The 137485-nt window shown below is 45.7% G+C and overlaps 12 protein-coding genes across 26 annotated transcripts in view; 4 read left to right on the top strand and 8 right to left on the bottom strand.

Moving 5' to 3' along the window:
- fsta (follistatin a) overlaps window positions 1-2767 on the bottom strand; it is a 6454-nt gene extending 3687 nt beyond the window's left edge. The window contains exons 1-4 of one of the 4 annotated variants that reach the window (XM_076033337.1): window positions 2551-2767; window positions 1092-1289; window positions 617-835; window positions 278-502 (exon numbers count right to left, since the gene is read on the bottom strand). In XM_076033337.1, the coding sequence (XP_075889452.1) occupies window positions 278-502; window positions 617-835; window positions 1092-1289; window positions 2551-2641 (733 nt within the window). In that variant the 5' untranslated portion in view covers window positions 2642-2767. The remainder of the gene's footprint in view (window positions 1-277; window positions 503-616; window positions 836-1091; window positions 1290-2550) is intronic. The other 3 variants (XM_076033338.1, XM_076033335.1, XM_076033336.1) reach the window with 3 other exon arrangements.
- Window positions 2768-5212: 2445 nt separating this feature from the next.
- itga2.2 (integrin, alpha 2 (CD49B, alpha 2 subunit of VLA-2 receptor), tandem duplicate 2) lies at window positions 5213-21007 on the bottom strand. The gene is made up of 30 exons (XM_076033334.1): window positions 20876-21007; window positions 19728-19851; window positions 17354-17463; window positions 17017-17108; window positions 16564-16678; window positions 15967-16094; window positions 15716-15864; window positions 14508-14658; window positions 14221-14386; window positions 13783-13859; window positions 13140-13278; window positions 12293-12438; window positions 12037-12180; window positions 11389-11592; window positions 11180-11310; window positions 10936-11099; window positions 10553-10704; window positions 10336-10446; window positions 9956-10041; window positions 8813-8954; window positions 8501-8584; window positions 8315-8391; window positions 8132-8215; window positions 7941-8043; window positions 7742-7849; window positions 7544-7654; window positions 7210-7323; window positions 7006-7095; window positions 6545-6661; window positions 5213-6436 (listed from the first exon to the last, which is right to left on the bottom strand). The coding sequence occupies exons 1-30, from the start codon at window positions 20922-20924 to the stop codon at window positions 6347-6349; spliced, it is 3558 nt and encodes a 1185-aa protein (XP_075889449.1). The 5' UTR covers window positions 20925-21007; the 3' UTR covers window positions 5213-6346.
- Window positions 21008-25722: 4715 nt separating this feature from the next.
- paip1 (poly(A) binding protein interacting protein 1) lies at window positions 25723-31255 on the bottom strand. 3 transcript variants are annotated; one of them, XM_076033331.1, is made up of 11 exons: window positions 30840-31255; window positions 29612-29748; window positions 29269-29469; window positions 29051-29163; window positions 28721-28832; window positions 28323-28448; window positions 28114-28226; window positions 27622-27739; window positions 27476-27530; window positions 27142-27220; window positions 25723-26641 (listed from the first exon to the last, which is right to left on the bottom strand). In XM_076033331.1, exons 1-11 carry the CDS (start codon window positions 31036-31038, stop codon window positions 26551-26553), a joined length of 1344 nt encoding a protein of 447 aa, XP_075889446.1. In that variant the 5' UTR covers window positions 31039-31255; the 3' UTR covers window positions 25723-26550. The 3 variants fall into 3 exon arrangements, with proteins under 3 accessions (XP_075889446.1, XP_075889448.1, XP_075889447.1); XM_076033333.1 differs by having other exon boundaries at window positions 30849-31254; XM_076033332.1 differs by having other exon boundaries at window positions 28120-28226; window positions 30840-31253.
- Window positions 31256-34028: 2773 nt separating this feature from the next.
- LOC142893086 (fibroblast growth factor 10-like) lies at window positions 34029-42462 on the bottom strand. Its single transcript, XM_076033346.1, has 3 exons — window positions 41258-42462; window positions 35303-35406; window positions 34029-34906 (listed from the first exon to the last, which is right to left on the bottom strand). The coding sequence occupies exons 1-3, from the start codon at window positions 41745-41747 to the stop codon at window positions 34715-34717; spliced, it is 786 nt and encodes a 261-aa protein (XP_075889461.1). The 5' UTR covers window positions 41748-42462; the 3' UTR covers window positions 34029-34714.
- A 6361-nt stretch (window positions 42463-48823) lies between these two features.
- On the bottom strand, window positions 48824-69865 carry LOC142893078 (A disintegrin and metalloproteinase with thrombospondin motifs 12-like). Its single transcript, XM_076033330.1, has 24 exons — window positions 69149-69865; window positions 68182-68525; window positions 62557-62734; window positions 62209-62417; window positions 62043-62126; window positions 61670-61794; window positions 61363-61512; window positions 60990-61133; window positions 60637-60781; window positions 60461-60553; window positions 59618-59763; window positions 59371-59540; window positions 58474-58607; window positions 57336-57456; window positions 55988-56232; window positions 55725-55866; window positions 55295-55421; window positions 54967-55177; window positions 52804-54141; window positions 51439-51591; window positions 50952-51131; window positions 50353-50499; window positions 50072-50225; window positions 48824-49806 (listed from the first exon to the last, which is right to left on the bottom strand). The coding sequence occupies exons 1-24, from the start codon at window positions 69273-69275 to the stop codon at window positions 49688-49690; spliced, it is 4986 nt and encodes a 1661-aa protein (XP_075889445.1). The 5' UTR covers window positions 69276-69865; the 3' UTR covers window positions 48824-49687.
- Window positions 69866-72867: 3002 nt separating this feature from the next.
- Window positions 72868-79468, top strand: agpat9l (1-acylglycerol-3-phosphate O-acyltransferase 9, like). The gene is made up of 14 exons (XM_076033325.1): window positions 72868-72971; window positions 73364-73550; window positions 73652-73718; window positions 75086-75234; window positions 75369-75514; window positions 75636-75710; window positions 75801-75890; window positions 75984-76077; window positions 76183-76298; window positions 76863-76918; window positions 77125-77210; window positions 77302-77430; window positions 77519-77598; window positions 77695-79468. The coding sequence occupies exons 1-14, from the start codon at window positions 72883-72885 to the stop codon at window positions 77801-77803; spliced, it is 1473 nt and encodes a 490-aa protein (XP_075889440.1). The 5' UTR covers window positions 72868-72882; the 3' UTR covers window positions 77804-79468.
- Window positions 79469-80472: 1004 nt separating this feature from the next.
- On the bottom strand, window positions 80473-81950 carry myl7 (myosin, light chain 7, regulatory). Its single transcript, XM_076033329.1, has 7 exons — window positions 81918-81950; window positions 81631-81732; window positions 81322-81397; window positions 81097-81201; window positions 80935-81013; window positions 80804-80852; window positions 80473-80726 (listed from the first exon to the last, which is right to left on the bottom strand). Exons 1-7 carry the CDS (start codon window positions 81918-81920, stop codon window positions 80622-80624), a joined length of 519 nt encoding a protein of 172 aa, XP_075889444.1. The 5' UTR covers window positions 81921-81950; the 3' UTR covers window positions 80473-80621.
- Window positions 81951-82343: 393 nt separating this feature from the next.
- On the bottom strand, window positions 82344-90343 carry gck (glucokinase (hexokinase 4)). 3 transcript variants are annotated; one of them, XM_076033328.1, is made up of 10 exons: window positions 90130-90343; window positions 87399-87561; window positions 87124-87278; window positions 86444-86563; window positions 86245-86340; window positions 85434-85533; window positions 85147-85330; window positions 83491-83646; window positions 83147-83380; window positions 82344-82992 (listed from the first exon to the last, which is right to left on the bottom strand). In XM_076033328.1, the coding sequence occupies exons 1-10, from the start codon at window positions 90136-90138 to the stop codon at window positions 82845-82847; spliced, it is 1365 nt and encodes a 454-aa protein (XP_075889443.1). In that variant the 5' UTR covers window positions 90139-90343; the 3' UTR covers window positions 82344-82844. The 3 variants fall into 3 exon arrangements, with proteins under 3 accessions (XP_075889443.1, XP_075889441.1, XP_075889442.1); XM_076033326.1 differs by lacking the exon at window positions 90130-90343 and adding an exon at window positions 87769-87957; XM_076033327.1 differs by lacking the exon at window positions 90130-90343 and adding an exon at window positions 87769-87957 and having other exon boundaries at window positions 83147-83374.
- Window positions 90344-91787: 1444 nt separating this feature from the next.
- On the bottom strand, window positions 91788-103854 carry letm2 (leucine zipper-EF-hand containing transmembrane protein 2). The gene is made up of 12 exons (XM_076033324.1): window positions 103712-103854; window positions 101222-101474; window positions 100491-100559; window positions 98889-99399; window positions 97799-97942; window positions 96360-96503; window positions 96002-96205; window positions 95769-95888; window positions 95415-95534; window positions 95082-95177; window positions 94703-94771; window positions 91788-94096 (listed from the first exon to the last, which is right to left on the bottom strand). Exons 3-12 carry the CDS (start codon window positions 100535-100537, stop codon window positions 94040-94042), a joined length of 1512 nt encoding a protein of 503 aa, XP_075889439.1. The 5' UTR covers window positions 100538-100559; window positions 101222-101474; window positions 103712-103854; the 3' UTR covers window positions 91788-94039.
- Window positions 102487-123847, top strand: nsd3 (nuclear receptor binding SET domain protein 3). 7 transcript variants are annotated; one of them, XM_076033318.1, is made up of 26 exons: window positions 102487-102807; window positions 102914-102970; window positions 104920-105794; window positions 106198-106443; window positions 106530-106692; window positions 106793-106947; window positions 107099-107794; window positions 107888-108122; window positions 108229-108329; window positions 108630-108675; window positions 108749-108879; window positions 109688-109813; window positions 110015-110141; window positions 110233-110433; window positions 111665-111844; window positions 112564-112710; window positions 114937-115093; window positions 116068-116270; window positions 116352-116464; window positions 116545-116691; window positions 116790-116912; window positions 117049-117165; window positions 117278-117419; window positions 117829-117935; window positions 118047-118251; window positions 119497-123847. In XM_076033318.1, the coding sequence occupies exons 3-26, from the start codon at window positions 104964-104966 to the stop codon at window positions 119775-119777; spliced, it is 4980 nt and encodes a 1659-aa protein (XP_075889433.1). In that variant the 5' UTR covers window positions 102487-102807; window positions 102914-102970; window positions 104920-104963; the 3' UTR covers window positions 119778-123847. The 7 variants fall into 7 exon arrangements, with proteins under 7 accessions (XP_075889433.1, XP_075889436.1, XP_075889437.1 ...); XM_076033321.1 differs by having other exon boundaries at window positions 102487-102970; window positions 107891-108122; XM_076033322.1 differs by having other exon boundaries at window positions 102487-102970; window positions 112687-112710.
- An 874-nt stretch (window positions 123848-124721) lies between these two features.
- Window positions 124722-130856, top strand: plpp5 (phospholipid phosphatase 5). Of its 2 annotated transcripts, none has more exons than XM_076033316.1 (8): window positions 124722-124954; window positions 125561-125649; window positions 125777-125885; window positions 126457-126547; window positions 126650-126713; window positions 126820-126944; window positions 127133-127303; window positions 127995-130856. In XM_076033316.1, the coding sequence occupies exons 2-8, from the start codon at window positions 125579-125581 to the stop codon at window positions 128162-128164; spliced, it is 801 nt and encodes a 266-aa protein (XP_075889431.1). In that variant the 5' UTR covers window positions 124722-124954; window positions 125561-125578; the 3' UTR covers window positions 128165-130856. The 2 variants fall into 2 exon arrangements, with proteins under 2 accessions (XP_075889431.1, XP_075889430.1); XM_076033315.1 differs by lacking the exon at window positions 124722-124954 and adding an exon at window positions 124963-125274.
- Window positions 130857-131230: 374 nt separating this feature from the next.
- On the top strand, window positions 131231-136956 carry cdc45 (CDC45 cell division cycle 45 homolog (S. cerevisiae)). Its single transcript, XM_076033314.1, has 18 exons — window positions 131231-131443; window positions 131592-131651; window positions 132599-132691; window positions 132779-132916; window positions 133100-133255; window positions 133353-133411; window positions 133511-133559; window positions 133678-133739; window positions 133821-133871; window positions 133993-134112; window positions 134197-134328; window positions 134428-134526; window positions 134657-134818; window positions 135414-135552; window positions 135639-135722; window positions 135820-135938; window positions 136125-136201; window positions 136601-136956. Exons 1-18 carry the CDS (start codon window positions 131393-131395, stop codon window positions 136663-136665), a joined length of 1716 nt encoding a protein of 571 aa, XP_075889429.1. The 5' UTR covers window positions 131231-131392; the 3' UTR covers window positions 136666-136956.
- Window positions 136957-137485: the final 529 nt, after the last annotated feature.

The following is a 137485-nucleotide window of genomic DNA, read 5'->3' as shown; positions in this document are numbered from 1 at the left end:
CTTTTTTTTTTCACTCCCTTCCCCCTGATGGGATAAGTTCTGCCAACATCAGGAAATAATAAGATGTCTATCATTTCTTGAGAAAACACAAGCAACTACACACACACTTTCTCCCTTAGACGCGCTGCGCGGAGGAATGTTGGCGGAAAGAAAAGAAACTGCGAGTGGCTGCAGCGCTGACCGGGGACGATAATGTTAAGTCAAACAATATTAGGCGAGGGGCGGGGCGGGGGCGGGGTCTCAAGCGCTAATATTTCTGTGCGGTGACATGACTCACTGATGCACTTTCCCTCGTACGCCACGCCGATCGATCGGCCCAGGAGGCACGTGGCTCTTCTCAGGTGACACGCGCTGGCGTAGGTGATGCCGTCGTTTCCGCACAGGTAGTGCTCCGGGGACGTCACCTCCGGGCAAATCCGATTGCACGTCACGCAGTACGCGTTGTTTGTCTGGTCCACGACGCACGTGGAGCTGCCGGGGCACAGGACGTCGCGGCACGTTTCTGGCAAAGACAAAGGGGGAGAGAGAGAGAGAAAAAAAAAAGTCGATGGTTGGAGCAGTTTCTCTTTCCGGGCTCGCGGCGGGGGACGTGTTTGCGCGATGAAACGCCGCTCACTCTTGCATTTCCCCTGGTACTGCACGTCCAGGTCCGGGTGGCCTTTGCATTTCGCCTTCAGCAGCGCGCACTCGTCTTTGTAGGTCTTTCCGTCCGAGCCGCAGACGGGTCCCTTCCAGGTGATGTTGGAGCAGTCTGGCGCGCACACGCAGCGCGGCTTGCTCCGCCTGTTCATCTTGCACCTTTTCCCCGGACCACAGTCGACGTTGTCGCAGGTTTCTAAAATATAATAATAATAATAATAATAATAATAATAATAAAAAAGGTAACTATGTGGTCTTGTGCGGTGAAAGGGAGGTGGGGAGTCTCTGACGGGAAACTACGCATTTTTTTTTATTTATTTTTATTTATTTATTTTTTACGCGAGTACGCAAATTAGGTCAGGCCATGTTTTTTTCATCTTTTTTTTTTTTTTTTTTAATCACAACGAACTGTCTGTGTATTGTGAGGAAAAACAAAGGGAAAATGAGTGCACCTCCACCTTTGCAAGGTATGCAATTGGGGGCTCCGCCATTGAAGATCATCCACCTAAAGAGCGTGCTGTTGGGGACGTCCTCCTCGGTCCAGGACGTCCCCAGTCTTCCACTCCGGCAGCACTCCTCCCTGCTCATCCCGGGCATGTAGAGCACCTGGCACCTCCCGTTCTTGCCCTGCTGCAGCCAGCAGTTCCCAGCTGCAAACAGACACACGCACACAGGGGGGTGGAAAAAAACAAAACATAAGAGCTGGATTGTCGCATGTGGGAACGTCTGAAGCCGCTGACCCAGACGCACTAGACACTCACGCAGCCAGCATTATCCGAGACGCTCCCTCCCTCCCTTTCACCCTCCCGGCACTATGTTGTCTGATTTTTTTTTTTCTCCCCCCCTCCAGACAGTGAACACTTGTCTATCCCATGTGTCGCTGACAGCCCTTAAAAGTCATCCACAATTTAAAAAAGAAAAAAAAAAAAAAAAGGAAGAGAAGAAGTAGTAGTAGTAGTCATAAGAATCTTTGGAGGCAGACTGCATGGTCTTTTTTTCAGGAGTCTGGGCACAACGTGGAGCGTCTAGACACTGTGAGATAGGCACCAATCTCCTGCAGGAAGGAGGGAAAAAAGCCCCCGGTCTTTATCTAAACACCGCCCCAGAACAATATCCCAGACAGCCTCGCTCCAGACGATATCATGCTTACTGTCATATCAGCGTAAAGTTTATTTCACATGAGAGAGAGACAGAAGAAAAAAAAAAAGCCTAATGAACGTCTTGTGATCCAGACAACAGCGTGATATCTGAACCGATGCAGACACATGGCATTAACTGCTCATTAACTCGCGTGAATATCCATATAAAGCGGCCGCTATTGAAGCGGATCTTGTTCGAATATTGACTTTTATGAAATCCGAATTTGGCATTTATAAAGATTTTTTTTTCTTTTTTTTTTTCTTTTTTTTTTGGTGAGAGGAGAGGTAGACACTAAAGGCTGGAGGCGCGCACGGGAATTAGGAACAAAACGCCCCCAGAACTAATCAGCGCGTATTCGTAGAAGTTTCTTGATCGCCAGACGCTGACCAGACCACCCCAAACTTGCAGAATATGCTCAGGTACTAAAGCTGCGGCTGCCACCAAACAGCGTGGCTGGTTCACTGTATATGCGCCAGCTTACGGGCTGCAAAACTTGCCGTCTAGTCCCACTTTGAAGTGCCCCATATGGCACCTGTTTTATGGACGCTTTACGCACGGCGCTGTCTGATGCACAACGAGTCTTGTTCTTAGCAGAGAGCAGCCACAGAAGGGAAACTGACTTTTGAAAACAAAAAGTTTCTCGGTTGCAGCACATAAAGTGGCCAACACGCCCGGGCGCCTTTCCCCCTTTGCACCTCCCAGACTGACAGCAGTGGAAGTTGCTGAGAAAACGCACAAAATAACAGCAAACGGATGAAGAGGGGGTCTTACCTTGAACTTTTTGATGTTCCATGAGGTGACAAAGCCACACGAAGAGGAGGAAAAAGCCCGGGTGAATGTGGTGTTTCAACATCCTGGACATGATGGAGATGATGGCAAAGTGGAGTACGTGTTTGACACGGGCAAGCGCAAAAGTAATCTTCTTACGGTGGCAGTGTTGAATAAGTGTCAGTCTGAGAATGCAGCCTCTCTTTTTAAATCTGTAAGGGGTCTGGGGTAGAGTGTCTCTGGTGGGCGGTCTTCTCTTCTGTGGGGGTGGGGAGATTTTTTTTTTCTTTTTTTTTTTCTTTTTTCTTACCAAAGTTCTTCCAGTCCCAATCAGGTGACATCGTTACAGGCAACTTTCTCTTGCTATATAATAATAATATTATTATCATTAATAATAATTAAACCAATTATTATTATTATTATTATTATTATTATTATTATTACTATTATGATTAATAATATTATTATTATTATTATTATTATTATTATTATTATTATCATTATTATTATTATAAATAGGCCACAAATATCCGGATGCGGAAATGTATGTCTTTGAATCGCTGCCACTTGGTGATAGCTGATATTTTTCTTCCACCAACTGCAGGGAAAAGTGTAAATCTGCTTGATGAGAGTTTCCGCTTGGAATATAACCGAACACCAGACAATAATAGAATTCATAGTAGCCGGCAGCCGCGCGGCTAATATTAGAACAGACAGTTGTTTGGGTTTCTCTGCCGGGTCAAGCTTTTAAATATAATCAAACCTTTTCGGAGAGGCTTCAAACTGTGGAGCACGCTGGTGTTGCGCGCGCGCACGCACACACGTGCTCATTGACACACGCACAGAGGCACGAAGTCCTCTGAAGTCCTTGCGCGACCTCTTCAGCGGAACTCTGGTTACAACCCTCCACCGCAAATTGGAGCTAATTAACAGTCGCCCAGGAGGAAGTCAGTCATTTTTCAAGCACTTTCTTCCCATGCAAAGACACAAAAAGGCGGATACGGCGACACGAGAACACACACACAAAAAGTGCTAAACAAATACAGCATATTATTGTTGCTAATAATCACATACTTATACTTCCGGTTTCCTAATTTGTGGCAACACAGAGGGTGACTGACCGTCTAATTTTGCAGTCCACTCCTTGCCTCAACTTTTCTCAGCTTTGCCAGATTAGTGGAACCACAGTCAGCCTGTTTCTGATGTTTTTCTTGGTTTGCTTGTTGTGGAATAGGCAGTAAAACGCTGTTAACCATCAAAATACACTTGACCCCTATTAATGACAGCCCTCAGGAGGTTGCTTGTTTATTATACGGCAAATAGTATCAAGTTGAGTCAACTGTGACATAATGACTTTCATTTCGCGCTAAAAGTCAGAAACAGCAAAACAAACAACTCTGAAAATGCTCATTTGATGTTTTCCTTTGTGCCATGATGTATGTGTGTGTGTGTGTGTGCGCGCGCGCGCGCGCGCGTGCGCGTGCGTGCGTGTGTGTGTGAGTGTTGTGAGATCAGAGTCTCTGGAGAGTTGAGAAACATTTCCTGACATGCAAGAACATTTCTGCGCCGCTGTATCAACTAAAAAGTGCTGGCTGCTGTCCTAAAGTCACCACGGGAGGAGGGGAGCAACGGCTCCCAGGCCCCAGGTTCAGACTAATGCAGCCAATGACTGGCGCTGATCGGAGCTCTGATTGATCCTGCACACTCCCAATCTCTTGCCAGTGCCGCAGGGGATGACATTCATTCGCGTTTAATCCGATGTATGAACGTTAACAGCGAAGACGACGGTGGATGCAGGCAAACGTGCTGCAGAATGTTCCAAGTGTTCATCATAAAATGCAGTACGTTGAAACACTTCTTTCCCCTGGACTCAATTGAGTGAATGACATGCTTCTCAAGAGCTTCTCTCCTCTGAAAGTGAAACAGGTCCAAATGAACCCAGTGCAGGATGCAGCCAAGATGATTCTTGACACGTAGAAAAATGCAAACCAGGGCCAAGCCGAGCCAAGCCAAGCCAAACCAAAAAAAAAAATAAAAATAAAAAAAATTCTGTGACATAATTTTTGATTCATGACAGCCGTGCAGCTATTTGCAAGCAATCATGCTGGGGTCAGTATTTTGGCTCCACCTGCCAGTCATCTACAGGAAATCCAGGAGGGATGAACTAACAAAGGTGTTCGAGCACTTCCACAGTATCTCATTTCATCCGCTATTTCCACACAGCTCCCTGTGCACACACACGTACAATCCAAAGGACATTTCACAACCCTGTGAGCACATGAGTAATTTCAAATTCAACCATCTATCAGGATCTATAATATCCCCTCCAGCAAGGAGAGGAGCAAGAGACTCCCAAAAAGTATGCTACTTAGAGACAAATAACATTTTTCCTCTTGCCAGAACCGAGAAGTGAACGCTAAAGACCCTTCTGTGTGCAGGACTTGGCTGCCTCAAAAGGAAAACAGTCAGAAACACATTGCAAAAGCGTCCTGGGACGAGACTGGGAACATGACAGATAAAATATGTGACGGTGAATTAATTGAGTTTGAGGGAGAGCTATAACTTCCTCCTGATGTTTAGGAGAGTAGCAGTCCAAGAGACAGGTCGGTCTAAAAATAATCCCGAGTGACGAGAGCTGATGACAACAAGGCGGAGAAACGCAATGTCACACAAACAAAATGACGTTTTATTTAAAAGGAAGGTGTTCAAGTAATTGACAAGAGCGGTGAAGGAAAAACCGAGCAAAGCCGATATTGTGCCGCCATCTTGTGGCAAACTTGTGCTATTGCATGTGGCGGCGTCAAGATTTGTGCTTCTAGAATGTTTTGTGATAGGCCACGTCTTTCTGACATAAAGTAAATTTAAAAAAAAAATCTGTGCTTACTTAATTTGTTCATGAACAACTTACTCTTGATATTAAAGATATTAGATATTAAGTAATTCTTCAGCAAAATGAATTACCTATGGAGTACTAACGTTTCCAAAACACTGCAATGGAACTGAACGGTGATAGCAATGGTTTGAAAACCATAAATCACACAAATGACTGGAATAATATCATATATAAACAAATAGTTAATGAAATTTTAAAAAGTTATTTTCAAAAAAAAGGTTAGTCGTAGTAGTAAACAGTAAGATCCCAAAGTATTCGTACCTTAAAGGATTGACCACTTGTGGAAAACAAAACAAGACAAAAGATGATACCAAAGTGACAGCGCAATGAAAAAACAAAAAACAATGCAAGTAGCTACTCCAGGAATTAACGACCCACAAACGACACACCTTTGCTTTATCTTACAGTATATACAGAATAACAAAGTAAAGTCTATTTTATCCTCTGACATGGTTGATATGAATTTCTTTGTATTTTTTACAGTCAGAATATCAAAAGTATCCTGGCAAAAAAGAACCCTGAGTGCCAAAGGTGACAGAAGACGTCAGAAGAAGCCACTTTCTCCAGAGTGGCAGCGTTGATTGGTGCATAGATTACATTCTATTGAAACCTAAAATGGGGCAACACTTCCACCCCACTGTCATCAAAGCTTGAAACATTAAGCTCATATTGCCGATATGCCACTGTATCTTTAAGAATAGAATTTTACATATATTCAAAGTCAGTGCATTCAACAAATAGTCCATGCAGTCCACAGGCTCTAATATTTCCACACAAAGTATCAGAGCCTTTTAGAAAAAAAATAAACAATCCACGATTCCAAGTCGTCCACAGAGTGAGCGGCTTTCTCTCGTTAAGACTTCCAGTGTTTGAACTGACGTCGCTTTTTGCAAGTTGCCTGTTGGTTCACAGCACCTCGTCCACGTGCGGGCGGCTCGGCCCGTCGTCCTCCGCCTCACGCTGGAGCTGCTGGTACTTCCTCTTGAAGAAGCCAAACTGTGAGGAAGACACAATCGGGGATATCATATTTGTGATAAAAAAAAAGAAAGAAAAGAAAAAGAAAACACCAAACAAAAGCTACGGACACAAAGCTGCGACTCTCACCTTCCACAGCAGTCCCACGACGAGAGCCAGCAGCAGCAGACCGCCAATGACACTGCCAACAATCACCCCCACCGGGACGTCGGCCTTCTCCCCGGGTTTACTGACTGTCAGCGGCACCTGCACAGAAGGAGCTATTTCAAGGCTTGTAGCGCACAATTAAAGGTCCACTGAGTAAAAAAACATTTTAAGGAGGCCTGATATTTAAGGAAGGCCACCTGACTGCACTGGACATGCAGGACTCTTTAAAAAAATAATAATAATAATAAAAAATGGTGGCGCAAGATGGCAGCTATAACTAGGAGCAAGACGCTTGCTCTGTGTATATCATATATATATATGGATCATGTCCAAACCATTTCAGTCTGGCTTCATCTCCCAAACATCATCTCCCCGTCATGTTCTCATTCCTCTTCCTGTCCATCCTGACAATGCCACACTTTCCTCTCCTCCAGTTGTCTTACCAGCAGCTGTTTGTATGCCATGATGAGCAGGTCGGGGTTGGCAGTCTTCACTTCGGCACTGGGGGTCAGTTCAACGCTCTGAAAGGTGGCCTACCGGGACGAAGTGAGCAAACAAAGAGAGCAAAAAAAAAAAAAAAGACTAATCTGGTTTAAACCTGCAGGCAAAACGCATGGAGCTGTAATGAAGTCTTTGACTGGATTTACCGAGATAAATGTGCCACTCCAGATTCTTGTTTTGACCTTCACATAGTAGTCGCTCTTGACCTCGATGTCCTTCAGGATGCATTTTATGTAGTTGCATTGTGCAGTTTTGCAGTCCTGTTAGTTAAAAAAAAAAAAAAACATTTTTTACAACCACTTTCATCATATTTGGTGCAGGCATTAAAAATAATTCAAAGGTAAGTGCGGATTTAAGACTTATCAACTAAACTGGAACTATTTTACACTAGCTGCCGACAAATCCCAAATGCTGCTGCAAAAAAAAAAACAACCAAACAAAACAAGAGAAACGTGCAGAAAGTGAAAGTGCACCACTGACCAGTTGCTCCAGCCCTCGCAGATTCTCCTCAGTGAAGGATGCGGCGTGGCTCTTCACGCCGATCTTCAGGGGATCAACCAGGCTGCTTGAGTCGCAGTTGACGGAACCACCCTGGAGGCGGAGCAGCCGTGAGTTACACCGACAACGTCGTACGTCCTCTCTCCTGGCAGCTCGACCCATGTGAAAAAGTTCACTCACCTCTGTGTTCACGTTGGTGAGGTACAGGAGCTGGTTTCCACCTTTCGTGGTCGTCGGCAGAGCGATGGTGAGGTGCAGGAGGCTGACGGGGAAATTACCTGTAGAAATCTTTCATACCGGAATATTTTTTATCACATATTTTTTTCAGACAGATGGCCCGGGGACGGTTTATTGCACGAGTCGTCGTAATGTGTCACACCTTGACCGTGAAGTTAAACTGCGGGCCGATGTCATCCAGGGTTTTGACAGCTGTTATGACTGGAGTGGCAGCCTCGGCCACAAAGAAATTAATGTTTGACTCCCTATGAATAAGGAAGCAAGGCAGAATTACAGTGAGCTGTGAATCTTAGGGTGCGTTGGCTCAGTCCAGGAGAGGAAAAGTGAAAGCACCTCGACAGAGCAACCCCTACGTCGTAGAGGACGGGGATGGAGAAGTCCACCTTGTTGTCTGCAGGTCTTTCTTCTTCACTGTCACTGTTTAGAAAAGGCGAAAAAAGAATAATCATTAGAAAACCAGTGACATCACATCAGAATCACACTGCCTCAGCTGCATTCCTGCTTCAGTCAACGTACCTCATGGCTTCAAATTTCACCTCAGCTCGCTTCTCGGGCTGCTCAAGATTATAATCAAAATTTATCCGGAACCCCATCTATTAAAACAAAACAAAACAAAACAAAACAAAAAAAACGCGATGTTTTGTATGATTTTCTGCAGAGACTCGCTTCACTTATGCCAAAAGTCCATCAAGCAACATTTACCTGCTGTGATCCTCTTAATGCTGGGTATCCGACCTGGCAGGTCACAGTCTGAGTTTGCGTTGCTGTGCATTTTACTCCTTCAGTCTGCGAATGAATAATGTGCAAAATCATATTAGTTCAGGAAGGATTTACAACCCTAGAAACTGACAATATTAATGCACAATGATATGTTTTTGGAACTCATACTTTTTTTTTTTTTTAGGTCAATTTTTAGCAAAATCCTACATGTATGATTGATGCTATGACATATATGACTCACTTCATGTTAAATTTAATGAGTCTTTTTCATTGTCAGGTTTTGTTTTTACTTACAGGAGGAGAAACGGACGAGTAGTAGAGGTTGTTGGAGAAAGTGGCCAGCACTCGAGTGTTGTACGCGTTCTCCCTCTTGTTTTTCACGAGCACGTCGAATGACAGCTCCTGGTTGTTGGCGCTGACCACAGCGGGAGCAGAGCTGCAACGCAAGGTCATTAATCACTCCACTTCTCTTCACTTCACTTTGCACCACGCAGATTGAAAGTACATGACTGAACGGTTGACAGCGGTGGCCCGGAGCACAGAGGTGGACCGATTAGATATTGTGAATGGAAAGTACCCAGGTTAGTAAGTACATTAATTAGCTAATTATAGGGTAAGGATTGTTGTAATGACAATGTTTTACACAATGGCAAATAAAAGAAATCTGAATCTGAATCGGAAGAGTGTAGAGTCTGATCCAAAAACAATGAAATGTCTGAAGTCATTCAATGCAGTGCAAAACAAGGCACTTTGTGGAAACAAGTGGAATAAGAGTGGAACCACAGTGAGAAAGAGTCCCTCTGTGTGTTTAATTCAAAGTCACTTTAGTGAGATTGTATCACCCAAACATTTCAAGTTTTATTTTAAGCTCTCAGACCTGACCCAGACATTTTATGGGCTATTAAGCGTCTGCATAAACTGGGAAACTCTCATTTGTGCAGCTATTAGCAATTAAGACCGACTCATAAAACAGAGGAAATAGAAAATGTCGGTGTGGCTGGTAGGACAACACCAGGGGACAACATTACAGAGATCATTAACCATTTCGTCAAAAGCGTTTAAATAGCCGCTCGCTGTCAAATGAATGAGACTCGATCAGACAGAGATAGCCGCGTCCTATTACGGCACCATTTCTCACAACTGTTAAATGTGAAACACAGAGCTGTCAGGGAGCAGCTTTGGCCTCCAGGGGCCGCTAGAGGGGTCTTTCAACCTTCAGCACCACAAATACACCAAAAAAAAAAGAAAAAAAATAGCCACTTATTTTTCCTTGAACGTCTATCTGCTGTTTTTTTTTTTATTAAATAACATTTGATGTCTTTTTTATGGCTAAAAGCTTCTTTTTAATGTAAATAGAAACCTGGAAACCTATTGCGTGAGACGATGCAAAAACATGTTGCGTCTTGTTCACACGCACAAGGCGGCGCCCACTCTTACCTGCTCGCCTTAGTGTTTGACTGCACGCTGAGTATCAGATCGCTGGTACACATATCATCAGAACCACAGTCTTTGGTGAAAGGGACCTGAGATGACAGAGATTCATATTTTTGAATTTTTGACATTTCCTCCAATTCGTAGACCTTGGAGGGTCACTTATTCAAAATGACTTTGCATTCTTTTGAAGCCTCGGCTTGTTGCTGGGAAAACATAGCGCGCGTGTACGTCTGAGAAGTTGCAGTGGAAGACAGTAATCATGACAAGGCCAGGCGCACCATGTTATTTCAAGTGAGTAAAAATTGCATGTCCGTTTGAAGTCTCGCGTCGCCCACTCCTGTTTTCCCCCGATGATCCAGACCTGATAGCAATGCGTCACTTACAAAGAATTCCCAGGCACTGGCAGAGAACTGATCCAGCACCGGGTTCACGTTTGCGTTCTTCTGCTCGATTTCCACTTTCAAACTGAGGGAGCTGACAAAGTCTGGCGCCTCCTGTGGAAGACAAACCGATGATGCCCCAGACTTAGTAAAACACTAGAAATTCACTTCCCCAGAGGTTCTCTGTTTGAACAGAACCATCGACCCTCCTTCTGTTTACCTGAACGTAGACCTGAAAGTCTTCACACAGGTGCATCGAGGATATTCTCGCCGTCTCTGTCAGAGAGCGCTCGTTGTTTTTAGTGAAGAGCCCCCTTGAGGCGGCTCGTGTCGCCTGCAAGTCAGCGTCCAAGGTCAAGGTGTAGGATATATCTGGAACAGGTAAATGTGTCACAAGCTGCATTTCCATCACCCCAAGAATTGCGCAAAACCTAAATATCGCAATAAGAAACTGCCAATGGAAACACTGACACTTTGAAAAACCTCTCAAATATCGCTGAAAGGTTTTTATGCTCTCATTAAGGTCTTTTTCAGACATATTGACACAGAGCTATGTCACAGAAGTGTCATGGAAACACTTTTTTCACATTTTCTCAGATTTACCGACGGGCCCCACAGGGTTCTTTGGCCTGAACTGGGCGCTGAAACAGATGTTGGTGTTGAAACACGAGTGCTTGCGGCCGCTGACATCGCAGGGTTTGTTGAAGATGTTGATGTTATCCGGGTGGAAAGTTGCTGCAAGGCCGACAGTCGCCACACCTCGCGACCTAAGAGCCAAACATAATCCAGTCGTATTTGAATGGACCCGACCAAGTCTTTCGACACCATCGCTGACGGTTGGACCTACCAAAGCTGCACCACCTTGCCGTATGCACCGACGGAGATGTCAGGGATGGTGTCGTCGTTCAGGTCTGTATGGGCGTCCAGAGACCTCCCAAAGTACTGGAGCTGAGGGTCCAGGCTGGAGCCGAGGATTTTCTGAAACCACAGTTCGTCCATCACAATCGTAGAACGGGATGGAATAAAAGTGCTGTGCGAGTCAGACCGATTCGTAACCTGCGAGAACTGTTTCTTCAACGTCTGCTTCTCCCCGTTGTATATGTAGATGGCGCCTTTTTGATTGCCCTCTAACGGGGCGCCGACTATGACGTCGCTGTAACCGTCCAGGTCCAGATCGGGGACGGCGGAGATGGCCATCCCGAAACGCGTGTTCTCAGTTGAGGGCGAGCCAGCGAGGAACCCCTGCTCGTTCAGAATACCCTTGAAAAACAAGCAATGTGACAGTGTTGCTTGTTCTGAAGGTTTGTTTGTTTGTTTGTTTATTTACAGTGATGAAATTCATGGCAAAAATATCTTAAAGTCTATGGTATTTGATTCATCTTACAAAATACCAATACCACATTTCAGTTCAATACAGTTATTAGTATGTTCTAATAAAGTATTTGGCTTGATTTATGATTTTTATATTGGTAAAAACTCAATATACTACCCATAAATACTTGAATAAAAGTGTATAATCGCAGTACAATACAATTAATTAGGTTTTCCTTTCCCTAGAAACGGTTCTCATATAAATATATAAGAATATATATTGAGCAAGTGCCTTGCTCCAAGTTAGCTGCCATCTTGCACCGCCATACTTCTAAGGAAGCCTGGTGTGGACTGCCTTCGTGTCTTTCGGTCCAGCTGCCGCTAAAGTCTCACCTTGGTAACAGAGAAGACGTAGACCCTGCCCTCCTCCTTCTTCTGCCTGTTCATGAACATGGGGGCGCCGACCAGCAGGAGGTCCGTCACCCCGTCTTTGTCCACGTCCAGGGAGCACAGCACGCTGCCGAAGTAGGAGCCAATCTAGGAGAGCAGCAGACCAACTTAACACACACACACACACACACACACACACACACACACACACTCGCAGTGCGTCTGCTGGAGGGAAAGGCCAACCCCGGGTCCTCGGTACCTGTTTCCCTCTTTCAGAGTCAATGACCGACAATTGCTTTTGGGCGCCGACGGTGTAGACGATGACTTGTCCAGAGTGGTTGGACCTGGGCGCACCTGCCACAAAATATTCTGTGGACCTGTCACTTATTGTGGTGACGGAGTAGCCTGGAATGAAGAAGACACACAAACACACACAAAAATCAGTCCCTCTGTAGCTTTATCTTTTTCTGGACCGCAGTTGGACCAAAGTTGGGAGAAGCTGATTTCATGGGTGAGCTCTCGTAATGATGGGTGAGCTCTGTCTCAGCACGTACAGCCACATCAAAAACATCAAGAGCGAGACGCCAAGCAGGAGCAGTTTGTACACGTTGACAGAGTTTACCCAGAGATACAGAATGAAAAAAGAATTTAAGGTGGGTGAAATGTCGTGTCAGGATCTTTCTAGACAAACCTTTAATATCCATTTAGTATTACTGGTGCTGACACAGAGACTAAATATTTGTAGAGTAATTATCAAATAGGTTTGATGTAGTTGCCAGCCAGCAGTCAGCTGATCAGCTCTGGAATGAGTTGCCTTTGTGCATCAGACAGGCCTCCTTGCTTCTGCTTCAAATCTCTTTTGAAAACATGCTTTTATTCCTCGGCTTTTAATTCACTCTAATATTATTTTTTCACTTTGACTGCCTTCCACTAAACTGGCAATACCTTTAGCAAAAAATAAAAATTGCCACTTTGTCACAGGTGTAAACAAGGCAGGGGGAGGATTTTATTGGAAAAAAATAAAAATAAAAAAAAAAAGATTTAAAGTGACAGTGTGGAAGTCTGCAACAGAGGAGGCCCAGCAGAGTGTCAGTGTGAGTCGGTACCCAGTAATGAACTGTGGTTTCGGTCTTGCAGCGCTGCCTCGAAGGCAGCGAAAGGGAGAACGTCCACGCTGGAGCCTCTCTGGTGGACCACGGTGCCGCTCCAGGCATAGGCGCCAACCGCTCCCAGCATCATCACGTCCTTCAGCAGCGACAGAGACACAAAGGGTCAGAGCCGGCCAGAGACGGCATCTTTAAATCTTTATTCCCGTCCGACAGAATGAAACCTCCCTGCGGTCAGACGGCTTGCTCTTTTCTTCCACTGCCATCACGTCATGCGAGGCGAGGCGAGGCGAGGCGAGGCGAAGCGAGGCGACCTCTGTTATTTTAACAACTAACTTTTAAAAATGAATGGAAGGTTTTCTCACTTCTTCTCCAATCATCTCGCCACAGCACTGATCGCTTGTAGGCCGCCCGCTTTCACTATGACAGCAGACAAAGCTGAGCGGTGTGTAAAGCTAAAGTTGCCAATTCAGAAACACCGCTGCTGTCGTTAACCAAGTGTCTGTCTCTGCCCTGTGGCTGATAAGAAACATACTTCCCGATAGCGATCAACAGCCTTTTGAACTGTCCAAAGGGCATTTTTCAATAGAAACATGGACATAAAGAGGCTCCAGATACTTTGACGAGACGCAGTGCTTTGTACCTGCCGACTGGCGTAGTGAGCGCTGAATCCCACCTGGGACATCTCCATCTCGAAGTTGGATGCACCTTTACCAGTACCTTGGTTTTTAAATCAAAGAGGGTTCAAGAATCAGGCGGCGTGTCTTTAACAGGGTTAGGGTGCAACTTGTTAGGGAGCAAGAAAGGAAAAAAACCATTGCGCAAAATGACAAGAAAACATTAAGAAAAACAAACATGCGCAACACAAGCAGGCAAACTTAAATAAAGCATAAATAATTCAATCATATTACAATAACAGAATTATAACAGCCGACATGCCAATCTTTGGCTACAAACCGCACTGATCCACACACTATGACAAACCACCCGCGTGAAATCTTTCGACGCTCATGTAAAAATATTCCAGTAATGATGTGCAGAGTTAATAAAAAAAGGAAAAAAAAAACAACATGACATTGACCTTCTATGTTAAAGATGCGGTTCCCCAGCGTGCCAGCGATGGTGGAGAGCGCCGCCTCCTCCGACACGTTGAAGAAATACTTATCAGTGGGTGAACTGGCGATGGACTGGATCTCCTTGATCAGGTTCTGTGTGTCGATGTTGTTCCTGTTGTAATAACCCAGCACCTGATGGAGTGAAGGAGGAGAGGTTAAAAGCAAAAAAGGGGCCCGAGCGCGTGAGGACACCGCAGGTGATTTACAGCAGTTTGATGGTCGGGTGAGTGTGAATGACGGGACGGTGACTTACGGCGATGCCGAAGCGGGTGATCTTTTTTTTATCGCACTCGGCGAGCACGACTTCTCTGAAATGCACGTCGTGAGACTCGCCGTCGGTGACCACCACCATCACTTTGGCAGCTCCCTCGCGACCACCTGTGCTCTTATCGAATCCCCACTGACTGACCAGAGCAGAACACAGCAGAGGTTGAAGGTCAAGGTTAATGCCAGGTGGTTCTCCACCACATTTATTTTCAAAGAAATTTTTAACCTATTTGGTTCTCTGTTATATTTTATGTCGCTGTGGACCAGGGTTGCCAACCGCCCCGTATTTGAGCCTGTGAGTGGCGATCAGTCCCGGGTCTTCTGCACGTTGTGTAGGAGGGGGTTTTCAATAAGTATTGTTGTATTGTTTGTAATAATACTAATAATAATAATAATACTAATAATAATAATAATAATAATAATAATAATAATAATAAAATGTTGCGCTTTTCTAAGCAACTGGGTACAACTGCTTTACAATTTAAGAGGTATAACTGTGCCAAAATGCAGTTTTCCATGTGGTTTGGACCGCCCAAAAACCCAATTGTTTTTTTTTTTTTTCCGATGACGTGTCCCAGATTTCAGGTTCGTTCGTCCTTCTTCTATGTTTTCACACGGGCAAAGAAAAGAGTTCGGTCACGGACGTGCGGAAATGTGTTCGCCGAGTCGTGAGGATTTAAAGTAAAGCCAGCATGGTCATCATGAGGTGGGGTGAAACTTTTAATGTGCAGTGTTTCAGTTCAATGAATGCTAATTGGCTAATCGCGGAAGCTAAGTGTGACTGATAATCACACATTTAGACTATTTATAATATTTCAGTTGATTTCAGGTGACTGTGTCGAGTGAATCAAGCATCCCAGAAAGTGATTTTAGTCCGGTCAGTCTGAGTTATTTTCTTTTCTTTATTGAAATATGTTTGTTTCTACATTGGATGATGGGGTTGGATTTTAGTATTTTGTCAATCTCCAGCCACTGCTGTATTATTATTTTTTTTTTACTTTTATTGCTCTTGAATGAGGCATTTTCCTTCTTTTGTCATTCAACCACTTAAAAGAAAGGACACACACCTGTTCCCTGCTGCTCCCTGATTTTTTTTTGTACGCCGGTGTATGCAACTTTCTAAAACCACATTAAGAACATTTTATTTATTTATTTATTTTATTTTTTTAAATGCCTTCGACTTGTGGCACTAACCTGGCAAACTGGATGGCCTGGAAGGTGTTGGTAGAGGAGCCGTATATCTGGGTGATTTTGGACGCTGCGTCAACCACTTCCTCTTTCGTCCTGTACTGGTTCAGCGTGAACATGAACTTGGGCTCGACTCCGTACTGTATGACGCTGACCTGGGACGAGGACCAAAGGTGGTAATCAAACCAAAACGAGATCTTGCCGCATTTCATTTAATGCTTCATCCCGGTCGCTCGGGCCGGCCTGGTCGTTTGTACCTGCGTGCTTTTGGGCCCGATGTCGAGTGACGGTATCAACTTCTGGAGGAACTTGTTCATTGGCTCCCATGGGTAAATGCTGTTGGAACCATCCAAGACAATCACAATGTCCATCGGTCCCCCGCAAGCTGGAAACGTGACAGGAGGGGATGGACAGTGATGCATGTTGTGGGTCAGGGCTGCGTGAGTCGCTGGTAGGAGGACGTGCGGAGGAGATAATCTCTTGACTGTAAACTAATAAACCAAACCAAAGAGGAATCCTTATAAAAAAAAAAAAGAAAATCCACTCTGTGTGGATTCTGTAATTAATGACGCTGACGTGCTGTAGTTGAAACAGGAAGAAGTTGAATATCTCTGTCTGTGGTTTCAAACTGTGGAACATTTGCAGGAATAAAGAAGGACCTTAAATGTCTTGGTATTCTCATCGTTTTTGTTTGTTTATTTATTCGATTTTTTTATTTGTTTTAGTATTTGTTCGTTAAATCAAATGAAAGACTTTTGACAAAACACAGGATATTTGCCCTTCTCGAAGCTATAAAACAGTTCAAAACACTTTTAGTTGTATGCAAAAAAAACAAAAACAAAGGCAGGTCTTACTTTGGACGGCAGGAGAGAAGGCTGGTTCGGGTTTGAAGAGGGGGCTCAGTCTTGCACACACTCCTGGGTAGAAGTACTGGTTGCCACACTGCTGCCCCCACAGAGGGCCGCACGCCTGCAGCAGAGCCAAACACAATGGAATCTCTGTCACACTGCCTGCTATCTACAGTTCTCCTGGGGTGGACTGGGCTTCAGTACTGTCATTTGTTCATTCTTAGATGAGCAGAGATTGCATTGCTTTCTGTTTTCTATCAATCCATCTATGTATGTAGGTGGAAATTACACACTAAAATATAGGATGGTGCAATGCATTTTTTTTCTCATGCTCATGCGGAAACCACAAGAGTGGCCCTGGCAGACACGATGTGCTAATTCCTGCTGCTATCATCGTACAGAGAGCACTGACCCACTTCCTGATAGATTTCCTCCCCACACAGACAGACACACACATACCGTCACACCAGTGGGGGCAGGTCCCCGGGTCAGAGTCAAACCAAGGGACATGTTGCTATTAACATTTTTAACATCTGGGATATTGATGGAATCTGTGGATTAAAGAAAAGCACACATTTTCAAATGCACTGAGTGAAAAAGGATACACAGCAACACGATAGAGAGATGAGATCCACCTGCAGTTTCATGTTGAGCGTTAACCCGCTTGAGAACATTGCGTACAGGAAAAAGACACAAAACGGCAATCTGCATGTTTTGCAGCAAATGTGCTCGCTCAGTGTCAGAACGCTGGATGATGCAGAGGGCAAAGGTCAAATGATAAAAAGTCCAACTTCACCTTGGAGATTGAGTTTGTCACAGCTGTTTCTGGACCCTGAGACGGGACACTTGTAAACATCTCCCTTCCTGTTTCGACTGAAGCCACTCCATGGAGCACCAACCAGGAGCCTGCAGAGAACCAAAAAAAAAAGAGAAAAGAATTCATCTCTGGACGTCTCTCGTAAACAGGCACCGTGTGGGCACCGTACCTCAGCCAATCAATGAAATATTAATTAAAGCTGGAAAATAGAAAGAATCGTGACATGTTAAAAGAAAGGTTCCACTGTGTCTGTATCAGGACATTGTATCAGAATGTGTCACCCATGTAGCAACAACACAAAACGCTTTGATCCGACTTCAATTCCATTTTTCTCAGTACAAATAATTTTAGAAGATTCTTGAATAGCCCCGTTTTTTCTGAGAAATAAAGTTTTGGGAACCAGACGTGAAATGAACCAGAGTCATTCGTTTCGTCACCCTGTGAATTTCTCTAAATGGAAATGAGACCTGTGCAACACTTGACCTCAGACAGATTAGTAAACAGTGTGGCAAACTGTGACTCAGAGTGAACAACATCCACATACCAGCACTGCGCTGCAGTTCAATCTGATTAAATGTTGCAAAGTAGTACAACAAAATTTACAACGCCGAGTCATGGATTTCACAGAGTTCATGGGTTTGCAGGATGACGAACACAATGGGGTCCTCTCCTTAGCGTAAGACTGGATCTGCCATACGCACGGGCACGTCCCCCCCCCCCCCCCCAAAAAAAAAAAAATGTGATTACATTCAAAACATTGATGTTTACAGCCACCCTAACGACCCTGTTGGTCTCCCTATTTAGACTGGCGGTGCTTTGACGTACAGAGACGCTACGCTGACGTGTTTACATTTCAGCAGAAACCACAAATGCCAACCTCATGGCAGTGTTTTAGAAAGAGCTCGCAGATGCGCCACCACGCGTGACTTCCATGTCATCCGCGTGGAGGTGAGCTTGGGTCCACAGCGGGACGTGTGAGCAGAGAGCCGACGTGGCCTCTCTCTCTCCGGCTCCAGGGATAAACAGGCAGGAGGGACCTTCAGCAGCAGCGAGTGCGAAGCGCCGCCACTCCAGTAATTTGTTGTCCCCCTTTGGACGAGAAACTAAATGACACAGCCGAGCTGGGCACACATTAAGTGAGATTTGACGGCGCAGACACAGACATCAGCAGCCTGCTGACTGTGATGTAGCAGCGTGATGAACTGTTTGCACCCTGCAAGCACAGGGCCGTAATTACCAGGTGCCTCACACGACAGCGACGACCACGTATTTAAATTAGAAAAAAAAAAAAAAAAGAAAAAGACAGTGTGAATAACAGTGGCTGCGGAGTAACACACATCTTCAGCAGCTTTGAGAAACAACACGGTAGCTGCAAGAGACAGTGTTGTCATCAAGACCGCACCAACCGAGACTGAGACATTATCGAGACGAGAGGGAGTGTCGAGGTCGAGACGAGGCCGAGACATTACCGATCAAAGAAAAATAACAACTAAACAGATTGTTTTACAGTCAAGTTTGCTTCTAAAGCGAACAGCAACGTCTCTTTTCAGCAAGGCATCTTAGCTGCTGGACTAAGCGGTCACAAACTTAGAGAGGAGTGGCGAGCGAGACCGAGTCCGAGAAATGTAACCAGCTTAGCGAGATGGAACATTTCCAAAATCCGTTGGACCTTTTCCTGTTAGAGCTTATGTGACCGGTTCAAGAAATAAAATGAACGGACCGTTAATTTAGTTCATTAGCGTGACTGGACAAACCTTCTATCACATTGAAGTGATAGAATAATTTACTAATTGTGCATCACTGCTCCATGAAGGACCAGGATGTGCTGGAGCCTAATCAAACTCTTGCCAAAAGCCAATCAGGAGTAGAGGAGAAAACTTTTCTTTTTCTCTCTCACTGAGCCTCGACTGGCATTTTTGCTTTTCTTTCAGCACAATAAGACCACCCAATTCCCGAAAAACTGCACCAGCTACTCTAGTTTCTTTGGCAGCAGCTGTTTTCTCCTCTATGATAGGGCAGTTCCTGTTGTCACGGCAACAAAGACCATGTTAGATATGTAAGACTTTAGACTTTCTAGTCCAGCAGCACTGCAAAGTTAACTAAACTGCTCACTGAATGTGGAATTTAAAACCTTTTTTTTTTTTTTTTTTAACTGAATACGTCCAGTCCTTCTTGCTACGGTAAAGACATTTCGAAAAACGTGCCACCAAAGAGAAAAGGTTTACTGGAAATTATTTCTTCGTTGTTCACAAAATCAACAGGCCCAAAAGACAAAACTCAAAAAGCCTTTAGCTGATAAGCTGCTGCTAATACAGCCGTAGCGCTGAATGAGAAAACTTAATCAACACCATACCATTTGCCTTCGTGGTTCGTTGACTGTTGGACCGAGTATCCAAACTCCTCCACAGCTGGTCCACTGAAAATCTTGGCACCTGTGGTGCCGACGTTGAAGCTCTGTGAAAGCCAAGGTCTGTCGGCTGACAGGGGACAGCGATGAGTGACATTGGTGACATCTTCAAAAACTCATTTTAATTTTTGTCTTCTGTGTCTCGCAAAGTGCCGCACTTCCTCCTCACCCCCAGAAGAAAAAATAAATAAATAAATAAAGGATCAATCAGCCCATTCTAACCTGCTTCTCATACAGGGAGTGTTGTGATGTAGTTGAACCAGAGAAGTTTTCAAAACTTCATTATGACTCACACACACACACACACACACACACACACACACACACACACACACACACACACACACACACACACACACACACACTGCCTAGAAGGAAGGTGACATACAGGAGTGATCCAGCTCAAACACACCCCTCTGGTCTCCCTCGGGACATGGAATTTCTAAGCTGCTAGTAACAGATTCACAAGCCCGTGCAGGCAGGAGCCAGCAGCTATCAGCTTGCCTTCCCCTCAAACAGCAGGCAGCAGGAATGTGGATGATCTCTGCACTCGGTCCTGGTTTAACTTATTCTGCTGCTGCTGTGGCTGCTGCTGCTGCTGCTGCTGCTGCTGCTGCCACACCTGCTCCGCTCACCTGCAGCCCCAACAACAAGCAGGTCTCTCGTGTTGGATAATGTGTTGTATATATAGTGTAGAAGGTGGCATGGGAATTTGCATGCGTCGCTGGTGGTGCAGAAACTGTCACCGCAGTTCCTTGCAGAGCAGAGCAGAGCAGAGCAGAGCAGAACTGAACTGAACTGAACAGAGCAGAACAGAACATCCGGCAGCACTGCTTTGGTGCGAAGTTTGTGAGCAGAACGAAACACAACGCGGGCGGTTCGGCTCGGCTACGAGCTACTCGGGATGAGGAGCGGATCCAGCGGTGGGTGTCGATCAACCGGCTGAGGTGCAGTCGACTGTCCCGCAACTCTGTAGTCCAGCTTTTTTTTTTTTTTTTTTTTTATAGTGAAGTGTCGGATAACTCCAACACACCTTCTGCTGATCTACGGGTCGTGGTACCGGGGGGGACGGGGGGGGGGGAAGCGGTACTCACCGAGAAAAAGGATCATTAAAAAGAGTGTGCTTCCCCGGCGCGACTCCATGGTCGGCGTTTATTCCATTAGTGACGGGCGGCGCCGCTGCACTTGTCGTAGGCGTGCCGAGGCTCCGCTGCGCCGCCAGCCTGTGAGCGAGTGAGTGACACACCGTATGGAGCCGCCAAATAAAGGATTGCCCAACACCACCACCACCACCACACCCCTTCAACTCTGCTACCTGCACACCTAGTATTACTCAAGGCTGCAATAAACTGTGAGTGTGCGCCGAGGACGGTGGTTTATCGCCATAGAGTGAGTCTGGAGATTCGGTTCGGTAGATCCGCCTCCAAGTGTTGGAGTTGGAGCAACAACAACAACAACAACAACAACAACAACAACAACAACAAAACAAAAAACAAAATCAAGGTGTTGTCGTTTCTGTGACATCACAAAGGGCTGACTCTGGCATAAAGCAGGAGAAGTAGGGGGGGGGGGGGGGGGGTTGGGGTGGGATATATCTCTATATGTCTCTGTGGAGTTCACTGACTGGCCAGAGAAGTTGGACTACTGCCAGAATAATAATAATTAAAAAAAAAAAATCAGTCACTGAGTCATCGCAGACGCAGGATAAAAATTAGCCACACGGTTTGAGACGTGTCTCCTTCGTCATCAGCAGGAAGCGTCCACGCTCAACTCTTTCTCAACACCGCGGCACGCAGAGTGAGCACCTAAACACCTAAACAGAAGCTTCAACCAGGGAAGATGTCTTGTCTGATCTGTTGGATGGGAGATGACAGAATTAAAGTTTCCTCGCCAGGATGAAATCACAGAATGCCATAACTTGAGTGGGTGAGGTATTCCCACGAGCAGTTGCATCTTTACTTACAAACCTCATGACCATTGTTGAAGGTGAAACATTTCTCTGAGGAACTCAAAACCACAATCTGAATTATGAAGAGGAAGTCAAATTAACAACCACAAACAGTGGGTGGGTGGGTGAGTGCGTCGCTGAACACCGTGGTGATGTGCCTTTGCGAGGGAACTCTGACAAAGCAACCCAGATGAGGTCATTTTGCCAGCAACAGAAAGCAAGCTTTGTCAGGCTGCCATGAGGAATTCAAGAGATGTGGACATTTTCCAGACGGAATTAAAGGGGTCCGCCCTGAGACCGGGAGGTCGCGGGTTCGACGCCCAGCCGGGTCACATCAGAGGCGATTGCCAGGCGCTGCTGCTCACCGCTCTGTCAGGTGACAGCTAAAAATCAGTCAGTTTATTGAAAGGGCAAAATCATCATGAAACACGGTCCCAATACACTTCACAGAAAATATCAAGTACCATTAAAACACTTCGAGTACAAAAGTAATGAACGACAAATTCCAAATCCTTCATGATGTGACACTTAAAAAAATAAAATAAAATATATATATATATATATACATATTATATATATGTATGTATACATATACACAAACACACACACACACATAACACACAAGCACTTCAGCCTCTTGTACAACTTAGGTAGGCGTTGATAACTTGCAGTTATTGGACAATAAAAGGCCTCTGTCATTGGGTCGTTTGACTGACACTTCACTTGATTACAGGATGATTTCATAACGAGCCTTTCTTATGAAAATGAGGACAGTTTATCAGTGCTTCTTGGTGTAAGATAGTTTTCAGTGCCTAATATAAGCACATAAACTATCAGCTGTGGCTCTAGCAATCATATTGTCAGTTTAAGTTTCCTGTGGCTCACACTTCTCCAAGTTGGCAAATAATAGTTGTTGTTCTTCTTCGTTTTAGTATTGAATTTAAAAAAAAAAAATCAAAAACCTTTTAAATAAAAAGTATCTGCAGACAGAAGCAGCTTGAGTAAAATTAGGGTGAAATACAATGTTTGCGTGGAACGTTTAAGACCAACTGAAGCCTCAATGTAATTTTCCATTCATCTTTCTAAATATCAAACAGACTGTGAATTTGGATGAATGGTCGAAGGCGTGGAGGTTGTTTCCAGAGCCTCGTCCTTCAACTGCGCGACTCAGTTTTGAGAAGGTTGTGACGAGACAGCGCGCTCCCCCATTCAGCCGCTTCCTTGCTTGTTTGCACGTGTCATGATTGGTGTTTTAGTCATCCGTCGCCGCAGCACCTTGGACATTCAAATTAGCTGGACTGAGCACTTGTGTGGCGATGACAAACAGCAGTTCCTGGAAAAAAGACTGTCTACTCTAGAGATATTCTTGTCGACCTGTCTTTCTCAGGCCCAACAAAATGGAAACACCCTCCTCTCATTGTGGTGGGGAAGGTGGCAGAGCAAACATCCGTTTCATGCCATTGAACGATTACATATTAACTCCCCGAGCCCTGCTGAGACCCACTCTGTTTTAAGTTATACTGAACAATCCACGGAAGGATCTTGAAAAGGCATGTTCTTGTTGGGTAACATAATGGGTGGCCAGTGTCAGTGTGTCTTTAAAAATCCCCTCCATTGGGGCGTTGTGACTCATTTCAGTCAGAGACTCACAGAGAATCACAGGATGAGCTTTGGTCTTTTCACACAGGGGGGTTTCTGTTGTCGCTCGGCCAACTTCTCTTGGTTTTGGCCCACGTCTTCCAGTGAGTCTGGAATAAATAGTGGAGCTCACATAACTCAAACATTGCACACGCGCGAGTGATTATTGTTATGAATAACGTGATCATCAAATCACTCTCATTCCGGCTTTTGAGTATTTCCATACTTACCTCTCACTGCTCTCCTTCACGTAAAGGCCCAGTGTGTTAAATTTGGCTTGATGTATGACTTTTATTTTGGTAAAAGCTTAACATAGTGCCCATAAACGCATTAGTAAACGTGTACACTCACAGTGCAATAAAAGTAATTTGGTTTTCCTACCCCTAGAACGGTTCTCATGTATATATATATATATATATACATATGTATATATATATATATATATATATATATATATATATATATATATATATATATATATATATATATATATATATATATATGTATATATATATATATATATATGTCTATACATAAAACAATAAGGGTCTTGCTCCTAGTTAGCTGCCATCCTAGTTAACAGCCAGTCAGTGTTATCCTGTCAATTCTCTTAGTCAGCTGTTTAAGTATTGTCTAGACTTCCTGTAACCAACCCCGGAATAAGGGCCAAACTGGACGTAGAAACACCGTGTGACATCATAGCGAAGGCAGAACATGTTGTAAAAGGTCTGAAAGGGGTTTATAACACAGGTGACGCATCGGTGGTAGGTGGAAGAGTAAGTATCTGACTAATTAAGCTGGAGTCAGTCCATCTATTCTGCTAAACAACCCCCCCCCCCACACACACACACACACACAGTTCTTAAGAACTGAGGTCTATTAAAAGGAAGTTAGCAAGGTATTGTAGTTCACTGGAAAGCGCCACGTGTTTTTTGTGACGTCACTCGCACAGACACGCAGACTGTGTGGACCCCCAGGGAAGTGTTGCGGCTCCAACAGAAGAATTGCCGGGCAGAGGCTGCAGCACAGAAACGGGGGAACCTGTGCAGTCGCGAGAGAGTTAATCCCATCTGCTGACCACTGGCAATGTCAGGAGCTGCTTCAGTCCAGTTCCATTGTGAGCAACACACTCGCACCCAGCAGGCTCACAGAGGCTTAGCAATCAATGAGCGCGCGCACAGACGCAGATCAGGACTCGTTGGCGAAGAGGACGCACCAACGTGGGGCCACTTTTTCCTCTTCTTTTTCTTTTTTTTTTTTTTTTTTTTTTTTGTTGCAAATATTTCAGGAAAAAAAACAGAATATGTTTCCTTGTATACTATCCAGGCCACACACTTTCCAGCTCACACTCATGTTGCACACCTTGTTTTGATTTTTTTTTTTAAAAAAAAATCCAACTGCGAAATTTTCAATATTATAAGGACTATGCAACAGAATTCTACACATGGAAAATAAAAAGCAAACATCAACATCAAAAGGTTACAAAAAAACAAAAATTTGAATGAACCATATTTAGAACATTATTCCAACCTGATAAAGCCGACACAGCTAAACCATTAACTATACTATTCAATCACAGCAGGAAAATAAGTTGTGGTGCTGTGACACTGACTTTGAGCTTGTCGTTTCCTCTGGTATCGAAAGATGATTTCCAAGGCCATTGCCAGGAGGTTTTTCCATGTTATTGGCTCTCGGTATCCTGACTTTATTTACTTTTCAATGTCTGAAGGTTTGTTAAACACATGTATTTTACTGACGACGAAAATCAACCTCTGGTTCAGAATAGTTGATAATAAAATCTACATTTCTCAGGTTTCTTGAACAATACCCAGCTCGGTCGCCAGGTGGCAGCAATGGCCTGAGATTAAAAAGATCGTGTTGAACGCTGGTTTGTTGGGGGGGTATGTTAACGTTCATGCTCATGTTTTCTATTATTCTCTATGTTTAACAAAAAAAACATTTTAAAGATGATGGTAAATAAGTCCCATTGAAAACTTACAAGTGTTGCACTGTGAGTACTTGAACTGTCCATACACGAAAACAAAGAGGATGTAAAAACCTTCTCGAGTGCTTTAAACGTTGATAGGACAGATGCCATAATATCTAATGGATGTCTTCAGGCTCAACGCTTAGAGGGCCACACAGTCTTAAATAGAGGAGAGGAAAAAAGATCTACTTCACTGCTTTAGTCCAAGGAAGAGAATACTCTGCATTTAAAAGCACACGTGCATCTTCTCCCATTAGAATAACACACTGATTGACAGACATAGCGGTAATCCTGCACCTACAACTGATGAACCCCCTCCAAACAGCTGAGAAACAGTATCGAACACAAACGAGGCGACGACAACATAATCTTTGCAAAGGATTTATTGCAGGCAAACAATACCATAAATAATATTTACAACCTGTTACACAACATTCTTCTGTTTGGGGCCGTTTGATTGCTGGTAAACATTCTTCCAATACGGGATAATAATAAAAAAAAGAATAGTTCTGGATTAGTTTGTGCTGACGGCGGCCGGCAGCAAATGAGGAGATTGAAGCTACATTCAAAAAAATAAAATTGTTGCACTGCGTTTCCAAAGTTTTAGAGCATTTCCCTTAAAAATTTAAAAATATCCTACAATGTTGACTGAGCAAAAAAAAAAAAAAAAGTAATTGACAAAATGCACGAGTTTTATAGTAACTATTGCATGTTGTGAAACAACATCAACATCATCCTGAACGGAGATTGTGCATCTTAAGTTGTATGGCCTGCAGTTTATACACCGGGCTTCCGTTACAAAATGAAATGGGAGGGGGGCCGGGGGGGGGGAGAGAGCACACATTTGTAACTCTGCAGCTTTACAGAAAACAAAGCACAGCAAACATATTTCTTGGCATTTAGTTTGTGGAAGAATCCAAAAGGAAATTTCTGGAAAGAAAATCAAAAACACAACAAGAGAGATCGTCCACGTGGAGAAAATCTGAACACTCCTAGTAACTCAATTATATTTTATCTGATTAACACAGATTTATAAAAGTGTCAGAAGTGCAACTAGATACAGTTTTTTTAGAATTAAAATGCTTGTCCCAGTAAAATAAAGTTTGAACCTATCTGATGCGAGAGGCGCCGCTGGATAAACCTCCCGGGAGAGTTTGTGTGCCTGCTGCCGAGTCTCACGGGTTCACACTCTGCCGTCATTGCTGTCGTTTCCTTTCTGATTCTAAACAAAAATTCTCAAACGCCTCTTCCATCTCGGGCTCCATCTCGTCTTCAGAGTCCTCGTATCTGCAAACACAACGGATATGATTCAGAGCCTCGTGCTGCACCTTTGATACAGTGGAGATCATTTTGTTCTTGCGATCAGTTGGTTTGCGTTACTGTGTGTGCGCGGGCGCACACGCACACAAACACACACACACTCGCAGGCAAGGGAATACACATGCACGCTAAGCACCTCTTTCACAGACAATTGCTGACTGCACTGAATCTCAGGGCCCTGTTGCATTGTGGGCCGCTCAAACACAGTGGCCGAGCTCGGGGGCCCACAGGTCAGCGGGTGTCATGTGATCGGTGTCGAACCGCCATACAATCCAGTCGGGTAGTCTACGCAGGTATACGCCGTATGACAGCTAGAAACAGTTCTGAATTACCGTACAACCGCTAAAAAGGCGCAAAGATAAGTGTTGTATGTTTTTTTTACACAACGTTTCCCTTTTTTTTTTTTTTTTTTTTAAAGTGATTAAAAGGCTGTTTGGCGTCGCCACCAAGTTGACTGCTGCACTTACTCTTCGTTTCCATTCTCTCCATAAGCATCGTCGAAAAAGTCCTGTTTGACCAGAAGCTCTTGGTATTTCTCAGCATATTCTGTCAAAAAGCAGAGACAGATGTTCAAAAACACGACAGGTTGAATACACGTTTGGCCCCGAGGAGAGGAGGAGGAGGAGAGAATCAGGATGAAGACGAGCAAACAGCTTTTAAACCCTCTGTGACATCAGAAGGTTGGTAACTCAACGAGAAGCGTAAATAAATTCAGGAAAATATCTTTGTTTTGAACAACATTTTTTGTAATGGAGCCAAACAAATAAATGTAATAAATGGCACCCGACCATCAGGCCTCACCTGGATCTGCCGCCGTGAACGGAGTTCCATCTTCTGTGTAGAACGTGGGCTCATTCTGAGGAGCAAAATGGAAACAAGTCATCAAAATACAGGAATTCCTTGAATAGAACAACTTGAGGGGCTGCAGAGAGGACAAAGACGCTCACCATGAAGTAGTTGGGGTCGTTGTCTGGAGTTGCGTTGCTGGCCGCCGCAGCGTCGCGGACCCTCCCCCAATCACTGGACCTCAACTCCACCAGTTTGAGAAGCATCTCTCGGACGTCCCTGATGAGGAAAAACGCCTTTCAGAATAGTTGCAGCCTGACAATGTTTTAATGTGGACACACCTGAAACATTTGGCTCCGTGTGCAAGAACGTAATACACGACGGTAGAAGAATATCTTGAGATTTCAGCTTGGCCACACGCGATCATGAACTATTAGGATAACTTTCTACATACATTGTGATGCAATTTATTAGCTTTATTGTTTCAGTGGATTTAATTGTTTCATCAAACTGATGACATCATAACCACATTGGTTAACATTGTTATTTTAAATAAGGTCTATCATTAAAGTTAGACTGGACTCAAAGCAAGGGGTGACCTCCAGGTGCAGGTGCCCAAAGTCGAGTTCATACAAAAGAAAAAGTCTCAATACATGAACCTGCTGCAGGTGGCGTCCAGGAGGATTGTTTCTATCCTTTTGATCAGCTTTTCCATGTGTGGTTTTCCACTTTTCTTCCATGCGTCGTCCAGAACTGAACCTGTCAGCTATTGATTTTCAAAAACACATGCCAAGTTATCTGTTTCAAAAAAAAAAACTTAAAATATGCAGAAATCAGTTAATAATCTTGTTGAATTTGAAACCTTCAGCAGTTTGACGGCGCAAATGAGATTTTTATCAATCGGGTGGTTGAACAGAGTGTTCATCAGATCGTTCAGAGCAAACAGGAGGATATCGGCACGGTTTGGAGGCCCCTTCCCACTCTTTACCTGAGGACATGTACAAACAGTGACATATGACTGGAGTTGAAGGGTTGTGTTACATCTGTACAGCTCATCAGGAAATATAAATATGTTTAAACGTGAATGAAGTTATGTTTTGTGTTTTAAAGTAAGTAAATTGAAAAATGTGTCCCTGTGAACTTATTCTTCTTCACTTTCAATGAAGAAATGGATATCGAGTTAATCATTACATTAAAACATGACCTAAAAACAAACAATTTATGAATGAAGTTAGTACGCTGTGAGAGAAAAGGTCTCACCTCCAGGTTGAGATAGAGCTCCCCCAGAAAGAGGACAAAGGAGTGCAGTTTCTTCTGAGCCTCAGCGTCTCCTCGGACAGCCGAGTCCCTCTGTTCATACTCAATTCGACATCTAGCAAAGAGACAGCAGTAAATTCATATTCAACCCCAATTTCACAAGCACTGTCTTCTACACAACAATGTAAAATGACCTAATTTTTGTAAAAACCAGCCAATACCCAGTCAAACAGGATTTGTTTGAAAACCGATTAAAAAATATGTTCTATTTTATATATTTTTAATATATTTGTTATTTCTCATGATGTGACCAAGGAAAACGTGAATACTCACCTTTTTAAGAGCAGCTGACGAAAGTTACCACTTGGTGGGCTGACAGTGAGATGGTGGGACAAGTAGTTACAGAGTCGAGCGCCCGTGTAAGAAAAGTTTGGAATGGCTGTAGACTGTAACGTAGAAAAACAAACAAATAAAAATAAATCTTTGTTTGTTTTTTTTAAATATTGTTTTAAGATATGATTCTTTTAATTGTCTGTCACGTGGCAACCAACCTGCGTGAAGATCAGTTCCACCAGCTCATGCAGAGACTCCTCGGTGGTCACCCAGGAGTTGAGCATGGCGGTAATGTCCTCGATATCCGTCTCAAAGGAACCGGGTGAGGAACTCAGGTGACCGAGGACGTCTGAGACGATATCAGCCAGGGTCGGCTCGCCGTAGTAGTTTTCACTGTCATCGTCATAAAAAGTTTGGTCCTGCGAAGAAATCAAAGGGAAAAAAATAATTGAAAAACAAAATGCCTTTATAGTGTCAGAAACCCTTCGTATCTTCTTTATAACTGAAAAAGAGACAGGATCAGACTCTGACATTGCAGTGAGGGTGAAGTACAGTACTTACTTCATACTGGCTCATTCCAGTGGGGACAAACTCTGGGGCGCTGGCCGAAAGCCGAGACGTCTTGGCGATGGAATCCACGGCGGGAGGTGCGCTGCTGCCATTGGCACTCTGCAGGGGTTTGTTTGGTCTTTTCACATCTAAAAGAGGACACGGACATAGACTGTTAGTCCCACAAGGCGGAAAATGATTCACCCACTATGGAACCCTAGCACTGATTTTGTTGTTGTTGTTATTCGTTTGTGATTCAAGGCATCCTAAGGGCTTTATACTAAGAAACAGTGTTTGAACATGACATACCGATTTTCAATTGCACTGTTTTGATGGCAATGATCAAATAAAATTAAAAATAATAATTTCAGGATATAATAGGGATATACATTACTATTCAAAAGTTTGGTCACACCTTCTCATGCATTCTCAACACGTTGAAGAGCTCTGAATATGCTCTTTATGAAAGGTGGCTATGTTGAACAATGTAAGTATAAAACATGTTTGAGTTATTCTACACTTTCATTGTTTCCTACATAATTCCATGTGTGTTCATACGTAGTTTTGACGCCTTCGGTGTGAAACTGCAACGTCAATAGTCCTGAGAATGAAAGAATAGAATTTAAATTCATTCTGCCATTGTGCATACATTCTAATTCGTAAATTATTTGTTTTTAATAAAGCTTGATACAAAATAATCTTCCTAATAGGTCTGTCCGAGCAACTTATTCCACCCCGACTGCAACTTCATTGTCAGCAGCATAATATCGAAACTTCCCTTTGCACAGCACTGCAACTTCAAGCTGGCGTTGCGTTCACAAATGATAATACACCAACACCGGTGCCTTCCCTGGAGTACACGTCCCAAGTAGGACATGTCATTAGTCGTGTAGACGTCTGATATCTGGGTTAACGCTTTATTTAGAAGTCAACATTACACCAGTGGGGTGAAAGAAGCCCTGGTCAACAGGTGCTTGTCGCGGTGCCAGATGCTAACGGTAGCTAACCTGGCACTTAGCGACCAGCTAACGACACCGCCGAGCTTAAATCCCCTCGCTGCAGGAAACAGCGGGGTGAACGAGGGGATTTTGACTACAAACGCAGAATTCGTGTAAACACGAAACAACATGTCTGTCTGGCATTATCAATTTGCCTGAAGTGGATTGTGAGAGCAGCCGTTAGCATGTGTATTTTTTGGCTATCTATGTGCTGTGCTGCTAGTGACTTGACAGCCCCCTACCTCCCGTACCAATGTCGTTCGCGGCGCTGATGTTGTTGTCGGCAAAAGGCGGGGCCGTCCGCGGCTGCCTCAGCGGTTCCCGTTGATTGAACAGCGCACTTTTGGTTTCAATTTCCCCAGCGCTGCCGACAAGTCCAGGCTCTGTCGCAATATTTCTGCTTCTTCCTGCTCCAGGAGCGCGGTCGAAATGATCACCCATGACTTCTGACTTGGATCTCAGAACGGCATGAGAATGAAGAAGAGCCGCTGTTGTCCACGACGCAGAGTCGCCCGTGTTTCCTTCACTGAGCTGGGAGCGCTTTGTTTTGTCGCAGCAAAACCGCAGCCTAACTCGCCGTCATGCTGGCTTCTCCTCGGTCGGGATCTGTCACAGTAAATACACAACTTTCAGCCACTTCCTTTAACAACAAACTCGCAGCCGCTCACCGTCCGTGTTCATGTCCGAGGGGAAATAAATTAGTTCCCTCTAGCGGCAAGGAGGGAAATTACATCATTGGGGGAAAAAAAAAAAAAGAGAGAAAAAAAAACGTATCTGGAACCTTATCTTCTTCAAGATTATACAGAAATGAAAATTAAAGCCTCCTCTTCATTGTCATAATTTTTATGTTGTAAGTTGTATTACTATACCAACTATTGAATTGTACAGTCAATTGTAAGTGTATTTATGTATGTACGTGTATAACTTTATTTATTTACTTTATGAACTATATTTTTGAATATTTGTAAGTGAATTCTGTTTAAAAAATTTTTTGGAAACTATTGAAAAAATCCAGATCAAATTCCCAAGAAAAAACTATAACTATAACACTTTGTAAATGTCAACCTGCTGACATTTAAATGTTCAGAAATGTTAAATTTAAATGTATTTGCATATCAACGTATGTACTACAATAACATTAATAAACAATATTGTATATATAATATGTGTATGTCATTCAAATTAATATAAAATATCAGTCAAAGCACTATTGAGTGGGTAATTTCTATCAAACCATACAGTTCAAAAATAAATATTGACCAATGAAATGTAAATATGATGACAGCTGAAAAAAAAAAAAATCCCTGGACTTGTACAAACACTTGAGCAGTGCCTCTCTCCTGGCCCACTCAGTAGCTGCCCACAACAAACATGTGTTGCTGCAGACTTCTCAGCGTAAGTATTCATTAGTTGTTTTAGCCTCCAGTCATTTTCCACTTGTTTCACAAAGCTGGATCGCATTATACCACAGAGAATTCCAGTGCCAGAAATGCGGAGAGCAACTTTGATAAAAGATTACTGGCCCTATTTTCTGTTATTGTTGTTTTTCCCCCATGCCAGTGTCTTGGAGCCAGTTCAAACATTCACAGGTCTCAGGAATGCACTACGGCAAAGAGCTTGGTAGACGGCTGTTGTTTCCTGTCGGCCGTACTCATCATCGCCACGTTCGAAACGAAACAAATGTTTCGCATATCGCCGCTACACATTAACACGGCCAAATCCCTGGTGATTTATTGAGTGAATCATTGGGCTACAAACTGAGCAATTACAAACAAATGAGGGGAACAGTTGTGCGTGTGTGTGTGTGCGTGTGTGTGTGTGTGTGTGTGCGTGCGTGTGTGTGTGTGTGTGTGTGTGTGTGTGTGTGTGTGTGTGTGTGACTTCATATCAGAGGCCAAATTGTCCTGATTGGCACGCACTATTTCGTTTGAATTGAGTTGCGGTGGGAAAAAAAAGGGATCGTCTAAAAATGAGTCGACGTCATCGGCAAAGTGCACCTGCAACGAGTCGGAGGGGCAACAGCAAGTTTCCGCAGATGTACAAGACGGACAGATGTGCGTGCGGTGCAGAGGCGGTCGTGAAAGAGTATCCCGTGTGTTGCCCGAACTGAATGCAGAGCGGCATTCCTTCATGTTAACCGTACCATCGAGGTGGTTCCCCTCTTTAACGACGGCGTGACACTGTCCCTCAAAGCTCCTTCTTCTCGGCTCTCTGCTTCGCTGCTCATCCAAGTCTCTGTCCACTGCAACGACCACAGCGCCAGCGCCGCCACTGTGGTCGTCCACTCCCCCCCCCCCCCTGGCTGTTCACTCATTTGCTGGAACAGACGCTCAAGGGAGGCGGGATGAAGAGAACACGAGGCCCGGAAGCCTGCTGTGTTAATGTTCTCCCCGTGGTCTTTTGATCTGGCATCGGGGCAGCTGCCATTGATTAGTGTCTTAGTGGATGATTACTGAGGGAAATGGGTGGTCAGACACAGGTCAGGCCTCTGCCTCGCTCGCATTCGCCCTCATTTATGCCTCCACGTGCGCGCTCACTCACTCACACACACACACACACACACACACACACACACTCGCATCTTGGCACATCCACAGCAATATCGACTTTCCTTGTTTTAAGGTCGTAATACCGGCAGGTGTCTCAGAAAGCTTTTGAACCAGGCCCCCAGACTCCAAGATGAAGTTGCTCACCCAGTGCATACACTGAAAAAGTTTTTGACTTCCGCATTAATGGGGCCCACAGAGCATGCGCGGTAGTGTCACTTCCTCTCATGCCTCTGAAACTCACATGATCTATTTGGCCAATCAGAACGATTCTGAAGAACGTCACTTACAGACATGTCAGGCCACAGCCAATCAGAACGAGCTGAGACACAGCAGCGCGTACGACGTTGTGACGTCACACTGGGAATAAAATCGACGATAGAAATATTTGCTACGAATCACGTTTGAGGTCAGTCGTCCTGTCAGCCGTTTTAAAGGCGTTTATTTTTGTATTGCGGTCTATGGGAAAAATACTTTTTGGGCCAGTGGGATTTTTTATTTTTTGCTGCAGTACTTGGAGAGACCACTGGGGGAAAATCGGCTCGCCGCCATATTGCCAGTCCGGTATCCAGTTCTTGTAATACATCCATGTTCTGAACACACGCAGCTTGTCTGTGATGGTGCGATAACAGGAAGTGATGTCACCATCTACCCACCCAGTTCCCCCCCTATACTACTCTACCACCCCCCCCCATCCTGTAGCATTTGGTGTGTACGCTTGGGAAAGAATCATTAGCGCAATGGTTGCCACATGGAATCGCTGGCAGTAATAGTTGCCTTTGGTGCTTTTCTAGTCCCAGAGGAGCAGATAAGGGCGGGAGCTCCGCTGACCCGACCTGTTCATCAGGACTCAGCGCCTGTGAGAAAAGTGTTTGAGGCCGCGTCGCAGAGGAGAAAATGGTTTTTATTTTTCACATAATAGAGTTCCTATAAAAAGTAAAGGATGCAAAGGAACGCTCTCCTTCTACGAGTTTCCCTCCAGTTAAATATTTCACAAAATAAATAAATCATTACAATACGGTCAAAACACAGTGGTTAAGTATCAAACATTTGTTCTAAATGCGTCATATCATCTATTACTTAATGCAGTCGAGACAAATTCCGCTCGTGTTACTGTTGTTTTTTTGTTCCTGCCTTCCGTCTCCATGCCTCCGCCTGGTGTATTACAGGACAATGTGGGTTATAAATAACATTTTTTGAAAATACTTCTGCTTCTCCTCATTGACCTGGGCATCGTCCCACCGGCCTCGCCCACATTACACTCAAATTCCAGTTGCAAATTGTTTGGCACAGAAATCAAAAAGGCAACAAAAAAAAAAATATTGCATCCCGTGCCGCATATAAACACAGACATCATCTCTTCCCAACAAATAAAACACATGACATCAGTCAGTGACTGTATTTTTTTTTCTTTTTGCGTAACAGTGTTAGTGCCTTGTTTCCAAATGCGAGATCTCTCAGCCAAAAAAAAACAAAACAATAAAAGTCTTTATTCTACAGCTTCTTCCAGTATTGAAAACCTCTATGTCCAGTGCTGCGTGTCCTCCCCCTCCCGCCGAGTTCCTCCGCCCTCACACCACAATTGGTAGGAAGTGGGTGGCCGTGTTCTTCCTGCGGGTTTTCTTCCCTCTGATAGGCTTCCCGTGGACGTTCAGGCCCACAAACATCTGCCGCTTCTTGTTCCTCCACTCGGCTGACGCGTACGTGTTGTAGCCGTTCTCCTCGATGCGCTCCTTCAGCGTGCAGTCAACACCAAACTCCCTCTGGGGTGGGGGGCGGGGGGGACACACAAGTATTGGGTTTCAGCGTTTTACAGCCCCCGACATGTGAGGTTACGGCAAAAACACAGAGCATTTTCCTTGTGCAAACCCATTGCGGTCGCTCATGGTATCTTGTTTATGCTACTGCTCCTTAATCTGCACTCGCGTGTTTTGCTTTGCGCACTCGCGCAGGGGGGGGGGGGGGGGGGGGGGATGGGAGCACTTTGGAGGGCGCGCAGCTCCGCCGGTGGCTCGACGAGTGAGCGGCGCTAGCAGAGCTGGCTAGTCAGAGACGTAAAGATAAAGGCAGCGGGGACTTTGATAAGGCCGGAGGAATCTAACACTATCTCCGTCTCTGGAGGATCCCGAGTTTGACCCCCTGACCCCTCGGACACTCACCGCTCCGTACAGTTCTCCCTTCCTGCTCATGGCCAGATAGTAGTTGCTGTTCAGCCCTTTGATGGCCACCACCCCCACGTCCACTGAAGTGATTTCCAGAATACCTGCGAATCAGCAGAAAGAAAACACGCACACATGAGACGGGTGATTTACTGCCAGCGTCATGAGATCACGCGGCCGAGAAACACCAACAAACGCGGGGACAAAGACAGAGAGAAAGCCCAGCCGATGACATGTTTTCCAGTCACTGTGGATAAGAGCAGAGAAAATTCACCGGCGGACCGGCCACATCAGAGGGCAAATTCATCCATCTCGGCAGCGAGTGATAATAGACAACAAGGGGGTTGTCACGCTCATTATGGGACGTTTGCATGTGGGAATGCACAGTGTGGGAATTCTGTGCAGGGTCCTAATTATTCTTTAAGCCTATTTATCATTTGAGCGATATTATAAAGCAACTTTACTGCCTACACCTGTGTAACGGATCCCAGCTGCGCGGGGCCATTTGGTGGGGAAATGAATGGGTGCGCGCCGCAGAGATTCCCCTCTTGTTTACGTTGTGCTTGGTACTTGGGTTTCCAAGTCCCAATACACAAGTAATTCAAGTAATTCTCACAGGCTATTACAGGGGCTAATTTATACCCCCGGCTAACGAGGGCATGCTTCTGGCCGCAGACAGCTGTGGTTATTTGTGTGGTCTCAGTATCAGGGGTCAGAGAAATATAACTTCCTAATGTGTCCTTTGACCACAGGACCCACTTGTCTGCCCTCTTGCCGTTCCCTCTGTGTGTGTGTGTGTGTGTGTGTGTGTGTGTGTGTGCCTGTGACCCAGGTTCCCATGGCATGTTTGATTTCAAGCCCCCTCCCGCCGACTCTCTTCCCCCCCGCCCTGCTTCCTGTGAGCCGTCGTTATTTCACCCCGATAAGTACACATATGTGTGCGCGCACATTCAGGCACACACTCCAGCGTGGGGGTGTGAACTCTAGAGACTTGGCGACGTCCTTTGATCACGCCGGTAACGCCCACCCCCCCTCCCTCCCCCTTCACTGTCCGGGAGGCTGCAGGTCCTGCCCCACTTTCTCAGAAGCGTCTCTCCGGTGGCCCCTGATGCTCTGCTGGGGCCTTCAGCAGCACCACAGGAGAGGAGAGGGGGCGAAGGCGGAGGATGCAGGTGTGCCTACTTTTTACCCCGCTATGGATCAGTCCTTCGCCCATCTCTCTCTCTCTCTCTCTCTCTCTCTGTCTGTCTCTCTGTCTCTCTCTCTCTCTCTCTCTGTCTCTCTGTCTCTCGCTCTCGCTCTCTTAAAAAGTACAGCAACGTCCGCCAGGTCTTCACTGTATCAGTTTCTGGTTCAAACAGTGGCACCTCGGGGCAGCGAGGTCCGAAAGCGGCAAAAAGGTGGCGGCGTGGGGGGGGGGGGGGTGTGGGGGTGGGAGGTGTGGGGGGGGCAGCTGTGACACACAACGGCCATTGAAGATCTGAGAGGAGCTGCTTTTTCTGTACGGGATCGGGTGTCGCGGTATGGAGTGAGGATGTAAGACAATCTATGGCAGTCTCTGGCTCCTCTGTAAACATGGGAGGGATGAAAGAGGGGAGAACAGAGGAGGACAGAGGAGCCATGACAGTGAGACTGGGGGTGGAGGCAGGATTAGTAAGGCTGTAATGATCACTGATCAAAGTCAGCCACCGGAGGCAGGGGCGAGACAGGTTGTATATATACACACACACACGCACGGGGAAACACACACAGAGAGGGAGAGAGAGAGAGAGACACACACACACACACACACACACACACACACACACACACACACACACACACGCGCGCATTATGAGCGCGGCTCTCATTGGAGCAGGTGACTGGGAGGAACTGAAGAAATGAACAAACGGCTGCGAACAAAAAATAGATAAAAAAAAAAAAAAGGACGTTAGAGGAACCACGCTCTTATATTTAGCCGTGGGTTACGACATCCGGACTTTAATGTGACAGCGAGGCTCTGTGTGGGGGCAGATTCTCACAATCCACATGTGAAGGACGCAGCCGGAGTCTCGGCTTCAGCTTCAGCTGCACGCGCAGCCAGGCGGTAGTTTTCCTACCGCGGCTTTTCCGTCCCTCTCTGATGTGCGGCTCATTTGATTTGCTTTGGTTGTTGTCGTCGGCGAATGGCGGGGGGGGGGGGGGGGGGCGGGGTGGCTGACGGCGGCAAGCGAGGATGCAAGAAAGAGCATTTTTTCTCAGGCAGTGAGATGCCAAAAGAAACATGCAAGCTCCGAAGCTTCTTCCCTTCTTCCACTCAAACACACTTTTTGTCGCGCTTCCCCAGACAGAGGTCGAGCCGACACTCCTTCCCTTTGAATGTGAAACTTTAATAGATGTGAGTGCAAGCCCTAAGTCGGGGTATATAGCAATAACACTTGATAAGGACCACACTGGGTGTATTTACACAGCGGGGAGGGCCACACTCTTCGGGGAGGGCCACACTCTTCTCCACCTTGGACAGAAGCAATACATCTCACTCCTCCGTGAGAGCACCAGCTGGGGTTTTTATTTCCTCTCTGTAAAAAAAGAAAAGTGCCGCCGCTTTGACTTTGGGCAGACGGATGTGCGCGGAGACATACAAATTCACCTATTCTACAGACCTACACACACACACACACACACACACACACACACTCCTGCCAGACGTGTCCGGAAGCGCCACTGCAAACAGTCTGCGGCCTGACAAACACTATACACACAGGCCCGGCCAGGCTCACCCTCCCTCGCACGTCATCTCAGCCGTGGATAATTAAAGGTAAAACTCTTTAACTTCCATACTATGGAAGTGTACTGACGGAATACCCCCCCCCCCCCAAAAAAAGCATAATGTCACGTAATTACGTGAAGGTTTTACGTTTGTACGTTCTAATTTTCACGTTATTACATGAAGCCGTCACATTATTTGGTTCTATAGTGAAAGGCTCAGTATCACGAAATTTGGTGGAACGTTCCACAAACGAGTTCATTTTCAGGTTATTTTATGATAGCGAATCAAAACTGAACAAGGTCAAGCAAAGGCAACGTACTGATGTTTGCACACGTTTGATGCATTTCCAAAGTTTCCTCAAAGTACGCGTACTAATATCAACGTCATCGACGGTGCTCAATAAGCTCAGGATCTCGAACAGAGCTTGAAGTACAGAGCCATAGTGCCTTTACTTATGCCGTGTTTCATTTTGATTTGTGAAACGACGTGAAAAATATTTTTGTAAAAACGTAAAAAAAATACGATTTTTTTTTTTTAACTTTTACGAAATAATGTGAAACTTTCACAAAATGACGTGGAGTGAAAATGACCACGCAAAAACACGAAACTGTCACGTAATTACGTGTCCCCGTTCACACACCCCCCCCCCCCCTCTTTTTGGCAGTATGTAAGTAAGTACGTATGGCAGCAATGCACTTGCGTATTTCCGAGTTTTTTCTCCAGTTTGTCTTTTTTCTTCCCCCCCTCGGCATCATTTCATCCTGTCACTCAGTGCTGCCCCCTTCCACTATAAATTTAAGAGGACTGAACTGTAAATCATAGCTATTTTAATTACACGCTCGGGCCATGCAGATAGCCACTTAGCCAACTTTAACATAATCTGCCCTCCCTTTCTCCCTGCCTCGCTGTAACCTCAGCGTAAGCTCCAAGTGGGTTGGAGAAAGAGCGAGCGAGTGAGAGAGAGAGAGAGTGAGAGAGAGAGAGAGAGAGAGAGAGAGAGCATGTGGGACAGTTTTGCGCTGGCATCCCCGTAAATCTGTGGGAGTCTGGATACAGGCTCTGCAACAGACAGCAAGCGTCAGGGTCTTCACAGGGTCCACACACACACACACACACACACACACACACACACACACACACACACACACACAGGGAAGCTAGCCCAGCCCAACCCCGACGCATCTCGCGCTAGTGTGCGATAAACACGCGAGGTGCCTCGTCCAGCCGCAACCATCCGCCACCCCCCGCGTCTTTTTTTTTCCCTCTCTAGCCGAGGGAAGAAAGGGGGCAGGCGACTCCAAAGAAATAAACCCGATATTATTTTGTCACTTCAAGGGACGGTCGCAGGCCTACAAAGCACGTCAGGCCCTGGGATCATGTCTGGCCCCGGGGAGCGTGGGGGGGAGGGCGGGGGTAAAGAGTGAAGCTGCCGTTGTGTAGTATCCTTTACCGTGAGAACCCGACACCGGGCCACACAATCCACATTCAGCCCCTCAGGTAACAGCTTTTTGATGGCACCGGCGCTGATACTGAAGCCGGCGCGGCTTTGATGTGGCCACAATGATCTCCAGCCATGTCATTCATGAACTTGTACCTCTCCAGAGAGTTGCACCCCTCCACCCCCCCCCCCCCCCCCCAAACCACCACCCACCAACCCCGCCCGAGCCCAAGCGCCAAGAAAGCCCTGCCTGACTCCAAGCAGCGACTCCTGAGAGAGGCGACGCACTCCCAGTAATAAAGAGTTGTGGGTTCATAAAATATTGAGGGGCACCGGGCCGGCGGATCGTCTTCCAAGCTCGCTTGGAAAAAAAAAAAAATAAGAATAAACCTGAGGTGGGTTCACACGCCACTAATATGATAAACGCTCTGAGTGGCTTTTCCTTCCACGCCGCGCTCGCGGCTTTTACAACCCTCGGGAGGAAGCGGCGCTTATTGGAGGGAGAGAAAAAGGCGGGTGGGGTCGGGGGTGGTGGAGGTTGGTGGTGGAGGTTGCAACGGCGTAACACGGTCAGTAAATAAAGTTGCCTCTGTCGTGACCCTGTCAAAACAAACATGCGCCCTGACATCCCTCCACCCCGAAGTCACTTTGATTGAATGTGCGGTTTAGCTCTCCCAGGAGGAACATTAAAAGGTTCCACACACACACACACACACACACATGCAAACACACACACTTTGTCCTGGGCTTGGGAGGACAGAGGGAAAGAGGGAGGATGTGTGAAGGAGGGAAATGTGTGTGTGTGTGTGTGTGTGTGTGTGTGTGCGCGTGTGCGTGCGTTCCCAATAAACGAGCACATGTGTCGCCGCGCGATCACACACCCACTGGAGCATGTGAGTGCCCGCCGGCTGACGGGCACACACACACACAGACACACACGCGCACGCACGCACTCAAGTGCGCACAGCACGGCGGGAATTCTGGGAGACTAATGAGAATGGCCTTTTACTGAGTGATATGCCGAGACGTACAACGTGTAATCACTTTAAAGACGTGTTTCTGGGAGCGAGCACGTCAAGCTGCTTTAAACAAATGTCTCTTGTGCGACCGGGGGTATGTAATTTGCCCAGCGTTGGCCGGTGGGCGCTCGAGTCTGAGTGGGAGACAGATACACACACACACACACACACACACACACACACACACAGAGGCAGAAAGCGAGTGAAAAAGCATCCGTGAGATGGACGAGGGTGTCTCCCTCCTTCCCTCTGCCCCTGTTCCTGCGGGGTCGTTATCAGCGCTGTTTACCCAGGGCTGTGAAGACCACCTGATAATGGCCCCCAGGTTATCTGTCCCTGCTCCCATTTCAGCCATCTGAGAGCTACGGTCATTGTGCTGAGTGTTTGGACAGGCAAGTTATCAGGGGGATGTCTGGTTTAAAACAAAACGACACGGCTGTGATCGCGCCGCCGCTCGGCCGCAAACGGCCCCGCCAATCTCCCAAAGCGGAAGGCGACTCAGCGAAAGGCAAACAAAACGTTGACACTGGTGACTGGTTGTTTTTTCCACTGAAGGACAAAAAAGACGACGAAGACGTCTCTAATGGAAAGACAGAAACACTCGGAACGTCTCTTGAGATTGTGGATTCTCTCCTAACTGAGCAGGTGCTTCTCACGAGCTAATTCTAAGCTTTGTGACCTTACGTAAACTCAGAGCGGCTAAAAGCTGACGACCCGAATTCAGAGTTGCGTTTGAATCAATTACTTACTGAGAGGGTCGTCCTTGCTCTTGGTCCCATTGACCCTCCCGTCCCTATCAATCCTCAGGAAAAACTTCTGGAAAGAAAACAGCTTCCTCCTCCTGATGTCCCCCTGGAGGTGGTTGTAGCTGCGGACGTGCCTCCCCAGCGGGCCCCCGCTCCGGCCCTGGGGACCCCCAGCGGGCCGGGCCCTCGAGGGGACCACAGTCTCGGAGATGTTCAGCGGAAGCCTGAGACCTCTTGCGCTGGCCAGCCTCGGCCTGTCTCTGTGGAGGTGGCAGGCTGCCCCCGGCAGGCTGAAGGTGAAGACCACCAGGGCGACCAGGAGGGGCAAGGACGAGGAGGGACGCAGCAGCAGCGGCGGCGACGGAGGCGGAGGCGGAGGCGGTGGCGCCGGAGGTGGTGGCGTGGAGCTTAGTCTGGAGCCGGTCCCGGAGGCAGCGCCGGCCCCGAACCAGGCAGAGGCAGCCTTACTCCCTCCAGCAGCCCATCTGATCATGGTAGTGTGCTGAGTGGAGGACTGGAGGCAGCCTCAGAGCCTGGGACATGCTGCTGGGAGCCAAGAGAGGCTGGGAGGACAGGGAGGGCAGCCCTCCACCATCCACATTGGGCGACTCAAGTCCCGAGTCCAGACACTTGAAAAGTTCTCCTTCTGTTTGGCTTTTTCTTTTTTAAATCCTCCCCCTTTATCTGACTTTTCGCCAAAGCGTTCCGGGCCGATATTCCTCGGAGCTCTTTTCTCGGCTCTTTGCAGAAATAGGAGGGGGAAAAAAAGAAAAACTGAAAATATGCAGGTTATGTTGGGAGAGAGAGAAAAAAAACACTCCTGGTTCCTCCTCCAGTAAAAACAAGTTCCCTTTACCTTTGGCTGCTCTGGAGGGAACCGCCGGCTTCCTGGCAGGTTCGGTATTAAATAAAACTAAGGAGGGTGGGACGAGGTGGTGGTGGTGGGGGGAGGGGGGGGGAGAGAATTGCGTGTCTTCTAAAGTTTGCTTAGATCCGAGGCGGCCGCGCTCTCCCTCACTTCCCGCGAGGAGCAGAGGGTTCTACCTGGCCGCCCGCTCACTCCACATGTGCAGAAGGCATTTCTCCGAGGAGCAAAACAAAGATTGAAGATTTATGGAGGAGCGCCGGTCAATCCAGGCGCACGTCAGATAATCCATCTGTCTTCTGTTGAACCGGCTGCTCTCGCTCTCCCCTCAACTCCCTCTCTCTCCTTCTCTCTCCCTCACTCTACCCCCAAATTACCCCACCTTCGTGCAGAGCGGAGCTAACGGTCCGGGGAGGTCTCTCTCTCTCCCTCTCTCTCTCCCTCTCTCTCTCTCTCCCTCTCTCTCTCCCTCTCTCTCTCTCTCTCTCTCCCTCTCTCTCTCCCTCTCTCTCTCCCTCTCTCTGTCGAGTCAGAGCTGCTCCCCTCCCGCCTGCTGCTCATTCGGTGAGGGGGATGCCACCGCTCACTGCAATGACTGCAGGTCGTGTTGAGTGACTAGTTAGTGATATGATCCCACCCACTCACTCTACCTCCCTCCCTCCTTCCCTCCCTTCACTCCACCACTCTGCGTGTGTGCGTGATAGCTGGGGTTTATCTGTGGAGGAAGCCCTCCGCCGCTGGTATTGGAAGGATGATTGCTGTGCCACTTCGCCGACCAGGCCGTTTTTATTACGTTTTGCACATGCAGCAGCCAGGGAACAAAAAAAAAAAAGAGAAGGAAAGTGCCACAAGATTGAAAAGCTTCCACTTTTGGCTCATTAGTGCTGCTTTAATCCTGGAAAGTGTCCCCCCCCCACTCACCCCGACACCCTCCCAAACATATTAAGTTGCCGGTTGGCTGGTTTGCGGTCTGGATGCTGCTTTATCTCAGCCATCTCTCGCCGAGGCCTCTTCTCTTTCCCCCCAGCGCGCTCCACCGCGCAGTGCCGTAACGCAGCCGAGCTCCAGTTTCACCCGGCCAGACCTCCACCTCCCGCTCCCTGACTCAGGTGTCTTGAGCGAGCGTCGGCCATTCAGGGTCTCTTTTACTCGGGCCGCCGCGACAGGCTGGCTCCTCCGGGCAGCGCCGGGACAGGAAGGAAGAGACCAGAGCAGACTGGAATATACGATGTGTGCAAAATATTAGCGACGGTCGGATGAGGAGAGTAGTGGTTCTTCATCCGTGTTTCTTTTGGACCAAAAATGCAATACTAGGCGTGGAAAAGGTCCAGTGGAGGAAGTGATGGCTGAAAGCACAATATCAGCGAGAGCCTTCTGTGACACTGAAGCAATCATTTAAGACCACAGAGAGACACTGCTGAAGGGACAGCTAATGAAAAGCAGGCATCTGAAGGGCCTTTCAAGGGGAGACAACAACTCTGAGTACAGAAGTGCTTCTACATTGAACCAAGGAAAACTATTTAAAGGCCAAATGTCTCACATTTATCATTATGTATAGGCGTACAGCGGAACAGAATATAAATATAAATATGGTAAAACATGCTCGGCCGTTACTACACTATGATAACATAGAGGTATAGTCTGTTTTTAGTTGAATAGAGTCACTCAAGTAACACAACGGGATGTTTTCACTTCCCAACCACAAGCATTTAATATAAAGCACAGCTCAGTTTGTGGCGGCCATGTTGCACCAGCGAGCAGAGGGGGGGTCTTGTGTGTTTATCTAGATGTCATCATCCCACAGGAAAGATGTGGGATTGGGTGGAAACAGATCAACATTGTTTGGAGTACGCTTTCTGTCTATTGGATGCTACTAACTGTGCCTTTAAGACCTTTCTGACCACAAAAGACTTCAATTAAGGTGGAAGGTTTCAATATGTAAAACAAACATCTAATAGAGTTTGTTTAATTTGAGTCTAAATGGCTCCAACTGGTGACTCCTGACGCTGGAAATGTTGATTGAAACCAGGACAGGAAAAACCAGTAAATCTTCCGTCGGCATAAAATTACCGACCAAATCTCTTCAACAACCGCGCTGGACAGAGAGGTCGAGCTCTCACCCGCCCCGTGGGCTCCCTGGTGGATGTATCTTTATTGTCCGTCTTGTTCCTTGCATTCCAGGCCTTAAATCCTCCTTTTAAGTGACGGCTTTAATGTCTGTCAACAGTGTCCGTCCAGAGCGGCGGCCTGGTCTCGGCTCTGTTCTGCTCTGCTCTGCTCTCGGCGTGGTTTTATCTGGGGATATAAACAAAGCAATCTTATCAGCGCTTCCTCCGTGGTGTCCCGTCCCTCTGTGATAACCTGGATCCACGCAGAGGAAACAGGGCTGGAAGGACTCAGTTCTATTGATCCGCGTCGCAGCAATGTTTCTTAGGTCACGCAGGGTAAAATGCCCAACGCCGAACCTAATGGACTATAAACAAGGCTGTTCTTTAAACATCGCAGTTTCCCCCTCCTAATGTTAAATTTCACAATCACCCGTTAATTACTTGCTTTTCACCACCTCTGTTTGAAGATTGAAACACACGGATTATTGAATAAAATATTGGGCCGGCTAAATAATCATTTCATTTTGATATTTTTAACATTTTGTTTCATTACTTATTTGCTTTCATTCAGTCACAGAGAAGCCATTATCAAAAAGAAGCTACTTTAGACCCATTCAGACCTCTGAAACTTTAACGTTTTCTGAAAAGTAGCCAACCGATAGCGGTAAATGCTGGACGCCGGACTGCAGGCTAGACACAGAAATTGTTGTTACAAAAAACATGAGGCAAAGTAAACGTTGAATAATAATGAAAGTTCACAGCCAAATATTTAGTATGACCTTGAGTAGTTAGAGGAAGCAAAGTTCAAGTGTGTTATAACATTCATTTAAATATGGAAAAACATGGTGATTGTTATTTTTAGTAAGATGACACCGAAATGCACTGTGCAACTGTTCCTTTCCAAAGATGTCCACGTCCAAAAGCAATCATCAGGCAAAATAAAGTACCATTCCTCAGAACACTGTGTTCCATCACTTTTGCATCTGAAATAGGTTGACGGCGAAAAGAAAAAGACGTGTCAGCTATCCCATCAGGGTTACAGATCTCCACCCAGCTCAGAGCTTTTTCCCCTCTAAGGCAGCGATGCCCCCGAGGGATGTGAGCCGGCCATGATGCTGACATACTCGCAAGCTTTTGCAGGATTTATTCACAAGCCAAGAAGCAAATTCTTTATGAACGCAACCGTGTCTGTGTTTTCTCTCCTCGACTCAATATAAGTGAGATTTGCCGGGGACGCTCTCATCTCCCTCCCCTCTCTGATGCTCGGGCGTTCGGCATATCTTTATAAATCTATCTCCCCCCGAATTGCATTTCAAAGTTCAAAAACAAGAGGAAATAGAAGAGACAAGTGTGCGTCTGATCCTTCCCTACAGGCTGTGGCTCTGGCTGGGTTCTTACACTATTCTCAAGAACAAAAACATAATTACAATAAGGGGAATGAAAAGTAAAAGCCCGGAAATTTCGACAGGATGAGATTTGATTTCACGCTGTGCCAACTGCCAAAGAGCAAAGCGAATCAAGTCGAAGCACGCGGAAATATACTTTTTATTACCCGCGTTTTATCGTGCGTTTCCAAATGTCTTCCTGGATAAAAATGAAAAGTATCAGCATTCTAAATGTGCTCAGACTGGTGCTGTGCTCAGTATTTAAGTGGACACATTTACATTTAAACAAAACAACTACATTGACCAGAGGTAGTGATGAAAATGAAATGAAACTGATGTTTAAATGTATTGGAGTTCACTACTACCTGAGTAAACTACATCATTTAAAGATTTTTAACATTTCTCAGATATTTGGCCATTCACTTTGAATCGTATGTTTGTATGTAATACTTATTTATGTTGCAATCAAGGATGCTGCTGATGCTGTTTATCCACTGGCGTTACTTGCTCAAACAATGGAGCCATAACGTTTTTTTTCCTCTTTTAGTTCCGCCAGAATGAACTGAGTCTATTCCTGTGTGAAGGTATGCTGTTTATTTGATTGCCTGCATTTCTGAAATTTGAGACTTTTATGAAACTGTCAATTTCATCCCAAAGTTCCTCTCTTTTCAAGCCCAGCGGGAGAAAATCCAACTTTGAACCTGAATCTGTAGCTGTTGAAGTGCACCTGGTGAACCCGGACTGGTCTTATCTCGAAACCTTTTGCGCAACAGGTGGAGCGGGCACCGAGCGCTCCGTAGGTCTGTCTGCTTCACATGCCGAGAAAATCCAGGTTTTCTTTCCCTTTTTCTTTTGTGGAAATTCAGGTCATATGTGCCTGATTTCGCTTGGCCTCGATGCGAGTGTATTGGCTCCTCCCACACGGTAGACTATCATTAGGCAGATGTTTTACGGAGAAAAAGCGCCGCACTTGGAGTTCCTTCAGCCCTGATCCATATGTGGCCCTGCGAGGGAGTCAGAACGCACAACTCACAAACAACCAAACTGAGAACCATGTGTGTGTCTGTCTGCGTTCCCTGGGGCCCGCGCTGTGTGTGCTGGGTCAGAGGAGGCCAGGGCTTTAATAAAGGAACAGGCCTGGTACAGGGATGCCAGTCTGACTGCCCTGGGGGACGTGCAAGCTGATGGGGTCCAGATGAGAGCCACCCGACTGGACTTCTTTCCCCCAGACCAGCGAGGAGTCGCTGTGCCCGTTACCGTCGCCTCTCAGCTGTAATTCCAGGGTTTGGGCCAAAAAAAAAACAACCGTAAAAAAGCTTAATCTTTTAGATTAATTAGATTAATCTTGAAAGATTAATCTAACGTTCCGCTTTGACAGCGTTTTTTCTCGTTCGCCGGCCGACGCCGAGGGGCCACTTTTTTATTCTGTTAGTCATCACATGTGAATATTTAAAGTGTTCCTGGCTGCTTGTGTTGTGGGGTGTCTGGTAACCCATGGGATGGGGTTGAGACTTCCTGCTCGACGGTGTTCAGTGGATGTTGGTCATGTTATCTTCCATGTCCTCAACAAGCACTTACATCATGCCGCTCCGTCAGGTGTGGGTTTCAGCAGGCCAGGGGAATTTACTTACAGGTCAGACACAGGATCAGCTGATCTCCCGGGCCCAACGCTCCTCCGTCTGTCTCAGGTCTACGTTGAGGTGACGGTGCAGAAACCTTGCCACGGAAAACAAGCGTAGTCATTGGAATTTGGGGAGCCATTATCTGAGATGGAAATTACAGCTGAGATTTTGGTCGGCGTGGCTTTAATTTTGCCAAAATTGAGGAGAAAAGTTACATTGATTGATGACAATGATTTAAATTTATCAGTAAATATTTTATTATGATTATTTGTGATAAGGTTGTTCATCTATAACCCGGAATTTGAATTTTGACTTCAACTGATTTACCTGAAAATGAATACATTTTTGCCATAAACTGATTTTGGACAAACATAAAGAAAATATTGTTTAAAAAAAAAACATCTCAATGCACATACCTAAAATATCAACAATCCTTTTCCTTGGTAAAATAAGAAATTTGCTCTCAATGAAGATTCCCTTTGGTCTTACATGAACAGAAACTAAGGTTTCACTTTTAATGAGGCTACAATCGCATTTTACCACAACCTCATTGGTCACTAATGTTGTTTGGGAAATGCTTGACAGTATCAAATCTTTCAGTACAAGTTTTGGATAAATCCTTTCTGAAAAGAAAAAAAAAATCTCACTCACTCACCAAGTAGTCTGAAGCCTCTGCAGAGACGAAAACCTGAAATGTTTTCTTTGACGTTTCCAAGCATTTCCTGATTTTGAAGTCAGCCGCTTCCTTCAGTTGTGCAACAGTGACATAACAGAGCGGCGGTTAGATAATACCGCTGGATGATGTTTGCATCGCTAACGCATGCATGTGCGCGCACACATGCACTTTTTGGGGGCCACTCTGACCCCAGCGTTGTGTTACACCGTCCACGACTGCTGACTAACTCTCGGTGTCCAACTTGAATGATTGCAGCAGGGTGCATGGAGCTGGCCGTGTCATGTGATCTGGCTCGAGGGCAAATCTGGGCCAGCTGAACCCAATCCATGAAACGAAGCCTGCTGCTGCAGATTCTGGCGTTAACGCGTCCAGCGGCAGCTCAGACTGAACGACCTTAGCGATGGCGAAGGTCAAGTCACGGAGGTGTAGTGCAGCTACTGAAATGTACTTGCTGATGTTTTCTAGCAGTGTGTCTCCTGCCCAACTCTTAGACTCCACATAGCTGAGAAAAATAAGGCATTCTTTACTTGCTTTGTTAGTGCTATTTTTCAATAAGTGTACGACGGTGGTAGAATCCACCCTTTATGATGTCACAAAGGGCCGCAAGACCTCTCGTAAGCTTGTACCCAGTTAGGTATTGACCCTCAAAACATGCAAAAAGGTCCATCAAAGCACAAGTTTTAGCAATATGCCGGGCAAATGTGTAGGAAGCTACAAACAGAGGGCTAAACATGCTGTTTTCAGGACATCTGTCGAGGGCTCGAGATAATTAAGCAAGAGAGAGAGAGACTGCTGCACAACAACTGTGATGAAAAATAAAGACGGTCACGCCTTCAAAAGAACTGTACTGATTTCAGACTTAATGTCTCAGAACTGGACCTGAGCAGGAAACGTGATACATTTTAAAGAAACATACATTTAAAGAATGCTTTATTTCATTTTTCAGTTAAAAAGCAGTTTTGCCACAAACATACAAATTCTATAATTTTTAAGTGGCAACGTTCAGAGTACAAATGAGGGCGGCAAACTGTACACGACAGTGGTTGTATGTGTGCGGCACCACGAGAACATCGTGGCTCTATCTGTCGAGTGGCCTGAGAGGGATGACCCGCAACACCTCTTTCTCATTGGTCAGTCTCACACATCGGGGGAAGGGCGGGGCACCACAGGTTCTGCTGCAGGACTTCTGCCGGTTCCGCAGCTGCACTGGCCGATGACTGACAGTCAAAACAAGGACATCTCAGGCAGAAAAATGCACCCAGACTCATGTAAACACACAGTGCCAGGACTGAGAACAAGAGCAAAACACAAGCAACAATGACGACGACAAGAAAAAATAAATCTCATCTGCATGAGTTTCCAAAAAAAATCACAGAGATTATGAAGAGGAGGTCAGATTTTTGTTTTACATTCCGTTTGTACCAGCTGACAGTGAAATAAAAACAGAGCCTCTGTCTTGACTGTGGTGAGCACCTTGATTGTAAAAGCACCTTTGACCCAGAGCAACACGCACTACGTTACAGTGTGATGCGTCCTGTAATACAGGAGCAGCTTTTTTTTTTTTTATTGTGCTTCTTTATTATTATTGTATTGATTGTACGGTTCAACGTAAAAAAAAAAAAAGAAAAGAAAAAAAGACCAAAATAACAAATAACAAAAAAAAAGTCATTGACCCATATTTGATTTGTGCAGTTCAAGGTGTGCTTTGCAAGTACACTTTGGTGTCAGACGGTCCGGTCTGTGGATGGCTCGGCCTTCCTGCTGGGTCCAGTGAGCGTCACAGGGTGCCGCAGGTGGCACAGCACTGCCTCTGGACCGACCTGAGGGAGCAGCGACCCAGCAGCTTCAGCTTGTCACAGAAGAGCGTGGACATGGTGTTCCTCCTGCAAGCCACACCTGGAGGGACGCAGCACAATTTATGCAGCGGCGCAACGCAAGACGGTCAGATGAATGTTTACTTACATTGTGTGTTTCCTTAGTTCAATCAGTTTTGCACAATAAAATGACCAAAAACACTGTGTTGTCATTTAGTTAAACAGCATATTCAGGCCTTTGTTTACTTCTTCCAGCCAAAATGCTCAGTTTTAGCTTCCTGTTAAAACTAACAGGGACCTTAAAGTATTCTCTGAGCCTGCGTTACTCGAGACACCTTCTCCAGTACCTGTTTTGGTCTTGCATTCCAGCATATTGCACTTCCTGAGTGTTTCTGGTCTGGAAATCTTCTCGCAGAGGTTGTTTGGCATCACAGCCAAATCCTGCTCACCTACGCAGTTTACTTCACGCTGCTGAAAACCTCCGCCACAGCTCACAGAGCACTGAAACAGTCAAGCACACACGCAGGGGTGAAGGTTCAACGTGTATTTCATTACCTGCGCAAAAAAAACAAACAAACTGTGAGCGCTTCGAGGAAATATTCTAATGATAACGTCACGTGTGACTGACCTCGTCCCAGTCCTCGGCCTGCCATCGGGCGCAGGGCTTCAGAGCGCAGGCCTCTGTGCTGTTTGGCCTCAGTGTGGCGTTGCAGCGATGAGGCGCGGGGCAGTACACGAGCCGTTCACGCATGCCTTCCCCACAGCTGCCAGTGCACTGGGTGGGGGAAAAACACAGAGATGTCAGCTGGAAGTATGTGTCTCGGCTCGTTCTAATTGGCTGCGCCCTGACGTGGCTGTAAGTGACGTTCTCCAGAACCGTTCTGATTGGCCAAATGGAGTTACAGAGGCATGATGGGAAGTGGCACTACTGCGCACGCTCTATGGGTCTATTAATGCCGAAGTCCAAAAGGTTTTCGGCGTGCGCGCTGGGTGAGCAGCTCCATTGAAATGAACGGGCCGCCGTCTTGGACTCTGGGGGCCTGGAGAACCCACGCAGACACAGTGAGAACGTGCAAAGTCCACACAGAAAGGCCCCCCAGGCTGGGAATCAAACCCACAACCTTCCTGGTCTGAAGTGTGAGCGCTAACCGCTGCACCACCATGTCGCCCTCTGCGACATCCATTTAATTCAACGACCCATAAGCTCAGCCTGCTCCTCGCTCCTACCGGTCCCCACGGTGACACGCTCCAGGCCACACAGGGCTTGTGTGGGCAGGTCAGAGTGCTGAGGGGTCTGCTGGACACAGCCTGGCAGTGGAAAGGTCGGAGAGGTCGCTTGCTCTGGGAGTCGACGCACTGGACGTCGCGGTGCCTCAACCCCGCCGTCGCTGCGCAGCCGTCAGGACACTAATGAGCAAATCACAGCACAAGAACTGAAGCTAGTTTCAGTGTCGAGCGGTTTATTGTCATTGCGTGTTTGCACGTGAAGCGAAATGCAAATTCAGGACCAGCATCGTGCCATCCACTGAAATCTAGGGCTAAAACTAAGAATGGATCCTATGATAAAGTGCAGTGAATTAAAACATTGGCATCCATGAATAATGAATAGCTATAAATAATAAAACCTCCTGAAGGCAGAGTCTGGAGAAGCGTGTTATCAAACACCCGCCATAGTTCCTGTCTCTGTCGTGTTGTTGTTGTTGTTGCGTCTTGCCTTGCTCCAGCTGCCACTCTGCCAAGCGGTGCAGGGCCGCAGGAGACACGTGCGTGCCGGCTCCGGTCTCTTCCGGCTGGCGCAGTCGTCGTCATCGTGCGTGCTGCAGACCACCGTCCTCCATATGGCTCCAATCCCACACGTTGTTGAACACTGACAGAACAAATAAGCCTTGTTCAACTCGGTTAGGCAGATTGATAACTCGTCCACACGTCAGTTGAGCGTCACATCACGTTTAAAAGCAACAACATGCAGGGGTTTTTTTTTTTCTTCAATGTATTGTTTCAAAGTTGGGTTGATGATTCGTTGACGCGTGTTGCTGACAGCCTTCCAAGCAGAGGTGGCAGGTGACAAGTTACAAATACTTCAGGTGTCAGTACTTTACGCGAGTATTTCTTTTTCTGACTTTTTACTTTTACTCCTTACATTTGTACACAAACATCTGCACTCTCTACTCCTCACTGCTTAGAAAAACATGCTTGTAACTTTTTTCTTTGAAATATACAAATTCTTCTCAACATAATTCACTTATCATGGATTATAGTTTGCTGCTTGAAGTTTATTTTGGAGTACCTCGTCTTTGCAATCACCGTTCAGTACGTTAAAGTACATTAACAGATGCTCATCACGGCCTCCGACCTCTGACCTTCTGGTCAGTTGAGTCCAGACTACCCCGTCACAACTCTTTCATTTTTGTTTCACTAATGACAAACAATCCTGTTTACTTACGTACTTGCGTAAATGAGTTGAATCAGGACTTTTTACTTTTACCAGAGTATTTGTTCTAAGTACAGAATGTCAATACTTCTTCTGCCACCTCTGCTAACGGCCGCCACACACACACACAACAACCTTGTGACCGCTTTATTTTCCTGCCTGGCACCTTCTGACAAGGACAAGTTTGTTCCCTTCGGCTCTTTCGTCATAATGAACCTTCTGGAGACTCAACGAGCAAGCTTCTTCTTGATGTTGCTGTGTGAAGCGTTGCCAGGAAGACAAGACGTGTTATCATGAAAGGGTGCCGGGCAGGCCACCAAAAGATATATAGTCCGACACCAGGCCAGACACGCTGAGGGGGCTGCACGGGGAGTTACTAGAAAATGAATCATTTCAAGGTAGAGGATGTGTAATCGCGGCCGAATCGTGACGTCACCCGACGCAGTTTGATTTCAAAGCTTTCCATTTTAATGACAGCCGCAGCGAAACCCTCAAAGGTGGAAAACAATCTTTGAAAAATGACGGGGTGCCTTGATAAACGGCCAGCAATAACTTTAACTATGTAGTTAAGGGGCTGAAGCATGAAAATTTACTGGTGTGGTGCTTCAGAAGAGATGATAATGCGGTCGTAAACATCTCTCCACCCACCTCGCTCCAGTTTCCGATGACCCAAAATATATCCAAGCTGACAGGCTCTCTGGCCAGCAGGTCGGACTGGTTACTGGCGGAGCCGCGACTCCCGGGGCTCCGCGGCCGCTGCTGGTTTGGGTTCTTGGGGCGACTGCTTTTGGACCAGGAGGAGGGTTTTTTGGTGGCGGGAGCGGAAGTGTTCCTCTTGGGTCCCGCCGAGGCTTTTCTCATTTTGATGATCCTGATGGTGGAGCGGGGCGCGGCAGCGGCGGTGGGCGTGGCTGCTTCTCTCACAGTCATAGGAGGAGGCGGCGTGGAACGGCGGAGGGGTCGATTGGTTACAGTTGGGGCGGCGGTGGCGGTGGCGGTGCTGGAAACGGCGAGGGGACCCGCGCTGGTTCTGTAGCCGCGCGACCTGACCCGATGCGTTGCGGCGGTGGCGGCGGCGGTGGTGGTGTGGTATGGGGGGCCGGCGAAGGGGTCGCGACCAGGGGTCGGCGCCCACGTCACAGTGGCGGCGGCGGTGGTGGTGTGGTGGTGGTGGTGGTGGTGGTATGGGGGGCCGGCGAAGGGGTTGCGACCAGGGGTCGGCGCCCACGTCACAGTGGCGGCGCGCGGCGGGGAGGGGGCGTAAGTGGCGGCTGCCTCGGATGTCGCGCGCGCGGCCGCCGCCGCCGTGGTGGTTGTTTGCAGAGTGGGCGTGGCCGGCCCCGGCGTCGGTGTTGGTGTGGATGATTGAAGAGGACCTTTGTGCGACGCAGATGTGGTCGCGTCCAGGTCGATAATTCCCTCCTCCTCCGTCATCCTCTCCTCAACAACATAATCATATCCTGGCGCGTACGCGACCACATTCGGCGTGCTCCCCTCCTCGGCCATTTCCTGCTCTGCTCCCGCCGCTCTCGCGTCCCCGGCCTTGGACGGGGGACCCTCGCCCCTCCGATCGCCGTCCCCTCCCGCGGTAACATTGACCAGACCGTCCTCTACGTCTCTAATTTCAGGGCTTGCGGTTTCGGGGACGCGGGGGGATGTGGCGTCGGGGATAAAAGCAGCAGCAGTTTGTGTAATTGTCGTCCCCGCCGTCACAGTGATGGCAGCCGTGGGTGCAGCTGAGGATGTGGTGCTGCCGGGAGCCCAGGTAGATGAAGCAGGCCGCGTGGTCGGCTGGCGTTTGCGTGGGTCGATGCGACGGTATTTCGGCGGAGGCCCCGGCTGCCGACGGAGACCCGTGTTGGGGCAGCTCTGCAGGCCGCACAGCGACCTGGAGCGGGGTTTGGTCGACGGGTCGCAGCTCTTCTTTGGCGCCAGCGCGCACGTGACGGTCCGCGAGCGAACGGCTCCTCCACATGTGACCGGACACTAGCAGTGAAGAAGAAGAAGAAGATTTTGATTCTTACAACCAAATTTTATTTACAGAAAAAAATAAAATTATAAAATTATGAAAAAATAAATCACAAAATATATAAACAAATGCATAATAATTAACAATAAACAATCGAACACAAGGCAAAAAGCAACATTCAATCCTTCAATGTCTCAGAAAAAATGATTCATTATTTAAAATAGCACACGAAATGTTGGCAATTATGGCACCAGATTGCTGACGAGCCCTCAAAGAAGAAGAAGAAGAAGAAGAAGAAGAAGAAGAAGAAGAAGACAACACATTCATTCAGGAAAGGAGGGAGACATTTCGGAAGTGTGGCAAATTAAATGAGCCCCAGACTATTTAGTTTTATCTCACAACTCCATCTGGTTGAAGGTGACTGAGGAAAAATATTCTATCACACTGAAACACACGGATCACAGCTTGCCATGCTAGTTTAGCCAGCTAGCTAAGGTTTGAGGCTTCCTGCTAGTGCAACAAGCTCCATTAGCTGAGCGTTACAACCTCGAGGTGAGCTGCCATTTGGTGTATTATTCAAGTAAACCTGCAAAGTCTTCAGTGATGCTTTATGATGTTTTCCAATATGAAAAAGTGAATTAGGTTCTGATAAAACTAGCGCGTTCTACTTTTAGCATCATTTAGGCTAGCAGTCACTTCCTGTCTTAGACTTCTCTTCTTCTTGGCCTTCTTAGAGTTACATGCAGCAGCTTGCTTGCCTTCTATTTCTCTGAGACCAATTAAAAACTCTTTCTGCTTAATTGGAAAATAGAAACGAGTTGCGTGAAAAAAAAGAAGGAGACCTCTTCCCAGACGCCAACATCCCAGTCCTGTCCACATGGGATGTCTCTGTTGCAGGGCACCATGGGCTTTGGCTTCAGGAGGTGTTTGCACTCGACGGGGTGAAGAACTCTTTCCTCGCCCGATACGGTGCGAACGCAGAGCACCGTCCGCTTCCGCACCCCCTCCGGTCCACAGGCGGCGGTGCACTGCTGCCACCCTCCCACCCACCACCTGACAAGGAGGGACAGAAGGAAGAAAAACTAAGCGTTGAAGTGCTCCAGACTGCCTTTTTCTAGAAATGGCAGCCAGTTTGTTGCAGGTTTTGTACATAGCATGAACACTAAGAACCTCGCGGGACAATCCATGGTCTTGCACTTCCGGTGTTTGTCTTCGGGGCGGCTCTCCGGGTCACACAGCGACTCGTCCACCACACCGACGTCCACCTCGAAGCACCGCGCCGGCTGAATCTGCTCACCTGGAACAGTTGGGAAACGGTCAGGATTGGAAGCCGCGAAAACACCAAGCAGTCAGCTGACTCTGACCGTATGTCCTCCCAGTGTCTCCCTCAGCAGATACGTAAGTTGTGTGGACATCCAGTCCACTCCTGGTTGTCAGTAGGTTGGAATGTGACTGCAAACTCAAACTTTTCCAGGCTCTGCAGGGTGCAAACCTGAAGACAGGCTCTGACCCTTTTCCAACTCTGAGAGCAGGATAATGGCGTGGGTGGAATCCATCCAACATACAACCAACATTATTTCTAATCAAGTGCAGAACTCACCGAGGCCACAGGTGGTGCTGCAGTCGGTCCATGCCCCGTGGCGCCACGTGTAGACAGGTTCAAAGACCTCGTTCCCTGGCTCTTTGCTCTTCTTGATGATGTACTCGTACTTTATGCCTGGATTCTTCTCCTGAAACAGCAACTGGATGACGAGAACAATCAAAATCAATAACGGGCTCGTCTCAGTTCCAACAACATTAGTTTGCTGTTTTCACGTCTGGAGATATTTTCAAAATGTTATCCCGACGTTGCCGACGACCTACTTGCAGCACGACCGGCTCCTTGGTGGGGCCGGGGGCCGTGAGGTTCTCCATGTTCCCGCTACGCTCGTAGAAGAAGGTGGTCCCACCGGCCTGGTACTCCCCGTTCCACTGGATGATGTAGTTGCCGTTGAGGAAGTACTGCTCCGACGAGTCGCTCCGGAGAGCCAGGAAGTTACCGGCCTCCTCCACTTCCTTCACCAGGATGTCCCGCGCCCCAGCGGGTATCACACCCACGTCAGTGTACCCTGTGGGAATGAAGGGGCAAAGGGTGGGAGGGTTGAGGTGGAGGTAAGGGGGGGGCTCGTGTCACAACAAGGTAATAGATGGCCCACCATGACTGCTGCCTCACTCACATCCACACCAGCAGACAGGGTCTCTCTGATCTTTAATAGAGGGTGGGCTCAGCCTGTGGGAGCAACTGGCATGTGTGTGTGTGTGTGTGTCTGTGTGTGTGTGTGTGTGAGAGAGTGAGCGTATGTGTGTTTAGTCGGCGTGGGGGGCACTGCCCCGTCTCTGGTTTTTATTGTGTTTCGATGGAAGGAGGCTTGGATGGTGGAGTTGAGGTGGGGGGAGGGGGGGGGATGAGAAAGCAGCTATGAGTAGGTCTCTGGAGTTTAATGATGTTTGTGGGAAGGTGTGTGTTTGTGTGTCTGTGTGTGTGTACGTGTGTGTGTGTGTCGCGAAGGGGGGAGGTTTGCACTTGGTCTCAGCCTTTTGAAGTCTTACACATCTGGGCTGGTTATCAGAGAGGTTGTACACACTCACACACTCTCTCTCACACACACACACACACACACACACACACACACACACACACACACACACACACACACACACACACACACACACACACACACACACACACACACACACACACACACACACGTGGGAGAGCTGAGGGGGAAAGAGGTGACTGTGTCCCTCACCTTCAATCTTTGCTACTTGGTCTTTCTACAAGTTAATTATTCTTCAAAAATAATATTCAATAATATTAACCTCCCAAAATTGAAATAAAGCCTGAACACCACGGGCACGCACACACACACACACACTCACTCTGTACTTCAATCACGCAGCTGCACAGTGTGGGCAAGAATCACAACAACAAAGAAACTATGCGATGGCGTAATGCTAATAAAATGTCCAGAAATCATTTTTTTTGTGGCTGTACAAACAGATATTAAAGACAGGGTTTTCTCAGCTGAGCACCTAAAGGCTTTCAGTCATTAACCGCTCATCTGCTTGTGGTTACTGAGGTTTCAAAATTGTCAAGATTTTCTTTCCCTCCCTATGTAAAGACAATTAGATTTGTCTCCAGCTGTTCTCATCCCCTGCGTGTCGGACTCACCGGAGCCCTCCCCATCGTCAAACGACTTGTGAACCGTCTCGCAGCTCGTGCCGTCGCCCAGACACACCCCGCAGCGGTCTTCCAGCGCGTTGGAGTCGATGCCGAAGTCACAGCCCACCTCCTGCACACAAATACCCGACAAAGACACACAACATTACATTGGTGCACAACCCCCCCCCACCCTCGATTGAATTGTAGATAAACTTGATATTTTTTTGTTTTATTTAAACTTTATGGAATCAGGTTAGTCCCACTGATATGTACGGAAGAGGATTAGGGCCACAAGAAGAGAAAAAAAAAAATCAAGAAAGAATTTTATTTCAAGATTCCATTTCAAGAATGAAGTTGTGAATTTTCGTGAATACAGGCAATTTCAAGATTAAAGTCGAAAGTTGAAATTGTGAGAATAAAGTTGAATTTCCGAGAATAAAGTTGAAATTGTGAGAATAAAGTCGAAATTTCAGAATAAAATTGACATTTTGTGACGTTGAAATTCCGAGAATAAAGTTGAAATGCTCTGTGCACAAGCCTAGTGGAGTACTTCCGTTTTCGTCAGTTTCCTGTTTAATTCAACTTTATTCACAAAAAATTACAACATAAAACTCTAGATGGAAGCTTAAAAAAAAAAAAAAAAACTCTTTAGTGTCATATTTTTCTTTCTTGTTTTGGTCCTAATCCTCTTTGGCAGATATCACGTCTTATTTCAAGGAGGATCTTCCCAGGAACGTCAGTGAGACATGGTCCAAGGTGATGAAAAAGTCACATACATGCAGTAAACAGTAAAGACTTTACATAATAAACTCTCAGTTAACAGTTAGACACAGAAAGTGTAGATTCCAGTCCCCTCACTAACAACTTAAACCCACCTAGGGTGATAAAGTTCTGCAGCTCAAAATCAGTCTTTAACTAAATCGTCCCAAGTAATGGGTGCAGAAAAGCTAAAAGCCCCTCTTCCCCCGCACAGCCTGCACTTTGGCAACAACAAATTGCACGACATCAGACGAATGTGAGTTTGTGGAGTCCTTCCTTCAAGACTGGGAGATTAAAAGGGAGGAGAGCTCTAGTCTGGAGGATTCTCCATGCACCGCTGCAAGCCCACTCCCCTGCTCTTCATTAGTCTCTTACCCAGCCACACTACCTTGCACACGCCATTCACGCAGATGCTCCTGGAGTTGTTGTTCATGAAGCACGGCGTGCCGTCTGTCACCGTGTCCAGCAGCTTCTCGGAGAAATACTCAGAGGTCGGCCGGCAGTGCAGCTCACAGGGATGTACTGGGAACAAAGACAGGCCAGCCGAGAGTCAGGTCAAAACAACTCAAATCAACCAATCACAATATTTTGCCTTGTCTTGGATATTTTTAAAAACGTGGGACGCTCTGAAATATAACGTTCACAGACGCACTGAGACTTATCAGTATAATTGCTGCCCTCTGCTGGATTACGCATGTAAATGCATCTTAGAATCTTTTGGGGAGGTGCATAGACAGGCCATTGGGACGTTTCTGTTTCTGTTTGTGGCGTCTGATTCCAAACATCTACTGACCTCTACTGGCAGATGTCAGAATCTCAACTGAAATATTAACCAGCTCGTCCTTTGCTGCCACTGAACTCCCGAAAAACAAGAAAACTCCATCCTCTGCGAACTGCGCTTGCTTCGTATTCTCCGAAAGTGTGTGCCAAAAGTATCCCTCTGTGATGTCACAAAGGGATACATCTCATAGATTAATGATAATAGCACCACGTAATCATTTTCTGCATATCAAAGTATTGGAGAATCGTCGATGTGACATTCAAGATTCAAAGATCTTTATTGTCATTCTGCAAGCACAACGGAATTTTGAGGAGTCTCTTGAAAAAAACGAAAAAAGAAATATACATGCAAGTTGTTTTTTCTATAGAAATATAGTCCACACTGTTAAGTTAAAAAAAAATAATAATAATAGGTTCTCAAATATAAAACACCTGTAAAATTGACAGAAATGAAATGAAATAGAAAAAAAATTCCCATTGTGAGATTGCGAGGCGTTCAACTCACGAGGGTTGGCGACGGGAATCCACTGGTAGAGCTGGTTGTGATACGGCACGGTGTCAAACTCGCTGCACAGCATCTCTCGGAACGTGGGCTTGTTGTTCGGACAGGGTTTGGTGTGACACGTGCGGTAACGCTTCCGCTCCCCCGTGCAGTACTTGCCTCCGAACTCCGGCCTGTGGACGATGATACATTTTAGTCGTGTGCGACGGACAGTCAGACAGCCGGTCTGCTTTCAGGAGGTCACTCTCACTTGGGGCTGTTGCACTCCCTCTCTGCTGATTGCACTCCTGTGCCACAAGTCCTGGAGCAGTGAGACCACGTGCTCCACTGACCCCAACCTCCGTTCACTGTCTCTGGGAGTTTGCCCACAATCACACACTCTCCTGAGATACACCACTGAGACAGACGAGACAGGATACCATCACTGGAATATCAAGAGCAATAGTTCAGGCAGTCGCTTTCCACTTTAGATTCATCAGATTCATTAAAACTCCCATAGCAGCTCATCTCCTTTGAATTTTCGTGCAACCTAATTAGTTAACCAGATCAGAACTGATTGATTAATCAGTGCAAATCTACATGTTCTTTTTTTCTAATTTTATTTATGAGCATATATAATTATAAAATAGAACAAATACATATACATGTCTCTCTGTTAATAGAGAGAAAGACAGGAGAAATGTGCAGGTGAGGTCGGAAACCCAAAAGGCAATGACCTCACCTTGGTCCAACAGCATTCTAAACAAAGTAGGGAAACAATATTAACATACCTAATAATAATAAAATAATATTTGTTAAAAAAAAAAAAAAAGTGCTAAAGTGCTATCCACAAAAAAAGCTGTACATCTAAATGTTAAGATTATTATTAACCCCTCAGGTTATTAATAATAAACTTTTTTTTTTATGAGTGCCTTTCTGAGCACCCAAGGACACTTTGGAGGGAACACACATGCAACAAAGCAACAGTTAAAAGCGACACACAGAAAAGAGTTTCAGAGTAGCTGAAAATTCAACTTCAGGATCAAGATCAGGATAGTTTAATCTCACACTCGCCGTCCTAATAAAACCCAGAGTGTGACGGGTCAGCACCCACCTTCTCTGGCCCACAGCGGGTGCCGTCTATGGGCGCATCCAGCTTGGAGCGACACGTGCCGTTGACTGAACACCAGAGGATCTGGCAAACGTTCTGAGGGAGGATCACAATGCAGTCAGACGAGGATTTCTTTGCTCCGGCCGGAGACTCTGGACATTCAGGCCGGCGGCACTTACGTCCACCTCGTGGCAGAAGGTGGCGTTGGGGCCGTACTGGAGCTGGCACTGGTGGTGTGTGGTGTAGCGGAAGCCGAGGCGAGCCAGCGGCGTGGTGAGGTCCCTCTTGGAAGGACGATCGTCCAGACAGAAACCCCAGCCCCGACTAGACACACACACACACGACAAATTGTCGGATAAAAGCAACTTTAACGAGACAGAGTTCAGCTCGAGATAATTATGAAGGGAACAAAAAAAAAATTCAGAGGCATTGCAATTATAATTTAACAACATATTTACTCATAAAGTGGTCCTATTTCGACAGGGACAATGCCATTGTTCGGGGGGTGCGAGGCGACGAACGTCTGACTTACTCCAGAAACCGCGTGATGTATTCTTTGGAGCAGGTGGACCAGGTGAGAGGCGAGCTGTCGTACATCAGCTGCCTGGACATGATGAACGGGTGTCTCCCCTCCAGCTCGCAGTCGTTGCCCTGGCCGTCGTGATGGATCCCGAAGCTGCGGGTAGAACGTCGACAATTAGCACCGTCACACGTGCGTCATGTCTAACATCACGTTCACCCAATCATCAGGATTCTCACCACTTTCATCCTCTTATATTATTTATCACTAATCGTACTGTCATTGTTTAATGTCTTGCCATTATTTCTAAGACAATTTTCAGTTCACTACCACGCACACACACACACACACACACACACACACACACACACACACACACACACACCTGTGGCCCATCTCATGAGCGACGGTGAAGGCGACAGGTAGCCCCGAGTCCTCGTTGATGTTGCAGCTGCGGTGCGGTTGACACATGCCGGACAGATGGGACAGGCCCAGAGTCTCACAGGGCTGGTTCATTCCAGCACAGATGTCTTTCCTGTGGGGGGGGGGGGGGGGGGGGGGGGGTCAGAGGAGGTCAGGGCAGACGGAAGGGTGAGCGCCCAAAACATATTTCAGACTCAAAAGGGAGTTTTTGTTGTTTTTTTTTATCAGGAGAAATGTAATGCAACCCAAAACAGAGCTGGTTTGCTCGCCTTGTAATCAGCACGGCTACATCGTGATGGGCTGGGTGTGTGTCGCTCTGAGGGTTGAGGTTCTTCTGCCAAGCGCAGAAACTGGCCAATGTGCTGTCAGCATGATGGACGATCTTCAGCCCTTTCTGCAGGAAGAAAAACAACAGCAGAATTGAGGTTTTGTACAGTGACCTGAAGGTCCAGTGTGTAAAATGTGGCTTGCTAGATGATTTTGCATTGGTAAATACAGATGTTTGTTATGCTGTTTGTTTGTTGTTTGTTTGTTTGTTTGTTTGATTTAAGGGAACGGCCGCCTGCTAGGAGGACAGCAAAAGTTTCCTCCGGCTCAGCGCGCAGACTGCAGACCTTCTGAATGCGTGTGCAACAGTTGTACCTCTTCCCCCTGCAGCAGAATGAGACGGACCAGGATGACGTGGATGGCGTTCCCAATGCTGGCGTCGTGGAAGATCCCAGCCACCTGCACAACGCAGAAGAAGAGGAAAAATCTTAGGAGTGAAGAGTAAAGAGCAAAACACTTCAGATCTTCCCAAACTGCTGACCATGTTCATGATGGTGAAGATGTAGGACTCCACGTTCTCGCTCCCGTGATATTCTATCAGCTTGGAGTCGGCCACCACCATGGTCTCCACCCAGCGCTCCCTGCTGACGGAGCGCTGCGAGCGGCCGCGGTCCGGCCGCCCTCCCCTCTGCTGCTCCCGCTCCCATTCCTGGCGCTCCTCCTCCGCCTGGGCCGAGTGGCTCGGGGAATCTGCAGCAGGGGAAAGCACGGGAGAGCCACTGGCTGCACACCTGCGCCTTCTCCTCAGCTGACTCCAGAATGTACGCACGTGCTTGCGATTGCACAAACATCTTCCCCGTCGCACACACACACACACACGCACACATACCTCGGACTCCGCATTGGCCGGGCGCTTCGTTGGACTCGGTGCTCCTTTTTCTTCTGGACGTCTCCGTAGTGAGTCTTGGATACACGATGTGAGGCTCTGGACCCCCTGCAGGATTGTCGGGGGATTGCTGGACGGGTTCAATGAAGAAGTGTCCTTCTGGCAGGGAGAAGAAGCCTCTCTGAGGACGACAATGTTAGAGTTAGAAGTGCTATAGTTGAGGTTGGAATCGATTTTTCTGTGACTTTGCGCACGGGAAACAGAAACGTCTAAATCCTAGTCTTGTTCCTAAAGATTCTACTTTGAACCTCATTTTCTAGACTCACACATTCTCCAGATTTTAAAATAACAGACATTATTGGGAAGTAAAAGCATAAACCAGAAAAGTGTCCTTTTGAAAGCCTTTTCTTTAAGAACATTTTGCTGAAATCACATGATCAGTCTTTTCTTTGGAGAAAAAGCCACATTAATACCTCTACAGCCTGTCACTGTTAGCAAACTCCCTTAAAAAAAAAAACGAGAGGGGGAAAAAAAAATCCCTCCTTGTCTTCTACTGCTTGCTCTGCTGTGCAACAAGGGGCCTCTGTGAGCGGGGAGCTAAAGCGGGATAGACGTGCTATTCTACCGGAGCACTAAAGAGGGTTTATTTTATTGGTAGCCAAAAGGCTGCTTCTCTGACCGCTAAGAGGAAACATAAAGATCTGAAAAGTAGATAACAAGCGGTACAGGACCTTTTAAAGTTGAGAGGGTGAACTCGCTCCCTTGAGAATCCCTCAGAAAAAGGTCATTCCTCTGTAATTTTAATCATTAGTTGACAGATCCTAATATGAACCGCCCCTCGGGCACATTCCCTGTCTGCAGCAGCAGCAGCGGCCGCAGCGGCAGCAGCAGCAACAGCAGCAGCAGCAGCAGCAGCAGCAGCAGCAGCAGCAGCCTGACACAAACTCTGTCCTAAGTATTCCATGCGTGTTCTTACTGGTGTGGACTATTAACTGGAGCAGGCTATAAGGCTGCTGATGGGGTGAGGTTTGCCTGTGCACACACACACCTACATGACACCCATGACTGAGCACAATGGAGGCTTCTGTCAGACCTCTGACTCATCCTTTGTAAGAGCACGTTGCACAAGTTGACTTTGTTAACGTATGGATGCATACGTCGGCATCCGCGTGCATGTGTGTGTGTGCGTTAAGAGTGAAACTGAGCATCTCTCTCTCTCTCTCTCTCTCTCTCTCTCTCTCTCTCTCTCTCTCTCTCTCTCTCCCTCTCCCTCTCCCTCTCCCTCTCTCTCTCTCTCTCTCTCTCTCTCTCTCTCTCTCTCTCTCTCTCTCTCTCTCTCTCTCTCTCTCTCTCTCTCTGAAGCAGGCGCAGATGTGAAAATGAGGCCATGCACTGCTTACAGTCAAGCCTGTTGCGGCTCTCAGGGTCACCCCGACTGTTTGCTGCAGTTCTGCACCGCTCAGTTTTCTGGGTCATCAACCGTAGCGCTGAACGCTGTAAAATGCCAGAGCATAAAATGCTTTGGGAACAACTCTGGCTCATCTGTACACGTGAAGCTTCCAGAGGAACAATGATCCTCCACTCCCTCTGCGACTGGGTTATTTATTTTCATCGCTTTTATTTTTATTTTTTCTCATCCTTAGGACACATTGATAGCACATCATCCAGCCAGGGCTCCCTGAGCTGCGAGAGACTCATGGAGAAAGCACGCAGGCTGCTATTTCTTCAGTCAGCTGGGAAAGCTTCCCAGACGCCCAGCCAACTTTACTGCAGCCCTGTTTCTAATCCCGCTGCATACGATTATCGCTTGACCAAATAAAGATCGGAGGCCTCGCAACATATACAAATCTGCGACGTGTCGCAAGGCTGTATATCAATCGAGCGTGAAATCTGGCTAATCCACGCGCCGATCGCCACACACCTCCAGTCTGGATGTCGGCGGCGGTGCCGGCGCTGTGTAAACAGTCGTTGGCGTGAGCGCCGCGAGGAAAGCAGAGCGACCGCAGCGAGCTGTCGCAGAAGAAACTACAGCCACTCCAGCTGACGCTACAAAGGCTGCTTTGCTACAACAGTCTATTCAGTGTCTTGCCCAAGGACACAACAACAGACTGGGATGGAGCGGGATTTGAGCCCAATCTACCTCCTAAACTACAGTCGCACAAATGTTAAATATAAGTATTAGTATAGGAACTAGGGGCCATTTGTGACGATTTGCTTTGCGGGAATTTCTTGTAAGTAGAAGAAACAGGTGCATTTCAGGAGGAATTCTGACAATAAAAAGTAATCAATCAATCGGGTCCAAGTTATCCCAGGATCTAAAAGTGTGGTGCTTTCAGGGGGATTCCACTGCACTCAGCGAGTCGCCGCAGAGAAAACCAGGTGGTGATGATCCGCCGTGCAAGAATGCTGCAGACCGCCCCGTCCAAACAACCAGACATTCACGGAGCCGTATCTGGGTGACGTGCTTTCCAAATACAGTAGGAAGTTCACCGGAGAGCCCGCGGCTCTTTCTCTGATCTGCCGTATCATTTTTTCTTTTTTTTTTCACTTCGCGATCCCTCAATTGCCGTCCGCGAGCAGGACATTGTTCCCGCACTTTGTGTCTCAACGGAGGGATTATCCCCTAACGCTCCCGAGTTCCGTGCCAGCTGAAACTAGCCTGGCTCTAGAATTCCCCGTGCACTTTGGCCACTTCTTCTCTCACCCACCACCTCCTACCTCCTCCTCCTCCTCCTCTCCCCTTCTCCATTAATCCCTTCCTCTGACCTGGAGGAAGCGTGTTTGGGTGTGAGGTGCCAGAGCCTTGGGAGGTTACCATAACACAGGTCTGTGTTCTAAATACGCCGACCATGTGGAACTGCTTTGCCCCCGTTTCCTGCTCCGGTGGCTTTTTCTGCAGCGTTGCCCAACTGGGCCCTGGAATAAAATCCGGCGCTTGTTGTGCGGCCCGTGGCCTGATTAGCGGGACGGGAGGAGGGGCGGGGGCGGGGGCGGGGGCGGACGGTGCTGCGTTTGTCCCCCGTTACGACCGTGTCTTTTGTCGTTAAAAATCTCATGGCCAGTTTAATTAGTCGCCTTTCACTTTAGGAGATAACTCCTGCCTGCCAGAGATTTCTCCTTGGAGTGGCCACAGGGTGAGGTCATTATGCTTTTGGTTGGTTACGTTTGTTTGCTGTCAAGAATGGTTGATATATTTTCACTTTTTTTTACTTACTTTTCCATCTCCTCCTCCGTCCAAACATAACGCGCCATTTTCACTAGAAGTGAACTGGTCATGTGACCCCGTACATCACGTCCGCAAATGTGTAGATGCAAAACAAGTATTTCCATGACACTTTTCTGATACACCTCGATATCAATATGTCTGAAAAACCACCTCATGAGAGCATCAAAACCTTTCAGCCATATTTGAGAGTTTTTTTCCAAGTTTAGGTGTTTCCATCACCAGTTTTTTTTATTGCGATATTTTAGGTTTTGTGCAATTCCAGGGGTAACGCAAACGCAGCTAGTGTCAAATTCTCCCACCACTGGCCACCACGTAAGCTCCGCCCCTGCCTGCGGGACTGTCGCCCTTCCCAGGGGTCAAACGCATTATCGTTTTCCTCCCTGTGCGCGCGCAGAAACACGCACTTGAGCGAGGGAAAGGGAGGCGATTTCATAGGTCTGAACTTGCACGTTCTCGCTCGGTGTTGCGCCTCGGGAATAATGGAAAGGCTGGAAAAAAAATGATCTAGGCATCAAACAGAGCGGTGGAAAGAACAACCCGCTACTATTTATCCTGGCTTGGAGTTTGGGAGTTTTTCCACTTGTGCAGTCAAAATAATGGTTTGGAGCCTGGCCTGCCCACGGTGTTAACACCTGGAAGCTCTCATTGAGTTGTTTCCAACAATTAGAAAACATAGAGTGTAAATAAAAATAGGAAATAGGAAAACTGAAAGTTTGTTGGGTTTTTTTCCCTCAAATCCTTTTATATAAAAAAAAAATGTTTTGAACCAGTGGAAAATGTTTCATTTCTAGTTGCAATGTTTCCTGCTCTTTGTGGGTTTCAACATAATTAGAATCTAATTCAAAATGAATTCATGGCTGGGAGCAGCTCATCTCTCCACCTCTGAGAGTCAGTTGGAGGGGTTCCCCTCCCACACGTCTCCGGCCTCACTGTGGCTCTCAGCCACTCCAGACTTTCCATAAAACAGACCATGAATCACACGGAGCCGCGGCCGGTTCCTCAGCCTTTGGTGTTGAGCGCAGACGGCAAAAAGTGAAGCGTTTCTCAACGTAAAGGCCTCGCAAGTGATTACGATCTGCGGTGACATAACACACTTTTCAAATGTGGAACAATTGAAAGGTCAGGCGAGGAGGAGGTGAAGGAGGAAAAAGAGGAGGAGGAGGAGGAGGCCGCTGCTGCGCAAAGCCACACAAACATAACAAGAGGTGGAGAGGAGGCAAGACCCTGCAGGCGAGGCATTCCTGCTGTGACACAATCAAACACGAACACGGAAACATTCTTCTGGACTTAAACTGACACATCCAATCCCTGCGGAGGCGGGACGCTGGTGTGGGACCTAATAATCATTATTTATTCCACACTGGAGAGAGCGCGTCAGGGCACTGCTGAATAAGCCAGCAGCAATGAATACTCTCGAGAAACTGCAGATCCAGTTTGTTTTCATACGTGGAGCTACTTGAGTGAGTTTTCAGAGGTTATAAACATTCGCAGCGAGACGGGAGGGGGGGAGGCGCTTTCTTCTTTCTTTAATCCCCATGTTTTAAAGCGAGAAGTTGTAATGAAGCCCGTGTTTTCTGCAGCCGGAGCGCAAGAGGGGAAGCGGTGAATGACCGAGGGTGAAAGTTGGAGGGAAAGCAGCTGACAGACAAAGAGGACACAGAGGGTCTCGCTCGCGCTTGGCAGCGGTCCCTCTGCAAATAGTGGCAGGAAGTCTTTGAAGGGTAAACCAACACACAGGCCCAGTGTTACCATAGAGCTTTCACTCCACAGCCAATGACTGAGTGCCTACAGTAAAAAAAAAAACACTTATTTATGATCCCACCCGGTCAGTGGAGAAAGTCCAATGGGTTGAGAAAGCATTGGACTTTCTCAACCCCAGGCTTGCAGGGTATTAATGTGCATGAATCTTCCCAATGGATCTGCGCTATCGCTGGAATCACTTTTACAAATCCCAGAATGCTCTGCTGGTATTGGAGCATCAATCAGGACAGGCGATCATTGAAGGATATTATTATGACTTACTTGGTTTATCGTTGTTATTTTATTTTATTATCAGCCAGTGGAAAAAGGTTACTGCTGAGATTTAAATCACAAGGCTTCAAATAAAATAATAAAAAAGAGTCAAATGATTTTTTTTTTTATTGACATATTTTGACAAGTTTTTTTTTTTATTTGGGATTTGAATTTGCAGGTTTGTAATATTAAGCATTAAGCTTTGCTTGTTGCAAAACTTGTTTGGGTCCTTTTAAAAAAGGGTCACTGTTATATCTGGAGGAAGATTTTTTTCCAATAAATATCAGTGTTGGCCCATGACTTTGTCCAAGTTTTACATTTTTGCCCACTGTTGGTTTGAGTTTGACACCCGTGTTCTAAGGACGCGTTTGAACGCTGTTTCTCCCTACCAGTCCTTTGCAGGTGCTGATGGCCGCGGTCCCCCGCACGCCAGGGGCCTCCACGGCGCCGAGGAGGTGGCAGGAGTCAGCCCCGGGGCGATGGGGCTCGGCCCGCACGCCGCTTCCGTTCCTCGTCTCCAGGATGTAGTCGCTGGAAACCAGGTGATCGTTTGCAGCCAGACGGAACGTTAAAGGGCGACCCTGGTAGTTGACCCGGTAGTAAACCTGTCCCTCCGCAGCGCGCGGCCGCAGGTCCCGCCTGACGCGGTGAGACACAGAGTGGGAGACGAAGCCTCCATCGGCAGTGATCTTCACGGGGTGGACGATGGTTGTGTCTGCTGTCTCTGGCTGCCCTGAGGGGTCACCGGTGACATGCAACACACACACACACACACACACACACACACACACACACACACACACACACACACACAAGCGATTAGATGTGTGCAGTGTGGTTATGCATGCATATTATAGTTGCTGTTGCTTGAAGTGGAGTTATTTGAACAATGCTTGGATCATAATTTAGAGTGCCTCCGCTTTGGGGCCACTCTCCAGTAACGGGGAAACAGGTAGAAAACAACACAGGTGCTTGTTGTTGTCAACATGTATGTAACAACTAATGCATTGTTTCATCGATTGCAAAAGAATCATTTGCCTCTTTACCCAAGTACATATCAGGACCTGTGCTCTATTACTTTTACACGAGTAACGAGTCAGTACTTCTACCACAGTATTTCTTTCACACAAGTGTGCGTACTTTTACTTCAGTACACAATCTGAAAACTCTCGCCACCTCTGTGCAGCGATGGCACGCTGCACTTCCCTCCCTCCCTCCTGCCCCCCCACCCCCCTCCAAAGTGCACACGCGTCCGCGCAGGTGATGCACTCACACTCGTCCACAGAGAAGGCGTTGAAACTGCGAACTGCAAAAAATATATATATATAATATATAAAAACAAAAAAAAAGACTGACCTTGCTCTGCTGCAAGGAGCGAGAGGAGGCTGTCAGCGGCGGAGAGCTCCGCGCGTCCGGCTGCCACAGTCACAGCAGAGTGGATCAGCAGCAGCAAAAGGAGCGGGCACCCCTGCAGACATGGCATATTTCATAGAAGGAGCTGCAGCTGCAGAAGAAGAAGGAGTCCTTTCCTGGCACCGCTCGGCGACCGCTTCGATCCTGCGCCGCTCCTTCTGTGTCATGTCCTGGCCGAGTTCTCCTCCGGACGGCCCTCGGCGAAGGGGAACATGCTCAGAGCGCGAGCTGCGAGCCAAGTCGAGATCTTTTTTAAACCGAAGAAGAAGGGGGGGGGGGGGGGAGAAGAAGAGGGAAAGCTGAGCGCGCAGGGGGCGGAGGAGAGGAGTGTTCTGGTGGTGAAGGAGGCGGAGTGGGATCAGCTGCCGCTGCCGCTGCTGCTGCCGGTGTCATGCAGAGATCTGCGCTCATTCAGCTCTCGGGAGCGCGCACCGCTGGAGCTGCGCCCGCAGAGACGCGGTTGAATGAGATATCGTTTACTTCTTTGTCAGTGACACATTGTCACAGTATGTATCCCACAAGCGTTTCATTAAACTCATCAGGGATGAGTCAGAAATCATCAATATAAGTTTTATACGCTTAAAACACTTCAGTGAGAGAGATTTTTGTCAAAATCACCAGAGGCAGGGAGTAACGAAATACACATACTAAGTTACTGTACTTTAACGCAGAAGACTTTTAGAGTATTTGTACTTTACTTGAGTATTGCTTTTACTGATGACTTTTTACTTTTACTTCCTACATTTGTACACAAATATTTGTACTTTCTGCTCTTAAACTGGACTTACAGTACACTGGGGGAAAAAATACACTTTTTTTGGGAGGGGGGGGTTTAAAGATACATATTGCCTTGCGATGAACTGGCCACTTGTCCAGGGTGTCACCCTACCTTCGCCCTAAGACAGCTGGGATAGGCTCCAGCAGACCCCCGTGACCCTGAGCTCGGGAAGAAGCGGGTATGGAAAATGAATGAATGAAGATACATGTTCTGCCTCTCAGCAGACTTGCAGATCTCGACATGACACCGGCAGACAGGAGGGATGAGCTGGATGTGAGTGAACCGGTTGTCCTGTGTCGAGACTTGCCAACAGACGCGGCACCATCTCAAAGTAATTAGCCGCAGCCTCCCCCAGAATCACGTGGATCTTTGCCTCTTTATCTCTGGCCAGAAGTTGAAGAAAATTGTTTTAACCAGGAATTTGTGCACAACGGTTATGAAGGAGGGGCTGAGACTGTTTAAATTCCTAAACACTTGCACCTTGTATTATCCATGCACCCAGGCCGCCACACAGGCTAGCACTCTGGAATCTACACGATCATTTTGGAAAGTTTAGTGGCCTTATAAAAACACCATGACCCAGTGATAACACACAGATATTAGACAAATGGGCCATACAGGGTGGTTGACCCAATAAAAACAACATGCAACTTGACACTGAGCCATTAAAATGAAAACAACTTTGAAAATAAAAGAAAAAAACACACAACCTTGAATCAACCCACCCTACATTCAAGTACAAAGAGTGTGTTGTGAGGTCTTTTCTGACCCTGGCAAATAAAATAAATAATAAATAAATAAAATGAAGCAGTGTGCCACACCTCTCTCATTCCTCAAATCAAAGTGATGGAACATTTCTTAATGATAACGTAGATTATAAGAACGGAATGTCCTCTCGCATTGCTGGATTGTGGGCAGTTGGTTTTCTTTGCACGTGTGCCAAGAATCCAGACCGCTCCAGATTCTCTCAGAGCTCTCTGGAGCAGGTTCAGCCCAACAACGAGTCATCTTCTAATTATCCGCACAGACAGAACCAGAAGTGACCCTCTGAAGTAGCCGGCCCCGTTACAGTAATGTGAAACAGACTGTGAAATGTCTGAACCTGGAAAATAATCAGGACCCCGTTAGTGTTGGGAGAGAGGGACCGCGGTCACATTCCTCATCAAGGTTTCCCTGTGCTGTGGCGAGAAACATCACAGGTTTGGCACGAAACAACAGGAGTTTCCTATTAGCATTTCAAAAAAGATGATTCCAAATGTGGATTTAAGTACGAGCAGCTGGAACCCCTGAGGGATAAAAGTGTCTGAAAAATCATGAATTATGACTCAAAAAGCTGGGATCAGATCAGAGAGGGTTTAATGCTCACTGTCCTCATCCGCCCGCCTATTAAACTTTGTTCATCGTTCCAAACTGAAGCGAGTGTCTCTTCTTCAACAGCTAGTCTGACATCCAGCTTCGCAGAGCTTAACAGCACTGCAGGACGGCTTGGGATGAGCTGCGCTGCACAGAGGAACACACACACATTCTCAGTCAGCAGCTTATGTTACTGGCCTCGGGGGGGCAGGTGTCACTGAGGCAAACAAAGGTTCATTTTAAGGGAGGTAATTCCAGTAGACGAAAAGCTTTAAACAGAGGACTGGTCACAGTTTTACTGTGACTGTGTGTTTTTCTCGCAGAAGGTCCTTCGTTTTAAAAATCTAGAAGAGCGAGATTGTGCTCGGCTTAATTGGATTGTTGTTGTTGGAAATTTTTGGAATTCACCGTTATTAATGCCTCGTGCAAATGTGACCTGTGGAGCAGCATAGCAGGGCTGAGCACAACGGCACTTAAACACGCGCTCATAAAACATCACTAACCATAACAGATATTTTTCAAAGCTTAGTAGGCCAGCAATGCAGCTGGATCAATGAGAGTTCAAGTCTGAAATTTCACTAATCCATGTGGCCAAACTCTAATTCAGGGGTGCATCAAGCATCTGGCAAATTGGGGGGCTGTCCTGCTGGGCCGATGCCATGTGTGGACCGGTCGATGATGTCATAAATATATTTTGCTACACAAAAAAATTCCAACTTTTCATTCTACTATTCCTTTACTGCCGTCAGCCCTTCCGTTCACAACTTCATGGCCAGTTCCTTCGCAGTCATCGACAAACACTCTTGCAGTATGCACTCTGTATCGTGCATGCAGGTTTTCAGCCGCTATTACTGTTGAGGAACTGACCAACATCCTTTCAGTTGTAGACAATGGAGGACGTGCAGGAGAAGAGCACACAAGTCTAGAATCACGTCCTACAACAATGAGAATTGCCGCAGTTGCCAGTTAACCTGCTGCATTCTGCATGTCATTGGACTGCGGTTGTAAGCTGGTGCACTGATTTAATTAGTTCCTTTGTAAAAAAGCCATCCATCCTGCACTTTATTGATTGTTGTGTTAGAATACATTCAATTTGAACGATTTCAATCCAATTTAAACATTTAGCTTATTTCTAATGTCTATTGGTAATGAAGCAGTTCAAACTATGTGAACCACATACTTTCTTGAAACCCTATTGCACTGCGGGAGGCCTCCTTTATTTTTATGAATGAAAGTTGGCAACACTATTTTTTTTTTTACAAAACAATAAACAAGAGGAAGGTTAATGATCATTTGACTGATTTCAAATCATGTTCTAATCATCAACATAGGGGGAGTCCAATGCAGTCAACAGATGAGTAAGAAGCTTCAAGGTAACACGGAATGATTAAGAAGCACAACTAACCTGGTTCAACCACACACGATCTTCCACATTAGCAGAACGATTCAAAACGCAGGACCAACGACTTCCGGTTTGCTGCACTTCCGCTTCTTTCCTCAAGAGGTGCTGTTGGGCGGGGCTCTGTGAACTTTGTTCCAGAAGTAGATGGGCGTGTTTGTTCCGTGCGCACTGCTCTGTCTGCGCTCGGTCTTCGGACTCTTCGGTGAGGGAGGACATGGACCTAATCCCGACAGGTATGATGAGTGTTTGTGTCTTTCTGAATCAACGCAGCCTTGTGTTCGCCGCTACACTGCGACTCTGTTCACTCCTCCAGTCCGCCGGTTGTGTTTCGGCCCTGGAGGGAACGAACACCTGTGGCATTTTCTGACGCTCGCTGTGCGCGCTGTCACCGCTTGTGCGTGCGCGCGACGTGCACTGTGACCTGCCTCAATTCTGATTAAATTACCTGAAGTGTTTGCTTCTCTGCTTTTGCCGCTGAGCTTCTCCTCACACATCTGCTGACACTTTATTGATCTCACAGCAAAAAACAAAACAAAACAAAAAAATCTATCCCCCCCCCCTCCTCCTCTATAACAGATGTGACATTTTTGACGTGTTGGCTTTTTTTTTTTTCTCCCTTGCACAGGTCTACACTTCTTCTGAGAGATCTACGGGGCATAAAAGTGAAGATGGAGGTGTTCTGGGCCGGTGTGCTTTGGACCTTGACGATATGGCTGTACCTCATCATCGGCCTCATCATGATCCCTGCCATGTTTGGCTTCTCGCTGGGCATCTCGGAGGCCTACATGACCCTCCTAGTGAAGACCTTAGAGGTGCATGCGGGCTTTTCGTGGTTTCTCGCTGCGTGCCAAGTAGTGTCGCCATTGAGCAAAGTCTTCAAACGTCCCCTGCGTTCTTCTCTCCTGTTCTGCAGTGGGCCACTCTGAAGATGCAGAAGGCCCAACGAGACGAGCAGTCGCTTAAAAAGGTCGCCTCCAATGGTAGGTGCATGGAAATGTGTCAGCAAAGAGTTTTTTTTTTTAAACGGGAGCGCCCTTGAAGTGACTGTCATATCTTTTGGTTGAGAAACAATGGAGTGTATTGTGCTGCCATTGTGGATTTCTCAAGTCGCTGTATTACGTCCTGAGCGTGTTGCAAGAGAGTTGTGAGCCAACCCTGCGTGAATCAGCGTGCACGTTGGGGCTTTTTTTTTGTTTTGGGCGACAGCACGGTTTCCCATCTGGCATTGTGAGTCATGACTCCGGCAATTTGAGAATTTTTTTTTACAATCAGACAAAGTCAAGTTGACTGTGTTATCTCCCACCAGGCCATTACTTAACAGCCATATAGTTGCGTGGCCCGATCCAGCACACAGAGGTTTAAAGCTTTGTCAGCACAGTGGTGACTGCAGAGGCTAAGAAGGTGTTTCAGGATTTGACTTTGTATTACTTACACAGTATGTGTGCCAAAGCAATACATAGATTCATTTTGAGAAGATGCTGTGTAGACTTTGCTGGGGTATCCTCGCTCTTTGTTTTGCACTTTTGTCTGCAGCGTTATCAGCTCGTATGGAGCCACGGGGGGGGGGGGTAGTTGGAGGGGGGGGGGGGGGGGCAAGTCCAGGGCTGCTCTCAGTCATGTTAGGTGAACAACACTCGGCACCGCTGCCCCATGAATGGCTCTCCAGTTATAGGTTTCAGGTCAGAGGGTTCTCAGATGGCTTGTTGCCACTTATGTTTGCAAATATTAGCATTCTAGGAAAGACCTTCGAAGAAAAGTCCTCATTTCTGTTTATTAATAGTCAGGTTTACTCATTCAAAACAACTTCTATAAAGACCTATTCGAATCCTGTGCGTCACTTTGCTTTGTTTTGTCGGGGGTTTTTTTGCCTTTGTAGCAATTTGAAGCCTCCCCAAATACATCATCCCTGTGTGTGTTCCGTCCCAGCACATATTAACTTGATATCCAGAGCGGTCGCTCTACTTGGTGTTCCTGTTGACGTTTGCTCATTTTGCCAGAGGCACATTTTTGCACTACAGACTTCACGCGGGTGCTTTTTCATGTTGATTTATGCAAACAAGTTATTCTTATGATTTTCTAAACTTGCCCGCTGTAGAATGTCCTGTATGTCAAGAAACGCATTCCCTAATGAACTTTGGCTTTCCTGCCCTGTTGACTGAGAGCATTTTAACTTCACAAATCAAAAAACAGATAGCAGAGCGCATGGCGAGGCAATGCTATCTTTTAGATTAGCACGTTAGATAGCGATTCTTATCATATGATTGTGTGTGTGTGTGTGTGTGTGTGTGTGTGTGTGTGTGTGTGTGTGTGTGTGTGTGTGTGTGTGTGTGTGTGTGTGTGTGTGCAGGTCTAATCTTAAGGGAAGATGGTTCAATGGTGAAAGAGCTGGAGGAACTCCGACGCAGTCGCCCCAAACCACCAGTGGGCGGTGATTTCACACTGAGTGACTGTTTCTACTTCTCCCGCAGGGGAATCGAAAGCATTGTAGAGGATGAGGTACAAGTCAACTGCAAAAGATTAAATTTGTCAACTGACTTTTTGAATGTTCTTTGTAGTTATCTTTTCCTGTTTACATGTATATTTAAACAACTGTCTCATATCAGTTTTTGGGCATTTTTCCTTCCATTCAGGTAACGCAGCGGTTCTCCTCAGAGGAGCTGGTGTCCTGGAACTTGCTGACTCGCACCAATAACGATTTCCAGTACATCAGTCTGAAGCTGACGCTGGTGTACGGCCTCGGCATCTTTGTGAGATACTGCATCCTCATGCCTCTCAGGTGTGTGCACCAGACTCAATCGAGTTTTCCTCATTTTATGTTAATATCTACCTAGCTATCTACCTAGCTATCTAGCTATCTTCCGTTTTCATGCTAAATGACTTGTTCTTCTTCCTCCCAGGATCACACTGGCCTGCATTGGTTTGACTTGGCTGGTTATCGGAACGTCTGCAGTCGGTGTCCTTCCCAATTGGAGGTGACCGCGAGCAAAAGTCGGGTTAACACCAAACTATTTCTCTTGGAGACGCCTCTCCTTCTTAACTTCCACGTCCGTTTTATTTTACAGACTAAAGTTTTGGATCAGCGAGTGGGTCCACGTGATTTGCTACAGGATCTGCGCTCGTGGACTCTCGGCAACAATCTGCTATCACAACCGGTGAGTGTTTCCCTGAACAGCGTGTGGGTTTTAATTCAGAATATTTTCTCATATGTTCTTTTTTATTTTATTTTTTTATTTTTTGAAAAACAGGGAAAATAAACCCAGAAAAGGGGGAATCTGCGTGGCCAATCACACCTCTCCCATTGACATTGTGATTCTCTGCAACGACGCGGGCTACGCCATGGTTGGAATCTTTTTCTCATTTTTACTTTTAGCGCTACAGTCTGATTTCCTGCGTGATGGAAACTATCGCACACTGTAATAATAATCACCAACATGCTTTTGCCAGGTGGGTCAGGTTCACGGGGGACTGATGGGAGTCCTGCAGAGGGCCATGGTGAGGGCCTGCCCTCACATCTGGTTCGAGAGAGCCGAGATGAAAGATCGCCACCTAGTGACTAAAAGGTCGGCTCGTCTCCTCTGTTCAAAGTGGCCGCACCCTTTTCTCACCTGTTTTTCCCCCTGGTGCTATTCAGAGCGGTTGGCTGTGTCAAGTTTCATTCTGCCGTCGTTCAGGCACGAACAGGTTTAGAAAGTTGTTGCTGACCTGCGACTCTTGCAGTTCCTCAATAAGAGTTTCCAAACTTTGAAACTGCCAAAATGTTTGATTGTCTCTTTGTCCAAAATGTAGATCATTCAAGTTTTCATTGATCTGTGTGCAATTACAAGACCAATAATTATTTATAAAGCGCTTTTACAGGTGCTCAGAGTCACTTTACAGGTAAAATAACAATAGAAACAATGCGAGAGATTAAAAAATTTTAAAACGATTAAAATAGATGTAGCACAAGAATAAAATCAGTTAAAAACAGACAGGGTTGAGAGGGCAAATCTGGGCTGGGAGGTGTGGTGGGTCAGAGGGTTCAAGTAGGGTAGGCGAGTCTGAAGAGATGGGTTTTGAGGGCAGACTTGAAGTTGTTGAGCTCCATGCAGTAGATGATTGCAATTACCTCTTGCTCTTCTTTCCAGGTTAAAGGATCACGTAAACGACAAGACAAAACTCCCCATATTGATATTTCCAGAGGGTGAGTGCAGCCGTGCAGTGTGAAGGCTGGACAGTAGTGCAGTTGCAGCAGGAGGCTGTCCACTTTTTATTTCATTTCAGAACATCTGTATTTCCCAGTTTTGAATGAATTAATCATGCAAGGCAGGCAGGATTTATGACACCACAAATAATAAAATGTACAACAACACGGGTGTCCGGATGTCCCAACCCGTCTGTTTTCCACAGGGACCTGTGTCAACAACACATCCGTCATGATGTTTAAGAAGGGAAGCTTTGAAATTGGAGCCACGATATACCCGGTCGCCATCAAGGTAGGCGCCTCGCATCGTCGGTGCGCTCTGAGCCGCCAGCCTCCTCGCTTTTTTTCCCTCAATTCTCTGCCGTGTCGGAACCTCCCGCCAGTACGACCCAAAGTTCGGAGACGCTTTTTGGAACAGCTCCAAGTACAGCATGGTCTCCTACCTACTGAGGATGATGACCAGCTGGGCCCTGGTCTGCAATGTCTGGTACCTGCCGGCGATGCACCAAAAGGTGTGTTTGGATTGTGCACTCGACGTGCGAGCGCGACTTCATCCAGAACATCGGCTGATTCTCTCCGATGTTCTCGTTAAAATGGCAGGAGGAGGAAAACGCAGTGCAGTTTGCCAACAGGGTGAAGTCGGCCATCGCCCACCAGGGGGGGCTACTCGATCTCCAGTGGTAAAAAAAACAAAAAAACAACAAAACAAAACCAAAAATCAACTCAGCATCTCTGAGGTCTGTTTTTCTCACTCTGTTCCTGGTGTGCGTCTGCAGGGACGGCGGCCTGAAGAGAGCCAAGGTGAAGGAGTCCTTCAAAGAGGAGCAGCAGAAGCGCTACAGCAGCATGGTGGTGGGGGACGACAGCAGCGGCCACAGTGACTGAGCCGCAGCCTGGAAGCTGCGTCCCACCGCCCGGCTCTGGTTTTGTTTTGTTTTTTTGTTTTTGGAGAACGTGCACGCCTCCGTGTGTTCTACCAGTGTGTTCTCACACCACGAACCTCCGTGTCTCAAGTGGACTTGACTCTTTTTTTTTTATATGCTGTCAAACGTGGTGGAGTGTCAGTGACACAAAGATCATGCACTGCACTGCACTGCTGTGCTGCTGAACTCACGGAGCAGCTGAGCTCTCCGGGTTTTTGTTGTTGTGTTTTTTTTTTTTTAATCGCTGCTGAAGATATTAAAGCTCCTGCTGTGATTGGATGTGAAACGTCATCCGTTTCAGTCGTGTTAAGTCACGTCGACTGCCTAATTGTACGTTGCTTCCATTTCAAGGGAAACCGGTCATACCCTTTTTTTTTTTTTGATCATCTGCGCTGCTTTAAACAGAAATGTCTTTATTTTGTCCTTCGTGTGCCACCGTAGAGACATGTTGGACACCAGCAAACCTTTTATTTCTTTAAATCCGTGTTTCATTTTAGGGGGGGGGTATTTTTATTGGCTTTTAGGCTCCTTGAATGCAAACCTGATACTGTAGAAGTGCTGCTAATGGGACTGCAGGCACAACCTGTATCCACGAATGTCGCTATTTTCTCACTGTGAGAAGTGTTTTAAGCAAACCTTCACGTCAACAGGTTTGAATTACTTATTGTCGTGAGTGGACAATAAGTGGCTGGAATTACCTCTGTTGTGCTACAACATGATATGACCTTTTATTCAGTAGTGTACGAGATTTAAAAAATGTCAGATGGTTGCATAAAATGTGCTTGGACAGTCGAGTTTTACAAAAATGCGTCCAGAAATGTAGAGATTTTGTCCGATAAGATGGGATTTTATTTAAAGAAGCAGTCCGGACCTCCTCCACAGAGTTCAACACTGAAGGGCATTGAGTTTGATTTAAAAGTGACTTGACAGACACAAGGGTGTGGCACATTGTCGGCTCTCTGTGTGGGAACACACACATGGTTCCATGTGCACACAGTGTGCAGCGCTGTCACAAGAGAACACACAGCGAGGACTTTTTGAGCGTCTCCCCTCGGGCTGCTTTGACCGGTGCAGGATCTTCACTGCCGGGATCCTCTTCAGGGGTTTCCACTTCTGTTTCTTCAAAAGGGGAAAAAGTAGCAAAATCAAACGTATCGCTCACTGTTTAAGTGGATTGAATTGATTGTTGGTTGGTATTATTGATAAGTTGATAATTGCTGATGTTTATTTTCTTACTCGTGCTCACCATCAATCTCCGCATCAATCAGCTCTGTGCTCTCCTGCCTGTCCTGTGCAACAAACAAAAAAAGGACACCGGCGTCACTTAATCCTGGTTGCATCGTTCTTCAGCCTGTCAATCAATTAACACTGACGCCAGTATTTACCTGCACCGTTCTCATTTTGTCTTTCTTTCTCTGCTCCTGATACCTACAGTAGAGATCAGTGAAATCAAGTCTGAGCAGTTGAAAAAGCAACTTTCAGCTCTCAGCTTTCTTTTCAGTCATGTAAAATGATGAGTCTGCGTGGAGCCTTGGAGGGTCTCATACTGCTCACGTTCCGCTTCTCACAGTCATCACTCGATGTCGAAGATATCCCAACAATAAAAGTCAACTAAGTAACTAATTAAGCTGCTGCTTTTTTAAGTTTTTTTTCTGGGTTTTGTACGGCAAGAGCGCGCTTGGTCACCACTACTGAAAAAAAAGTTGACTTGTTCAACAGACTAATCCTCCAGAGGAAGGTTTTATCGTCTGCCTAAAGCACTAAATATACATTTTTCTTTTAGCTTCCCTACATTTAAAATTGGCAGAAATCTCACCTACCTTTGCAGATAAGAGTCACACTTCCTGCTGACAGATCCCTTCGTCTGGAGTCCGTCCAGCGTCCAGGTCTTGTGTGCTGCATCGGCTCCAGAAGAATCCACCCTGCCTGCAGCTCCAGATGCTGTCGGCATCGCTGCCACTCTGACCCGAGATTTCTCTTGGAACTCGGTGATGATGAACTTTTACAGTCATTTGGACGCAACTCCCCCTTTGCACATGTGATGAAGGTGGTTTCACCCACACTCACACACACGCACACACACACACACACACACTCCTTGCGGTCCTCTTGTTGTGGTTTGTTTGCTCGCTGTGCAGGCCGTACGTTGGGGTTGTGCACTTTTTTGTTGACGTATCCATGACAACAGTGCACCCAATAACTGGAGCGGGAAGGCCTGCCTGCAACGGCTTTATTAGAGGATGTAGATTTGTTTTATCGTTGACGTTTTGTTTTCTTAGCCGCTGTTCAGGAAATTTTGATTTATTTTCTTGTGGCAAAAGGAATTTAACATCCAAACATCCCAGCTCCATCAGAGCAGCACCAGAGGAACACCACAAACAACTTGGGAGTCAACACTGACTTGCCACTCCATTGATCCCCAGTGGGGAGCGCTGTTACCACGAGGGGGTTCTTCAACAATATCTGGTGACATGTTATGAGTTCTCAGCGAGGATCTTTTCAACACAACACAGCAGCTGTCAGTGATTCTATGTTATAAATTATTCAGAGACAGCAGCAAATAATTAACACCCAACTTTTTCACATTGTCAGACACTTAAAAAAAACATGAGCAAAGGCTTGCTGTTAATGCACTTTTGACAGTTGAACAGTTTAATGGGATTTTGAGTATTTGAAATGTTCCACACTCGACTCTTCAACACACACGTCACACCGAGATAACAGCGCAGCGGGGGAGAGTGGCTTCACTGATGTCTGAGGGCTATTTTTGACTGTGCCAGTTAGGATTCTTCCTTCTCATCTCCGTGTGTGATGATGTAGCAGAGCGACTTGTAGTCAATGTTGCCGGTCGGATCAATGGGGGCGAGGGCAAAAGCCTGATCCACCTGGAGGTTCGGAGAATGAGTGAGTGAGATGATATCTTGAGATAGTTGAGGATCTGGTGAAAACATCAAAAAACAACCTCGTCTGCTGTGAATTTATCCGCCTGGTTCATCAGTAATCGTTTGAACCTGGTTAGAGAACAAAAACAACTGGGTTACAGACTAGAAGTTGTGCAACGCGGTGAAAGCTTATCAAAATGAAGCGTCTTACTCGTCCTTGTTAACGAAGCCAGTGCCGTTGGGGTCAAAGAGTTTGAAGGCGGCAAGGATGGTGTCCTCGGGATCAGTACCTTAGTGAGATAGGAAGGAAGCGCAGTTCAGCATCTTCGACTCGTTTCATTGAGCAAAGTTCAAATATACGTTTTGATCGTACCGTTGAGTTTCTCCCCAAAAAGAGTCAGGAAGACGGTGAAGTTAATGGGACCCTTCCCTTCATTTAACATCCCATCCAGCTCTTCGTCTTGAACGTTCAGTTTCCCTGCAAAGTGGACACACACAAATCATCACCATCATCACATGCTGTCATGAACTCTACTAACCTTTCTGTAAGGTGACAATATAGAATAAAATTAAAAAAAATTTTTTTTTTTAAAAGTACCCAGCTGCCCATAAGTTTCCCTCAGGTCCTGCTTTTTGATAACACCATCTCTGTCTTGGTCGATGCAGCCAAAAGCCTTTAGAGTAAAGCACAAAATTATAAAGGATTATAGCATATGACTTTTACACAAAGCTAACACTTGAAAATAACATTATTTTAAGTTGTTAAAGCCTTGGATGTGCAAATTAACCCATTAAAATGATATTTCAGCCATTTTACTTCCTTAACTTGAACCTCTTTTGGTCAAAATCTACAACCGACAGCGTCAGGTTTCTATTATTTCCAGACATAGAACACACGGCAGCGTACCTCCTTGAACTCTTGGATCTGAGACTGCTCAAACATGGAGAAGACGTTGGAGCAAGCCTTCTGTCCTCCCCTCTGTCTCTTATTTGAGGCCTTCTTACTCGCCTGGGAAAACAACCACAAGCACCCAACGCTGAATTTCTCTTGAGCGTACGACAGGGAAAAAATTTGAATCAGTCAGCGGGGGGCCGAAATACGGCACAGACTGAAAAAACTGTACCAAAAACCGCTTTTCACTTATTTTATTCTTTGCTGCCAATTGGAGCTACAGAAGGAAGGAACAGTCTTACCATGTCTGAGGGATGGAACGTGGTCTCCCAGCAGAGGTGTGATGCTGGGGTGGGTTTTATTTCCGGTCTTATCTCACGCGCTCCTATAATAGCCTGTGGTGGGCACCACAGCCCCTTACATGGCCGTGGTGGTGCCGTTCTGATAAGAGGTGAGGCCGACTGGATTCCTCAGAGCTGCAAAATAGAGACAAGAGGAGCGACGACGGACAGCAAGTGACCTCTGACGTCTGACACTCTGAGCAACGGAGCTCGCTGTGTGTGTTTGGTGGGTGCAATTTCAGAGTTTGATGCACTTTTTTTTTCTGCGTTTCTTGAAAATGTTTTAATAATCTCTGATCTGATGTGATCCAGATCCTCCCCAGAACCGACCGCTGAGCAGTCGGTGGCGAAGTCGCGTTTCGCAGTGAAGAAACCCACAAAGTGAAATAAAGGAAATAGTTTATTTTAATTTCATATTTTATATACAGTTACAAGGTTATTCACAGCTGTGACATGTTACATAGGCACAACCTACTGGGCTACATACACACATTAGGTGGCAAACACGCAATATAAATACAAACATCTCAAAGAAAGGTTTCATCGCTCACAAAGAGAAATGACCTCACAGGACAGCAATGAATTTCATTTGGCCAAAGTATACAAGTGAATTTACAAAAACACTTTTCTTCTTCTTCTCCTCCTCCTCCTCCTCCTAATTCCCCTCCTCCTCCATGTAGTGCAGCATTATCACAACTCTCCCTTATAAATATAGCCACTTCCCAATGGGCCAGTGCCACCCACCACAGTCAACCAAATCTTAAGATTCAGAAACATTGAAAGTGCTACAGAGGTGGTCTAGTACTACCAAACACAACCTATTGATGCCAGATCTTTTCTGTTCATACTCCAGCGGCGTTCGCGTCGTCAGAGTTCTCAAGAGTCCAGTCACTGCGGCAGCATGCACGCCGCCATCTTGCAGGCCACGGCCGAGATGAGAGCCGCCCCGCGACCGCTGCCCTCCTCCGACTGGATGAAGGTGATCTCACAGCGAGGGGCCAGGTCCCTGACGATTTTGTGGAACCTGTCGCGGAAGCTGAAACAGAGTGGGAAAAAACACAGTCAGGTCTTCCGACAGCATCCTGAATCCCTCGGCAACTCATTCATACTTGCATAGAATGAGGCGTTAGGGAGATAAACTGAGTTTGCTGGACTCAGATGACGGAATCGAGAGCGACGAGGTGACCCACCATGGGTGCAGCTTGTAAACGGAGCCGTCGATGCCCACTGTGATCACCAGGGCGTCCTGGCTGCGTCGCTCCCGCATCTGGTTGATGACGGCGGCGAGGCCCGCGCCGCACATGTGGGCCGAGCGGGTGGAGACGCTCTCGCAGACCAGACGCACGATGTCGCAGTCCAGCTCTGACGGCAGAACGCCCAGCGAGGAGAGGATGTTGTAGATCTGCTTCCTGTCCCCGCTGTCACTGGAGGAAGACGCTGAGGTTACCACTGGCACGCAGCGCACATTGCAGAGTGACATTATGATGTGTTGCACGCAGCTCGAGTCCATAATGTGAAGTGTTTCTCTGTTCACCTCTCCACCTGCGAGACGAAGCGCGTCTCGAAGCTGCCGCGCGTCTTCAGCAGCTCGGAGGCCTCGCCGTTGAACAGCAGCTCTTCGTTCGCCAGCTTCATCAGGACGAGTCTGACCAGCTCGCCCATGTACTTCCCGCTGATCAGCTTCTCGTAACTGCGGGAGGAAAAACAAAGAAAAAAACACATCTCTATAAAAAACATGGGCATGGATGAGGAAAAAAAAGGAAAAAAAGGAGGTGAAGTCAATTAACGAGGGGATGGGCGACACATGAGCAAACAGCTTTTTCTTTGTAGGCGCTCTGAGAGGGCAGAGTGCAGCGGATGAGGATGCCAACGTCAACGCTCTAAAGAGGGTGAACCGGCCTGGAACCAACTGTTGTGTGTGTGTGTGTGTGTGTGTGTGTTTGTGTGTGTGTGTGTGTGTGCGTGTGTGCGTGTGTGTGCGTGTGTGCGTGTGTGTGTGTGTGTGCGTGTGTGTGTGTGTGCGCGCGTCTTTGCTGGTGGCAAAGCTAATGAGCCATAAAGCTCCAAGAGGCACCGTGGCACCAAAGGGAGAGGGCTCATTAATCTGACACCCGCATCCGCTCGGCTGGCCGCTGACGTATGAGGGCTCCTGCCATTTCCACACGGCGTTGGGGGGAAAAACAGCTGGTAGCCCGGCAACTACACAGAACCGTCAGGTAAGGGTCAGGTGAGCGGTGCCACAGAGGGATGATTGATTCTGGGCATGTGCCCCGTGGGTGAGTTAGTGCGCATGCACGGACTGAAAGGAGGTCAAGGGTGGGCAGTGGTGGGCCGTCAGGGACAGCAGGGTCTTCTCTGCTGGAACTCAACATACTCAGAAGAGTATTTTTTTTTTTGTAAATATGTAAATAAAATTGTTCTTCGTATTCTGTTTGGGGCAGTGGTTAGCGCTGCCGCCTCACAGCAAGAAGGTTGTGGGTTCGATTCTGGGCCTGGGACCTTTCTATGTGGAGTTTGCATGTTCTCCCTGTGTCTGCGTGGGTTCTCTACGGGTTCTCCGGCTTCTTCCCACAGTCCAAAAACATGTATGTGAAGTGAATTGGAAGCTCTAAATTGTCTGTTGGAGTGTTTGTGAGTGCGACTGGTTGTTTGTCTCTACGTGGCCCTGTGATGAACTGGCGACTTGTCCAGAGTGTCGCCCTATGACAGCTGGGAGAGGCTCCAGCAGACCGCCGTGAAACTGAGCTCAGGAATAAGTGGGTATCGAAAATGGATGGATGGACGGACAGTCTGTTCGCTTCATTTGGTGTTATACCCTCTTGGTGATGCTGCCGCCACTCTTTTAGGTAGAGTTTTTAACCAATCATATTTCAGCTAGCTTGTGTTGTCAGGTTCTATGAAATCTGCCTGAGGCCTTCAGAGTCAACAGCTGTATGCTGTAGGCAAACAGAACCGGCCAGTTGCAGTAGCCAATCAGATCTGGAGTCTGCGACGCCAAGGCCAGCTAGAAAGTCTTACGCTGAGATGGACGTGTACGTGTCCTGTGATTGGATAAGTTGATGTAATGTGTAAGTGTGATTCTGCATGGATTCTCGAGTCGTGCTGTCATATTGTTGGCATGATAAGGTGTATCCATTTGGGGGTAGGGCTAAGCATTGGCATCACTGAAAGTGTGGGCGCTCGGACTCACAGCTGATGGCCGGGGTTAATGGAGGTCTCGTCCACCACGCGGTCGTACTCCAGCCTGAAATCCTCCAGCTCGCCGTTGTCTCCGAACGCCCCCCACTCTGTGTTCACGCACATGCGGCCCTCTTCCCCCTCCACCAGCTCCACGGTCCTCATCTCCTCCATGTAGCACGCGTTGCAGCCGGTGCCTAGTCGGAGTGACAATACTTTTTTAGTAACTTATTCCACCTTTTCTTAACCAGGTGAGTCAAACTTAGGTGTTCTGAGGGAGGTGTTGGAAAAAGTGCTCACCGACAATCATCCCAACTTCGCAGCCACGGTCCTCGTAGTAACAGGAAATCATAGTGGCCACTGTGTCGTTCAGCATGGCAACCACATCCATCTCAAAGTCCTAAAGGGCAACAACAAATTCAAGTTTTTAAATTAATTCACCCTGATACTAGTGGGAGAAATAAACTGATTAAAGCATAGACTGGCAATTGACTGCATATTGATATTGTGTGGAATTATATAAAAACAAATTCAATTTGTTTTCTGGAACTCACAAGGATTAGGAGAAAACAGTGTCTGGTGAAGTGGTTTAAGACAGCAAAGCTACGACTCTTATAGAAGTACTATGTGTATATTTAACTGCATTAGTGGTCTGCGGTTTGGTGCACTGTGTGGGTATAAATCCAATTCTCAGCGCCAGTTATTGTACATTTACCCGATGTGCTGTTGCACGTAATAACATACACTGGTACTCCAAAGATATTTACCGGAGCTGAGAAGAGGAGTAGCGGTTGAATTGCAGAACTTTATTGACACACCGGAACATCCCACACAATGCAACACTTGTAATCCGAACGCCCCCAGTGGTCACTCGGGGAAACACAGTGCACCACACCGCAGACCACTAATGCAGTTCAACATATAAACACTGAGTGTGTAAATGTTTTGAAGTACTTTGTCCTGCATGGCTAGAGTGGACAGACATTCGCGGGCTAGCAAGTGACACCCTATCAGTGTCCAGCAGTCGATGAAATTTAAGCATAATTCTGAAACTACCATGTTTTAAGGTCGAAAAATACAAAGTTTTGCTTTAAAAGAACAGAATACTCACCCCTCGTCTCTTTATGGCATCTCTGAGTAAACCAACAACATTGTTCCCTTCAGCCCCGGATGCCTTGAAACCTTTAGTCCAGTTAAGCAGGATACCCTGTGAAGACATGTGAAACAAAAAATACATAAACAAAAAAATCAACAATGAACATGACCGTATTACAGGAGCTCAAGACAGTTGACAAGTGTACATGTCCCACCTTGTCGAGGTCCTCATGTCGCACGGGGAAGGAGAAGGTGAAGCCCAGCGGCAGTTTCTTGTGCTTGATGTGGTGTTTGTCCAAAAAGTCTGACATACACTCTGCGATGTAGTCAAACAGCTGCAACAAGACCATGAAAACAAATAAGAAGTGTGAAAACTGAATTTTGTTTTTGTTTTTTTAAAGGAGAAAAAAATACTTTAGCACAATAATCCTGTAACTTGGAGTCAGGATATAATCAGAGGTTGGTCAGAAATCTATAGTTTATGTGTAAATAGAATAATACTATATACATATGGAAAATAATATATGAGACACACTTAAGTTTCAATTCAGCCTCCGAACTGCCACATAGATAGGCATTTTCCCTTTTTAAATGGGACAAAATGCACTTTTATATCTGAATTCTACATTATAATCTACAAATACATACATACACATGTATTTATAGTCATACATGACCTTTTGTTATAAAGCTGGTTACAAGTTATACGTATTCAGGATGAGGTTTATTTTCGCCTCCACACACATCGAGCCCATACATGGGAGCAGACTATCACTACTACTACTGCCATTAGTGTTCCTAGTACTACTACTACGACTTCTACAACTACTTCACAGTCAGCATGTGTCCTGTATAGATTCAAACTACTTTGCCATGCATCCTGTGCTGTCCTCACCATCTCAGCAGTGCCGGTCATGGCATCCTCAGGAATGGAGTACATCTCGTTCTTGGTCTCCACCTTCCAGCTCTTCCCCTCGTCTTCACCAACCTTCACCAGCATGACCCGGAAGTTGGTGCCTCCCAGGTCCAGAGCCAGGAAATCCCCCACCTCTGTCAGAAAACACATGCTACATATCAACGGAAGTCCTGTCAAATGACACGCACCGCGTTAACCACGTGTCTCTCTCATCGCTTTGACTATCAACAAGTTTTCATTTTTTTTGCACCTACCTGATCCCTCAGGGGTGGAGCAGACGTAGGTGGGCAGCATTTTGACGCTGGCCTCTTCGTGCGTCTCTAACCGCAGCCCTCTCTCCATCTCGCACTGCATCCTCTTCATCACCTCTTTGAGATCTTCCTTGTTCAGCCGGAACTCTGACAGGATCTGCTCTACCTGCAGCCAGACAGGATAAGACGTTGATGGAGGGAAAATAAGAAGCTGAGGCTGCAAATGTCAATCAAATACTGCAAAAACAAGCCGAGGGTAACGTGACAAGGACGAGGCAACACGTCGATATCTGAGACAGGCTCTTTGCCGAGGCCTACTGCCAAAACAACGAGTGACAACTACGACGCTGGAATACTCGAATGGAGGTCTCACCATGAGGATCTTATCCACCACGGAGCTGTAGCTAGGAGCCATCTTCACCATCTGGTCCAGACGAGAGCTGACACACGGCATCTTCAAAGCTTTGGGCTAAGTGAACCTCGGAGAAGGGTTTCTAGGCGTGTGGTGAGTGTGTGTGCAGCCTGTGTGTGTGCACAGCCAGTCAAGTGTGAGTACCACTGAATGAGGAGCTCAGCTGTTTTTATGCTCAGGTGAAGGGGGCCGGCCACACCGCCGCGCCAATAGCCTTCCCTTCCTACATCTCGGCCCATCTGGCCACCAGTGTGTTTGAAACATGCGCGCGCACACGCACGCACCTCTGTGCCACAAGAACACACAAAGTTTTCGGGAAAAAAAAGAAGCAAAACTTGACTTGACCTAATTTTTCTTAAATAATTCACCCTGAAGCTCAGCGCACATGCAGTATCTTTTCCCTTTGGTGGATTGTTGGACACATAACTGTTTAGTTTTTGGCTGTCAGCTCCTGTCAGTGATTTCCTTTTTGAATTGTCATGATTACAAATGTTTTACAGATATACTGCCAGGAAAAAGTTTGGACACCTACTTCTGATTTAATGGTTTTCCTTTCACTGTCATGACTATTTACATTTTAGATTGTCACTCAAGGCATCAAAACTATAAATGAATACACACATATATTAAACAAAAAAGTGAGAACCAACTCAAATAAGTTTTATATTTTAGAGATGTTCTAGATTAGCCACCCTTCATAACCAAATATACATATATATATATAACATGTTTAGGTATTGAACTTTTTTTTCTTTTGCTGTCTTCAGTGTGTATCTACAGTGTAGAAAGTAGTAAAGATAAAGAAAAGGAATAGATAGATGTAGATAAGAAACAGGTGTGCTGCATTCTAACACCCACGTTTTTAATAAATTAGTAAATTGAGTTTGAGTATTTTCATGTGGACTCATGCATTTCTTATCTCAAATGAAATAAATTCTGCTTTTTTGCAATAGTTTGAGAAACATTTTAACTGTGAGAAATGTTACTTGCTTCTACAGAATGGTGCTCGAAAAAAGAAGTCTTTAGATCAGCCCAACAGCGTTAGATAATGCAGCAAATATTATTGCTTATGTCATAACCTGCTAGCTGTTGTTTTTTTTTTTAATGTATTTGTCGAAATCATTTTTGCCACGGATTACCTAAAATTTATGGGGAAATAAACTACAAAAAAAGTTTGCCAATGAGAAAATAATATTTATTATTTGTCATGATAATAAATTAATTCTTAAAATTTTTGAGGACTTTCCTTCCCAATGCATTCCTTGCACTCGGAGGTCTGCTGGAATGTTATGTTGTTCAGCCAGTTCAATACTCATATTTTAACAAGTATTTCTGATATTTTATGATAGTTGCTATATATCTATTTAATGCAGAGGGTTTTCTCAGTTCTAGTTTGCTGCTAAAGCTTCTCCGTATTAGTTGGACTTTACAATTTTGACATAAGTATGGGGAATACAATAATACAGGTGTAAATGAAGAGTATTATGGATACTTTCTTGCTATGAAACAGATGTCTCACGGCTTTTTAACCTTTAAAAAAAATACATGTGGTAAATTATTATAAGAATGTGCGCCCTATAACCTGTCACCTATAACCTGCGGCCTGTAAAGCTTCCCAGAAAGGCATTTTACGTCTAGTCAAAACAAACAACTGTGGACCTTGTGATTCCAACTCAAGCAACACAGAGGGCAAAAAGTTTTGCCTGGTGGTGAAACTTTGTGGTCTTCAAAGAGTAAAACACAGGCCCGTGTGTGTAAAATTAGAAACCAGTCTAAATTTAGCAACAGCGGGGGATGAATGACCCGTAAAACTAACAATCGAGTGTCACAGGTGAAGGCCTCCGCTGCTTTATCAGTTTACCTGAGCAGAGGTCAGAGCTAAGAAAAGCCCTGACCCAGCTGTGAGGTAAATGTGACCCTCTCCCCCACTACCCCAAGGCTGCACTGACCCACACACTCACCCCGTCACATCAAACAACATTGTGAGTTTGCCCCCAATCCGATGTAATTCTTATCAAATCTGTGACAGATTCACTCTTTTTTTTTATAAATGTTTGAGTTGAAGAAATATTAAAGATGCAACGTTGCAGGACTTGCTGCATCACAGTGAGAGTCGGGGGTTGCCCCTTTAGATTTTTGACTTATTTTAACTTCTAAGTGTATACTAACTTAATATAAAAAAAACAAAAGCACACCAATTCGCACATGAATATGCCAAAATTGAGCCTGATGCGTCCTGAGCGCCACTGACACACGCAAGGAGACCAGGGTTCATTCATTTAACACAAAGTCCTGCGAGCCTGACTGTGTCAAACTTCTCACCCTATCCATCGTATCTCGACGAGGACTAGATCCCGGATGCCCTGTTGACCATCGGTGCGCTGCAGTCAAGGTTCCGCCGCTCCTCACAAGGGTATTGGAGACTGAGAATTTCCAGATTTGGATCGCGTCCTTGGATGGGGGTGTAAATTAAAAGATCATCCCGTAACACAAAAATATATGTAGATCTATTTATGGGGGGGGATCCTTCAGAATCATCACAATCCGTATTCCTGTCGTATTCTCGAGGCCCAGCTGGCAGATCTCTCAGGACTGCATCAGGAACATATGGATAATTGGTTCTTGCCAGTCTTGCCCAAGGAAGAAAAACATCGGCGGACGCATTCTTATTCCCGAAAACGTTGCGAAATCGTCCCACGTTGTTGCATTAAAAAAAGAAAAAAAAAAAAAAAAAAAAACAACCTCCAATTACCGTGCGCAGGGGGCGCAGCTGATGCGCAATCAGCTTCAACAGACAGGACGCATAAATTAGCGCAGACTGTCAGTGCTGTCAGCCACTTCGTCGCATCGACATTTTAGCGCAGCCGAAAATTAGTTGAGGCGAAAGCAAGGAAATAAAACGCCATTCCTTCCCACTGGTGCAGCTGATGCACCTCGAGGCTCTGTGGCCCAAATGGTTTCGGTGTGTTGCCTTGGAAATGGATTACGGGCACACTTCTGCCATGGAAAACACTTACCACCGCCGTTAAGTGACCAGGACGAAATTGTTAAATGGGGCAACAGTACCAGGAAAACATAATTGAGGGTGCCATGTTTTTGTTAGGCGGGGGGAAAAGAAAAGTCGTAGACTCACGAGGCCACCAAGATGTCATGAGTTTATGTCTCTTGCAGGGCTTCTGTGAGTGGCAGGGATCATGAATGCGTTTATATTGTTGCTCCGATCTTTCAGTCCCTGGAGGAAATGCTGCTCTTTTTTTTCTTTTTCTTTTTTCTAATTTCTCAAAAGTTGGGATATTATTTTAAATTGCTCATCTGAGTAATGATTGCATTCATACATTTATCAGGGACCATACACCTGAATTATCACTAGGTTCGAACTTCCCATCGCAACAACTGTGGGGGGAAACATTTAAATCCCCAAGAGACACCACAAAGGTGGGCAAAACTGTCCAGCTCAAGTGCACCAGTGAAACTGATCTTGCAAATCGGGTTTCAGAGTTCTCCTTGTTCATCTGGATATATCAGTTGTTGCGGTAGCAGTTTCTGCGATGCAGTGATTCGCTGTTATTACGAGGGCTGTGTCTGCACGATGCAGGCATTGCTCAGGAGGACAGTTCACTGAAAGGTCACTTGCCCCTTCGCTGCTGGGCTGGTAGCTTAAACAAAACCGCAGCTGTTCACCTTATCACAGCCAAAATAATGTACTCCATAGAGCTACAGAAAGCAACAGATTTGTCCCCGTGCTTGACGTCTGCAGCCAAAACTCTGGGGTTTTAGCTTAAAACCAAAGCCGAAGTGCATGAACCCGGCATGCACGTTTAAATTCAGGCAGCGATTTCGGATAACGGTGCCATCTGCTGGCCATAAGAGATATGCGCGTATTTTACAGCTGCCCTGAAAGAAACAGAAAAATCTTATAGAACCACGGCACACGGTTGATGGAAAACAACAACAACAACAAAAAAAAACACACAACTACAGAGGGTTTTAATGTTTTAATCCAGTGAATGTTTCCGTTTTCATCACCCTGAACACTCATTTCTTTTTGACATGGCAAAGAGTAGGACAGCAGTAGTTTGAACTGTACTGACACACACCTGTACTGATGTACAAAGCATCCATGACAGTAGAAGGTCCACACAAGTAGAGCAACAGTAAGACAGACTGCTGCTCGTGGAAGAAACCAGGACAAAGCAAGCTGACAAAAATAATTATTGGACAGACAAAATGGGAGTCTGGTGGGTGCATCCAAACTGAATTTTCATATTCAGGCACTGTAAAAATATGTAACTAGTTGAGTCCTTTGAATAAATTGATCTGAGCTGTTACCAATAAGCAAACATGTCAAATCAGTCCAGTGTGAGGTGCACCGGTGAGGCACATGGCCACACAACCCCTGGGGTAACAAATTGATATTATGGCAGGAAGAGAAAGTCACAATATGTTTGACCGAAAAAGGTTATTTCATTGCTTTTCTCAGATTTCTATGCACCTCAATCACAGGGCAGATTAAAAATGCAATTGACTGATTTAGTATGAACACTAGTGATGAGAACAGGGGACGGCCACATGGACTAAAAATGGGAGAAGGGTACAGGACACATTCAACGGAAGAGAAAAAGGTGCAGCTGGGATTTGTAAATACACTTGAGGTAAATAACTGAACCTACATACGAATAGACAATGGTCAGATATAGAAAATATGTGTGCTGATGGCAAAACTCAAACACGGCTGCCCTTTAACTTTAGGCACATATGTCAAACCAATAATAAATATCTTTACCTGTAATCTCTTAAGCCCAAAACAATATACGTAATCGTTAACAGGCGCCACCTGGTGGGCGGGTAGGAGCGGGGCATGGGGCAAGTATCTATGCAAAAGATGAAAATGGGGCAGAGAAAAAAAACCTTCATTTCACAACAATGAAGTCACACAGTGTGCAATGTTGAGGGGGGCGGGGGGTCATAAGCACTGTCACACACACATACACTGTATGATCATATACAGTACACACTGCTGTAGCAAACTCTTCGACAACAGCTTCCTGGGGTCATGGAGCGCTTCAATAAGCAGGATGTTTTGGCCAATCGGTCATAATGCTATACTTTAGTTTCTGTTAAAACCACTATAACAAAAAAATAATTATCCTTTACGTGGCTTTCTCCCATCTCAATAATATATCTTTGTCAAAGAAAAACTATTTCCTCTTATGAGCTTCAAGACATTGTAGCATCCTAGGCTTGCGTCAGATTGCATACAACGTATACGCAGATAAACACTGCCGTTAGAATTATTTATTATTTTTATACAAACAGTCCGCTCAGAGGTTTACTGGCGGAAACAGGCTACGCGTCACTAGGATCGACCCCCTTTATATACAAGTGCACGTTTGCCAAGTGCAGCAACAAGCAGCTGGGCTGTGCCCACAGAGCTCAGAGGCAACGCCAGTCCGAGTCTGCTGGAAACACCAAGCAGACCAGACGGGGATGCCACTGCTGTCAAACACTGTCCGTCTAGTTGTCTTTTCGTTCATCACGTCTTTGTGGACTCGCTTGCCGAAGAGAAAGCAAGAACTCGGGGACGATTGCTGAAGCAAAAAGTTTAGCAAACTATCTTAAAAAGGTGATCTTTCTCAAGTCCCGTATGAGCAAAGCTGTATATCAAAGTAAAACCAAATAAAATTGGAAACAAATATACAGGCTATTTACAAAAATTACAGGTCGAGACCACAAGGGGGCGCCGCCGTGGACCACTGGTGGGGATATGTTAGGAGTGGTATGAAGTGCTGCACCAATACAGGTGTCCTGGCTGTATGTGTTAGATGCCAACACAGATGTCGAACACAGAGCTAGAAGATGTAGATGTTGCAGCCGATGCTACTGTGAGATAAAAAAAAAAAACAACTGCCTTTTATGCAAGATCTGAACATGCCAATTGGAGATTTAGCCATTTTACAGAAATGTGGATGCAATTGTAACCCACAAAACACTGGTGCCGATTATAGACACCATCTGTTAATCAAGTGAAATTGCAAACAGTTTGTTTTTTCTCCTTCAGTTCCAATGGAAATTTTCAAAAACAAAAAAAAGTTCAAAAGAGTGACTGTAGACAGCTGGAGATCAAGATGAACCTCCTACTAGCTGGCAATGCACAGGACACAAGACCGTGTCAGCCCTCATACACAACCCACCCAGCGCCCATCCAGAAGGTCCTCTGCATCTTTATGCATCTTTATACACCGTTGGCACTCATCTTGCTCTTCTGGCTCACCTCCGTGGCTGCTTTAGCCTGTGGAAGAAGCACAAATGTCCAAAGTTGATGAGAATCCACCACGACAAATGATTTAACACGTTCTTTTTGAGAAATGAACACAATGGATGTTACACTGAATTGTTTTCAATGCTTTGTAAAAAAAAAAAAAAAAAAGTGAGAATACATAATACCCAAGATTTTTGTTCAGAAATTACATCTGCATACAAGAAGCGTGCAACAAAAGGATCAAACCACGTCCTGTGTCTGTGGAGTGATTCTTTGCTTTCAAGTTGTGTTGCATTTCCAGGCACGTGTGACAGTGATGGGTCTATTTTTACCAGCTATTTTTACACGTGACACAAATACGCTTGAGCCGCTCGGTCAACCGCCAGCCTCCATCTTTTATCCTCGACAGTTTCGGTGTAAAACTCTCTTTGCACCTCTTCTTCTGAACAAAACTGACTTCCAACCGTCTCTACCCACTTTCTCGGCTCTTTTTCTTTATCGTTTTCCCAGATTAACAACTGTGTGGCACTGTGAGGGGATTAGTAGGTCATGTGAGAACGATCAAAGCCAGGAAGAAAGCCTTATGCAAGCCTGCTTGGCCATTGTATGGCCGTGAGGCAAACAGCGCTCTCTCACCTGAAGGACTTCAGCAGGACTCAGAGGTTTGTCGGACACCAGGGGAGCCTTGTCTCTCAGCTCGTCACCCTGCGGTTCAGAAAGACAAAATGAGTCACAAACAGGGCAGCAGGATCTCACATTTTTCTGTAAAACCGCCACTCTACCCTAAACGTAATGTTAGTAATAGTTGTAAATTGCTTCTACACATATTTTACTTTTTAAATAGTGTTTACTGTTTAATTGAAATTGCAGCATCCAACAGTCGGTTTAGTCTATTTTTGTTTTATGAAGATGTTTCATGTCTACAGTTCCTGTCTGTTAATAATTGATTAGCAAATACAACCACAACAGCCGTCACTGACTTGTTTTTTTTGTTTTTTTTTGAAGTTGCATTTACCGGTCTATCTTTGATGATGCGAGCAGGGTCCTTCAACATATCAGTGCTGGCTGAGGTTGCGTTTGTTCCCGTCTTCTCCTTGGGGGGAGGCGTTTTCTGAAAGATCAAAAACAGTTGAATATGAAACGTGGTGTGATGATAACGACGACAATTACGCATCCCTACTGAGGCAGGCTGAGCAGTTTGTTCCACAGTTTGTTCCACTCCCTACAAACTCAGCTCTGTGTAAACGTGTTTTGTTTTTTGTTTTTCCAAGAGTGTTTTTGTAACCAGCCCCTTAGTCCGAAATATCAAACGAAACGGAAGAACACATGAACAGTACAATGGTCAAACCTCAAGTTTGGGGACAGGCGGGATGACAGGGGGCTTGGGTTTGAGGTCGGTCAGGTACATGGCTCTGGAGAGCAGCAGCAGCGATGGAGGAACATTTTCTTTCAGGTGTAGGTCAAGCCACTAGATGGAGGACAGCATTTATTACAAACAGACAATAGAACTACATGCAGTGATTATATAAACTTAACAAAAAAAATTAAACACATCTCCTCTTATTACTTGTTTCAAGATATTTCTCGTCATACGACACTCCTGTATTTTGACTCTGTGATGGTTACAGCAAAACTGAGAGAAGACACCGTTCATACTTTCACACAGCATTTAAACGCTGGAAAGTAACGGTCAGTTTCTCACCTGCTGCATCTGCTGACGTAGCTGGTCAGTGGTGAGACCCAGTGACCTCATCCCCCGACTGCGACACGCCGCCTGGAGCTCGGACACACTCATCGCTGGCACGCCTTCTGCTGCAATCATCTAACAGGGAGCGCAAGACAAACTTTGACACTAGAGCGCTGTCTCATTGTAATTAGAGGAAGCCAAATGATTTCTACTTGACTTCATTGTGTGACCTCCGCTCTCTTTCTCACCTCATCGTCTGCCTTGATGGTCCTCAGCTGCATCATCAGTTGGAAACGCAGCAAGTTGTTTGTGCCGATGGGCTGCAGCTCCAGCAGCTTACACAGAGCCACCAGCTGGGGGCGCTCCAGGTGCTCCAGCGTCAGCTCGTCCTCAAACAGCTTTGAGAACTGAACAATGTCCTTCGTTGTCGGCTGCTCGCCGGTACCTCGAACCTGACGGGCAAAATGAACGTGGCAGACGGACAGTTCAGTTTCTATCAATGAGCTCACAAGCGCAGGGTTAGGACAGGGAGTGAAAGGGCAAACGGGAGGAAATTACAACGCAAATTGACACATTTTACAGTTGAATCACGAGGGCGTAGTTTACCTTTTGAACGTATGTGGAGAAGCGCTGGGTTTCGTCCTCGGTCTGAGCTTTGGCCTTGTTCCTTCGAGCCATCTCAGCGATGGTCTCCTGGAGGAACTTGGCCAGTTCCAGTTTAGCTGCCAGCCCCTTCTTCTGTTTCTCCTCCTGCAGAGAGAAGAGGCAGTTTTTCTTTTACGGCCCCTTTCAAAAAGAGCTCTTTCATGAAAATCCAGGAATAAGGAATGAATGTTTTTCTTTCTCCCAGCATAGTGAAGTTGCCTGAATTGTATTGAAAAATCTTTATTTTTTTTATTTTTCTATTGATTCATTGAAGCAGATAATAACAAGCAGAAAGTGCGTTAGAAGCTATTGAACTACAAATTTTCATTTCACTTTCAGGTTTACAATGTACTCTACAAGCATTAGATATATTGCTGCCCCCCCCCACGCCCGGACCCCTCATCACCCTCCTCCTCCTTGTAAAGAATCTTTGCGGCTGGGCACCTCTAAGGCTGTTCAGGGCACAAGAACATTTCTGAGACTCTCTCAACCATGATCTAAACTGGGAAGATCAGAGTTGACAGCCTGAGCGAACCAAATTCACAGGTCTGCCACCTTTACTACTAAAATGAAAAAGTAGCCGACAGGTCATTTGTTTCAGAAATTCTTTTGCAAGAATCATTATGGACAACCACAGAAGTGAATTTTACAACAAAACCTGTGAAGCAAACTTGTGAGCACCTGCAGCCATGTTTAATCAGGGTCAATCTTGTGTGTGCAGTTGTGCGTCTATGGCTGGTGCGAGTGCAATAGTGTAGTTATGTAATTAAGATGTGCTAACGTTTATGGACTCGTGGATGTTTATGGACTTTTTATGCCAATTGTTTTATTATACTGTTGTAATTTCTATGTCAAGTGTTGTCCTGTTGGGGACCACGGATGAAATTTAGCAGCAGTGCCAAGTGTGGCGTATTTACAGTGAGTTCTCGTGTACTCAGTGCTTATCAATATGCACTGTCCCGTCTAAATAAACTTATAAATGAAATACATAAACAACTAAATAAATTACAGTATTGTGTTCAGTTATTGCGTTGCGCAGATTGTTGGAACTGGCATTAAATGGGAGGCTCAGCACAGGCGTCATCAATGGAACTGATGACTCTCAGAGTTAGCGGCTCATTAAAGGGGCAGATGCAAAATGAATTGAATCCATTACACCTGCGTTTACTTGTAATTTAAAATCAACACAGCAGACAGTCTGTGTAGGACAAAAAGGCTCCTGTTAATGTACAATCTGTCACTTGAGATTCCAGAGGTGACTTGAGGTACGCGGCACTTACAGTCCTATCTGCGATATTGCATAACCGTTGTGAACACAGTGAAGAGTTCATAGGGGTGGCCAGGGTGTGTGTGTGTGTGTGTGTCTGTCTGTCTGTCAGTGTGTGTACATGAACACATGCCTTTTTGGACTCCGTCTCGAAGGTGGAGGGCAACATCTCGGGGAAGAGTTTGAGGAAGACCGGGAGGAGAAACTCCATAAAAGGAACGATGATAAACACCATGAAGGGGACCAGGCGGAACAGGTCAGCGCAGGTCCTCAACAGCTGTAAACACAGGGGAGATAAATGCTGACGTTACAAACTGCGGACAGTGACACAGACGCTGCTTTCAGTTCCCATGACTATGAAAGTGTGTGTGTGTGTCTGTGTGTGTCTGTGTGTGTCTGTGTGTCGAGGGGGGACTGTGAGGGGTGAATATCTATTACAAGTGCACTGAGGCTCTGCTGGTATCCTTCAAAAACAGCCTAAATATAGTTTTACCATGCAATGCACTGTACAACTTGATGTACAGTGCCCACGATACAGATGATACCAAGTGGGCAGACCAATCACATATTTTCTCTTGGATCCACCAGCGTCATTTCCTTAAGAAATTGTTTCCAGAAAAAGCTAAATAAACTCAGCTCATCAGAGCATTAACACTACAAGTGTCTCATAAGTGGTAAAACTGAGCCTGTCACTGAACAATCCATGGCCATTTTTTCACTGTTTAAACCCAGGAGTCATTTCTTAGGGACGTGTAGTAGCGGGGGCCCTAAAGCTACTGTTTGACAGACTGATCCAACTACTAGAGTGAAAGGAGAACAAGCCAAGAGGACAATTTTGAAAAGCTGGTAGTTAGTCTTTAAAAGGGTAGAAAAGGGCAGGCAGACATCCTGTTGAGACCTCGGGGTAATCCAAAATATCAAAGCGGGAACAAATCAGCAAACAATTACTCATCAGTTTAGCAAGAAGACAACTGGATAGTCCTGATGAGTTACAATATGATTCAGAACTATCAAGACATGGGTTTTATATAGTAAGTATTTGTTGATGAGTCTGCATTAATGTTTGAGGCTGTTTTTAAAAAAACATTTATGAAGAGATGTGCATCAACAGAGCACATTTCAGAATTACGCTAATGAATGCATTACATTTAGGTCCATGATTAAGAGGATTGGATTTTTTTTTTTTTCAATCCAACATTTTCCTGGAAACAAACTTTTCTTACCCTTCTCCTCTCTCTGCGGCTGAGCAGTTGTCCGTGCAGCAGCCTCCAAACCATCCTGCCGGCAATCTTGATGTCGATGCCGAGCAAGCGGAAGCCATTGTAGTAGTGTTTCAACTCATCCCCAATCCTCTGGTACAGAGACTTTTTTGAGACTGCCCTCTCCTGCACTGGGGAAACCGTGCCGACCGTGCTGCCGGTCGGAGTGGGGTCGGGGACGGGCGGAGGTTGAGACGGAGGCGCAGCGACCACAGAGTCCGTTTTCACCTCTGCGGTCGTTGCTGCTGGCGAGACCTTTGCATCCTCGGGTTTCTTCTCCTGCAGCCAAGCAGCTGAGTTATGCATGCAGCGGGTGAGGAGGGGGGAGTTGTGGCCTCGGTAAGAGTGGATATAGCCATAGCGGGAGTGCCTGATTGAAAATGTGACGGAGATGTGGCGGGAAGGTGAGGCGTGGAGCAAAGCTTTGGAGGACAGAGAGCAGCAGCTGTGTCTCTTGGTCAACAAATAGGATCCCCTGGAAACAGAGACCATAATCAAGTGGTTAGTACACACAGCAAAGTATCAAAGTAACGAGAGCGGCAGAGGTTTAGTTTAAAAAGATAAAATAGTCAGTATTTAAAACTCTACACTTTTACACGAAACCTGAAGAATAAATCTAATATCTTGTGCTCACTGCCCATAAATTACTGGGCCAGTAACAAAAGGATCAAAGCAACGCTGTCTGTCAGACAGACTCCTCCTTGTCTCTCCTCCAGTCTTTGTTGGTGTAATGAGCATGCTATGTGAAGGAAGTAGCAGAGCTGTTAAGTTTTCACTAGTCACTTGACAAAAACTGACGTCCCCAGTAAGTAGGTTAAAAAGAATGTGCAACAGAGACAAAGACACAACTAGCAATTATCGAATGAAAATGCAAGTATGTGCTGCTTAAAAGTTGAATTATTTTATAATGCCACATGGAGACCGGCTCATGTGTTACTTAGAGTACTGTCTGGAGATTCCTTATAATTAAACGTCTTTCATTCCACAGGTAAGTGCTGCTAAGGGACACATTAGCACAGGTGGAAAAGGTACGCGTCCAATTATTTCTGCTCCATTGATCAAAAGCAAACAGTCCTGTGGTATAAACATGAGGTCAGCAGCACTTATTACCTCTGAACTGATAACGAGGCCACTTGTTATGCAGAGGAGTACAATACAGCCAAAGAAAGGCTACTTTCTGTTTCAATGGAAACAATAATGAATTTAAACAAACCTTTTACATATACTATAAATGTGAAGCAGTTATTTGCAGAGTGACTAGAGAAGAGAATATAGGGATATACATATTTTGAAAAATGATATTAAAAACAATTACAATCGTGAAAATACAGATGAAACTGCATTTTTTTAATTGTTTTTTTTTTTCAAGTAGAAGCGTATTTTGGCAAGTCGCATTCTATCCTTCTGACCCTCCTCTAACACCGTCCAGGCGGAACAAAAATAGCGTGTAATTACTGACAGAGTGTCGCTTGGTTGTTTAAAAAAGAAGTTGTCAATGTTTGGTAAGGTTTTTCGGGAGTTGTGTTATAAATACAACAAACTAATGGTCGAGTCCAAGTTCCTTACCTTGATCTTGTGACTGCAAGGAGCACCTGGTGACTAGCGACAGCCATTGCAGGAGCAGATTACGGGTTTCTGTTCAGGCACACGTTCACAGAGACAGACACGGTGGTGTTATTGCTAAAGTGCACTCAGACGTTGCCAACATACACAAACAGCGGAAAACACCGTCGACGTCATGCAGTAAAGGGTATCGATAAGTGTCGTCATGAGATAAAGTTAAACTGGGCAGCGGAACGGCACTCTTGCACTTTATTACGTAATACCACAAGGCAACGCGTCTCCGCACTGAGATGTCGTATACCGTAACCCGGTCCATGTCACTCTTGACTGAGTAAGCTTCCATACAGTCAACTAACCGCACTACTTGATACCAAAACATAGACATATCGAGAAATATATCCGGTCATCTTTGACGTTCTGTTTGGAAAACGTAAACAAAAGTTAAGTGCTAAACGAAAATTATACTCAGAGGGACATTCATAACGTTTTGAGAGCAATCAAATTATTTGTTGCCATATACAAATAACTTATTACCGTTGGTACTTGATAGTGATATGACTCCGAGTCTTATGTTTGAAACTTGTCGGCTGTTTAATCGTACGTTAGCATCGTGCTAACAACTGCCAGCACACAGCCTAGCGTCGGCGGTTCGGCTTGTTAGCTTGCCGGTGGCTAAGCAGAAGCTAGCTGGTGAAATGGCAGTGTGTGTGTGCGCGGACGGCGAGCCCACTAACCTGCTGCTGCGTCAATGGCGGAGCTAGGATAGCCGCTTGCTGACGGGGCGTTGGAAGACTTTTCGGTGATACGTGAATGAAATAATCCATCCACGTCTATCGGCGAACGTGAGCTGCTGAGACGACTCTGGCTCTGGATGAGATGATACACCCATTTACGGTGGGGTTTGTCGTTGTGAAGAGGTTCCCGATGGGTTGCGTTTCGACTGCTGACGACCTAGCTGATGCAGCCTTTGCAGGCACAGCAGCTACACTGAAAGGTCAAACGCATACATGCGTCAATATTGTGTGCGTGCCGACCAAAGATCGTGTGTCGTACAAGATGTACTACTCTGAGGATTGAAAACCGATTGCGTTGTAGGTAGTCAAACAAGTATGATGCGCACCCTGACAGTTTTGCAGAACTAAGTCATAAAATAACTACATATAAAAGTCAAATTGATAGAAGAATGTTGATTTGTGAAATTTATTTTAACGTTTGATAAAGTTAAGGCATTCCAATATGAAACGACATGAAACATGAAAAATGTCAAAGTAATCCTTGTTAGAATAAAGAAATGAGAATACAAAAGACATCACTATTTAAGCTATTTGTTGGAATTAAAATTAATTTAATTCAATTAAAATTAATTCAGTTTTAAAATGATGATTAATGTATGTACAATGCGAAGCAGCCTCATTAATCCCGATCTGTGCTGCAAAAAGATAGTGTTAGGCGAAGATGGAGGTACAACCACCAACAAGTAAGTTGAGGGACCTGCATTTTTGTTATTGAGAGAACCAAACCCGTTTGGTTCAAGTGGAAGATTACCAGAAATTCTAACAAGTGTAAATATTAGCAGAGTGCGATGTTATCTTCTCCATTTATCTAACATCTTTGAGCAGACCTGTCAACGAGGCTTTGTGTTAGCCAATCAGAGATGCTGGTGCAAACGTATCACCAGCATCTGTATCATGAGATTGTGGGCAGGCTGGAGTTTATTATCACATTTTTTTTTTAAACATTAAATATTCTACACCTTTTACCATGGCCCACATTACCAAAGTATAATGAACATGAAATGAAATCGTGTTATCATGTCATGTAACTTGTTTGTGAGCAACATCCTGTCGGTCACATGCAAAACGACACATTTCCTCTTTCATTTCAAATGTAGGTGTGACTTTAATTTCGAAACGCTTCGCATTCATTTCCCACTGTCATTTTTCACCACAAGTAGTTTGCCGCTTACGCATCTGCATATAATATATACATATATATATATATATATATATATATATATATATTTATTTTATTTTTTAATTTACTGTTTTATTTATTTATTTTCTACCTGGAGTGGCCCTGTTAACCTCTCGGGTCTGGATGTGGCGCTGCGCCGTGAGATATGCTGGGCCCTGGCGGACGGAGAGGCGCTTTTGTTGAGCCAGAGCGAGAGGGAGCTGGGAGTTTATTATTTAGACGGCTGCACAGCGGAGGAGGGGGGCGCGATTGAACATATCAGTCACCAACAGGGGTTCTCACTAAATGCTCCAGCCCCTACACTGAGGAAGAGCCAAGCATTGGGATTGGGCAGCGACCAAATAGCGTAACACCTCCTCCTCCTCTCTGTTGAGAATTGCGTTAAAACGAAAAAAGGAAAAGGCCTGCGCTTTATCTCTCTAACAGGATACATATCTATTTTTTTCTTCCAGTTTAAACGAGGAAACATTGCTGGCTGGTGTATGTGTTTAGAATGGGACACGCTGAAGGTATTGACATGTTATTCTTAATTTTTTCCCCCCTCTGCATCCCTCGACTCGGCATCAAAATCTGTGCTGCTCCTTTGCTCCCTGTCTTTAGCGTCAAGCGTGTTTTCCATAGCTGCTGCTGCTGCCGCCGCCGCCGCTGCCGCTTCGCTTAATGCGTGTTGTTGTGCCCCCTCCGTTTCCGGACGGAGCCGTTTGCTTTTATCTGTTCGTGCCTTAAGCTTATTCCAGCAGCATTGTACTCCCAACCGCCAGTGATGGAGGTATAATCACGATAGACAATTTGATTTAAAGGGGGTAAAGGCAGCCATATTGGCATTGGAATGTTAGCCTAGCCAACATTAGCTAGCTCCCCCTTTCATCTCGTTCCATGTGTGATGCACGGTAAACGAACAAAAAACCCCAAAAACCCTTAAATCGTTCTGTCCCGTGTGTGGAATGTGCAACGAGCCGATATGCGTGCATTATCCCGCCTTTTCACGTTTATAATGGTGCCCAGCGTTTCGAAGACAACCCCCTTTTGATGCCAGGTAGCTTTGGGCTAGCATCGCCGAGAGCTCTCAGATCATTCACTGAAACACTTGGCTCGACGCGGGCATCTTTTTACTCCAGGAGCGCGTAGTTTTTTTTGTTGTTTTTTTTAAGTCAAACATTCGTGTTCGCTATTACAGACGTAAAAGCACACGTAGGTGCATTCCCTTTTTACGTTGATACCAAAACCATGTTTAAGTTGCCCTTATCTACCTTGAGCTGTCGCGGTATTTCCCTACATTTGAGCAAAATTGCTCAGAATAGTGAAAACACGCAGCGCTGAAGTCGTCACTCGCTCATCTCAAAAATCATGTGGACGAAAAGTGTTTGTGTGTTGGACCTGGAAGGCGACTGCTGGTTGCTCTTTGTTTTGATTTTGAGAACTGCCCGCCATGTGCGCTGTAATGAAGCTGTAAAGTTCCAAATGACTTATAACTCATTAAAGACATTTCCGGTGTGATTATCAAAGGGGACTCTGCTAATTTTCTCCACGTCGGTGAAGTCGTTCTTCTGATGCTACACTTTGTGTTTCTATCGTGTTTGACCAACTGGCTTTAACTCAGCATTTCGACATAAGTCCTTTTTGATTACACATATGTCTGTATATGTCTGTATAATTGATTTGTCCAAAAGAGACCAAAGGTCAGTCCCAATTTTAAAAGTAACCTAAAAGTCCAAGTGTTGTTGTTTTTTTTTATTATTATTTTTCCTTTTCAAAGCACAGATGGACTGTTTTTAATCCACTTTTGCCTGCCTAAGTGACAAATACATCATCATTTCGGCAGTAACCTCTTTCTTTTTGTTTGTTTATCTTATTCTTGTTTACTGTGTCATTAATCGTTTAACTCTAGGGAAGTTGGTAGTCCTTTTGTGTCTCTTTCTCTTGTAAACAAGACACACAGATATTGTGATCAACATTTCTCTAGAAAGGCATTGTTCAGACGGTGAGAGCTGTGCCCGGTATTAGCTTTTCACTGCTAATCTGTACAAAGGAAAGAGGACCTGTTTGGACATGTGTCCTAACCACCAAGTCAAGATCGTTAAACCAGGAATTATATGACACCTCTTTTGAATAATTGAAAGAAACTACTGATCATTTAAACACTTCTGAACTGCCAAGCCAATTATGTTGAATCTGTGATATGCATTCAGGCGGATGGACAGTTTTGCTCAGATTATAAGAAACTGAAAAATCAAACACTATTTAAAAAAGAAAAAAGAAAAAAAAGAGACATTGAATGTCATTCTGGTGCAAGACGGATACATCATTTCCACGGCCTTGCTTGATAAAACGTTAAATGCATTGATCTCGCACAGCGAACGGTCAATCTGGAAAAGGCAAAAACTGCCGTTGTTAATGTGGGAGTGTAATGATGATGACCACTTGTGTCTCACACGGTTTTGTGTTCCCTCATCAACAGGTCCGTTCAAAGAAAAAGACAGTTAAGGATGCAGGAGCCCAACAATGGATTTCTCCTTCTCTTTCATGCAAGGGATCATGGGAAATACAATTCAGCAACCCCCTCAGCTCATTGACTCAGCCAACATCAGACAGGAAGGCACCTGCGACACCGGTAGTGACCCGGGCGAGGATGGTGGACCCTCCTACGATGCTGCCCTGGACGCAGAGTTTTCCTACCCGCAGTCGGCTGCGGAGGACATGTCACAGGTGTCCAACGGCTACCCGCCTGGCCTGGGCTTGTACGAGCCGCAGGCTAAGTTCTCCATGTACTCGCAGTTCCCCAACGGCTCGGCCAATGGCTACGGCGCCATACGGAGCTACGGCGATCACGGCCTCATGCCGGGCGAAGGGACCGTCCTGAGAGGGCCCGGCCTCCAGGAGAGACCCCTGTCTCCCGTGTCGCCGCCCCTGCCAACGCATCACCCGCACCTCCACCACCACCCGCACCACCACCACCACCATCACCACCCCCACCACCACCACCACGCACACCACTTCCTCTCGAACCCACCCCACATACAAACCCACCCACACCCGCAGAGTCCGCCGCCGCCGCCGTTGCCCAGCCAGCATCTCCTGCCTCAGACGCCGCACATCATCAGCCACACTCTGCCCCACCCGCCTCCGCTCCACCTGCCGTCCTCCAGCCCCCCTCCCTCCCTTGTGGACAGCACCCCTTCCCCCCAGCCCACTCTCGCCCTGTCCAACACCTCTGGCGGGGTCCTGAAGAAAACCAGCTCCCCGGAGATCAAGCTGAAGATCATCAAGACGTATCAGAACGGGAAAGAGCTGTTTGAATCTGCGCTGTGTGGAGACCTTCTGCAAGAGCTGCAGGTAACCTGAGTGTATTCACGTTGCATGTTCATGAATGCAATTGCACAGTTTGGTTAGGACAAATATTATATTTTTAAATAATTTGCTTTGAGCTTATTCCTCTTTTATTTTTAAGAATACGACACTATATATGTGTTACAGTTTGAACTTTTTTCTTTAAAATTTTTTTTGTACCATTGTGACTAAACATGAAGTTCCACATTACTGCACGTCTTATCAATGCAATTAAAATTCACATGAAATTCCTTCATTTTGTACTCCCTGGCTTTGTTTCAGTCCTGTTCTCAGCCATGTTTGTGGTACTTTTGATTTCAAAAGACGCCACAGTCCGTTTCTCGGTTACCTTTTTATAGACAACACCAAAAAAGCTTGTCGGATGTCCCTTTTTTCAAAATTTCTCCAGGAGTCTCAGAATAAGGAGGCTGCTCAGATGCAGCGCAGACATGAGAGGAAGAAGGAAAAGAGGAAAAGGAGCGCGAGGTTGCAGCTACAAGTCCAGGAGCAAAGTGTCGTCCAGAGCCAAACACAGCCAGGTACAACCAGCCAGACAGAGAACGCCCACGTCTCGCCACAGCCAATCGAAACTGCCCTGCCACAGACGGATAAGCCCCAGAAGACAGTTATCAAAACACAACCAAAGACGCCAAAGGCAAGAACCTCCAGCCGCTTATCAATTTCTATTGTCCACGCGATGATCACTTCACATTCTCACACAATGTCAACGTTTATGTTTAGGTTCCGAAGGTCAGTCACCCGTCAGTGATCCAAGAGACAGGCTTCTGCAAGGAGTTTGTGATTGGCGATCTGGTGTGGTCGAAAGTGGGCACCTACCCCTGGTGGCCCTGCATGATCTCCTCTGACCCGCAGATGAAGGTCCACACTCGCATAAATACCAGAGGTACGAGCTCTCCAGCACCAGGAGGATCACCTGCGGTTTTCTTAATTTGCATAACACGATAGAGATCTGAACACTGCTGCTTGATTTCCTTTCATTGTAGGTCACAGGGAATACCATGTCCAGTTCTTTGGTAGCGTTGCTGAGAGAGCGTGGATCCACGAGAAAAGAATCGTTATGTATCAGGGGAAGAAGCAGTTTGACGAGCTGCAGGCTGAGACCCTGCGCAAGGCCACTAATCCTGTGGAAAAACACAAAGTATGGACGTAAAGATACTATTGTTTGCCTTAAATTGCAGTTTAAAAACAAAGCTTTCAGCCAGTTCAGCCAACCAGGTTCTATTAAAACCAAAGAAGAGGAACAAGTTGTTTTTGTTTTTTGTTTTTTAACTCTCCTATTCCTCTCCCAGCTTCTGAGGCCCATCCCGCAGCGTGAGCGCTCTCAGTGGGAGGTGGGCGTAGGCCACGCCGAGGACGCCTTCGCGATGACACGGCAGGAGCGAATCGACAACTACACCTTCATATACGTCGACCCGGACCCCAACGAGGCCGCGTCCAGCAAAAAAGCCCCGGCCAGAGTGGAGAAGCAGGGCCGGCGCTCCAGCGGCTCGTGTCGCAAGAAGGAGGACGGGCCGGTGAAGTCGCCCGACAGAGAGCAGCCGCCGCGGAGGCAGCTGCCGCGCAGGCAGTGCAGCGTCAGCAACGCCGACGACGGCGCAAACTCCCAGGCCTCCGGCGAGGAGAAGAGCCAGAGAGGCGATCAGCGCCGGGCCGGCTCGCCGAGGCAGAACACCAGCGGCGACGATCAAGCGCAGCAGGGCTCGCCGCCGCCACCCTTCAGGGCGTGGAAAACTGCGGCGGCAAGGAAGCTGCTGCCGCTCTCCATCACCATGAAGAGGCTCAACGTGGAGATCACCAAGTGCGACTGGCCCCTCCCGCAGAAGAAGACGGTGGAGTCGCCGAAAAAGGACAAGGAGGAAGAGGAGGAGGACGAGGAGGAGGAGGAGGAGGAAGAGGAGGAGGAGGAGGAGGAGGAAGAGGAGGACAAAGAGGAGACGGTGCACGGCGAGGCCAGGCAACCCGACCTGGGCTACTGCTCCCCGGAGGTGCGTGCGACTCGTGTGAACAGAAACGGCGTCGACGCGCCAGCGTTGCCCAGTGGGGAGACGTCACCTGTTATTTGTTTCTTGTGCTTTCAGCAGGACAGAGCCAAACCTGAGCCCAGTCCCGAGGAAGACGAGGACATGGACGAAGGGGAAGAAGAGGGGGAGGGGGAGGGTGACGGAGATGTGGAGGGAGATGGGGAGGGAGATGGGGACGGGGACGGGGAGGGCGAGGGGGAGGAGAGGAGAGGCTCCCCCGCCAGCCGGCGAAGCGAAGAGGGAGGAATGCAGCAGGCGTCCTCTCCCGGATCACACCACAGCAGTCCGCAAGGTCTTATAAATCACAGAGCTGCGGGGAGTTTTTGCCCTGATGAATATTTGACTGCCCCCCTCCCCCCTCCGAGGACCGAGCTCAATATTTGTCTTGTGTTCTCCAGGCTCTCAGGAGAGGAAGCTGCAGCGGCGATCGGTCAGGAGCAGGTCTGAGTCGGAGAGAGGCAGCGATCCCGTCCCCAAGAAGAAAACCAAAAAGGAACAGGTACCAGCTGTCCTCACATAAACCCACCCTCCCCAAGCCCTAATTTCCAAACAACATCAGCACATCGCTGCACGCACAATAAAGAATAGCTGCACTTTGTTGCGTTAAGGTTTTTCTGGACCTTTCTGACCCTTCGTTCAAGATTCTTAAGCTATTTTTGTATCAGCAGCGGTTATTTTCTTAGACATTCAAGTATAAATGTGCTATTATTACTGAGTTATACTTACACAGTAATCTAAACTCCCACGTGTGACCCGCCCCCTCCCCCCTTCTCCCTCCCCCCACCCCCTCTCCATACAGGCCGAGATGACTCCCGAGACCACCATGAGGACGGGCTCGCAGAAAGGTAGGAAGATGGTCTTTCATGTCTTCAGTTATGCGCGTGATTGGAAGCTAAGCTGCTACTCTGGAACATCCAGGAGCCAGCGAGATATCGGACGCCTGCAAGCCGCTGAAGAAGCGCAGCAGAGCGTCGACGGACGTGGAGATGGCCTCCTCCCAGTACCGAGACACATCTGACTCCGATTCCAGGGGCCTCAATGATCCACAGGTGAGCTTGTGCAAGTGTGTGTGGGTTGTTTTTTTGCCACATCCTTCCTAACATTCAATCTACGTACAAGGAACGTGACCTTCTTCAACACAAGCTCAAGTACCACTGAATTGATTTCACTCTGGCATCACCTGAGAGTCTGTTTCTGATTACAACGGCACAATGTGATGAACCGCTCTGAACACTGAAGCAAAAAAAAAAAAGGGAGAAAAGAAGTCAGCCTTCGCACCTTGTTTCACGCTGAAACGTGCACGTCAACGACATGACTACCATTTTCGAGGCTTAATTGCATACATTAGGTGGAAGTGGATTCGCGCTCGTGGATTTCGCTGGGAGCGCGGTTTTGTGCCGGCGTAGATGCAACTGAAAGGTGTTATTCCCAGTCATTAGCACCCACTCCCCTCCCACCCCCTTCCCCCAACCCATCCTGGCAGAACTCATTGACGCCTGACAGCTGAGGCAGAAATAATTAGTGAATCAAATGACAGAAACTTGGTGTGAAATTAACAGATTGAATCAAATGTTTAAAACGACGTGCAAGCCAAAAGCTTCAAAAGCTCCTCACTCACGTAGTCGCATCAGAAACACATATATCCGGTTTCCTTTTTTTTTTTTTTTTATCCCTTTTGTTTTTGTGTCCTAATCACTCGCTGCCTCTCTGATCCCGCCATGTGGTAGCACCATCGTCCAGCGCACGCAAGTTGTCAAACACAGTTGGCCTGCATCTTCGTGCGTCTGTGCCTCGTTACGTTTCCCTCTCGGCGGCACTCAGCAGCTCGCCCGCCTCTTTGTTTTTCCTCTCCGACAGGGTCTGTTTGGCAAGAGCCTCGACAGTCCGGCGGCGGCAGATGCGGACGCTTCCGACACTCAGTCCGTGGACTCGGGTTTGTCCCGACCGGACAGCAACACCGGCAAGAGAGACACAGTCTGCCATGTTAGTCCCTGGTTTTCTCTTTATCCTCAGATCTGACTGGAGTTCAGTGTCTGAACTCTCACCCATCCCCTCCCGTGTGTGTGTGTGTGTGTGTGTGTGTGTGTGTGTGTGTGTGTGTGTGTGTGTGTGTGTGTGTGTGTGTGTGTGTGTGTGTGTGTGTGTGTGTGTGTGTGTGTGTGTGTGTGTGTGTGTGTGTGTTAGATCTGCGAGGTCTACGGCGAGGGCTTGGTGGTGTGCGAAGGCGACTGCAATCGGCAGTTTCACCTGGAGTGTCTCAGCTTGGCGTCCCTACCCGAAGGCAGGTTCACCTGTTTGGAATGTAGAAATGGTGAGCGACTCTGGAGGTTTCCATCGTCAACCATCTGTTGTTTGGCCCTTTAACCACCTCAGCCACCCTTCTGCCGCCTCCCCCTCCCTAGGCAATCATGCTTGTTTCAGCTGTAAAACGGCAGGCCGGGAGGTGACGCGCTGCTCCGTGTCCGGCTGCGGCTGTTACTACCACGAGGACTGCGTCCTGAAACTCCCCGGCGCCACCAGCAGTCCAGGAGGAGGATTTTGCTGCCCCCAGCACACCTGCTCCACCTGCTGCCTGGAGAGAGACTTGCAACGGGCCAGCAAAGGTACAGCATAGTGTTAGTAGCTGCGTTTGCATGACCCCTAGAGTTGGGCAAAACCTAAATATCGCAATAATAAACTGGTCATGGAAACACCTAAGCTTGGAAAAACCTCACAGATATGGCTGAAAGCTTTTTACGCTCTCATGAGGTGGTTTTTCAGACAAATCAATTTAGATGTATTTCGTAAAAGTGTCATGGAAACATTTTCTTTTGCATTTACTCGTCACTGTACTTCGAAAGCACTGCAATGGAAACGCAGCGAGTGTCCTACAAGGGTCTGCAGATGGAGCTGTGGTCAAATGAGTGTGAAAAACATGCATGGAAAAATAGACTCCGATGAAGCCGTGCATTTTCTAATGATTTTGATAAATATAACTCATGTGCTTGAGCAGATAAATGCAAAGGTTTGTACTTCCCCTCCAGCGTGGAGTTGAGAGGGGTTGGTAGTTCCAGAGTAACTGCCATGCTGCTCTACCATGCTGAAAGTATCCAGTATAATTTTGTATTTTGAAGAGATCACAACGCTTGAAGGTTGGGACCAAATAGGTTGTTCGGTTAAATGTGAAGTTTGGCAGCTGAATCAAGTCCATTAAATGCCTTGTGACTTCAATGAAAACCATTAATTGGGCTCGAAATCCCCAAGTCAAGCACTCTGGAGTCTTGAATATGAACCTTCTCATAGAAGTCTGAAACTAAATGACTTTTCAGATGGCGATATGTTAGTCCTAAATCCAATATTTACGACTCGACAATAAGAATAATGCAACAAATGTAAATAATAAATGTAGTTTAGCAGCAGTTCCAGCTCGGGGTTCCCTACGAGCCGAAACTGCTGCTAAGATCCTGATGGTTCATTTATTATTTGATTTTTGCCTCTCACTGTTTCCGTTTGAAAATCTGTGAGGAAAAAAAAGCAAATGTGAACATGACTTTTTTTCTTATTTCCGCACAATAAAGAAATTACAAGTCATTGCCAAAAATAGAACAAAGTGTTTATATTTCTCTCTTCCCGCTTTATTTAATTACGGTCGGCCCCATTAAGCCAGCTGACCTCATTCATTTATAATTAAAGCTGCATCTTTTCACAGCTGTGTGCCTGTTTTCTATCATAGCTAGACAAATGGTGCGAGAATTTCATTTGTTTACTTCTTCTGTCTTCTCCCTCTCTCTCACTCTCTTTCTCTCTCTCACTCGCTCTCTCTCACTCTCTCTCTTTCTCTCTTGTCGCTCGCAGGCCGTCTGATGCGCTGCATCCGCTGCCCGGTCGCCTACCACACGGGAGACGGCTGCGTCGCAGCCGGCAGCGTCGTCATCACCCATCACATGATGATCTGCAGCAGCCACGGCGCCACCAAGAGGAACGGCCTGCTCACCTCGCCCGTCAACGTGGGCTGGTGCTTCCTCTGTGCCAGAGGTGAGCGAGCGTCGCCGGCTCCTCCTCCTCCTCCTCCTCCTCCTCCTCGCGCTAACGGCTTCCCTCTCCCGCAGCTCTCATCCATCACTGGCATAAATTGCAGTCATTTCGCGCCATCGGCAGGTTTATTCCATTAGGCTGATTTTGGTTTGTTAACATCGGCTTGTTTTGCGTTTTGTTTTTAAAACCAAAAAAAGACAAATTCTGCCAGTTTTTTTGTTTCCTCAGATTTTGTCGTTGATGTTTGCCATTGATATTTATGACCGTAATGAGAATTGTTCTGTGTTTTCCATTACTAACACATTGAATTGATCCCCATCTGTCCTGGATGGCCATGAGTGTGACACCATTCGATTGATTCGGCAAAGAAAAGCATCAATCTGATTCTTTTTTTTTTTACTTTTTATAATTTTTTTATTTATTTGATCTAAAGAAGAAGAAGATTGGTCTCATTGTTTTGTTATAAACCCTGTTTTACGTGTGTGTGTGTGTGTGTGTGTGTGTGTGTGTGTGTGTGTGTGTGTGTGTGTGTGTGTGTGTGTGTGTGTGTGTGTGTGTGTGTGTGTGTGCACACAGGACTGTGCACGTGCGGGTGTGTCTGCTTCGTCTCTTCTGTTTGTTTGTGTATTTTTTGGGTAACTTTTTTTATTTTTCAAATTTTTATTTTTTCCGAGTTTGACTGCGGCTCACCCCCGTCTCTTCCTGTGTGTCTTGTGTAGGGCTGTTAGTGCAAGACCTTACTGACACCATATTAAGTTCATATGCCTATAAGTCCCACTACCTTCTGACTGAGTCAAATCGTGCTGAGTTGAAATTACCTATGATTCCCTCTCCTTCGTCAGCTACCAAAAAGAATGTTGGGAAAGGTAATTGCACCGTTTTTCTCTTTTACTCCTTTGTCCCTCTGCTGTGTGTTTGTGATGTGCCTGCTCCTCCCCGCTCTCATTCACTCTCCCCTGTCGTACGCATCTGTCATTCCGAGGCCTTGGGATGCCAAACTAATTAACTGGTTGAACGCAGTTAATTCTAATGCAGAGTGGCACAAAGTAACCTCAGCCATGTTCCCTGAAACGGATAACAATGGGCCGCATGCAAGAACAGTTGCATATTCTTCTCCCCCGCCGAAGGCCGAGCCGCCGCTTAGAGCTCAGACAAAAGTAGTTATTCATCACCTGAGCTTCACCCCCCCACCCCCACCCCACCCCACCCCACCCTATTTATCAAAATGCCCTGTTGCGCGTCTACTTTCTTTGATCCACCAATCACTATTAGCATAGCTTTGCAGCTCCACCTCCACTTAATTTGTGGACAACCCGCATGTAGAAATGATGAAAGGCTTCTCCGGCTCTCAGAGAGCAGCAGAAACATTAAAGTGAGCCGTGGCAGTGCTGGCGTCAGATCTTTTCAAAAAATGAGGGCAGACGAAACAAAAAAACAGTTATGGGTGCCGCTGTGCTGGCACGAGACCAAAGCATGTTTGAAAACCTAGAGCTTTACCAATTCAGGAATTGGCTGCGTGAATGTCCAGTGGAAATATTGTACTTGGCCTGGGTCAATACAAACAAAACAAACAAATAAACAAAGACACAAACTGCATTTCACAATCTTTTAGTGCAGTGAACGGAAATGAAGGCGTTCATCTTTTTAAATCATAATGGATTAAAAAGATAATAATGAATGATGCGCCTTTGTCTAGGTTGGTCACAATCACAGACTGATCTCAGAGTTCACAGAAAAAATATTTTTACATGATGCAACCATGTATCTCCACCACAACATCATCTAATTTTAGAGTCACCATTTTTCCTAACTGGTCTTCTTGCTCTTGGCCCTCTGTAGGATTTGTTTAGAATTCTATTTTTAATCTTGATTTCAGAGTATGGTAGAAGTCTAAAAATCCACCAGGATGGCTGTATTCATAAAGTTCCACTCCCCCGCACTGGCTGGCTTTGCGGCTTGTCATTCTTCTGAGAAGAATGGCAACAAAGCTCACTGTAAACACCTCGACTTGAGCTCGTCCAGGTCACAGCGGTTCTTGCACAAGGCTCATTGTGAGATCGGTTCACACCGCACATCGACGGTCTAACTGGCTCTGTATTTCAGCACTAAAGTCCTACCGATCATCTTTCCACGAGCACAATTTCTCCTCTTGAAAAAAAAAAAAAGCACAATTGGTCACGAGAGCTGGTGATGGTCTGGATCAGCTTGGGGTTCTGGCTGTGGTTTGTGGGGCTTTCCGTTGCTGGAGCTGCGCTGCTTCTCGGGCTTTAGCATTCTGGGCTTTGTTTGTTTTTTCTAATGCATTGCTGCGCTTCACCCTGCAACTAAGTTTTATTTTCTGATCCCTGATCTATGAATTCCTTTATTTGTTTGTGTTTATTTTAAGCTGAAGTTATTATTCTTCTTCTTATTTTTTTTTTTGTGCTTTGACTTGCCTTGGATGGAATATAATCAGAACTATGTTAGATCTCGATTTATTGAAGACTTAAAACTAAACCACCAAAAAAAAAAAAAAACAATTGTTATCAAAGCCATGATTCCATGCAAGCTGGTCCATTCAGGGTTTTTAACATGTTTGATGGAGCAATGTTGCCGTCCTGGCAGGACTGCATGTCTGCTTCTGTCAATAGATCATTGACAATAATCCTGGTTACCTGTTTAATTTGCTGGCTGTTTTTTCTATTTATTTATCACTGTTCATTTAATCCCTGTGCTGCCGCATGTGTTCCCTATAGACTGGTCTTGGTACAGTGCTCTGAATCTGATTGCCAGACATGCTGTAACTGATGAAAACCCCAGCGCAGGTGTTTTTCCGGTCTTGTGTAGTTCCACAGCAGCACTTCACCTGAGCAGCAGCAGCTACTGACCAGATGATTTTATGGGACAGCAGATGATTTTTTTATGGAGGCTTGCCTTGTTGCTGTATCTGCCGCAGCGTTTTTTGACTTTTCTCGGCTTGTCTGCAAATGAGATTCAGAGTTTGTCCAGGTTTTAAGGGGCATCGCCTAATCATTCACTCCTCCCCTCTCTCTGCAAATCAATTCCCCGCCCACTATCCACACACACACAAACACACACCCGCACACATGTAGGAGGCAAGTTGCTGTGCTGCGACTCGTGCCCGGCTTCCTTCCACCCCGAGTGTCTGGAGATGGAGATGCCGGAGGGGCCGTGGTCCTGCAGCGACTGCAGGGCGGGGAAGAAGCCCCACTACAAGCAGATTGTCTGGGTCAAACTGGGCAACTACAGGTACGCTGGGAGCTCCTGCCACAGAGCAGAGACAGACACATCTTTGAGGTTTTTTTTGAAAGGTATGGTTAGACTACATCTAGCAGAACAGAATTGGTGTTTTTTTTTTTACCACTCCAAATGTTCATGGATACTGACGGATATGGAAGAGAAAAAAAATAAGATGTAATTATTTTTTTGAGTTTCCAATTCGAGAATAAAGTCGAAATTTCGAGATTAGAGTTGACGTAAAATAGACAACATTTCGTGAATAAAATCGATATCTTGCAATTAATGTCAACATGAAGTAAGTGAAAATGTCGATGTTAAAGACAATGAATGTGCTAAATGCTACATTCATATTTTGTTCTGCCCCATGGACAGATTAATTGTTGCAAATGTTCTTTACCTCAGTGTACCACCCAGTGGTCTCAATAGTTATTGCTGTTGCCGGACAATTGAACTGATAATAAATTTAGGGAAAAAAGCTAGTTATTATTCTATACAAAATATAACTGTAAAATGCAGTAATTTAACGACAAATAGACAAATGTATTCATGAAATGTATAGAGTTTCACATTTGACCCTTTGACATTTGAGATGTGACAGCAATATAGAATGTCAGCAGTATTGTGTTTCGTGTTAAGTGGAGTGCAGCAGCTCTACTTTCTCCTCCACACGTAGACAGGAACTTGCATCAGTTATTCTGGTATTTGGGAAATGTGCAGATGGGGAGGTTCCCTTTCTCTCTGTCATTATAAACCATGCTCCTAAATATTTATACTGCAGTGCAGAGAGTGCTGCCATCATAGACTTCAGTACAATCTGTGCTGAAACTTGTTTGCAGGCTTTTCACTCCGTATGATGATCATTATGTACAGTGATGCACTGTAATAATAAATCACAGTGTCAGAACTGAAACCTTGTATAGTTATTAGTCATTAGTCTTTGCCTTCTTATTATAATTCTGAATAAATGTCCCTGTGGTGTGCAGGTGGTGGCCAGCTGAGATCTGTAACCCTCGCCTGGTGCCGTCGAACATTCAGAGCCTGCGCCACGACATCGGCGACTTTCCCGTCTTCTTCTTCGGTTCCCATGACTACTACTGGATCAACCAGGGCCGCGTCTTCCCTTACGTGGAGAACGACAAGAACTTTGTCACGGGTCAGATCAACATCAATAAAACATTCAAGAAAGGTAACTTACTCCGGAGAGTCTCCTTCACCAATCTGGTCAAAGTCGGTGCGGTGCATTTTCTAAGATGTTGGTGTATTTCAGCTCTGGAGGAAGCAGCCCGGCGGTTTCAGGAGCTCAAGGCACAGAGGGAGAGCAGGGAGGCTCTCGAGCAGGAGCGCAACTCGCGCAAACCTCCCCCCTACAAATTCATCAAGGTCTGTTGATTTTATTTGCGTGCGTGAACAAAATTAATTTCTGTTTCTGTATCTTCATGAGCCGTGGTTGCCCTCAACAGGCCAACAAACCTGTGGGGAAAGCGCAGGTCCACGTAGCAGACTTGTCAGAAATCCAGAGGTGCAACTGCAAAGCAACGGACGAGCACCCCTGCAGCCTTAACTCTCAATGCCTCAACCGCATGCTGCAGTACGAGTGCCACCCTCAGGTCTGTTCTCTTCCAGCAACACATCTGAAGAGGCCGTTGTGAACTCCAGCGAAGAGTCTTAACCTTTATTTATTTTTCTTTTCTTTTCTTGTTTTTAGGTTTGCCCTGCAGGAGACACTTGTGAGAACCAGTGTTTCTCAAAGAGACTGTATGCAGAGACCGAAGTCATCAAGACAGCCGACCGCGGTTGGGGCCTCAAGACCAACCAGGCCCTCAGAAAGGTGAATTTGATCCCCATGTGAACTTCTTTCACCAGCACCTACAAAATCACCGTGTCGTCGGACTGCGGTCCAAATTCATGCCCCAAGAAAACAGAACGTGCAACTCGCTCAACTGCTGCGTCTTCTTTTCCTACAGGGCGACTTTGTGACCGAGTACGTGGGGGAGGTGATCGACTCGGAGGAGTGCCAGCAGCGGATCAAACGCGCTCACGAAAATCACGTGACCAACTTCTACATGCTCACACTCACCAAGGTGACATTTGTGGGCGCCGAGATGACTCTCCTGAGCAGGGAACCTGCACCAGCTTTCCGGAACTGTCGTAATTTTCTTTTTCTCCCCTCCACCGTTGTCCTCTACTATACAGGATCGAGTGATAGACGCCGGCCCCAAGGGGAACTCGGCTCGGTTCATCAACCACTGCTGCAGCCCGAACTGCGAGACGCAAAAGTGGACGGTCAACGGAGACGTTCGCATCGGACTCTTTGCTCTCAGCGACATCGAGGCCGGTGAGCTCCAGCACACACACGCTGCCGCCTGAGCGCCTCCTTTGTGTGTGTCGTTTAAAGTGCACCTGCCGGGCTGGATGGCATGCTTTTTCTTTTTTGGGGAGTGAGCCCCAGCGATAAGACCAGCTCTGGAACAGCTCTTACGCGGCTTTGAACCCCATTTTGATCCCCTTAACATGCTCCAAAACTCACCAAATTTTGCACACGGGTCGGAACTGGCAAAAACAAAAAGTAACCTTTAAAACTACTGTACATGTTTGCTAAATAGTGCCCCCTAGACCAAAAAAAAACTCAATTTTAAAGAGCACATGATTGGCTTCCAGCTGTCCACACTGTGTCCAGCATGCAGTTTCCCCTCCAGCATAATACACCTTGAATGACACGCTGTTAACGTTGCCTGTTTCTGCAGACGCGGAGCTGACGTTCAACTACAACCTCCACTGCGTGGGCAACAGGAGAACGTCCTGTAACTGCGGGGCGGACAACTGCTCCGGGTTCCTGGGCGTGCAGCCGACGGTGAGGACCTCGGCCTCCTCGAACCAGCCGTGGCAGGCAGAGCTCCGGACATTGTTTTTCGGAAGCCGCGCAACTTAAATCTTTCCCTTCTCTCCATGTTTTTTGCTCCAGAGCGTGGTGGTGATGGAGAAGGAGGAGAAGGCCAGGAACGCCAAGCTGAAGCCCAAGAAGCGGAAGCTGCGGCCGGAGGGCAAACACACACACGAGTACTTCTGCTTCTGCTGCGGCGAGGGAGGCGAGCTGGTGATGTGCGACAGGAAGGACTGCCCCAAAGCGTATCACCTGCTGTGTCTCAACCTCACCAAGCCTCCATATGGTACAAACACACTTTCGGTTCATTTTTATTATGTTTTTTTAATTTGTTTATTTTTAGGGAGGTCACTCATTCCTAAACATGTGGGGGTTTTTTCTGGTCTTTTAAGCAGCACGCCTCCAGAGATTTTCTCTAGTAAGCTATAAACACCATTAGAGAATGAAGCTTAGTTATTTCATCTATATCCCGACGCAGAGGTTTGTTCTTAGCCGACCTGTTTGGATGGAACACCTCCGTTTTCATCGGCACTGTCGCGAGGTAGTGTGTGATGTGTCTTCTGACAGCTGATGCCGTTCACGTCTGATATAGAGGAAATTACTAAGCTTTAAGTGAAGTGTAGACACTATGAACATCCTTGGGTTACCAATGCAGTATTCTTAAAAGAACTGGGACCAATGTAACTCTTGTTTCCAAGTGGCTGCCTTTGTGTGCGTGTGCATGCGTTCAGTGAAGGCCCACGGTATTTAGCTCTTTATTGAACTGACTCTTTAATCACTGGGGAAAAAAATGGGTGAAATACAGCTATTTTATGGCGTACTTGCTATTAATATAATTTCTTCAAGTTCAGCGGGCCGGATTAAAAAGCTCAATGGGACGCTTGTGGCCCCCGGGCCGTAGTTTGCCCACACCTGCTCTAACCCTTTTGGTCTAACAGCATAAAACCCGTTTCACTGGATGAAGAGAATCTTTTTATGTTGCTTGCCTTTTCCAGTGAGGTGCCATATGCACTTTGTTGCCAATCAGAACATGTTTGAACAGTCAGACACTGATTGTATTGATACAAATCAGCGACGACGCCTCGTCGTATCGCGTTGTAATATCTCTTTGACCTGGAACCCGAAGCTCGCGCACCTCCTCTGTTTAATCACTGTCACTAGTTGAACCACAAACCGTTATTATGTTAATTATCCAGAGCAGCTGTGGCTCAGTTGCTAGAGTGGATGATCGTAGGGTTGGCGGTTCAAATCCTGCATGTATAGGCTCTAACTGTCCGCATGTTTGAAGTGGCGGGTAAGACACTGAACTCTAAACTGCTCCCAACGGGGCTGGCAGTGCCTTGCAGGGCAGCAGCCACCCACTGGTGCATGAGTGTGTAAGTGAATGGGTGAATGAGAGGCCATTGTAAAGCGCTTTGGGGTAGCGTGAAGGTGCTGGAAGGCGCTCTGTAAGTGCAGTCCATTTACCATCGACCACTACACAGAAGTTGCTGGATCTCTCCTAACTGTTGCCGCCGCTCTGTGTGTGCAGGACGCTGGGAGTGCCCGTGGCACGACTGCAGCGTGTGCGGCGTGCCAGCCTCCTCCCTCTGCGACTTCTGTCCCCGCTCCTTCTGCCCGGAGCACGAGGCCGGAGAGCTGGCTCCCTCCTCCCTGGAAGGACGCCTGTGCTGCTCCGGCCACGACCCGGCCAGCCCGCTGGGCTCCGACGGCGGCTCGGCCCAGCCGCACGCCTCCGCCCTCAGCCCCGTCCGAGTGAAGGAGGAGCAGGAGGCGGAGCTGGCCGAGCCGGCCGAGCCGGCCGCGGAGTGACGCCGCGCCATACCTCAAGTCCCCCGGGAGAGGGATGGCGGGCGGGGGAGGAGGGAGTCCACCTCTGGCCACCAGAAGGAAGCAACTGCAGCGGTGGATTCACAGACAAAACACCTCAAGGTTTTGTGGCGAGAGCAGAGTGAGCGGAGGGGCGTCGCTGCTGCTGCAAGCCAGGCCCTCCCTCTCCCTCTCTCTCCCTCTCCTGCCCCCGCCCTGCCCCCCACCGCCTCTTCGCCTCTTTTGTTTTTTTGTTTTGCCCTCCCATTGTTGTCGTCGTCGTTACCTTTTCACGGCTGTGGGAGTTTTGAAGTATTAGCACATTGTCAGCGGGCGGCACTTTTGACGAGGCCGCGAGCGGGTTGAGTGAGAGAGATGGAGGAGGAGCAGCCGCGTTACCTCTGCGCCCCCCCCCAACTCCCCGTTTCACCTGCTGTAAGCCGCAAGTCTGGCACATGACATCACGTCACACACAGGACGGCTGCACGGAGACGAGCCAGACCCCCTCCAACTCCTCTTCTTCTTCACTCCTCTGCAGCTCATCAGCACTCCTCTTTCATGGCTTTCATCCGCTCCCACTTCGAGCAGTGGCGGACGGAGCAGAATGACTGACTGACTGATTTTGTGCAATTTCTTTTGTTTGTTTTGTTTGTTTTTGTTTGTTTATTTCGGCCCCCGGACCACACTACATTTCAACATTCCTATTCATGTTTTTTTAATATAGTCATGGGTATAGATGAATATAATTATTATATACAGTATCTATGTTTGTTCATGTTTACAGACGGATTCTCTCACTTCATCTCGGTGAGTGGTGTATTATGTTTGTTTAGGTGTTACGCATTACGCAGACCTCCTTGTGAAAATAGTCCTATTAAGGTAAAAAAAAAGAAAAAAACTATAATGGTATATAGTGTAATGGTCTGACATTACAGATGTACTCGTGACTTTCATATTGCCAGTCTCACTCGCCATCGTGTACATAATTGGCTCACTCTATTGTAAAGTACTTAAAGATGGGGAGGAGGCGGAGCCTCGCCTCTCTGGCTGTTTCTGGATGAAGGAAGCGCTTTTTTTAAACATGACGGACCGTTTTTACTTTTTTCGATAAAGTTCCCCTCACGCTCCCCCCCACCCCCTCCCGACCCCCCCACCCCTCCTTAACCAGTTACTGTTCTTTGTATTGTAGACGGAGGGACTCCGCTTGTGATCACTGGTGCTGTCTTAAAGTATTGTTGAACAGCCTTAAGTTCCATTCTGGCTGTAGGAACTACTGCGCAGATGCAGTTCATTTCAGTAACGTTGCGTACTGTGACCACTTTGCTCGTTTTTGTTGTTGGGTTCCTCTCTTCTTTCTTTCTTCCTTTTTTTTTTTTTTTTTTTCTTCAGTTGTCGTTGTTTGCCAAATTTTTCTGAAAAGCACTTTTACACAGCTTGTCGCTACACAATTTAGCTAGGTCAGACATATACATAAATGTATATAAAAAGTACATAAGACAAGTGTTTCAAAATGGATACCTCTTCTTCTTGTAGTAACATCGGAATCTAAACTGTGTTGTACTTTTTCCTCTCGGTCAAAAACGTGGATAGTGCTGGGCATGTTTTTGGGTTTGTTTTGTTCTATTTTTTGTAGGAAAGTGGCCTAAATGCTGTTCTGTTTTGTTCTTTTTGGAACGAGTAGGAATGACTGCCAGCTCAGCTTTGTGGAAAAAAAAAAAAAAAAAGGTCCTGTGTCCCTGAGAGGCACTTCTTCATTTTCCATCTGGAGAACATCCTCAAAGCTGGGCTTTATATAAAGATGTAATGGAATAACAACAGTCCAGTTCAGTATATTGTACAAAACCTTCTGTACAGTCTTTTTAACCGCTCATCTGTCAAATCTGAATTTTTTGTATTTATTGCACCACATTTTATACCAATTTCCTTTTCAAACACCAGTGCAGTACTTTGTCTCCTCCTTCTCCACAGTGTAAGCGAAACAATATGAAAAAAAAAAAAAAGTCATGGGGAGTTTTACAATATATATCTGATACTAGTCATTGCATACTTCTTTTTTTAACATTTGGTGTAATGATTCCACAATCAGTCAAAGCCTCTGCTAATTAACCTGTATTGTGACTCACTGTAATTGGTGTGAAGACAGTGCGACGCAGCTTAATATTGGAATGTAAAGTTTCTTTTCCAGCAGTTTTGTGTTGTTAGTTTTGAGCCTGGAATTCCATTTTCCATCACCGTGCAAAGCTTCTATGTTCATGTCTCAGCCTACCGCTTGTGAGAAATCCCCCAGTTTACCCAGTTGCACTACTGGTGTCTGCTTTATGTTTGATCTGTCAGTCATTGAGCCACAGGGTGAAACCGTGCCAATCTTTCTTTAAGTTCATTACGAGTTTCTTTCAATTGAATGACTAGATGCTGTAAACTCAAGAAAAAGAGTGAAAAAAAAGAAATCTGGGGGGGAAAAAGAGCCATTGAATAAAAAAGTTATGAATGGACTAAAATTGTATAAACTATTTGCATCTAATATCCATTTATATCATGAAACAACTAAATTAAGTGGTTAAGTATTGCTCAGTTTAATGTTGCAAACTGACTTCCCAACACTTTTCTCTGTGTTGCTATCCAACCAACTTCATATACTGGATAAAACTACAAAGATAGTCTGGGTTAAAACAGGAACACTCTTATCCTCTGCTGCCTTGTCATGTCTGCAGTCATACACAAATGAAATATTTTCAAAAGAAGTTGTTCATTCGTTTTTTTTAATCGTCTTTTGTCATTTATATTATTTGTCACTGATTTCTGGGGGGAAAAGTCCAAACTTATAACCACCAAACACCTTTATTTATATGGGTCAGACCACCAAGGTACACGTTTAGCATCAGGTAGCCACAACAGTTATGACAGTTTTTGTCTTGCAGTCTGCTTGTCTGAATTGTTTATTATTTAATGGTTAATAATATTTGGACACAGAATTTGCCACCGGCCTCTCAGACTCAAATTTGAGTTTATGTACCTGCTCATACAGCTTTTCTTTCTTCTCATAGTGACTGTTATGAACCTGAAATGCATGCTTTCCAGCATCACCATTTTTTTTAGTCCCCCATCTCCATGTTTAAAGTCTTTTTAAATGCCTACTTTTTTAACTTCTGTTACGTTTCACCTTATTGCACAGAGATTGTGCAAACCAAACAGCCTTTATTGTTGTTTTTTTGTTTTTTGCACCTGCAGATCGCATGATCACAAATTACGTTGTGCCAGTTTGTTCCTCGTAAGTCCTTCTCTGCTGGCATGGCAGCTGTGTTACATATGCCTGTTTGAGACTCCTTGTATGTGCAGCATTCCATTCACCTGTGTTCTGTTGTGTAGTCCCATTGGTTTTCTCATTATAGTGTCCACGTATGTTGTAAAACACAGCATGTTCGTACTTGGTTAAGTGATCCTTAAGTATGCCCAAGAAAAGAATTTTGCTTTTGTAAGTTTCCAGGAATTTGTTAAAATACTTTTTCATATATTCTATGACATAGGATGGACCACCTCCCTTGTTTGTCAGAGGGTATGTTTCAGTTCACTGTGAAGTTCTTTTTGTTTTTGTGCAATGTTGCCGACTGTCAAGTTTTAACATGCTGTCAAAGGAAAAATAGTGTTGGAATAAATAAATGAATCCACCTCCATAAGCACTCATTATCTCTTTGTACTAGTAGAACAATGACTAACAGTAACTGGGGTCATATCTATCGCTCTTGATGTTGCTTCAATTAAAAAGTGGATGAACACAAAACTACCATGTTGATTAATGTTCAACCTGTGTTACTGCATACTGCATATTGTTAAAGACTCTGTAAATACTTTGCATTGAACTTGCATAGACTCATGTTACTGTGGCGTGCTCTTTTTGCCTGTACAATTCTGCTTATAAATGTGTGTGACTGTTGAGACAACACTCTTTTTGTACATGACTTGTCTTTTTATTTGAGAATATTGATTCTGTCCTTTTTCATTCTAAAGTTGAGTTTAAAGAGTTCAGACATGCCTGAAGTTTGACTTTAATAAAGCTGTACTCTGTCTCAGTGAAACGACATCACTGTATGTGATTTTAGTATATACTTTAGAAATAAAGATCCACTGTCTTCTTTAGAGTTTTACTGTTTTTTTACAATCATATGGAGGTGTCGTTTTTGGTCAACATAGTTAACTTTTTTTTTTTTTTTTTTATGTAAAACTGCGCGCCACCCTTCAGTTTTAAGAAATTCAGACGCATCCATTGAAATAACCTAAAAACTCGTGTAACGTTAACATTTTAATAATTGTACAGTAAACGAAATTGCGTGTCTGGCAATAACCTACTTTTACTACAAGGTTAATCGTGGCAGGTTCCCGAAATATTGACTTTCAGAAGAGCCAACATTGAATGAACGGAACCGGACATCAGCGGTTTGTTTCAGAAACCTGGAGCCACAGAGCCACGTCAGCGTACCTCACGTGAACTATTTTACAAAGGCTTTTGAGATTGAAATGCCTTAATTTACTTGCAACGTTTATATTTACAGTGTTAACATTTCCTTTAACATGTTCACCTTTGCAACAAGAAACGCTTCTTACATTTTAGTTAATGTACAATTGAAGTTTTATCACTATCAGCAGGATTTCCGGTATTAGTGTGGATGCTAAATAAAGTAAGAGCATACATGTTATAGTGTTTCTGTCATATTTTAATGCTTTCTCTCGGTGAGTTTGTAGGTGTCGTGTCATGGGGGGAAAATAGAGGGTGATTTATATTCGCGCGTTAACAGATTATATGTATTTAATCTTCCAATGAAAGACTAATAATAATAATAATAATAATAATAATAATAATAATAAATACATTCTTAATTTAATTTGTTTGAGAAAATTTAGTTAAATGTTTAGGTTTAAATGTCGTAAGAAACAATATGCTATGATACGATATGCTTGGTAGAAATCACCACAATCGTATACTTTTACGCAGATCCCCAAACAGGATGTAGTTGTAATTTAGCTGTTAGCTTCACTGTGCGCTCAGCATCTCGAAGCATCATTCCGGTGTTCCTCAGTGGTTCTTCCTCAGACGCGATAGACCGACCGCGGCAGTGGGGATTTGAATAAATATGATAAGCACACATGTAAATATGAGGATAAAGAGATAAACCGACATACACAATGTAAGTACTGGGGTTGTCGTCTGACAACGCGGAAATGAGCCAGATGTCCATTTTGACAGATGTTGCTAGTTAGCTTAGCGTAACACGGTAGCTAACATTGTCGCTGAAACACAAGCAGTTGGCTGACAGTCGCATGTTTTTTTACGTGACTTTCCAACGTCTTTCAAGCTCGAAAAATTTTGTTCCTGGATTAAACTTAATTGAGACGCGGTGTTGGGCGAATGCCAAAGGTCTCTTGGTCAATGGAAGGCACACGTTCCGCATACTGGCCTTTAAACTGGTACACAAGATGTAGAAAGAAGTGGAGATGCATTTTACCAGTAAGAAAAATGTCGCCGTTTTGCACTGCAGTGTTTTGTTTTTTGTTTTGTTTTTTACGGTTATTTTTGTGTACAGTATATTTATTTTTCTTACTCTTTCTCAGTACAAGTTAGATATTGTCGACCTTCTATTCTATTCTGTCTTTTGGTCATTATTCTCTCCCATGTCATGCTGCATTGGGCTTGCTATTTGTATCTTATTTGAATTTAAAATATTTGTTTTGTTCTAGTCAATGTTGAATTTATTGAAAATTGACAGACCATGTTTGAATTGTGTTGATGAAAGTTCACTCCAAGAGACAAAATGAAGAGGAGGCTGCTTTTCGGGCTCCTGTCGGAGGTTTCTATCCGACTGATGCTGCTGATTGTGTTCCTGTAAGTTTGTCCACCAACTATCTGTTTTGTGTATGCAGAGTTAAACGTTTTTGGTCAATCACTCTGCCAACAACATTCAGGCCATTGGACAAAAGGAAATGAGACGACTCTGTGTGTGTTTGTGTAGAGTGACGGAGCAGCTTCCCCCGTTTTACCGGGAGATCCAGTCAGAGGAGATGTGGTTTTATAAGTTTCACCGTGTGGAGGCGGACCATGTGCCTACAACTTTAATGTTTGTAAGTACTCACACACACATCCTGTTGTCATTACATGAACATTGAGACACCTATATAAAGTTGTTATACAGGTGGCCTCCTTCCTTGTCTCTCAGTGCAAAGTCCATAGCATTGTTCTACTTCTCCTTTCTGGATAGACAGACAGGATAGAAGCAAGTAACAGTTTTTTTTTTTCAAACCATCACAACCTTTCGTCACTGATTGCACGTTGAAAAGTATAAAGCCTTACAACTTCTTTTAACTTCTTTTGGAAGCGTGTTGGACAAACACTGGTAGCAGTAATCAAAGAGGTAGTGCTGCTTTCAAGAAACACAACCCCAGAATGGGTGTATCTTTTCTAGTTACAATGCAAATCTCAAAGCAAGCAAAAAAAAGACACATATATCAATTTGTGTACGCTTCACAAATGGCCCGATTTGCTTTTATAAGTGATTTTTCTAAATCATTTTCACTGACATGGTGCTTTGCAGTTCAATGAAGATAGAGAAGTAAAGAAATCCTCTCAATGAAAGCTCATGGACCCTCATTGTTAAAACTTTTTTCCCTTTTCTTTTGTGTTTGTATGCAACAGTGCCTGGCAGTGTTCACGCCACTCATCGTCATTCTGGTGTTTTCCGTCCTGAAGAAGTCAGAGCACGAGGATTGGAAGGAAGCCACGCTGGGTAATAATGAGGGAACAAACGCATCCATTCACTTTGCACATCATATCAGAAAGACCGGCTGTTCAATGACTTGACTGGTCTGTCGTTTCCCTCTGCCTCAAGCTGTGAGTCTGACTCTGGTGCTGAACGGCGTTGTCACTAACGCCATTAAACTCGTTGTTGGGAGGTAAACATGATTTGCAGTTGTTAATTTGTTTGAGTGTCACAGTAGATTGAAAAAAAAATAATAATAATAATAAAAACGTCCATGTTTTGCTCCCCCTCACACTCAGACCTCGGCCAGACTTCTTCTACCGCTGTTTTCCTGACGGTCAGATTAACCAGGAGTTGCGCTGCAGCGGCGACCCAGACGTCGTCATGGAGGGAAGAAAGAGCTTTCCCAGTGGTCACTCTTCGTGTAAGGGACTAGGGATGCAAATGATTCATTAATTCATTCACCGTTAGTTGATTGACCTTATCAATTGATTAACGATCAATTGATAACCAGCGATTTTTTTCCGTCCTTAACCTAACAGTTCTCCACAATCTATTCATATAGTTATTTTTTATTATTTCACCCTCATAATCCCCTGTTCTGGTTGCTAGTTTCCTTTGCAGGTCTGGGATTTACAGCGCTGTACATTGCAGGAAAGCTCCGCTGCTTCAATGCCGCAGGTCAAGGCCAAGCGTGGCGCCTGTGCGCTTTCCTCACACCCCTGCTCACCGCCACCATCATTGCCCTCTCCAGAACGTGTGACTACAAACACCACTGGCAAGGTCAGTCCCACTAAAGTGTTGTTTGATAGTGTTTTCAACGGAGGACTGGTCTCTATTGTAGGATTTGTAAGGCGGGAAGAAACAAACTTACTGAGTGGTGGCCTTCTAGTGAACCTTGCTATGGGATATGCAAGTCACGCATGCCAGTACACCTGCAACAATCTAGATCAGGGGTTGGCAAACATTTTGACTGGTGGGTTAAAATAGACAGAGGGGCTGGAGCAGCAGCAGCAGATGGATGTAGTGTTTTGGTGGACCACATCATAGGAGAAAAAAATATATCATGGGATATGTAGAAAACTTGCTTTAATGTCTATTGAAAATGAACAAAAGAACAAACGATCAGTCTTTGAAGGCCCACAGTATTTAGCTCGTTATTGAAATGACTCTTAAAACACTGAGAAAGTAGATGAAATACAGCTATTTTATTACTTACGTCCTATTAATATAATTTCTTAAAGTGTGGTGGGCCAGATTAGCTCAACAGGCTGCATGTGGTCACCGGGCCGCAGTTTGCCCATGCCTGATCTCGACACATGATGATCTCCAAAAAAAAAAAAAAAAACCTACTGAAAACCCTTTTCCTTCCCAAGCTGAGAGCAGACAGTTGAAACCCGGACCAGAGTTTGTCGAGAACACTCGATCAAGTCGTATCCTCACACTTGTGTTGTCCTCGTCCTCCTTCCTGTAGACGTGCTGGTGGGGTCTCTGCTGGGCCTCTCCTTCGCATGGCTGTGCTACCGGCAGCACTACCCTCCTCTGCAGGACCCCTATTGCCACAGACCTCTGCGGTGCAGACAGGCTCTGCCCGCTGCACAAGAACGCAAACTGGCCAACTCCGACTACATCCTGCCCCTCTAGAACAATGTTATGTTATTTACCAAGGATTACGTGTCATCATTCTCTCTCTCTGTTGCTGCTTCGATGCTGGGAAGTTTGTAAAAAGTTATTTTCTTGTTCCTTGTTTTGTACCTGTTCAAATGGGACCTTCTGTTTTCTGTTCCTAAAGAGGATGTCAGATGCTTTATTTTGTTAACTAAACGTCTTTTATTTCTGAAATGATTCCAATTTGAACCAAACACTCTACCCAGTCAGCGTAGTGAGCTTCTTGTAAGAGACACACATCACTACCATCAGTAGTTATTAGTTTAGTCGGACGTTCACGTTGTTACCCAGCCCTTCAAACCATGTGGACTGTGCCTATATTTGACATGACACCACTGATGAAGAGGTCAGTCACACACGTACTACGCTAACAGGCTACTGCCAGTTGATGGCTCACTCAGCAGCTCATCATTTGGCGTTTGTTGTCAGGTTTACTTTGAATTTCTGGGGCGTTAAACTTCTCTAAAGACTTGACTGAGTTTTATCTTACCAAAATGTTGTTGGGTGTGAAAACTCCTTCCCTTGAAGCCGTCCATTGAATGGGACTGCTTCTCATGCTATCACATTAGATGCAACACAATTGGGACACAATACACACCTCATTTCTGTTTTGTTCTGTACATCTTATAGACATGTGCCTGGATGTTTCAATTTAGGTCATGTGCTGTAATACGGAGTTAACCTCTCACTGTTTTGTGCTCAGATTTTGAGCTCGGGTTTTCTGCACAGTGCAGTACTTGATTTGACTCAAGATGTTCAAGCTGTACAGGAGAGATGTTGATGTTAATTGTACATATCGTTATGTCGGTCGGGGAGGGTGATGTGGATAAAATCCCATATTGGTGATATTTAAATCAATTTGATTGTAGTGGCTAACTCATTGAATGGTAAATAAATTGCATACATTAGTTGGATAAAATAACTAGTAGGATGTATGGGTTGTACAACCAATAATTACCTTTTTTTTTTTTTTTTAAAAGAAAAAAACTAAACTAAACAACAGGTGAAGCAAGAAAAAAGGCAAAAAAATTCCAAGCTGTCTCTGGGCCTTTTCCTCCCTCAAGTCTGCTCAGTTGTATTGAAATGAGTATTTAAGGGAAGCGCCGATCATCTGCCAATGTCACTCATTCCTGGCAGCCGGCTCTATATCGTAGTGAATCAGTTGGACATAGAAATGTACTTCACCCAAACTGTTAGATTGCTAGGATACACACGTGACATTTCCACTAGAAAAGTGGTGATGTTTATGGCAGGTAAAGAAAATTGCACAGACAATGTTTTTAATCGTCCAATTGTTTTTTTATTTTGCCTAAAAGGAAAACAAAGAAAATCGGGGAAGCACACAGAGCGTAGAGCAGTTGAATCAGAACCAACCATTGCTTTGAACACTTCTGTAATCTCTTGTCTTCCCTCATATTCATACTTCAACATTGATTTTGCAAAATCGTCGTTTAAACGCCAAATCTTCAGCACAACCCCTCAAACGTATCTCTTCCACCCGTCGCACAACATTTTGCTCACATCTTTGTGATGCATAAATGGAAACCACAAATCTCTGCCATACACCCATAAGTTAAACTGCTAGCGGTTGGATGAACACAGCAGTCATCCTTTTGATCATGGTCAAAGCCTTTCCATGCCCCTTTTAGCAAAACGTTCAACCTGCCAATAGTCAAAACGTTTTGTTTTCTAATATTGACATGGATCTTTTAAGATATTCAAAAATAATCATCAAGTATTAGACAGGGATTGGTTCTATATGATGAAGCTGTGGCTGTTTTTGCCATGCGTGAAGGGACGAGCCTTTAGTGCGTCTGAGTTGTATGTCTTGCAGGGTCAAAGCACTTTAGCAGCTGGATCATAATGTCATCAGATCAAACATCGCTGAAGGAAAAACACAATTTTGTGCCTTTGTTTACAACTTCATGTTAACGCTGTTTTCTTTTTAATCAATCATGTATCGCATGTTACAGGGAATGCTTTTTTTGTCACATTGAGAACAGTATAGGCTCACAATATTCCGATTGTTTTCCGTTGTTTCACAGGAAATGCGATTTACTTTTGAAGGTAACACATTTATCTTTACCTCAAAGGGAAACTTTACATAAATGTTGTTGCTGGTGAATGTAATTATTAGTGCAAACAAGAAGAAAAGTAGCAAGGAGTAAAAAACAAAAAAACAAAAAACAAACTTGAGACGTCACCTTATTTATGAAGCTGTGTATGTTTCACTTTAGAGCATGTAGGAGTTAACTTGAATTTTAAATATTTGTTTGTTTACCTTAAATGTGATGATATTAACACGTGGAAGTGGGATGGGAACATTTTGGGGATTGATGAGTTAGGGTTAACAAAAAACAGGTGTTGATTAGATTGCTGCATTTTGATAAAATCCTGCATGTCTAACATTCCAAAGAATTGCTTTATTTCCATTCAGTGCTCTGTTTTATTTCATTTCTCTTCATTCCTGTTGTGTAATTTTAAGCAGTTCTCTTTTTACTGTATTGAGCTGACTACCGTATGCGGTGTCATTTTGACACATTTTCATTGCACAGTATTCTACTGGAGAACCTTGCTGCTGCCTGTTTCGCTTTGGCATCTAACGTCACATGTGCTGATCCACTCTTTTATGGTGTAAATAAACATGTTAGTGTTGCTAAATAACTAACTATTCTGAAAATATTTCAATAAAATATGAGCGCATTGAAAGCATTTATTTAGACACTTTAAATAATACGTCAAATAAATTCCAGAGTCAGACAAGACTTCTTTTATTGTTGTGAAATATGAAAAAAAGAAAAAAAGATTATACATATAAAGCAGAAGTAATGACAAAGGTTTATTAATATATTTCGAAGCTTCTAATGGTAAGAGAGAAGATTACAAAAATGACATTACTCGCATGCAATTGTCCAGTTGATGTCTTTGACGGTACTTGTATATCTTTGGCATTGTTTACTACGTGTAGTCGTAGGCGTCGTCTTTAGCTTTTGACGTATCTCTCGTCGCTCCCAACGATTGGTGAGCTGTGCCGGATGTGACGTCAGGATTTGGCGCCATATTTTCAACAAGGAACACGAAGCTGCAATACGTCTTTATGTTTGTTAGCAAAGTGGAATAACTCGCTATTAATGTCACTTTGACGATTTATTTTTTTTTTTATACCCGGCTTTTCTCGTTTTTAAATACTTTTCTCTTTCAAAAATGTTCGTCACCAACATAAGGAAAGAGTTCTATGAGGTTGTTTTGAATCAGGTAAGTCAGACGAACTTCCCTATCAAGGCGAACATACGCAGCTAAATCGTATTTGCTGGTAAATGACTTTGCTGGACCGTAAAACTGATGTTCTTGGACGCTATGGCAGCCGGTAAATCGCACTAAAGGCACACGACTTTGCTTCCAGAGAGTTGCGCTCCTGGTGGCGTCAGACATCGACGCTCTCTGCGCCTGTAAAATCCTCCAGGTAAGAAAAGCTCATCTCGCTTCAGAACCCGGGTTTCTGCAACCTTCAGACTTAAAGGCTATTCCGTACTGTCCACCCATGGTTGTCATCCGCTACATCCTATTACTGCTAAATATATATTTTTCAAGCCAAGACTTTGGCTTCGCGCACTGAACGCTCGGTAGCTTTCACAGTGACTTGGTCAATATTCCCCTGCTGGCCTGTCAAACGTCAGATGTGGCAAAAGTATGCGCATTCTGTACTTTAGTAAAAAGCATGTGTACTTTTAAAATACTCTGGTAAAAAAAAATAAAAGATCTGGTTCAACTGCTTTACTCAAGTAAAAGTAAGTAAGGAAGTACAAGTTCTGAAATGTACTTGTTGAATGTTTTTTGTTGAAACGTTACATTTGTTGATAAGCTGAAGTATTTGCATATTTTGAACACAAAAGCAACACGCATGTTTTTCCGGGTAGTGGAAAGTACAGATATTTGTGTACAGAGTACAGAGTAAACATAAAAGGTCATCAGATAAAGATATACTCAAGTAAAGTACAGATACCTGAAACATCAAGCACATTAACAAAGTATTTTATTATTTTTTTGTTAGTTTTCACCTCTGTCAAACAGCAACAGTTATAAAGGTAACATTAAATTTAATCCAACATTTCCTTCATTTTGGTTTGATTTGATTGGACTCTGGTATGTTGGATAAATGCCCCTCGTCTGCACCCACAGCCTTTGTGTTGATGTGCTGGAGGTGAAGTGGGGTGACTGAGATGGTGGACTGGGGGGAGACGGTGAATATGTGGATGCTGAGGCTGGAAGTGACAGCCTGGAGCCCTAGAGGGAGACCAAAGAGGAGATTCTAGAAGTAGTTTCAGAGGACAGGGAGGATGAAGGAAGGGAGCAGCCCCAGATGCAAAGAAAAATGAAAACTGTATTTTTCTTCCTCCTCCCTCCTCCCAGGCGTTGTTCCACTGCGACCAGGTGCAGTACACGCTGGTGCCCGTTGCAGGCTGGCAGGATCTTGGCACTGCTTTCCTTGAACACAAAGAGCAGGTACGATCAAATCCCTCCGTGGCCCCCGTGACTGTGCTGCTGTCGAGCTATCGCTCCCACACTAATTGTGATACTGTTGTTTTGCAGTTCCGCCACTTTGTTCTCATCAACTGTGGGGCAAATGTCGACCTTCTGGAGATGCTGCAGCCTGACGACGACACAATCTTCTTCATCTGCGATACTCACCGGCCTGTCGACGTGGTCAATGTTTACAACGATACGCAGGTGACAGACAAACGATGACGTTTAGCGGACTTTTTGGAAATTCACTTTTAATATTGCGTTGCCTTATTAAAACGCCGTTCTGCTCCAAAAGCTTGTTTTTGGCGATTGAACTTTCGGCTCCTCAAAGCTGCGGCGCCATTCTCACTCTCTCAACACGCGTCCCTCTCAACGACTCTTCCGCAGATCAAGCTGCTCATCAAACAGGACGACGATCTCGGCGTGCCCGCCTACGACGACATCTTCCGGGACGAAGGCGACGAGGACGGCGACGGCGGGGATTCCGGGAACGAGAGCGAGGACGGCTCGGAGCCGTCCGGGAAACGGAGGAGATACGACGAAGTACGTGATGGAGGAAAAAAAACACACACAAAAGAATCTGTTCAGAGTTGTCGTCCGCTTGTCTTTAATGTTGTGTCACGCTGCCCTGGCGCGGCAGGGGGCCGTCGAGCGGCGAATCGAAAGACAGAGGGAAAAGAGAGAGTGGGAGGCGCGGAGGTGAAGTTTTCCTTTGTTTCATTGTTTGCGAGAAGGGATGTTGTCGCCACTTTTGATTTACTAATGATTGTTTTTTTTGTTTTGTTTTTTTTTTCCCAGGAGGGAAATCTTGTTTGAGTATGAACAGTATGAATATCATGGCACCTCGGTAAGTTCACATTTTAACTTGGCGTCGATGTATTGGACTGAAAAATGTGAAATTTGTATCTCTTAATTATTTTTGAATGAATTTCTGAAAACAAATTTTATCTTGCGTGTTTGGTCAGGCGTCCCTCATGCTCTTTGAGCTGGCATGGGTTTTAACTAAAGACACCAAAGACATGCTCTGGTAAGGGATGGACCTTAAGAATATTCCCCACAAAAAAACCATTGAGGAGATTTGGTTTTTATATTTTGACTTTGTTTGCAGGTGGGCCATTATTGGACTGACAGACCAGTGGGTCCACGATAAAATAACACAGTAAGAAATGCTTCTCTTTAAAAAAAAAAAAATATTTTTTTTAAAACAGTTGCAATTCACTCAATGGCATGCGCTTGGCTACACAGTGGGGTTCCTCTGCTTGTTTTTATCTTTCTTTTAGCATGAAGTATGTGACAGACATCGCCACGATGCAGCGACACGTTTCCCGACACAACCATCGCAACGAAGACGACGACAACTCGCTGTCCATCGACTGCATGAGAATCTCATTTGAATACGAGTATCCTTTCGTGGCTTCTGTCTCGTCGTGATGTTTTTATTTGAACCGCAACTCTGTAGTTTCCCCTGACTCCCCCGTCCTCAGCCTCCGTCTGACCCTCTACCAGCACTGGTCCCTGTACGAGAGCATCTCCAACTCCTGCTACACGTCATGCAGCTTTAAGCTCTGGACCATAAACGGGCAAAAGAAACTTCAGGAGTTCTTGGCGGACATGGGGTGAGCCGGAAGGCAGGATGAAGGAGTTTGGGTATAATCGACCAGAAAACGTGTGAGCCTGTGTACAGTGTGAGATGTTTTCCTGCTGCCGTTGAACAGGCTGCCTCTGAAGCAGGTGAAGCAGAAATTTAACTCCATGGACACGTCAATCAAAGAGAACCTCCGGGACATCATTGAGGAGTCCTCCAATAAATACGGGTACCCATTTATTGCTCTTGAATACGTACCTGTGTTTATGTGTTTGGCCATAACTTCAAAAAGTGCACCAAGGAGAAACTTCTGGCAGACGTTCTGGGTTTTTTTCTCCCTCCCTGTACCTCCTCATCAGAATGAAGGACATCCGAGTCCAGACGTTTGGCGTCCACTTTGGTTTTAAAAACCGCTTTCTGGCCAGCGACATGGTGCACGCCGCCGTCGCCCTGCTGGAGAGCACCGAGAAGGACGAGAGCGACAGTGACAACTTCATCAAGGCCCTCGACTCGCTTTCCAGGTTCGTCTCAAGAGTCTGAAACCTTTTTTCTGCTGACACTAAGGATGCAAATTATTGATTAATTCATTAAACGTTTGTTGATTTAACTTATTGATCAATTAACTGAAAAGCAGCAATGTTTTTCCTGATAACCTAAATTTCACTGTGAAAAATGTGTAAGCCTGAACGTTTATCCTCTGACTTTAAGTTGACTTCTGATGGGTCACATTTCAACTATTTATTTATTTATTCATTTATTTATTTATTTATTTATTTATTTAATGAATTAATGAATTAATTTAAAGTTGTTTAAAAGTAACTTGTTCTTGGTATATTATGACCATCACAGTATCTACAGATGAATGGCTCTTTCCTGCCACTACACTGTTCTAATTATATTAACTACCTGTGTAAAAAAATTTCAATTAATTGCGACGAATTTAATTTAATCGATTCAATTCTTAATCGATAAACAGTTAATTGTTAACATCCCTAGCTGACACTGATTTCTTTAAAAAAAAAATTGTGTCTTTTTTTTATAGCATAGCTGTGTTCACTTAGAGCCTGTATGTGTTAAGATTGAAAGACATCAGCCGATCTCTCATTTCCTGCGCAGGAGCAACCTCGAGCGTCTGTATTCGGGCATCGAGCAGGCCAAGAAGAAGCTGATGGCCGTCCAGCAGACGGTCGCCAGCTGCATCTCGACCAACCTCATCCTGTCCCAGGGACCGTTCCTCTACTGCTACCTCATGGAGGTACCAGAGTGTGTGGGGACCAGCGTGGCGGTCCAGGTGCTCAGATCAGATCGGGTCTTCTGATCGTCCTCTGCTTTCATTTGAAGGGAACTCCTGACGTGAAGCTCTTCTCCAAGCCCATGGCCTTGTCTCTCCTCTGCAAGTACCTCCTCAAGGCTTTTGTCTCCTCTGTGAGTACTTAGAAGATAAAGAACCCAACTTACTCTGAAAGCCTTTCCTTGTCCTCGTGGGACTTTTTTTTCACGTGTTGTTATTGTTGTTGTCAAGACGAGAAACAAACGCTGCAAACTGCTTCCCCTCATCATGGCGGCTCCCAAGGATGTGGAGAAGGGCACCGTCCTCCTGGTGGGCATCCCACCAGAGTCTGAAACATCTGACAAGAAGAAGTGAGGCCCGACCCACACTTTTCTGCCGTGAATAATTGTTTAGTCTGACCGGAAATCTGAAACTGACTTTCCATTTCTTGTGGAAGCCATTCAGTAATCATTGAAATAGAAATGTTGTTCACACCTGCTACAATGATTTGGTATCTTGTAAAAGATGTTGTTTTTTTTTTCTCTGTAATGTCCCAGCTTCTTTGGTCGGGCGTTTGAGAAGGCTGCCGAGAGCACCAGCTCCAGAACGCTCCACGACCACTACGACACTTCTGGTGAGTGACTTTGTGGAAACTTTGGTGGAAAATCTTTAATTATTGAGAGAGACCGAATTCCATCCAATTGAATGTGGCCAAGGAGTCTGACCATGAAAACAAAAAATTTAATTAATTAATTAATTCATTCATTCATTCATTCATTCATTTATGAAAGAGTCCTTGGCCACCTTTTGTCTTCTTTCGTCGTTGGCTGTCATTCTTTCATCACACAGTAGGGGGCAGCCTTGCCTTCCTGACGGGCCTCGCCTCGCTGAACTTGTGATTCAGCAGGCAGTCAGGCTGCGTGATTAGGAAAACCGAACCATTTTAGCTTTCGCCTTCTTCCTTTAATTCTAAAAGATACCATTTATTCGCATGTTGCCAGCTCACATGTGTCTGACTGTTTTTCTTTTGCAGTCATTGAGCTGAAGACGGAGGACAGGACCAAGTTTCTGGATGCGCTCATCACCCTCCTGTCATGAGGGAGCTGGACGTAGCCACGGATGTTGTTATATTTGATGAATGGAAAGGTTTTCACTGGGAGTGCAGTGTGAAAATAACTTAATTTGTTTTTTTTGTGGGTTTTGTTTTTGTTCACACTATTGTAAATTCATCTTGTAAATGCTGGTATGTCTTGATTGCTTTTAATATCATAGGTTTATCTCTTATTTCTGTTGTATGTTTGTGTGTGTGTGTGTGTGTGTGTGTACCTTTTATTGTTGCCTTTTTATCACTTTTAAACATGTTAAATAAATCAAAATGAGTTTACTTAAGTGGGCTGGCTGCTTTACACTCAATCTAAGTCCAAACTATATTTGTGTTACATTACTCCCCTACCAGGCACGGTGATGTTCCAATGGACCAGGTCTTTAGTGAAGCTTTTCAGGATGCCGATGAGAAAAAAGGAACGCTTTGTTTCTTCGCAATATCGGCAGTCATCTGGAAAAACTCAACATGTTAGTAAGAAATGTGGCAGCCTTTCTTCTTGTTCCCATGAGAGGTGCTGACGTGCACTATTCCATATTAGCATCACCTCCTCCTCGGTAAACAGGCAAAGCCTCTTCTCGTAATTTCTAAAATTCAGCGAAGGTGTTTTTTTTTTTTTTTTTAAATCAGGAGGTTCCTATGGAGACTCCTGACAACAAGGTCCGTGTTTAGCCATCAAAGGAAGTTAAAATTCTCTCGTGTTGTAACACAAAGATCTGGCAGTCGCTGCGCTTCCCTCTCGGTTTAATGGCCCGTTTCGCTGACGCATTACCTGTGGACGCATTGAATTTCATGAGACAATGATGAGATGCTTAA

Source organism: Nelusetta ayraudi, unplaced genomic scaffold, assembly GCF_046127955.1.
Source record: "Nelusetta ayraudi isolate G7.1 ecotype Tasmania unplaced genomic scaffold, CSIRO-AGI_Nayr_v1 ptg000041l, whole genome shotgun sequence".
Taxonomy (NCBI): Eukaryota; Metazoa; Chordata; class Actinopteri; order Tetraodontiformes; family Monacanthidae; genus Nelusetta; species Nelusetta ayraudi.
This window is presented reverse-complemented; position numbering and strand designations above follow the sequence as displayed.

Coding starts and splice junctions, on each gene's coding strand:
- plpp5 (XM_076033315.1), top strand. CDS start 125,176: ATGCCAAAGGTCTCTTGGTCAATGGAAGGCACACGTTCCGCATACTGG. Junction 125,650..125,776: donor ATGCTGCTGATTGTGTTCCT/GTAAGTTTGTCC, acceptor GTGTTTGTGTAG/AGTGACGGAGCAGCTTCCCC. Junction 126,714..126,819: donor ATTAAACTCGTTGTTGGGAG/GTAAACATGATT, acceptor CCTCACACTCAG/ACCTCGGCCAGACTTCTTCT.
- LOC142893086 (XM_076033346.1), bottom strand. CDS start 41,747: ATGATCAGATGGGCTGCTGGAGGGAGTAAGGCTGCCTCTGCCTGGTTC. Junction 35,407..41,257: donor GAGCAAGGACGACCCTCTCA/GTAAGTAATTGA, acceptor GCTGATTCGCAG/GTATTCTGGAAATCACTTCA. Junction 34,907..35,302: donor AGGGAGAACTGTACGGAGCG/GTGAGTGTCCGA, acceptor CCCCCACCCCAG/AGGGAGTTTGGTGTTGACTG.
- nsd3 (XM_076033318.1), top strand. CDS start 104,964: ATGGATTTCTCCTTCTCTTTCATGCAAGGGATCATGGGAAATACAATT. Junction 105,795..106,197: donor ACCTTCTGCAAGAGCTGCAG/GTAACCTGAGTG, acceptor AAATTTCTCCAG/GAGTCTCAGAATAAGGAGGC. Junction 106,948..107,098: donor ATCCTGTGGAAAAACACAAA/GTATGGACGTAA, acceptor TTCCTCTCCCAG/CTTCTGAGGCCCATCCCGCA.
- LOC142893078 (XM_076033330.1), bottom strand. CDS start 69,275: ATGCCATGTCTGCAGGGGTGCCCGCTCCTTTTGCTGCTGCTGATCCAC. Junction 62,418..62,556: donor CGGCCAATGCGGAGTCCGAG/GTATGTGTGCGT, acceptor CCCCTGCTGCAG/ATTCCCCGAGCCACTCGGCC. Junction 55,867..55,987: donor AGGAGCCGGTCGTGCTGCAA/GTAGGTCGTCGG, acceptor CTCGTCATCCAG/TTGCTGTTTCAGGAGAAGAA.
- agpat9l (XM_076033325.1), top strand. CDS start 72,883: ATGGGCGTGTTTGTTCCGTGCGCACTGCTCTGTCTGCGCTCGGTCTTC. Junction 75,235..75,368: donor AAAGCATTGTAGAGGATGAG/GTACAAGTCAAC, acceptor CCTTCCATTCAG/GTAACGCAGCGGTTCTCCTC. Junction 77,431..77,518: donor TGCCGGCGATGCACCAAAAG/GTGTGTTTGGAT, acceptor TTAAAATGGCAG/GAGGAGGAAAACGCAGTGCA.
- myl7 (XM_076033329.1), bottom strand. Junction 81,014..81,096: donor TTTTGGGGAGAAACTCAACG/GTACGATCAAAA, acceptor TATCTCACTAAG/GTACTGATCCCGAGGACACC. Junction 80,727..80,803: donor ATAAATTCACAGCAGACGAG/GTTGTTTTTTGA, acceptor CCGAACCTCCAG/GTGGATCAGGCTTTTGCCCT.
- itga2.2 (XM_076033334.1), bottom strand. CDS start 20,924: ATGGAGTCGCGCCGGGGAAGCACACTCTTTTTAATGATCCTTTTTCTC. Junction 12,181..12,292: donor ACTCTGAAAGAGGGAAACAG/GTACCGAGGACC, acceptor CTGCTCTCCTAG/ATTGGCTCCTACTTCGGCAG. Junction 10,705..10,935: donor GAACCCTGTGGGGCCCGTCG/GTAAATCTGAGA, acceptor TACCTGTTCCAG/ATATATCCTACACCTTGACC.
- cdc45 (XM_076033314.1), top strand. CDS start 131,393: ATGTTCGTCACCAACATAAGGAAAGAGTTCTATGAGGTTGTTTTGAAT. Junction 131,444..131,591: donor ATGAGGTTGTTTTGAATCAG/GTAAGTCAGACG, acceptor CTTTGCTTCCAG/AGAGTTGCGCTCCTGGTGGC. Junction 133,872..133,992: donor GTCCACGATAAAATAACACA/GTAAGAAATGCT, acceptor TCTTTCTTTTAG/CATGAAGTATGTGACAGACA.
- paip1 (XM_076033331.1), bottom strand. CDS start 31,038: ATGGGTGATCATTTCGACCGCGCTCCTGGAGCAGGAAGAAGCAGAAAT. Junction 29,749..30,839: donor GAACGACATTGGTACGGGAG/GTAGGGGGCTGT, acceptor GTCCTCTTTTAG/ATGTGAAAAGACCAAACAAA. Junction 29,470..29,611: donor CTGGAATGAGCCAGTATGAA/GTAAGTACTGTA, acceptor ATTTCTTCGCAG/GACCAAACTTTTTATGACGA.
- letm2 (XM_076033324.1), bottom strand. CDS start 100,537: ATGGCTGTCGCTAGTCACCAGGTGCTCCTTGCAGTCACAAGATCAAG. Junction 95,889..96,001: donor CCATCAAGGCAGACGATGAG/GTGAGAAAGAGA, acceptor GCTCCCTGTTAG/ATGATTGCAGCAGAAGGCGT. Junction 94,772..95,081: donor GCATCATCAAAGATAGACCG/GTAAATGCAACT, acceptor TCTGAACCGCAG/GGTGACGAGCTGAGAGACAA.
- gck (XM_076033326.1), bottom strand. CDS start 87,849: ATGCCGTGTGTCAGCTCTCGTCTGGACCAGATGGTGAAGATGGCTCCT. Junction 86,341..86,443: donor GACATGAGGACCTCGACAAG/GTGGGACATGTA, acceptor ATGTCTTCACAG/GGTATCCTGCTTAACTGGAC. Junction 83,647..85,146: donor ATTAACCCCGGCCATCAGCT/GTGAGTCCGAGC, acceptor TTCCTCCCGCAG/TTACGAGAAGCTGATCAGCG.